Consider the following 101,310-nt stretch of genomic DNA (forward strand, 5'->3'; position numbering starts at 1 on the left):
TAGCTGTTTAGAGGGAGCTCATGTTTCCCTCGGCTGCTCCCTTCCCCTTTACAGTTGTACAGGCCCATAGTAAATGAAAACTCACTCCCCTAGACTTGAAGGTTCCTGTCCCTGATGTCTTGTCATGGCACATGTAGATAGATGGCTTTCAGGAGATGCACTTCTCAAGTCTAGAAATAGTGACTAGTCTAGTAGTACACGTGCATCTCTCTGTCTGCCTCATGTGCGTGCGCAGCTAAAGCTCCTTCGTCCTTTTCAGCATGATCAAAACCCTTGCTTTCATCTTTGAGAGAAATCAGTTTCCCTCCCTCCCGCACCCCGCCGTGTGTGTGTGTGTGTGTGTGTGTGTGTGTGTGTGTGTGTGTGGTCAGATATCTAACTAGGTATTTGGCTACATCTGGACAACAGATTGAAGGGAGGCTCTCTCCCCAGCTCCACTTCCCTTCCCCTTTTAGAACTGCTGCAGACCCAGGTTCCATGGGAAATTACTCTGGGGTCTGTGGAGGATGACTCTTAGAAAATTCACTGGATTATTACCCCATGAGATCTTCCTATATGCCTAAAGTCTGTATCATTTCATACTCATGAACATCAATTAGCCCCATCCTTCCATCTCTGTAGGACACACTGTATATAAATACTTTGTACATAAGGATCACCAAATACTGTAGTGAGGTGTTTGGCTACATGTAGACCATGGATTGACGGGACCATGCTTCCCTTGCCCCTCTCAGGGTTGTTGTGGGCCCAGGTTAGAGAATCACGTGCCTGGAGGGGCAGGTGTAGCTCACCCATTTTCAGCACACAGCTCATCTTCCAGTAGAAGCCCATCTCCATGTTAAAGCTCAGAAAATATCACAGTGCCTGTACCCCTGGAGCCGGTTTTCCTAAAGGAAGACTGGAATACCAGACCATGAACAGCTGCTTCTCTTCCACACATAGATGTGGCCCCTTGTGGGCACCAACGTTGTGGAAGCCACTGCCTTCAGAATAACTGCCACAAGACTCTTCTGATGCACAAAGCTTAGACCTGGCGTGGAAACATCAGCGTGCTCAGACAGCCCTGCAGAGTTGATAAAAGTGTTTGAACGTACTTCCTTTTTCATGGCTGAGACTTACTCTGCCCTCTCCTAAATACCGTGCAAGAGACAGGAAGCATAAGAATTCTGGACTGAGTTTATGCATGTTTTAGTGTTGGGATGATAGACCGATTGCCTTTTTGAAAAGTAGATATCGCCAGGCTGTGGTGGCACACGCTTTTAATCCCAGCACTCGGCAGGCAGAGTCAGGCAGATCTTTGTGAGTTCGAGGCCAGCCTGGTCTACAGAGCGAGATCCAGGAAAGGCACAAAGCTACACAGAAAAACCCTGTCTTGAAAAATCAAAAAAGAAAAAAAAAAGTAGATATTGAGTTTGCTTCCCATACCCCTGCTACTTACTCCATTCTCAATTCAAACACTGAGACACACATATAGGAAAGGTACAAAAACTTTCTAACATCAGGCTGATCCCACTAGGTAAACCACAGAGCAGCCTTTTGGAACTAACTGACCGGGGAAAAGTATCCAGAACCTCAGTGTTCACTGTTTCCTTATTCCCCAATTCTACATCTGACTGTACTTTATACTCTGGTTCAAGATCCTTACCAAGGAAAGGGCCAGGGATTTAATATTTAAATTAATTTAATGGCAGAACTTGGTTCTGCTCACTCTTCTTAATCTCTCTCCCATCAGCTTAACAGCAATGACCAAACAATCAATAGATAGATGAGCAATGGGTTACAAATTTTAAGTCTGTGTCCTGGGTACTATTCTAGAAATGGCACATGAGTCAGAGGTTAAGCCTATTTCAGACATTGTTGCCTTGGAGAGGGTGAAGGAGAGGGTAGAAAAGAGCAACCTACTAACCAGGCTTGGTTAGCTGTGTCTTGTGGCAGTCATTCGGAGCACATTGGCTCAGCTAGTTGGTATGGTGAATGGGTACCATACTAACAGATTTGGAGGCTAAATCCCAATCCCGTTACCCACACTTAGCAGGTGTATGATCATGGGCAATTCATCTAATTGCCTGCCAATTATAGATTATATGAGGGATGAGCACCGGAAATGTAGTCAAGTGACCTGAACACTTGACTCTGCTCTTTCTTAGCTGGGTGACTTTAGGGGAAACCACTTGATCTCTCAAGCCTAAAGCTCCCCAGCCATTAAATGGGAATAATATCTTCACTAACTACCTCACAGAGTTGTAGTGAGAAAATAGAATCAGATCATCTGATGAAAACACCATAGAAACTAGAAAACACTGTACAAAAGTAGATCGCTTTTTTTTTTTATCAATTCACTAATATTTCCCACTGCCTCTGAGTCTGTTTCATTCTGACCAATGATTCATCTTTTGAAGTAGGGCAAATTGGACCATGGAATGATGGAATTGGAATGAAGTAAGGGACTAGAATTGTTTTACTTCAAACATAGAGGTGAGAGGTGGTTGGTGGTGGCAGTGGGTATTATAGTTCAGTGATACAAATGATAGATCACTTTGCTGGGTCACTTTGAAAGTACTTTGGAAAGGGCTGGGAAGTAACTCAGTAAGGTGGTGTGCCGGCCTTGTGTTCACAAAGATCCGATCCCCAGCACCGCATTAGCTGAGCAGGGTGGCACAAATCTTCAATCCCAGCAATCAAAAGGTGGAGGCAGGAAGATCAGAAGCTCAAATTCATCCTTGGCTACACAGTGAATTTGATTGAGACCAGCCTGGGCTACATGAGATCCTGTCTCAAAAAATAAAAAGCCCTGAAGAAGTGGTCCCAGTCCTTGGAAATGCTGGGTCCAAGAGGGGAACTCAAACAGTGACTAAGAATTTATGCAAGAGAGTGCTGTGGCCTTCCTGACATCACTAAAGGCGACAGAGGCTAGGTAGGACTCAAGGTATTGCTGGCCACCTTGGAGAGCATCTCCTTAGGGCTCCAAGAGTTTTTTTATGCCTGGCATCTGTGTACCAGGTGCCAGCTCCAAGACACTGAAAGGGAGCAAGCTCTCTGGAGCAGCAGCTACCTATCACCAGCAGCTCAGCCCTGGCCAGCTATTTCTGCCAAGAAAAGCAATGTAGTATGACCTCACCAGGATGGTGTCTCATCGGTCCTTGTATCTTTGGTACCATCTAATAAGGTGCCTTGTACATAGTAGGTGCTTTATAAATGTTGCTTGTGCATCACTGTCCTCCAGCCCTACAAGAATTATATTCTGTTTACAACCATGTGATATATATATATATATATATATATACATATATATATGTATATATTCATAATGATTTGGATGCCAGCTGTATGTGACCTTGGGTAAGATTTTCCATCTGTCTTATCTTCATTTCACCTATAAAATAGTGTGCTCTCTAAAGTCCCTTCTAGATCCCAGACATTACAACCCTGTGATTCTGAACATGGGTGGGTAATATACCCACTGTGGCTCCAGCTCTCTCCAGGAATGTTCTGCAGACAGTTGTTCGTTCCTTTTCAGCAGTGTTTAAACATTTCAGAGTAGTCCTGGAAAAGCAGCCTTGTCAGGAAGGCTATTTCTGGGCTGGGAAGGTAGCTGAGAGGTAGAGCATTTCCTGGCATGTGGTTCAATCCTTAGCACTTAAAAATAAATTAAAAAAAAAAAAACTTGAAAGGTTTGGGGATGCTTCCTTCAAAAACAGAAAGAATATCTTTATATCTATATATAATATTTTCCTCCTCCGAATCAGAGAGAAAGGAGGGGAGGAGATGCAAAGAAAGACACTGACCAGTATGTTTTTAATAGACTTTTATTTAATATCTGTGTATTTGCATTTCTAAGCACATGTTGATTGCACACCAAGAGACAATCAAAAGTGCACTGTGTGTTGAAAGACACTGGCCCAGGATTTTAAACTTCTGTGGACACCATCTAGGTGTGGGTAGACAGAAATTGGCCAAATGGAGAAAGGGGATGGATACACTTCCTGAGTAATTTTACGTTAGTACCAAATGTTAGCCATGACAATCTTTATTTAAATTATTCTAAGCCAGGCATGGTAGTGTACATCTGTAATCCCAGCAGTTGGGAGGTGGAGGCAGGAGGATCAGAAGATCAAGGTCATCCTCAGCAACATAGTAAGTTCAAGACCAGCCTGACACGTGAGACTTTGTCTTAAATTTTAAATAAATAGATAAATGGAATAAAGTAATTTGTATCTCTGCTTTCTTTTAAGAGCAAAAGTATGCACATGAAAAAGCATATTTATATTTTAAGTAAGCCTTTATCTGTTTTATGTTTTTTTTTGTTTTTTGTTTTTGTTTGATTTTTTTTTTCAGAAAACAAGCAGCATTTTTCATCGCACATAAAAATGTAAAATACTTGCATGCCACCAGTCATAATGACTTCCTGGTTCTATGCCTGTCAAGTGTGACCTTATGTGTACTGTTACCTGTATCGTGTTGAGACTAGGGGACATAATACGCTTGTAAACTTGTAAATTTTATTGGTAACACTTGTTTAGCTAAGCAGATTCTGAAAAGCCACGTGGCTTTATTTTTCATTTGATATTTTTTCATCAAAGCTAGATGGCTGGTTCATTCACTAGGAAACTAAAGACTAACTTGCTTTTTAAATGTGAAGTTAAACATCTTGGGAAATAAGGAAAATGTATGAATTTTAAACTAATTTTATCCTCATAATTAGGAACCCCATTGGCCCAGAAAAGTGGAATTTGGGGCCCTTGGGAATTAGCCACCGAGAGGTAATGTTGAACTAAATATAAACTTTCAGTCAATCAAGATCTTTGTGCTTTCGAAGATGTCATGTCTTTATTTGTGTCTGGAATGATAGTTGTAAATGAACATGTAAAAAAATAAGAGGGGGGGTCAATAAACTTAACTCTAAATGTAAATGCCTGGTTCCTGGCTAGTCTTAGAGTCTCTCTTCAAAATAAATGCCTGACACTATGTTCTTACTTAAGAACATTTGCAGAAAGAACAGTGACACCTTAGAACAACAACAACAAAAAAGACAACACAGTAGCCACAAGAGAAATGGAAACATGTTGAAACCAAGACTCCCATGTGGTTACACAGTTGAAGTCTGTTAGAATAATGGGGAGCAGGAATACAGACAGTTACATGTAGCTGTGCATACTTTCTGCTAGCTAACACTAAAAATAACCAAATTTCCTGAATAAAGATGTGACCTCGAATAACAGAAAAGCCCCCACTTCCTGCTTCCCCACTGAGTTCTGGCTCAGCTTGCTGATTCCCAGATTTCATCGTTTAGGCCCATGACAGTCTGAGAAGCAGAGAGGGCCTACATCTAGTCTGTATTTGCTGCCACCCACCTCCATGAGGAAATATATCGCTCTATTGTTTTGCTTAAAGCATTCTCCTTTTCAGGGGCTAGGGGTGTAGTTTGGTGGGTAGAGCAGAGCCAGCCTTGGGTTCCATCCGTAGCATCACATAAAACCCTGTGTGGTGGTCTACACCTGTAAGCCTGGCATTCAGGAGGTAGAGGCAGGAGACTCAGGAGTTCAAGGTCATTCTTAGCTACACAGTGAGTTTGAGGCCAGTTTGAGCTATGAGACCCTGTCCTTTTCAGTCTGTGGCATTGTGGCTAGTAGAGATGACAAGTATACACACTGAGGTCATCCTTGTCTAGTTAAAACCTCATAACCATTAGTCTAAGATAGATAGATAGATAGATAGATAGATAGATAGATAGATGGATGATAGATTAGATATAGATAATTCATACATGTAAGTATATATATGTATATTTTATATAAGTAGAATATTTTTATATTTATGTAATATATTTATATACTATATAAAATTCAGTGTTTTCATCCATAACACAGGAATGATAATACACCACAGTAGAACTACAGTAAGGGTTAATGTGTAAAATACAGGGAATAGTGTTTAGCCCGTAGAAAACACTTCTGGATTACAACCCTAACTACTACCCCTTTTAAAAAAAAATATGAGTATTTTGTCTGCATTAGGTGTGTTTGCCCTGGTGCCTATAGAGACAGGAAGATGGTACCATGTCCCTGGAACTGAAGTTACAGATGATTAAAACCTGCCATGTGGGTTCTGGGAATCTAACCCAGGTCCTCTGAAAGAACAGTCAGTGCTCTTAGCCACTGAGCCGTCTCTGCAACCCCTGACTCCTACACTAGTGCTCCCCCCCACCCCCACCCCCCACCCCCCCGCCCCAGACCGGGTTTCTCTGTGTAGCTTTGGTGCCTGTCCTGGAAGTCGCTTTGTAGACCAGGCTAGCCTCGAACTCACAGAGATCCGCCTGTCTCTGCCTCCCAAGTGCTGGGATTAAAGGCAGGCGTCACCACCGCCCGGCTACACTTTTCAAGATTTTTTTAAAACTCTGTAGGGATGTGGTGGTATTGTGTTCCCCAAAATATTGTGTACCTTAATAAACTTATCTGGGGTCAGAGAACAGAAAAGTCACTAGTTAGGCAGTGATAGTACACGCCTTTAATCCTAGCATTCCAGAGGCAGAAATCCATCTGGGATCTCTGTGAGTTCAAGGCCACATTGGAAACAGCCAGGCATGGTGACACACGCCTTTAATCCCAGGAAGCAAGCCTTTAATCCTAGGGAGTCATGGTAGAAAGCAGAAACGTATATAAGGCTTGAGGACCAGAAACTAGAGGCATTTGGCTGGTTAAGCATGTGGCTGATTAAGCATTCAGGCTTTTAAGCAGCAGTTCAGCTGAGAGCTATTGGGATGAGGACACAGAAGCTTCCAGTCTGAGGAAACAGGACTAGCTGAGGAATTGGCAAGGTGAGATAGCTGTGGCTTGTTCTGTTTCTCTGATCCACCAGCATTGACCCCGATAACTGGCCTCGGGTTTGATTTTATTAATAAGTACTTTTAAGATTCCTGCTACAAATGTGTTTGGGTATAGGTATGTACACATGAGTACAGGTGTCCATGTGTAAAATACAGGGAATAGTGGTTGGCCTATAGAAAGCACTTATGGATGATAACCCTCACTACTACTGCTTTCTTTAAAAGAAAACAACATGTGTGTGAGCATTTTGTCTGCTCATAGGTGTCCATGGAGGGCAGAAGAAATCATCAGGTCCTCTGCAGCTGGAGTTACAGGCAGCCATGAGCCACCTGATGTGAATATTGAGAACTGAGTTTGGTCCCTCCGCAAGGGCATTGCCCCCTCTTAAAAGATGAGCCGTCTATTGGGCCAACAACTTTAACCTCTAATCTAAGTAAATATCCATGGATCTTAATGCTGACACAATTCCCCATGCTAACAAGGTCAAAAGTGTAAAGAGAGCCCCGAGTGGTGGGACACACATGTAGTCTTAGCACTAGGGAGGCAGAGGCTAAAGGATGGTTTCAAGTTCAAAGCCACACTGATCTGTATAGCAAGTTCCAGGTCAGCCAGCACTACATAGTGAGGCCTTGTCTTTTAAAGGAAGAGAGAGGGAGCTGCAGAGGTAAGTCAAAGGTTAGGAGCGCTGGATGTTCTTCCAGAGGACCAGGGTTCAGTTCCCAGCACCCACATGGTGGCTCACAGTCAATCATCTGTAACACCAGTTCCAGGAGATCTGACACCTTCTTACTGACTTCTGCAGGCACCAGGCATGCATGTGGTGTACAGACATACAAATAGGCACAACACCCGTATACATAAAATAATCGAATAAAACTGGGCTGGCAAGACAGCTCAATGATTAAGACTGCTTACTGCAGAGGACCCAGGTTTGGTTCCCAGCACCCACACAGCAGCTTACAACAGCCTTTAACTCTAATTCCAGGGGATCCAGTGCCCTCTTCTGGCCTCTGCATGTTCCTGTATGCATGTGGCACATAAGTTCATTCAGTCACACACACACATAAATAAATCTGTTCTTGAAAGTTAAAAAGGACCAAAGGAGTCTTGGGGTTTTTTTTCTTTTCCTTTCTTTTCCTCTTTCATTCACTTGTTCTGTTTTGTTTTGCTTTCTTGAGACAAGGCCCTAGGTGGCCCTGGCTTCTTCAGGCTTCCTCAAACTCACTATGTAGTCAAGGCTGGCCTTCAACTCCTGGTTCTCCTGCCTTTACCTACCAAGTGTTCTGATACATCTGGCTTATTATTATTATTATTATTATTATTATTATTATTATTATTACTATTACTTTAAATATAATAGTTTTTTAATTTTTTATTTGTTTTCATTTTATGCGCATTGGTGTTTTGCTTGCATGTATGTATGTCTGTCTGTTTGTGAGAGTGTCGAGTCTCCTAGAACTGATGTTATAGACAGCAGTGAGCTGCCATGTGGGTGCTGGAAATTAAACCCAGTCCTGTGGAAGAGCAATCAGTGGTCTCACCTGCTGAGCCATCTCTCCAGCCCCAGCTTTTTTATTTCTTTAAACCATATTCATTTTGTTGGTACTGCTCATTCCCTATGCAGAGAGGCCTCCCCGGATAGCTCTAAGAATTGCATACGAATGAGCAAGATGGAGCTGACTCAAGAGTTGCCCACACCCATCCTCTCACTGACTGGGCTCCTGCCTGCCCACTCCCCTTTGCTGGACCTGTGTTTCCTTGCCGTTGTCTAGACACTAGCTTTGGGATTTGGCAGCGAACTCCTAATTGACTCCTTGACTTGGAGATTTCTTATGTTTGGACTTTGTTAAGGAATGACCCCTCCTTTATGACCTGTTTGATGGTTCAGCCTTTTTCTAGGACTAAAAGAAGTGGTAGCCCATACCCTGTCTTCATTCTTTGGCTACCAACCTAGAAACCTTGTTGTGGGAGTTCACCATTTAGCCAGTGACATTTGGGGTGACTAGCCCTATGGGCGTGGTTTTCTCTGGATATGTGAGTGACCGGATAAAACTGAGGAGAGAGTCCAAGCTCTTTCTCTTGGGTGGTCGGAGCAGGAGCAAGTGGTGGAGAAGCATGGTTTGTGGTTGGTCCTCATCGCCCTTGGGCAGAAGGGCAGGACAGCTGTAGCTGGATCACAGCGATGTCTACTTCGTTCTGTATTCATGAGTGTGTTATTCTCATTGCACCCCTTAATAAATTATTGACCCGACTTTTGTGGGTTATCACTTCAAACCTATTATTTTGCACGCTAATAAAAAGAGAAACACAATAGACCCGATGCCCATAGTCTCCAGTCCTTATGCCCAGGACCTCGGTGAGGACCAGCTGAATAGGCAATTGAGTAACGTTGGGCTAGGCAATAGACGATGGAGAAAAAGCACACAGGTCCTCGGCTTGACAAATATGAAGGTAGGAAGGGGATTCTACAAATTTTAGACTCCTGGGTTTATCAGTCCTGAGCAAATTTTTGAAAACTGTAGTATCCAATATAATAATGGCTTGTAAGCATATGGAAGTAAAGCACAGATCTATCTCTAAGAGCTAGCCTGGGATTTATTGGGCATAAATGATAGGAAATCTTGAGAGTAAAGTCCAGAGAACGTGCTAGGCTGGTGCAGTTGCTCATGTCTATAACCCCAGCATTTTGAAGGAGATGAAGGGAGATCAGGAGATCAAGACCAGGCTTGGCTACATAATGAATTCAAGGCCAGCATTGAGGCAGGAGGATTGCCTTGTGTTTGGGACTAGCCTGGTCTATATTATGAGTTTCCAGGTCAGCAAGAGCTACATAGCAAGCTCATGTCTCAAGGAAACAAAAACAGGGATTAGGAAGATGGCTTAAGGAGTAACGAGCTTTCTGCAGAGGGTCTGCGTGCATTTGGCCCCTTGGCAGCGCATAAAGTCCAGGCATGATGGTATTATACGTATCTGCAAACCCAACACTGGCTGTGGTTCCTGAGGCACACTGGCCAGCCAGTCTAACTTAAAACAGCAAGTTCCAGATTCAGCGAGAGACTATGTCTCAAAAAAATAAGAGGGAAAGTAATAAAGGTCAACCTCGGGTCTCCACATATTCATGAACACACTTGTACAAGTACATCCGAGTGCACACACATCACACATCGAAAGGGGCGGGGCTATCATTAGCTTGTATAAACTTGGTAGTTGAGTTAACTAAAAGCTTACTGTGAATAGTCCCTGCCTGCCAGCAAGCTATTTCTGTTTTAAGTGGTCTTAGACAAAGAGTCATAGTATCTGGATCATCTTTTCAGTATGATTTCTGCTACACTTGAACCTTTGCATGCCAGTGTTTACATCTTCACAAAATTATCCTTTTTCTTCCTTGCCTTTCCCTTTACCCTTCCTCCCTCCCCACTTCCTGTCTTCTCTGAGACAGGGTCTTAATTGGTCCAGGCTGGCCTCGAACTCCCTGAGTAACTGAGAATGGCCTTGTGTTCCTGATCTTCCCACCTCTAGCTCCCTCCAGTTTGGGGACCACAGGCATGCAGCTTCTACAGCTGCCTGGAGAATGGTGTTGGTTCTTGGTCCTCGGGCATTTGCAGAATTAGCAGATCCGGGACAGGGCAGGGATATGGGAAAAGTTAATTTCAGCTGATGATGCTGGAGGGGTGGAAGTAATAAATGGCATTTGAGTTGGATGGTGAAACCTGAGGAGTCACTTAGCAAGTAGACACAAGGTGATGGAGAGGGGCAGTTCAGGACAGAGAGTTTCCGGGGAACCTTTCCATACACTTGTGAATACCAGTCATGGTGGTCGTCTCCTCTGACTCCTTCCTGCCTCTGCTTTAACCGACTCCGAGGCCTCAGAATGGAATCCTTTCCTTTTTTGGTCTATAGTTCCGAGTTTTCACAACCGTCTTGCAAATTATGTTCTTAAAAGCTGCTTAAGTATTTGAGGGCAGCTCTTTCCTACAGGAATCTTTTGATAAGGAGCAAATTGCCGCTGGTATTAATTTGCTTAAGATGACTCAGTGTGATGCGGGCTTTATGAGTTGCCCTGGCTGGAGGCATAAAGATAACACTAATGAGGGCTTACAATGCACCGAGTAGAACTGGAGTGCCATCTTATCAATCACTTTCACTCTGACCAAGCCCTGAAAACTAGTGAGAACCATACCCTGCCCTTATTCATGTGTGTATGTATGTGTGTGTTGGGGAGGGGAGCAGATGCATGTATGTGGAAGCCAAGGGACAACCTTGGGTAATCGGGTACCATCTCTAAAAGAAAAAAGAAAAAGATGTATTTATGTGTATGAATGTGTGCCTGAGTGTGTATGTACATCACATGTGTGCAAGTGCCTGTGGAAGCCTGAAGAGGGCAGAGTCCTCTGGAAGAGCAGCAGCAAGTGTTCTTAACCACCGAACCACTTCTCCAGCCCTCCCTCTCCATTGATGCCTGCCCTGGAGTTTACTCAGCAGCCTAGGCTGGCTGTCCAGGGAGCACCAAGGCTGATAACTTGAGTTAAATCTCTGAAATGGTGGATGGGAGAGAACCAGCTTATTCTCAGGGCAGAATAAACAAGGATACTAATGTACAGTGAATATGGCACTGTCAAAAAGCCAGATGTGTGTGTGTGGTGCATGCTGGTAATTCCAGGATCTGGGAAGCACAAGAAGAAGGATAAAGAGTTCGAGGCCAGTCTCAGCTCCATAATGAATTTGAGGCCAGCCTGAACTACATGAGACCTTCTCTCAAAAAATGACACACAAAATGGGCTAGAGAGATGTTTTCAACAGTTAAGAGCATGTATTACGCCGGGTGGTGGCGGCGGCGGCGGCGGCGGCGGCGCACGCCTTTAATCTCAGCACTCGGGAGGCAGAGCCAGGTGGATCTCTGTGGGTTCGAGGCCAGCCTGGTCTACAAAGTGAATTCCAGGAAAGGCGCAAAGCTACACAGAGAAACCCTGTCTCAAAAAAACAAAACAAAACAAAACAAAACAAAAAAAAAAGAGCATGTAATTCTCTTACAAAGCATGCATCTAGTTCCCAGCACCCACATTTGGCTGGTCCCAAGTGCCCATAACTCCAGTTCTAGGGGATCCAACAACCTGTTCTGGCCTTCATGAGGTACCTGCATACACGTGGTGCACATGAACACATGCAGACACACATACATATACATCAATAGCAAATCAGGTTTTGTTTGGAGGTTTGTTTGTTTTTTAATATCACACAAACATCTGTCAAAGAATCCAAATTATTTACTCATTCAAAACCCTGTCTCTTCTGGAACGTCTTGGAGAAGTTTTTTCATATTCTTTGAGCCTGGCAACAGGTTATCATATTTTAAAGAATTTGATGAGATCTAGGAGACATGTCAGTCTAATCAGCAGTTAAAACATAGTAGGATTTAAGTGAGTTCATGCTTCATTTCTGGATTTACAACCAGTTGTGGGATATTTCTACATTGTGTAAAAATGTATTGCTGTGACTGGTGTAATAAAAAGCTGAATGTATAGGAAAGTATAGGTGGGACTTCTGGACAGAGAGAACTCTGGGAAGAAGAAAGGCAGAGTTGCCAGCCAGATGTGGAGGAAGCAGAATGGGCAGTATGGAAGTGAGGTAACGAACCTCATGGAAAAAAAGTAGATTAAAAAATATGGGTTAATTTAAGTTATAAGAACTAGTTAGAAACAAGCCTAACCTAGGCAGAGCTTTTATAATTAATAATAAATCTCCATGTCATTATTTGCGTGCTGGCCCTCTCAATGAGAAAGTTATTAGGATTCTGCCACCACTCCAGCTGCATGACCACACATGCACAGTTCAGGAGCTAAGAGGTCTTGCATCTTATGTCATCAGTGTGCGCTGGTGATTACATGTGCGCTGAGTGATCACACAATCTGTGCATGCGTGGCGTAGCTCTGTAAGCCCACCTGCGCATGTTCACAGGAATCCTTAAAAAGCCGGACACAGACTCCCCTCCTCTCTCTGCTCTGTTCTCTCCTGCCCCCACTCTCTCTATTTCTCACTCTGCTCTCTGCACATGCTTCTTCCCCAGGCCTGGTTCTTTTGTCCCCCACTCCTCCTAATAAAGCTCTGATACTGGGTTTTGTCGTGGCTTGTGTCTCATGACCTTTCCACCCAGTAACCAGCGCCGCTTATCACTTTTAAAAACAACAAAACACTATTATAATCAGTAACTGGGCATTTGCCTTTATGCAAATTAACTTTCCTCATTCTTCATTTTTATTTTCATGTTGAAAACTTGAGGATATTAATTTCCTCCTTGTAGAATTGTTTCAAAGTTCAACAAGATATTACAAATACGGACACAATTGTTGTTATGTATTAGATGTTCAATAAATATTAACCGAACTTGAGTACTGTAGGAAATTTCTTTCAGAAACCAGCTCCTGGATATTTTAATTTACAGGAGATTTCCCTTAGCCAGGTACAGTGGTGCAGGCCTGTAATCCTGGTACAAAAGATTGCATTAAGTTTGGGCCAGCCTGGTCTGATAGCAAGTTTCAGGGCAGCCAGATTACATGACAAGACCTTGTCTCAGATGAACAAAGAAGTGAAAAAAAGAAAGAGAGACAAAGAGGAAGGGAGGGAGGGAGGGAGGGAGGGAGGGAGGAAGGTTTTCCAAATCATCAGTGATGTTCAGTGGGTGGCAGTTACACAAAATTCCGGGGTGTTTACTTAACCAAGGGTACTCCACGCCCTGAGAGAAAGAAGTAGATACCAGGAGGTTAACCATTGGGTGACTCCCTATTCTGGGTGTAGCTGGAATGTACCTCAAGCATGCACTCCAGTTCTGGGCTGCAATTTTTTTTTTTTTTTTTTTTTTTTTTTTTTTTTTTTTTTTTTTTTTTTGGTTTGGGTTTTTCTTTTTCAAGACAGAGTATCTCTGTGTAGCTTTGCGCCTTTCCTGGATCTAGCTCTGTAGACCAGGCTGGCCTTGAACTCACAGAGATCCGCCTGCCTCTGCCTCCCGAGTGCTAGGATTAAAGGCATGTGCCGCCGCCGCCACCGCCACCACCACCGGGCCTGGTTTGGGTTTTTCAAGACAGGGTTCCTCTATGTAGCCTTGGCTGTCCTGGAACTCTCTCTGTAGACCAGTCTGGTTTCAAACTCGTAGAGATCCACCTGCCCCTGCCTCCCGAGCGCTGGGATTAAAGGTGTGCGCCACCACTGCCTGGCTTCAGGCTGCATTATCAAGACAGAACATTATTCTGTCCCTGCTGTCACACTCCTTAGAGAGCTTCTCCTCGGAGCCCTGCGCGGAGACAGCTATCACACAGGACTGCGTCCAAAGTCCTCTGGGGTGTTTCCACTTTCCTCATCTTCCCCTCCCTAAACTATCTACTTTATCTTCCCATCTTCTGTCATTTACTCTCATTCAAATTAGCCCAATCTACTGCCTGATGTAGACCATGAAGCTGGAATGGGAGGATGGATGGAGCAGAAACTGACCCGGACGATGAGGCAATTGCTGTCCACCAGGCAGTTAGAAACTGCATGTGTTTAAAAGCACTGGCTCCTCACTTGGGCCCATAAGAGAACTAAAAGCAGGACAGAGCCTAGCATCTCTGCTCTCATTTTGAGTCTGCCTTCCTGTTTGGGGTTGCCTAGTTACCTCTGTGTGGAGGCATGTTCATCATTCAAGGAATGCCTAGCCAGAAACCCATGATATCTCATTCCCCTACAAGGATAAAAGCATAAAAATAAAGTAAATGAGACATCTTATCGTCAGCTTTTACAATTACTCCCCTGTAGCTGGTCTTTTTTTGGACTGCCAGCTTCCAAATAATGACACGGTGACTTCTTATTGATATGAAAGCTTGGCTTTAGCTTAGCCTTGTTACCAACTAGCTCTTATAACTTATATTAACCCATTTATATTGATCTACATCTTGCCACATGGCTCATTACTTCCCCTCCATACTGTATGTCTGACTCCCCCCCCCCCCCCCCCCCCGTCTCATTGGCAAATTCCCTGACTCTCAGATCCTGCCCCCATCACGTATCTACCTGGAAGTCCTGCCTGTCCTCTTCTGCCTGGTTATTGTCTGTTCAGCTCTTTATTAAACCAATCAGGTGTATTGGTAGAGACACAGCTTCACAGTGAACAAAAAGACCATCCCACGACACTCCCCAAAGGTACCTAACATCACCTTGGATTCCATGAACATCAGAGCATCCCAGGTCAGAACACCTCCCAGATGAGGGTATCCCATCCTTAGGAACATCTTCTGAGAATGATATTGTCCCTTCAGGCAAAAGGGACTCTTTGGACCACCCTGCAGAACCAGGCTGAAACAGTGACCAGCCAGGACACATCGTGACTAGGGTTGCTCAATTCTACATACTTCTTGCTCCCTGCTCCAGTTCTTCCTCTGCTTACTCCTAAAGCTCACGTGGGCTGCTTGGCCCCTTTATCTGTCCCTTTCCTGAGTGTGTGCATTAATGAAATCTATTTCTGCTTTTCAGCTTTACTCCTCTCTTTGTGTTAGGGGCACCACCTCCTGGGGTGACTTACGGTCTTTTCTGCCCTGAGCCGGTTAAACAAAAACAAACAAACAAAACTCATTTAGCCCAGACTGGCCTTGAACTCAGTACGTATAGCTGGCTAAATGGCTGAAGATAACCTTAAACGTCTGATTCCCCTCTTTCTGCCTCAAGTGCTGCTTACAGGCATGCACCATCACACCCAACTTATGCAGTGCTTGGGATCAAAATCGAGGGCATTGTGTGTGCTTGGGTAAGCACTCTACCAAATGAGCTACATCCCCAGTCGCTTAGCTTTTATCTATCTTCCACGACAAGTTTTAAAAAGCTGAGACCATGCTCTCGCATTAGTAACCAAGGGTATAAAGGCAAGCCTTGCTCTGTATTATAGGTCTTTTTACAAAAAGGCCCGCCAGGCAAGAAGGAAACCTATTACCAAAAAGGCTTTTAGACAGTCTTTAGATTCCAGAGGGTCGCGAGCAGGTATGTACAGGAGCCGAGAGCATTTTTCTCAGCCTACTCCTGGTATCTGAAGCAGGTTGGTTATTAAAAAAAAAAAAAAAACCCTTCCCATTGTAAAGAACCAGGTCCGTGCCGAGCCGCGCCCTTCTCCCTCGAACTACAACTCCCAGCATGCAGCCCGCCCCAAGAGTACGCACGCGCATCGGAGGGGAAGAGGGAACCAGCAACACAGACAGCGCGGTCGGGTTTTTGGGGGGCGCCGCTGGGCGGGAGGATCCGGCAACTCCCTGAGGTGGCGGCACCGCGGAGCGTGGGCGCAGAGAAGGGCGATTTAAACCTTGCGGGCTGTGCAGGGACTCCGCGGCCGGACGCCAGCAGGTGAGTTCAGCACGGTGCTTTCCAGGAAGTCCGTCGGCGGGCGCGGCAGCGGCTCGCTCCGGCCTGGGCGACTGAGGAGGGAGCGGCTGTGCTTCCCGCCGCGGGGCTGCGGCGCCTTCCCCCCGAGGGCCTCGCTGGGAAGCGGAGGGTACCGGGCCGTCCCGGGACGGCGAGGTGTGCCGGGTGTCGTCCGCGGCCAGGCACGCAGGCTCCGGGCTGTCGGTGAGTCACTGGCGGCCGGCCGGCTGGAGTTCGGGACCGGGCGGCTGGGGTTCGGGGCCCGTCACCTAGTGTTCGAGACCGGCCTCCTGGAGTTCGGGACGGTCTACCTGGGTTTTGGGACTCGCTGATGCTCTGGAACCGGCGTGGGCTGGGAGGTCGTCTGGGAAGTGCCTCGCCCCGCAGCCCCTCTTACCCCAGCTGTCTTCTCGCTACCCTGCCTGGCTGTTGGTGGAGAGGGAACCCACAGAACTTGGGACACACCCTTTTCGTGATTGAAATCTGGCCGTGTGACATTGGCCATTTTGATCTATCTGCCCTGCTCTGCCTTAGAATGAATTGCTGGCTCCCGTGCAGCCCAGCTGGGGCCGGCTGTGAGGCTGATGCGGGTTTGTTTGGAGGACGTGACTGGGTCGTTGTAGTTGTGCTTACAGAAGTTGGTGTGTTTCCTTCGCACGCCTGCATTCTGATTACAAACAGAAATGGGAAACGGCCTCGGTTTTTACTTTCCTTTTCTTCTCGCCTCTTTCCCCTCTCTTTTCTGTTTTTTCGACTCTTCTCATTCGTGTTTAAGAACCTCCTTGACCCTTTTTTCGAATCCCCCCACCCCGTTTCTGATTCTAGTCTCCCTCCCCCCTTGTCTTCTTTCATGTTTAGCTAAGAATCGAATTTCCCACTTGCCCTGTGCTTCTCTTAAAACCCACAGTCATCTATTTGGTAATGAACAGGGCAGTAAAACTTATCCCAGGAGGTCATACTTAAACAGGAAATGAGCCTGCGGAGATCTGTTAGCTATGTGCAGTCATCTTTGGTTTCTGACATTTTTGTGCAGCTCGTTCTTTTTCTGAGAATCCTTCAGAATAGTTTCTTGGCAGATTAAATTGATTAATCAGTCGACCTGCCGGTATTTTAGAAAAATAGCTTCTCTCAGGCTCCTTTGTATTGGTTGTCTCTTCCTAGTCCTGTTACACATTTTACACACACACACATACATCCCTTTTTTGGTATTTTGAGTCAGTCTCACTATGTAGCCCAGGCTGGCCTTTACCTCATTCTTTTCCTGCCTCAGCTTCCCAGTACTGGAATTACAGATGGGGCCGTCAAGTCTAGCTACCTCTAAATGTCTTTTAAGAGCCCACAGTTAGGGCCTGGAAAGATGTTGAACTTCCAAAGGACCTGGGTTTAGTCCCCAGGACCCCCACATCACAGCCTACAACCATCTTGTAATTCCAGTTACAGGACATCTCTTCTGATCTCCACAAGCACTGTACACATGGTGCACATACAGACAAGCTGGCTGGCACACACATACACATAAACAGAATTCTTAAGAAGAGCCCACAGTTACAGTTAGAATCCCGTCTCTGGCTCTACAGTGTGCATTCCATTGTATTCCAGGTCTTAGAACTTCCTTGCCTTGCATCTTCTCAGCATGTCTAGTTTTCCTTAGAATGAGATTGATGGTGGCTACGTAACCCTATGATTATCCTAGCCTTCTATGGTGTGTGTGTGTGTGTGTGTGTGTGTGTAATACTGCACGCGCGCAGTTGGGTCAATGCATGTTCATATGTGTTCACACATGTATGAACATGCATGTGGAAGCCTGGAAGTTAATGTCATCCCTTCCTGAGTCACATCTGCTGAACCATATCCCTAGCCCCTCCTTCAATAATCCTTAAAAAAAAATTAATCCACTTGGGAAACCTTGGCTAAATGTGTATCATTCCAACCCCTGTGCTAGGCAAGAAGGAACAACAGTGAGTTCTTGAGGCTGTTACTGCCGGATAGTTGAATTTTCTTTCATCTGTGGTAGACGTTAAGCCATGTTTTGCCTGACATTAAATACTTAAAGGTCAGATCCCATCACAGTTCTTGGTTGTCAGTGTAACCACAATTTTTTTCAGGCTGGTGATGTTCAATAATTAAATGCTTGCCTAGCAAGTGTAAGGACCTAGGTTTGATCCCAGCACCACAAAAGCCAAAAGACAATTGTCAGTTTCCAGGTACTGGCTTATTTAAACAACAGGTCAATACAACAGAAAGGACCTAAGGGCCTACATCCTGTAGGGGCAGTACTCTTTGCAATTAGTGTGCATAAATCACCAAACCTGTTCATTTTGAAGTGAAGTCTGGAATTTTGAAAGTTGGTAGAAATCACACCTTGAAAACTAAGATGATGGGAAGATAATTCTGAAAATATTGTAAAGTGCTTTATGATGATTCTTTTAAGACAGGTGCTGATAATTGTGATATCAGATATATATTAAGGACTTGTCTAATTTTCAGTTAAAAAAATTTGTTTCTGACAGTGTCTCACACAGCCTAGGCAGGCCTCCAATTTATAATGTAGCCAAAGCTAGCCTTGAACTCCTGATCTTTCAGCCTCCACACCCCGAGAGCTGGAATTACAGGTGGGTGCCACCATGCTGGCTTCTCCTTCCTTTTTCTCTATGTGCTCTTAGCTTCCTTCCTCTTTTCTTCCGTTGTTTGCGCCCCCGTTTTCAGTGATGACTGATGCCGCAAAGATGTATTTGACTCTGTCCTAGACACTGTCTCGGGTTCCTGATGTGCGTAAGATAGGATTCCTGTTTGGAAACTTACTTTCTTTGGAATTTTGCCAGTGTGCTGGTTTAGGGCACTTGTGGTTGCTCTTTGTAGGGAATAAGAACATGTGGTAGCTGTATGGTGGATCTTTTCCAATTGTACAGCTGGGGAACAAATAAAGTCAGTCTCTGTCCATGTCCAAGTATCTGTTCCCCCAGACCATCCCTTTCGGTCATGCTGGAGCATGTGTGGCATATCTACATAGAGTACAGTGTAATTTTGTCCGTTTTATGGCACTTCAGATGAGCTGAACACAGGAAAATCACCGAGATCTAAGCACTGTTATCAGCTGGGGTGTGTCTGCAGGTGTAAATGTATAACTGGGATAGAGATCAGCAGAGGGAGGGGGAAGATGAAAGAGGTGGAGGTAGTGGGAGGAAGTGGGTTTCATAGTGTTCCATGTCAGTCTGTACTCTGCAGTACTGCTTAGGCTTGAATCATGAACTTCCTGCCTTTCTTCCAGAGTGCTGGCATGTGCCACCTTGGAGGAATTTTTGTTTTGTTTTCTTTGCGATGGGTTTTACTTTGTAGCCCAGTCTGACCTGGAACTCACAATGCACGGGTTCTTTGCTCACTCATAGCAGCCTGCTCCACTCAGCCTCCCAAGTGCTGGAGTTACAGATGTGAGCTCCACACCTAGCTCGGTTTTCTTGATTAGAAGAGTCCAGGAGGGCATTATTGTGTAGGTTAATGGTAGATAAAGCAGTGTGTCAACTGCTGGTCATTGACCTATCTTGTTGACATTTGAGTTACACGTGCTCTTCACGGTTTTATGTCAGATCCTTTAAAATCATAAGTGTAAAATCATATTGAAGAAAAACAATATAGAAAACAAATATTATTTAATCATGATGGTCCATTAGCCTGTTAGATATTAAAATTATTGAGTCAAATTCTGTTAATTAATTATTAAAAATAATAAAATCTGAATATACATTCTTATATTTGTCTGAATCCATTAGGGAGTGTGTGTGTATGTGTGTGTGTGTGTGTGTGTGTGTGTGTGTGTGTGTGTGTGTGTGTGTGTGTATTCACATGGCTGTGCATTCGTATGGAAGCCAGGTACCTTGGCGGGGGGTGGGGTGGGGAGGGTGGGGGGGTGGGGGGGTGGGGAGAGAGGTAGGGGGGTGGTAAGGGTCTCTATGTATAGCCCAGGCTGTCCTCAAAGTCACATAGATCATCCTGCCTCTGCCTCTGGAGTACTGGAATTAAGGGTATGCACCACCATGCCAGGCTCTACTTTATTTATTTTAAGTATTTACTTATTTATTTTGAGGCAGGGTTTTTCACTGAACTTGGAGCTCCTTGAGCTCAAGTCAGTAAGGCTGACTAATCAATCACTGAGCCCCAGGGACCCTCCTGTCCCCTCCTCCCCAGCTCTGAGATTACAAGCGCACACTGCCTGACTTTTATATGGGTACTTGGGCTCAAACTCTGGTCTTCAGGTTTGCATGGCAAGTTCTTTACAGCTGAGTCATCTCCACAGACCTCTGTCAGTTCGTTTAATGGTAAAGAAGGCATAGAGGTTCTAAAAATCCAAAGTAGTAAATGGTTGAAAGTGCATGCATTATAGTGCTCTAGAATTTCTTTTGGAACAGAATCATTAGCCTGTGTCTTGGAAGTAGAATTTTTACATTTATTTATTTAGTCTGTACATAGGCACCCATGTGCCATGATGCATGTGTAGTAGTCACAGGACAACCTGTGAGAGTCTGTTCTCTCCAGCATGGGGATCCTGGGAACTTAACTCCAGTCATCAAGCTTAGCGGCAAGCACCTTTACGTGCTGAGCCATCTTGGTGGCCCCATCATTAACCTATATCTTGGAGTGGAGTGATCCTCTTTTTTATGATTGGTGTTTCTTACATCCTAAGAAATTTAGACTTACGTTTAAGGTGGTAGAGATACTCTGGTTTCTTTACAGGGTCTCATGTACTCCAGGCTGGCCTCAGACTCACTATGTTGAAAGAATGACCTTAAACTTCTCAAGTCTTGCTGCCTCTACCTTCCAGGTACTGGAATTACAGCCATAGACCACCACACCCAGCAGGATACGCTGCTTTCTCTTCGTAGAGGCTTTCGTGTTCTGGGGTTTTCACGTGGTCTATCTATGATCCATCTTAAATATTTTAGTGTTACGAGTGGAATAGCTTTGCTTTTTTGTTGGGTTTTAAGATGGCTGGCCTGGAATTCATAGTGTAGCCCAGGCGGGTCTTTAACAGCAATCCTCCTGCTTCTGCTTCTCAAATGCGGGGATTACAGGCAGAGACCATCACGCCTGGTTAGGCTCACTTTCTGTTCATTCACACCTTCACATTTCTCTCTCATTGTTATACAGTAATTTTATTGAAGCCAGGCACGGGTAGTGCATTCTTGTAATCTTAGCACTTGAGATACTTGGGCAAGAGAATCTTGAGTTTAAGGCCAGCTTGGGCTATATATAGAAATCCTATCTCAAACAATTGCGTCGAAATGTCATTTGTATACCATACAGGCTACCCATTTAAAAGTAATCTCAAGGAGGAAAAGAGACAATAATCCCAGCGTTATAATCCAGCACTTGGTAAGTGGAATTCAAAGCCAGCCTGGGCTAAATGAGTTTGTTTCAGAGCAAATGCAACAGAACAGTAAATGTGTGGCTGTAAAGATCAGTGGATTTAGTATATTCTCAAGAGTTGAGGAGCCCGTCCGGCAATCCATTTTAGAACATTTTTCTCATGCCAGGAGAAACCCCGTACCCACTGGCAGTCACTAAGTCTCTGGATACTCCGTATAAATCACATCGTATACCATGCTTGTGACCGGCTCCTTTCACTTGTACTCCTTGGTGGTGGTGTTTTTACAGGTCCACTGTGTAGTTCGGGCTTGGCCTGCAACTCACTATGTAGCCTAGACTCTAACTGTGGCAGGAGCGTCTCAGCCCTCGAAGTGCTGGTATTATAGGGTTAGCCACCCTGTATGGCAGAAACCTTTGCTCCATATTTTTCCTTTTGAAATTTCATTTATTTTGTATGTGTCTGTGGTATGCATTGCGGGTGGCCACGTGCCGTCATGGGACATGTATGGAGGTCAAAGGAGAGTCCACAGTTACATCCCTCTACCTTGTGGGTCCCAGGAATTGAACCTGAGTCATAGGGCTTGGTAGCAAGTACCCTGATTTCCCTAAGCCGTCTTGCTGGCTTGTTTGTTTGTTTTGAAACAGGGTCTCATTTTAGCCTATGTAGCTGAAGGTGGCCTTGAACTTTGATCCTCTTGCCTTCCCCTCCCAAGTGCTGGGGTTAGAGGCATATACTACCACCCTTTTTATGTGGTGATAGGGATCAAACCCAGGGGTGTGTGTGTGTGTATGTGCGCGCGCATTCTACCAGCTGTGCCACATCCCCAGTAAAACCCTTGAGCTCCTAAGAGAGAATTGCTAAGATACTAGTAAGGTTTCTCCATAGGTGTGGCCTTTTTGACCTGTAAAGATGTACACTCCCTAGGGTATGTATGCCCAAATACCTACACCCACTCCCTAGAGAAGGAACACAAACAAACAAAGACAAACTTACAAACTAAGGTAACTGGCAGGACCCCTTTGCAGATAAACAGTTTCATATCTGGACTTTCATATCTCAACTTGTAGTATCATTGTAAATACATTCAAGAGAACACAGCTCCTGAAGAGTATGTGAGAAAAATGGATGAAAGATAAACTAGGAGAAATGAAGGCCGAGTGAACAGAGTACTAATACTAACTACACCATGGCAAGGTGACCTTTTGAATTTCTAGATGGGATCTTTCATGTATCTCTGCTGGCCTAGAATTCACTACACAAACCAAAGTGGCCTTGAATTCACAGCATCCTCCTCTCTCTGTCCCCTGCTGAGTTACAGGCATGGTCCGTCATGTCTGACTGTAAGTTAAAGCTACTTAAAGTATGTTGGAGTAGTGGAGTGCCTGAAAGGCAGGCACCAGGGAGTCTGAGGCAGGGAGATCACAAATTCAGGGCTAGCCAAGACTACAAAAGAAACACTGTTTCAAAGTAAGTGTGTGTGTGTGTGTGTGTGTGTTCCTGATTTTTAAACTCTTCCTGGAACTTTTAGAGTTTTTGTTGTTTTTTTTTTACCAGTAGTAAATGTTTGGCAAGTACATATTATTTAGTATGTGCATAGACTTGTAAAAAAAAAAAATCTGTTTTAATCCTTAACTTACTGAATATGAAGTTCATTCAGCAGGATTCTATTACTAATAATTACACACTCTGGATTCCCATATGTAAAATTATAACTAACAATATATTTTGCATTTTTTGGCTGTTTTGTTAAAATAAATGAGGAATTGTTAAGGAATATTCCCTTTGGTATGCATACCAGCAAAGGGGAGATTGCCCTTCAAATACGCATGTGTCAAGTCAGGCTCAAATTAAATGGATGTGCCATTCAGTCAACCCTTAACCTTGGGCAAAGGTAGCAAGATTTCATACAACTTGAGCGTGTGATTTTTCTTCTTAGTGGGCTCTGGTTGGTTGTTAGAGTTAGTCCCTGACCTCCACTTCTCATTTTTTCCCTGCAGTTTCCCCTAAAGTGTCCAGTTATTGCCATAAACCACAAAACATGCAGACGAGGAGGCTGAGACACAGCCATGTGGTTTACTCCAGCAGACACCCACACGAGAATTCCTGGATGTAGTTTGTCTCCTGACTGCATTCAGCCTCTACTTCCCCCTTGCTGCAGAAGGCATCTTGCTCATTGTAGGCACTCCCCCAACCCCAAGTCTAAACCTTGGGTCTGGCCCTGTCTTCTGGTTAGACACTAGGGAACTGTCTTCAAAGAAGTGTTGTTTGAACTGGTCTCTGAAGAATATAAAAAGATTTGAAAGGGGAAAAAGATATTTTAAGTTATAGGTATAACTCTGTGATCTAAGGGTGGGAAGTAGAAAAGCATGGAGACTGGACTGTTTTTAGGGGGGGTGTGCGCGCGCACTATTGAGTGCAGGACCTCCTCAGAGTACAGAAGAGATTGTCAGATCCCTTGGTGCTGGAGTTATCTGTGACTGTGAGTAGCTGGCCATGGGAACCGAACGCAGGTCCTCTGCAAGAGCAGTATGTATGTACACTTAGTTACTGAGCCATCTCCCCAGCTCTTTTTTTTTTTTGTCCTATTTTGAAACAGTGTCTCCCTATGTAGCCCTGGATAGCCTTATTTTCTTTTTTAACATTTATTTGTTTGTGTGTCCCTCAGCATACTTGTGGAAGTCAAAGGATGACTTAATTTTCAGGGGTCTGTTCTCTCCCAGCATGTGAGTGCCAGGGATCAAACCCAGGTCATCAGGTAGCAAATGTCTTCTCCCCTGAACCACCTTCAGGTCCCATGCACCGATGTTTTAATCAGTCTTCTTTCTCTTCACTTTTTTCTTCCTTTCCTTCTCCTGGCCCCAGTCCCCGCTCGCTGCCTTTTAGCCTAGGCTTTGAGCTTTGCTTCCTCAGCTTTCCTCCCCTCTTCTAGCTGAGGCTGCCTCTTCTGACCACCCACAGTTATCTTGGAACTTCTGCGGCACTAATTGTCAGGCCCACCGCCTTGGGCTGCTAATTATGTGTTGCCTTGGTTTCTGTGTAGCTCTATGCTGTGTTTGATTTTCCCAAGTAGATGGTATTCACTTGGCTCTTGGATCTCAGGGAACACAAACCCACTTCAGCTTGCCCGCTGTGGTGTCGGGGCTGGGGTTGTAGGGGATTATTTTTATAAGGCCACTGAGCTCCCAGAAATGAACCACAGCTGGAACTCAGGTCTTAGAAAGATGCCCACCCCCGTGCCAGCCTCCTGAATCTGCGGCTTGCTTGGGTTCTCTTTGGCTCTTTTCTGTGCCTCCTCTCCTCTCTAGGATATTACCTTTTTTTTTAAATAGTGGAAATTATAACATAATTTATCTTGACTTGTTTTTCCTTCTTTTTTATATCAAGCTGTGGCTTGTTCTTAATCACTTGGATTTAATTAGCTTCTGTTAATGTGAAGTATTAGTGACATGAAAACCATGATAGAAATGAAATGTTTTATAGAAGTGGTCTGGCAAATTACATAAGATACTAGTATTATGCAAGATTATTAAATAATGTATTGCATTTTATATTATGTACTACTATTCCTGCATCAGCGTTAAAGACGTTTGCCTATAAAATGTGTGCAAATGAAATGTAGTCCCCTTTTTCTTCATTGTTTTGAAGTTTGGCGTGTGGTCCCTTATCAATCTGAGAGGCTCAAGGAAAGACATGACCCTTCAGCCTGGTGAGATGGCTCTTCGGGTCTGTGTAAGCCTGGTAACCATCTCCCAAAGTTGTCTCCTGATCTCCACGTGTGTGTCATGCCACAGAGACACATCATGTACATATAAACACACACTACTAATAAATACAAATTCTGAAGTGTTTCCCTAGGATATAATTAAAATACAGCCAGTTCTACCCTACCACTTAAAAATAATAGTTACAGTTGTGATAGTTTTAGGGGTGTGTTGAGCTTCTGTTTGGGCCCTTCCTAAGGTCTCAGCAACCTTGTTTCCTTTCCATTGGCCTTTCATTTCTGTGCGGTCTCTTGAGTCCTCTCACTCAGAAGGGAAATGTCATTAGCCTCCTCCTAAAGAACTTGTACTGTACTTGTTGACCTGAGGCCACACTTCCTGAGGCTTCTCTTCTTTCGTCAATTCTGTTCTTCAGCAATCATTTGTTCCTCAGCGTCCATTTGTTTTCTTTCCTCCTCCACTCCCTCCACCTCTTCCCAGAACCGCCTCCACTACTGTATGGTTCTCATTATTCTGGTCATTTCACGTGGGTTACTTGGTTGGTGTTCTATGGCACTATGATTTTAAGTTACCCAAACCAATGTGTAAAAACAAAAGTTATAATATCATCGTGATATTGTGGTAGGTATATAATATATACTTACATGTTCAACTTAATGTCCAAATAAGGTTAAATTCGTCTCCTCAAACATTTATCATTTCCTAATGGTGAACACTGTCAAAATCTCTTCTTTTGTCATTTAAAAAAATGTATTATCCAGTTTTATCTGGTCTATCTCTGCAACAAGCCCCCCACCCATCACCAGATTTCTCCATCCCATCCAAACACCTCACAGTTTAAGTCCAGCTCAGATCTGGTCTTTCTGAGGCCTTTTCTGTCCCTTCCAGCCACATGGTCTCCTTGAAAGTCAACAGTCAGGGGCACTGTTTAGTCCTATTACATGTCACTGATGCAGACCAGATGGTCTGGACCCCCTCTTCTGGGAAACAAGTGAAGTGGCAGGACAACACGGTAAGGCAGCAGTGACCTCAGGAGGCCAGCCTAGTGATCCTCAGTTCAAGGAGGGGGAATTCACCAAAGTCACCTGACACAAGAACGTTCCTAAGCACAGGGGTGGTGCTAAAAGGAGTGCTTCCATGGCCGAGCCTCAGGGAGCCGAGAGCCACGCCAGAGCCAGCCTGTGTGCAGCCCGGGAAGGAGCTTTGTGAGGCGCCTCCTTCCTCCTGGGGAGACCCAGGACCGGGCATATCCTGGAACCCTGCCGGGGAAGCAGCAGGGGCCGGAGATAAGGATGCTTTGTGTGTTGCTGTTGCTTGTTTTTCAATTCATTTTTAAAGATGTGGAGCTTTGGAGATTGTTTCTCTTGGTGTTTCCTTAGGGAAAGGCTCTGGAGGAAAGAAAGATCCCCAAATTGGCCCAAGTCCCAGTTTTGTACTCATGATTGGGGAGTTTGGAAGCTTACAGGATCACGCACCGTTTGAATAAGGTTTTGCTATTGCTTTTATAGATTGTGAAGTATTTTCTGATCTGTCTTTTTTTTTCTTGTTCTTGTTTTCTTTTTGTGGTTCTGAGGAGTGAACCCACTACCACACTAATGCTAAACATGCACGCTGTGCCTGACCTCTGAGAGACTCCCAGCAGGCCTGTGGGTAGCTGTGCCTGACCTCTGAGAGACTCCCAGCAGGCCTGTGGGTAGTTCATGGCTCTTGTTTGTTCTTTCCATCAGAGCTCTTTGTACTGTTACCTGAGTGTGGTGTGTACAGTTCAGAAATCAGAGACATTTCTTTCTTCATGTGCAGAATCAAAATTCCGAAGATACCCTATAAAAATGAGTGAGTGAACATGATACGGAACTGAGAACGTTCCACTGGGTGTGTAGTCAACATTGGGATACTCTCCTTGTTACATCAGCTTTCCAGTTTCTCTCATAGAACTTCCCGAAGTTATTCTAAATTCATTTACTTTTAAAAGCTCAGTATTTAGAGTTGGAAGGACCGTAAGGGCTTCTAGTTAACCATTTGGGTTTCTTTCTGTCAGCATATGGTGGCTCATGCCTTTAATCCCAGCACGGGAAGACCAGGAATTCAAGACCATCCTTGGTTACATAGGAATTTCTGGCCGGCATGAGCTATGTGAGAACCTGTCTCAAAAGACAGGGGGGGGGGGGAACGACGACGACGACACACGCTTCTTGTACCAAAGAAAATAGGTCAAACTTAAGGGACAGATATTAATAAATAATGGAGGGCTGCTAATCTTCCCTAGAATATGACCTGAAATTAAATTTCAGCTTTGATGAGACCTGTTTCCCTGAGGCCCCTTTCTTAAATTCCAACTTCCTTTCTCCCGACTCTCCTCATTTCTTGAGACAGGGTCTCACGATATAGTTCTGGCTCCTTGAAACTTGACATAGAGACTTGGCTGTCCTTCATACTTGTGACCATTCTCCTGCCTCTGCCTCTCCGGTGTTGGGATTGCAGATGTGTTCACCACCACTCCCAGATTTTCTCCCATTGGGGAAAATGTGGTAGAGGCCACAGTAGAATGAATTCCTCTCTAGGCCGAAGTAGGAAGAAAACAGGTTTTTTGAGTATGTCACGAACAGGTTTATCGAGTACCCTGCAAGGAGTAGTGGGCTGGGCACTGACAAAAGGACCGCCTGCAACTGGAATTTATCTTAGTAAGAGACCACGGCCCAGTGTGGTGGCTCCCTCCTCACAGCTGTTCTCCCAGGGCTCAGGAGGATGAGCTGGAGAGGTGCTGGGAGTGTGCAGGGCAGGGGGGAAGTCACTGTGTTCTTTTGAATGTTTTCATTATTGCAGTAATCACATTGGTAAATTCAGGGTTAAGACTTTTTTGCATTTATTCCTGACTTACCAGTGTGCTGAGCATTTATGTTTTCATAGAGACATTTAATTTTATGATGGAGTTAATGGGAAGATAAGAAACGATCAGTTAAAGTCTGCTTGGTGTGGTGGAAGTTTTCCCCAGTGTGAGCATGCCACATGAACTGTCCTCCCTCCAGTACTTAGCAGCATTGGCTTGTGTCTGATTCATTTTTTTCTCTTTTTACTTTCCTTTTAATTGATCTGGTTTTCAAGTCACTTTTCTGAAATGTTTGTGTCTACCTAGCATGATTCAGCTTCCATGCTTTTCCTTTCTGCTTGTATGTTGTTCATTGTATATTGTATATTGTCTTGGCTCTGATAAGGCAAGTCAGTATTACGTTTTTTCTTTTTTTAAGGTTTAGTTAAATGGTGTTTCTTTAAGATCATGCCTGTTTTATCCAGAAAGATGTGAGCCCCAGAAATCTAGGGAAGTGAATGGATCCTAACCCTTGAGGGCTGAGGCAGAATTTGGGATCAGTGGTAAAAAGGTCCTTTCAGTGTTTGCCGTGGACACGAAGGCATAGATTACCAGAGTATTGCCACCTTTTGACTATTGTTCGTCTGGTGCCAGAAACAGAGCCACAGATCTGCTGACCCTTGTTCAAGGGGAGGCACTGGTAGGCCTTCCTTTCTTTTCTTTTTAGAGTGTTATTTTAAGTCTCTCTCTCTCTCTCTCTCTCTCTCTCTCTCTCTCTCTCTCTCTGTGTGTGTGTGTGTGTGTGTGTGTGTGTGTGTGTGTGTGTGTGTGTGTATGGCTTAACAGTCTGGCCAAGTTCATCCATTATTTTGCAATGAATACAAGTGATAGTATGCATACCTATAATCTCAGAATTTAGGAGGTGGAGGCAGGAGGATCAGGCTATGTGAGACCTTGTCTCAAAAAGCAAAACAAACAAACAAACAAAAACCAGACAAACAAAAACCCCACCAGGTGTTGTGGTCTATGCCTGTAATCTGAGAACTTGGGAAGCAGAGGCAGGAGAATCACTGCAAGCTCAGGGCTAGCCTGGTCTACATACCCAATTGCAGGTCAGCCAGAGCCACATTAGTGAGGGTTTTTTTTTCTCTGCTCCATCAAAAGACAGTGTGTGTTCGATGTGTTTGTTTTACAGTCATTGACTGGGAAACCTTGGGGTTTGTTTTGAGACAGTGCCTTATGCAGCCCAAGTTGACCTTGAAGTGCTGAAATTACTGGCATGCACCACCACACCCAGCTTTATCTGAGAAATCATCATATAAAAATATCCTCAGGGGTATTTTTATATCCATATCTCGTGGGCTTATTTTGGTGGTTTACATTAGTTTTAGAAATCTCTGACTGCATTTTCTGCCATACTTTACCGAAAACCTTATCCTATTTAATTGTCTTAAATTTGGGGGACACCTTTCCTTCTGAATATTGCAGATGACAGTTGTACACTCACTCAGGCACCTTTTTTTGAGAACAGTTTTTCTTGGTACAGTTTTCATTTAGGGGAACATTTGTGAACAGGTTTTCCTATGATCAGTGACACACTTCTTAATCTTCACTGCGGCGTATTGTTGGTGCCGTGTTGCTAGGAGATGGGGCTCTGCTTACCTGTGGGCAGGAAAGGGAAGGAAGGTGGAGAAGCAGAATCAAATTTGCTTTTGCTGCTTGATCAAACTTGACTGGGCACCACTGTTGGAATTCAGAGGCGGCAACAGCGTGTCAAACAACAACAAAAAAATGAGTATTGTGTCTGTACTGGGACTCCACCTTAAGGAACAGTTGCGTGTCGAAGCCTGAGTCTGTTCGTGCCTTATCTTGGGCCCTTGGGATTTTTTAAAGTCTAGTTTGAGAACCACTTCTAAAGTGGAGAGAGAGAGATGACTGTCTCTCCATGACCTTTCCTCTCATTCCCACAGCCCTTTTCCTGGCCAGGTCCTGCCAGTCCAGCTTCCTCCCATGACACATGAAACATGGTAGGCCTTTAATAAAGAAATGTGGCCGGGCGGTGGTGGCGCACGCCTTTAATCCCAGTACTCAGGGAGGCAGAGCCAGGTGGATCTCTGTGAGTTCAAGGCCAGCCTGAGCTACCAAGTGAGTTCCAGAAAAGGCACAAAGCTACACAGAGAAACCCTGTCTCAAAAAAAAAAAAAAAAAAAAAAAAAAAAAGAAAGAAAGAAAGAAAAGAAATGTGTGCTGACTTCAAGATAGGAAGATAGGTAAAGTTGAAAAATGAGAGAACTTAGCAATTCAGGCTCCATCCCAAAATAAAGCAAGGAAAAAAATCCATTTTTAAGTCCAAGAAACTCAGAAGGGATAGAGCTGAGATAACATACTCCTTCTGTTCGCTACATGAAATTCAGCTTACTCTCAGTGTGGTTTCTTATAGACCTCGCCTGGTTTTAGGGTTTTTGTAAGTAGTTCAGTGCTTATTAACATGGTAGATGAAGAACATTCTTGCAAAGGGAAGAGTTAGTCATAGCTGTACTTCCTTCGAGAGAGAAATGGGAATGCAGACAGACAACCCTTTAGATTAACCCCTCCACCGTGCCCTTGGAATAGATTCACCATTTTATTGATGGCTGAGCACTCTTTGGTTTTATTCATAGGATAACTGGTAGTTAAGCAGAGGTAAAAAGAACATAAACATCGGGCGCTAACACTGAGCATGCTAAGGGTGCGCCTGCCTTGGCATTCCTCTTTGGTTCTCAGGGTGGCTTCTTCTCTCACCTTGCTTCTCATCTGTTGTCATGACTCCACCAAGAAAACGGGAGGGGTCACAGGGAGGCAGGAGCTGGTTTGCAGCAGTGAGCCAGGACAGGAAGTATGTTACTCACACGGGAGCCCAAGTTGCTCAGGTTCAAATTGAGATTGCTTTTGAAGTGCTGTGAGTAACCTGTTCAAGTATGTTCTTGTAATAGTCGCTGAAGTGATCTGCTGCTCTCTGAGCTGAGGTTGCCCTCTGTAACCCGCGTCTAATTAAATCTCTTCTTTGTTCTGGCCCTGACAAGTTTGCTGGGCTGCCTTCAGACTTTCCTTATGCTCCTGGGATGTGGCAGTGAAGAACATGCTGGGCTATGCCTTTTACTTTTTCCTTATTTAAATTGTTGTTTGTTTGTTTGGTTTGTGTATGTGCTAGGGAGCTGGCTTTCTACATCTACCGTGTGAATTCAGGGAATCAAACTCAGGTGGTCAGGTTTGGAGGCGTGTGCCTTTACCAGCTTACCCATCTCGCTGGCTCCTTTTTTATTTTTGAAATAGCTTCCTATTTTAAAATGATGTAAGGATTTCCAGGTCAGCCAGGGGATACATAGTGATACCCTGCTCAAACAACCAGAAGTCTCTGCAAACTGGGTATGTACATTTTTAATCTCAGCCCTTGTGAGGCAGAGGCAGACAGATCTCTGTGAGTTCAAGTCTGACCTGGTCTACATAGCAAGTTCTAGGCCAGTTAGGGATACGTAGTGTCAAAAATAAAATGGTGAATGGAGAAACACCCCTAAAATTACTGTCATGTAAAGTTAAAAGTTAATATTTCAGTAATCTTGATAATTGCATATTGAGTGATTTGGGGGTATTAGTTACAACTTTGGAGTTAATTATATTTGCTGCATGTTAGTCCTTAGTGTGTGTCTTGCTTTATTCTAGGTGTTAAGGATAACAAAGTCCTTGCCTATTTAGAGTTCAGTGACAGAATAGCCAATGAATCAGTAAATATACTATACAGTGTAAATATATATCATACAATGCCTGAAATACAGCGAAAGAACAGTAGGGACCTGTGAGGGTTGCTATTGTAAGAAGTAATCGCGAACGGATCTCCACAGTCAGTTCACATTTAAACAGAGACCCGGGAAAGAGGGCACAGGTCATTAGCTGCCTGCGTAGAGTATTAAGGTAAAGGGCAGAGGCACTGAGGCAGAAGTGTGCCTGGTCTGCTGGAGGAAGGGCGATAAGATCAGAACTGCTGGAGCATTTGAGTTCAGAGGTGAACGGTTGGGGGTGGGTGAGGGTGTAGGGTAATCTTTGGAGTCCTGTGAACCAAGGTAAGGTAAGACTGGCTTTTCTTTAGATGTCATAAGCAGTGTGAATCAATGCTGTTAGTTATGTTCACACAAAAACATGTCCATGGATCTTGATAGATAGCCACCTTATTTGTAATAGTCAAGACATGGAGTTGGGTGCTAGGGATTTGGCTTGGTGGTAGGGTACCTGTATAGCATGCATGAGGCCCCATGTTTGATTTCCAGAACTCTTCCCTCAAAATAAATAAACAATAAATACAGTCATTCCAGATGACTGTCAGCGGCTAAGTATCAATGGCACATATACAACATTACTATGACCTATAGCAGAGAACGAAGTACTAATGAAGTAACTTGGATGAATTCCTAGGGATTTATATTTGATGATAAAAGCTAGTCTCAAAGGTGTTTATATCCAACTTCTTTTTTGTTGTTTTGAAACAATCTCTTTATGTAACTCTGGCTGCTCTGGAACTATGTAGACTAGGCTGGCCCTAAGCTTATAGAAATCCTCCTATTTCTGCTTCTGGAATGCTGGGATTACAGGCAAGAGCCACCACAACCAAAAGTTAGAAACTGGTCAGATCAACAGTTGCTGGATATGAGAGAGGTAGGTATGGCTATAAAAGGGCAACATGAGGAATCCTGTGTGTTGAAACTTCATGTGTACTGGTGAAAAAAACTAGACTGTAACACAAACACATACATAGGACTGCATGTAAAATTGGGGAAACGGGGAAGATCAATGGAATGTGTCAAGGCCAATGTCTTCCTTGTGATTCTGTGGTTTTGCAAAATGTTACCAAGGGAAACTGGACACAGTGTGAAAGAAATCCCTCTATGTTCTTTGTTTCCACTGTGTGTGATTCTAGTTACCTCAGTAAAGGTTTAAATATCACATTATGCCTGACAAATACACACAATGATAATTAGTCAGTTTACAATTAAGAAGTCTTCAGTTGGACTGAGATGGCTTAGTGGGTAAAGCACTTGAGTTCGAGTCTTTAGAACTCATGTAGAACCAGGCATGGTGGCTTGTGTCTGTAATCTTAGCACTGTTTCATTGAGATGGGATGTTAAAGTTAAAACCTTCCTTTTTGATTGGACAGAAAAGGGAAGTGCTGTGGAATGTCTTTCTGTACGCTGTGAATATGTATGGCTGCCATTGGATGATAAATAAAGCTGCATTGGCCTATGGCAGGACAGGATGAAGCCAGGTGGGACAACCCAAGAGAGATAGTGAGAGAAGAAAGGCGAGTGGGAGACACCAACCCACCGTCCAAGAGCAACATGTGGTGGGACACAGGTAAAGAAAGCCACAGAACATGTGGCCATACATAGATTAATAGTTATGGGTTGAGTTAAGTTATAAGAGCTAGTTAGCAAGAAGCCTGAGCCATAGGCTATACAATTTGTAATTAATATTAAGCCTCTGAGTAATCATTTTATAAGCGTCTGTGGGACCACGGGTGGGAGAAATTCGGCTGGACCTCCAGGCTGGGCGGAACTGGAGAAACTTCCCTCTACAATGAAGACAGAGACAAGAACGTCCCAGAAGCTCATGAACCAGCTAGCTTCATCCATGGCATCAAAAAAGAGACTATGACTCAAACAAGTACTAACACCTGAAGTTGTCCTCTGAGCTCCATACATGTGCCCCTGTACACACACACACACACACACACACACACACACACACACACACACACACACACATGCACTCACACACGTACAAACAAACAAAAAGGATTAAGAGGAAAACCCTTCCACTTAAAAAAGAAAATAACTGATATTTATAGACAAAAGGATAAGGCATTAGAGTAGGACCTGGCTCCTTAGGAAGCATTGCAGTAGTCTAGGCATGAGATAGTAACTGAGACTTTCTTGCACATAGTGTTTGATTGGTGGTTTGGGTGTGAAATGTGAGAGAAGTCAAAGTTAACTTCAAGACTTTTTGCCAGAGTAACTCAGAAAATAAAGCTGCTATTTATCGTTATGTGCAAGATGGCAAGAGTGTGTGTAGGGGAATCAGATATATAGGTTCTTTTATATTTATTTATTTAGTTGGTTGGGTTGGGTTGGGGGTTGTTTTTTTTGTTGTTGTTGTTTTTTGTTTGTTTGTTTGTTTGTTTGTTTGTTTGAGATAGGGTTTCTCTGTGTAGCCCTGGCTGTCCTGGAACTCTGTAGACCAGGCTGGCCTCGAACTCACAGAGATCCACCTACCTCTGCCTCCTAAGTGCTTGGATTAAAGTCATGTGCCACCACCACCCAGCAAGTTCTTATATATTTGTGTTTAGGATTGCTATTAGCCATACAGGTAAAGATTTTACATGGGTAGTTATTTTTTAGTTATGGAGTTCAGAAGAGAGGTCCAGATTAAAGGTAAAATTCAAGAGTGGTCGGTGTATGAAATCATCAAGGAAGTAAGGTGAGCTTAGGAGAGAAGGAAGGTCACTATCTATATAGTTTGTCTAGTCCTGCTGGAGAGATATGAATCTGCATAGAAGTTTAACCAGAGAACAGCATGGTCACATGTGTGCAAAGAGTACAGATAGAAGAGTCTGGAAACTACGCCTACCCTATAGAAACGATGATGAAATGGAGATTAACAGCCTGTATATCTGAATCATGTAACTCCACAGTTGCTTTATAGCATAATCTCTGTTGAGACCTTTCTCTATAAAAATAGAAGCTGGGAGAGAATAAGTAGATACTGGTTAGATGCAGTCATGTTTTTAATACTTAGATAATTAAAATTACTCGTTTGTTTGTTTGTTTGTGGAAGAGATACACGTGCCATGATAGAGGTCAGAGAACAACTTGCTGGAATCAATTATCGCCTTTCACTAGTGGGTCCTGGGATCAACTCAGGTAGTCAAGCTCAGTGGCAATTGTCTTTACTCACTGAACCGTCTTATCAGCCCAAACTTATATAAATTCTCTTTAAAGGAAAGAAAAATGTGTTCTAGTGTTCATTGATGATTTTTACTAAAACTGAATTGCTATTGACAGACCAACATTAGAGGCTGAGACAGGAGGGTCAATTGAGTTCAAGGCCAACTTGGGCTATATAATGATGCCCTATTTTAAACAAAAGAAAACACCTTCCCCACCCCCACCCCCACCCCCACAACAGAACTGCTTATTGATGGGATCTGGTCACAAGAGACACGAGTAACTATAGATAACAGTATGAACAGTTTATCCACGGGAGCAAGAGTAGAATATGTGGGTACAGGTGCAAGTAACTTAGATTGTGGTTGTGTGAGAATGGAGCCTCAGAAAATTTTAGGGATGTTATTATGTTCAGTGAGCCTTGAGGAATGTCTAGGGCTTCAGTCGAGGAGAAAGACATGGCTAAAGAATGTATTTCATGGTAAGCAAGGATGGAGGGATCTAGAGTTTGTGTGTCCTGTTCAGAGCCATGGAGATTGTGATAGGGAACAGCTGGAGCTAATACTGGAAAGCTAGCTATAACCAGTTTGTAAACTGTGTTTTGGACTGAGGTATTTGCACTTTTCTCAAAGAGTTGGCAGTTTCTTTTTTCTGTGAAGGGCCAATAGTAAATGTTTTAGCCTCTGTGAGCCTTTATAATTAATTATTCAGCTCTCCCACTGGGGCATATGAACAGGAATAGACAATGCCTCCATGAATAATGTAACTGTTCCAGTTTATATTCATATAACCAGGCAGAAGGCCAAATTCAAGTCACTGCTGTAGAGCACAAGGACTTCTCCTTACCTGGTTGTATTTAGTCCCCATCCTCCTGAGTATAGCCTTTCTAGCCTGCACAAACATCTACTCAATGTCTATGAAATGAACTTTGTACCTTGTGCTTATGAGCGAGAACCTACACTATTTGACTTCCTGTGTTTGGCTTATTGCACTAAGTATAATGGCCTTCAGTCCATGTTGCTGCACATGTCCAGCATACTGGTTTTCCCTCGTTGCCATGCAGAATTTGTTTTCTTTTCCAGTGAAGTGTTCTCAGAGGACAGGCGAGAGATAGATAGCATTGTCATCCTCCAAACAGAAGCACAGGAAAGCAGCTTCCAGAGCAGGTTCTGAACCCTGCTGACCTGGGACCCTGTCAGTATACAGTGCCCCTCAGTAAAGAAGAGTAGAGGGGAAATGTACAATCAAGGAGAGACTCTGAGTGGGAACACAGTAAAAGAGAGTGCCCGTGTGAGTTTTGAGCAAGGTTAGGTACCATGAACACTGGTTGTTGACACTTTGCCTTAATAGAATTGGAATTTCTAGAAAAGTTGGCTGTATCAACTGGCAGTTCTTTCATCTTGGCAAAAGTTCCATCATCTGAATCTCAGGGAAATGGCTTCTTCATTGTTTTGAAAGGAAAAACAAATAAGCTGAAATAAAGCCACAGATACGTGTTCCCCTGTGACACATAAAAAGTCATAAGAATTAATAGAACACAGTTACAGACCCTGTGATCTACAGCAGTAACATTCCTGCTTGATACACTAATGACCATTCACTGATGGGATCTAAGGCCACTCCATGAGGTGGCACCCATACCTGACCAGCTTGGGTGGCTAAGAATCTGAGACTGAATAGGCCATGAGCCTAGGGAAAAACCAAATACTATTGTTTTGCTGAAAGAACACAGCAGTAAAATGACCTCTAACTGACATTCTGCTATACTCCTATATCTTAGTTAGGGTTACTGTTACTGTGATGAAACACCATGACCAAAGCAACTTGGAGAGGATAGAATTCATTTGGCCTACATGTCCATATCACTGTTCATCACTGAAGGAAGTCAGGACAGGAACTCAAACAGGGCAGGAGCTGGTGGAAACTGTGGAGGAGAGTTACTTACTGGCTTGCTCATGATGGCCTGCTCAGCCTGCTTTCTTACAGAACCTAGGACCACCAGTCCAGGGATAGCACCACCCACAGTGGGCTGGAGCCTCTCCCCCATTAATCACTAATTATGAAAATGCCCTACAGCTGGATCTCATGAAGGCATTTTCTCAATTGAGGTTCCCTCCTTTCAGATGATTCTAGTCTTTGTCAACTTGACATAAAACTAGCCAGCGCACCATGGGTCAATGTCTTGCTCAGCCATCATCATAGAAGCTTCTTCCTACAGTAGATGGGAACTAATACAGAGATCCACAGCTGGATCATGTGCAGAGGGTGAGAGACTGGAACACTCAGTCCTAAATGTCTTCATTAAATCCCTCCCCTCGGGGCTGAGGGAGCTGTGCAGAAGAGGAGGCGGAGAAGTTGTAAGAGCCAGAGGGGGTGGATGGCACCAAGGAGACCAGACACAACAGGACTGACTCACTTATGAACTCACAGAGACTGCGGCAGCATGCACAGGGCCTGCACAGGTTCCACAGACTGGATACCAGAGCTAAGAGGGAGAAGTGGACTCGGCTCCCATCCCTAAGAAGAAGCTGTCTCCAAATTGACAATCACTTGCAAAGGAAAAATTAAATTTCTACACTAGAGTCTCACTGGGTGTACAAACAACGTCTGAGAGCAGGCTCCATGCCAAGCAGTAGAAGGCCAACACAAAATGAACTGAGTGACGTTTTGTAGAGTTTTTTGTTGTGTTTCATGTTGCTTTGTTTGGCAATTTTGTTTGTTTTGTTTTATTTTAATCTTACTGGTCTTTTGCTTGTATGCTATAGTTCCTGATTTTGTGTTTTTATGGGTTTTATTTGTGTGTGTGTGTGTGTGTGTGTGTGTGTGTGTGTGTGTGTTTCTTGTGCTTTTTCAATTTATTGGTTTGGTTCTTTGTTTGTTTGTTTTGGGGTTGGTTGGTTTGTTTTCTGAGAGAAGGTTTTTCTATGTAGCCCTGGCTATCCTGGAACTTGTTCTATAGACCAGGCTGGCCTTGGAATCAGAGATCAGCCTGCCTCTGCTTTCTGAGTACTGGGATTAAAGGTCTGTGCCACTGCTGCTTGGCTGCTTTTTCCTATTATTATTATTATCATCATCATTATTGTTCTAGTTTGTTTGCTTTTTTATTTGCTCTTTTGTTTTCTAAAGAGAGAAGGGTGTGGAGTTGGGTGGGTGGAGAACTGGAAGGAGGTGAGGAGGGAAACCTGATCAGAATATGGAAAATGAAAAAGTTGTCAAATTTAACTTGATAACAGAGATTAATATCTAGACTAAATTAAAGACTTCTTAAAACAAACAAACAACAAAAAGGGGCCACTAGACTAAGGAGGTGGCTGAGAAGAAAAAGTGCCTGCCGCATCACAGCATGAAGATCTGAGTTCAGATTCCTAGAATACACATAAAAAGCTGGGATGGTGGTGAGTGCCAATAAATATCCTCCTACCCCTACTGCTTGCGGGTGGGAAGAAAGATGGATCCCTGAAGCTCATTGGCCAGCCATTGTAGCCTAATCATTGCACTTCAGTAGGGCCCAGGTTTTGTTTTGTTTTGAGACTGTCTCATAAATAAGATGGATGATCTGACATGCATGTGCATGCATACCTGCACATGGGTGTACATCCATACTAACAAGTGAATATGCCACATACACAAAAGATGATGTGTTTTGTAAAAATGAGTAGGCTATCCACAAAGAAAAAGGAATGCCATTGGTAAATGAACATGTGAAACAAGGCATAATCTTGTCATAATTTAACAAAAATGCACATTAAAGCCATGGTGAAATACCATTTCACATATTCCAAATGCCAAAGTCAAAAGTCTGCTAAATACACCCAAGTCAGAAGCTCATTTTTTAGTAAAAGGGGGACCCGTAGGGCCGTGGCCCCCGTTTTGGGTAACTGTTGACTTGCTTGCGGACCTTGACCTTGATATCCTCCTTATGCTAATTCCCTGCCAGGTTTCACCCTCCTGAATGCTTAAGGGAAGTTCCTTGTCTGTGTATCCTGAATAATGGGCATTAACAGCTTAGATGCAAGATTGTAAAACATCAGTAGCAAACTTCTGCCCTCCGGGGGGCCTCCCATTGTGCTCTAAGCCTGTATTTAAGACCTCCTCCCCCCTTCAAGAAATGACATTAGGCATTTAAAATTTTATATATATATATATATACATATATATATATGAATGAATACTGCGAATGTAATCTGTGAATACCACAAATGTGATTAATATCATGAGTATAATTAATGAATAGCATGAGTGTAATTTTAAAAATAAATAAGTAAAAACAAAAAACCAAAACAAAACAAAAGTGTGCTAAATACTAAAAATAAACAAAGAGGAGCAACATGAATTGTCATGTATGGAACCTTTTAGAAATGTAAATTGGCATAGTCACTTTGAACATCATTTGGCATTACCTAATAGAGTTGAGTATATATGTCTTAGTTAGGGTTTCTATTGCTGTGAAGAGACACCATGACCACGGCAACTCTTATAAAGGAAAACAGTTGATTAACTGGCTTACAGTTCAGAGGATCAGTCCATCATTATCATGGTGGGACATAGTGCAGGCAGACATGTTTTTGGAGGAGCTGAGAATTCTACGTGACCTACAGGCAACGGGAAGTGGTCTGTTTCACTGGGCGTGGCTGGGGCATGTATGAGACCTCCACAGTGACACACTTTCTCCAAGACCACACCTACTCCAATAAGGTCACACCTCCTAATAGTGCCACTCCCTTTGGGGCCCGTTGTCTTTTAAACCACCACAATAAGCAGGCGTTCCCTTTCCCCAGCAATTCTGTTCCTAGGTTTGAGCCAAAGAGAATTGTACAGCTGCACCTGAAAATAAGTAGATTATTTATCATAGCAAAGAATAGAGGGGAAGGTGCTAGGAGCTTAAATGTCAGAGGGTGGAATAACGTGTTGAAATTGAAATAAGTGTAATTCAAGCCTCAACTCAAAGCAGTGGTAAATGAAAAAAGAAAGTCAGTCCTAGGAGGACTTAGTAATATGAGATGTAATAAAAAGGAAAAACAAAAACTGCTGAGGATTTGTACGTTCTAACTGTAGAGAGCAAGAGAGTCATTGATAATTCAGTATACTAACTCGCTCCTTTGGAGGAGAGATGCATCTGAGGTGGCTGAGGTGCTGGTAACGTCTCGGTGCTCAGTGTGTTTGTGGGTATTCATTTTATTCTTAAAGTAGTAACGTAAGCCTTAGGATAGATTTCACTTTGGGACAAGGAAAAGCAGTATACTGAAGAAGTAAACTGTTTCTTTCTATGTGTCGTATTCCAAATCTGTAAAACCTGGGTGTCATGTAACATTACATTTGCCAATAGTACCTCCTTTCTTGCCACTGTGCACCGAGAATGTTCTAGTGTGGTGATTTTGAATTTATGGATTGTATTGGGACACTTTAGAGAATTAAGAGAATGATCAAAATAATTACAATCTTTGCATGAGGACTTTTTAGAGAAACAGTTATTGACTAAAAATTGTTTTTTTATGGTATATGTATGTATGGTTTTTTTTGTTTTTGTTTTTTGTTTTTGTTTTTTTTTTAGGCAGGGGTTTCTCTGTGTAGTTCTGACTGCCCTGGAATTCGGTCTGTAGACTAGGCTGGCCTCGAACTCAGAGAGATCCTTCTGCCTCTGCCTCTCGGGTGCTGGGATTAAAAGTGTGTGCCCCCACTGCTCGGCTTATTATATTTTTTACATGGGTGATAATAAAGCACATTTAAAACTTTTTATTGGGCTGGGCGGCGGCGCACGCCTTTAATCCTAGCACTCAGGAGGCAGAGCCAGGCGGATCTCTGTGAGTTCGAGGCCAGCCTGCTCTATAGAGCAAGGTCCAGGACAGGCACCAAAACTACATGGAGAAACCCTGTCTCAAAAAAACAAAAAACAAAAAAAACCCAACTTTTTATTGGGTATCTAAACATTGAAAAATAGTGGAAACTAAATTACTATATCTTTGTGTGTGTGTGTGTGTGTGTGTGTGTGTGTGTGTGTGTGTGTGTGTGTGTGTAATACTGGGAATTGAACCTAGGGCTTTACACATAGCAAGTGTAACTACAATGAGGTATATCTCCACCCCTCCTTTTGTAGTGTTTTTAAACTTTTGAGACCATCTCACTGAGTTGTCTGGCTTGTTTGTTCATCAGGTAGACCTTGAACTATTGCATGAATTCTTAAATGGTCTTTTAATTAAAAAAAAAAAAAAAAAAAAAAAAAGAACCAGATACTGGGGTAAATACTGAAAGATTAGAGAGACAAAGGAACAAGTCACTGCCATGTCTTACCTTGCCAACTCCACGAATCCTCTGAGTGAATGTCTCTAAGTCCTCAGCCAAAGGGGGTCCAGCGGAGAAAGCCTCTAGCCTAAAAGGCTCTAGTTCCTGTCTCCTCACACCTTATATACCTTTCTCCGCCCAGCTATTTGACTTCCTTCCTAGTGCTGGGATTAAAAGCGTGTGACTCCTAAGTACTGAGATTAAAGGTGTGTACCACTACTGCCTGGCTCTGTTTCTCTCCTAGACTGAATCAATCTCATATAATCCAGGGTGGCTTTGAACTCACAGAGATCCAGACAGATCTCTGCCTCTTGAGTGCTTAGGATTAAAGGTGTGAGCCACCACTGCCTGGCCTCTATATTTAATTTAGTGGCTTGTTCTGTCCTCTGATCTTCAGGCAAATTTTACTAGGGTACAATATGTATCACCACATTGAACTTGTATCCCCTGTGTGACCCTCCTCAATGGCTGAAGTTAGTAAGTCTGTGCCACCAGGTCCATCTAGCAGAATTGTTCTTGATACATACTTGTAAACCTTTGTCAATCTGTTACCCTTACCTGTCTCAAATAATCACCTTACTGATATTTTTATGAAAGGACTATTTTTCAAAGCCATCTTATTTTAAATAATTTTCCCCTCAAAATTATCCATCACCCCCTGCATTACTTTTTATGGTTAATATATTTGAAAGTTCTGGGAAGTTACCAGAAATGGCAAATTATGGGATCTCACCAGACTCATACTTGATTAGTCAATCAGGAAACTGGGTAAGGCTCTGGATTCTGGATCTTAAAGTGTGGCTGCATTCTGATAACAGTCAATGTAGAGAATGTTCGGAGGGGAGCTCTGTCGTTCAATGGTAGGGAGTTTGTGTAGCATTCACAAGGCCCTGGACAGACAGTTAAAAAAATAAAAACAAACCATTGTCTTAAAGTTGGAAGTACAAAGTGGGAGTTGCTTAGCGGTGATAATCTGCTCAAAACCAAACAATAACAACAACAAGAAGCAACCCAGGCACCATAGCACCCCTGTAACTCCAGCATGTGGGGGGCTAAAGCAGGAGCAGTGGCAGCTTGTGCTACAGGAAGTACAAGATGCCTGCTACCCGGAGGAACTGCCACTCAACAAGTGTACGCCAGGCCTGTCTTCGGCAGTTACACAGAATGCCTGCAGTGTAGCATCTGCAGAGATGGATGCTGCCTGTGTACTTGTCGTTAGACCTTAGGGTTGCTAGTAAATTAGTGGGTGAGTCTTCCTTCTATACATGAGGCAGAAAGATCTGTAATGAGTTTGTAGTGGAAGATATACCAGCTAAAATAGTAAGCTGGGAACTCTTGGGAGAAAAGGAGGCAAAGGATACGGATCAGACCTTGGCATTACTGGTCATTTCACAGCCAAGAAAAAACCAGGCAAATCACTAGTGCAAGCACTGTCTCTTATACGAACATTTTGTGTGATGGTCGAGGCATGCTGATAGAGATTTTGAAGCACATGATCGCCAGCTTCCCACATTGTTGTGGCCTGTTTTCAGTGTCCTTTCCTGTAGAGTAGTCCTGCTGTGTGTAGGGATGGCCGTTATCAGTGTACAGCCACACTGACAAAATGAAGAGCCTCCCTGGGGTCAGGCCTTTGGTCACTCTACCAACTACTGGGTGATGCATCCCAGTGTGTTTTAAGGAAGACTTTTCAGAATGCCTTTTTATTGTTGTTTAAAAACATCTTTTCAGCTGATTATGGTAGTATACACCTGTGTTTGTAATACTCGGGAGGCCAATGCAGGAGGCTCACCTTGAATTCAAGGCTAGCTTGGTCTATGTAGAGAGTTCCTGGTTAGCCTGGGCTATGGTGTGAGAGCTTGTCTAAAAAAAACCTTACAAGAACAAATAACAAAATAATATTTTCCTTTAAAAAATGTTTTTAAAAGATTCCCTTGTTTTTATTTTATGTATACCTGTGAGTGTCTGCATGTATGTGTATGTATCACATGTGTGTTGAGTACTCTTGGAACTCAAAAGAGTGCCAGATCATCTGGAACACAGGCAATTGTGAGCCACCCCATGTGAATGCTGGGAACTGACCACAAACTCTCTACAGGGAGTATTCTTAACTGCTGAGCCATCCTCTCCATCTCCTAAAATAATCTTTTTGAAAAAATATTTTTTAAAACTCTTTTCCCAGAGGCAGGGGACTATTCCTTCCTGTGACACATTATTACTGTGTCCTAAATTGCGCTCCTAAATAGTTTGTAGCGAAACAAATGTCCATTGGGACAATTTGACATCACTGATAGAAACAAATGTTGTCCTTTAGGACAATTTAACATCACTGAAAATGTGTGTGTGTGTGTGTGTGTGTGTGTGTGTGTGTGTATATATGTATATATATGTATGTATTATTTTGCCACTGAAATTCAGTTATCAGAAATTGTAATTCTATAAGTAGATATTTTAATGATTTTCATTTTCACTTTTTCCCACTTTATTATTTTTCTACAGAGACAAAAAGTGAAGGCATGAATGATCTGTAGCTAAGAGTAGCGTATGATATGATCAAGAATGTATGACAAATGGACGTAACAGTTCCCTTCCCCCAATAATAGATACAGCTAGATAAGATTTATGTTTAAATGGCTGTTTCTTTCCTCCATAGCTATCAGAAGTGGGGCAGATCACGTGACTGGCTACACTGAGAACCATGGCACTGCCGTTCCGGAAGGACTTGGGGGAGTATAAGGACTTGGATGAAGATGAGCTCCTTGGCAATCTGTCAGAAGCAGAGCTGAAACAGCTCGAAACTGTCCTGGATGATCTCGACCCCGAGGTTGGTGCTGGTCCAGGAAGAGAAATGCGATAGCTTGTCAGACTGCCTGCTTGCTTTCTCGTGGCTTTCCCCGGTTCCCTTCACCCACTCTCTATCCAGGTCCCCATATCCACCTCCACATCTTACAACACAGGCATTCTAAACTATCTTTAAACATCTACACAAGTTTTTCTCTAGTCTAACCTTCCCTCTGTGCAGTTGAAAGTAATAATAGCTAATTAGCTCTTTAATTGATGCTAATCTGTTTCTCTTCAGAGTTTCTGTACCAGGCTGGTGCCAGTATACTGTGCCTCTAGAGTGTTCTTAATGGCCTAAACCTAATTATAACGGTCCTTGAGAAAAGTTGACCAAATGGTAGAAGTCATTAGCATTGGTAGAACAGTTCTAAGATGCAGATCTGAACACAGATATTTCTTTACTGATAAACCCATCCTAGGTTGCAAATATTACACATTGAAGTGCATTTAATGTACCTGGCCTACTACCATCATAGCTTTTCCTAGCCTACCTTAAGTGTGCTCAGAACACTTAAATAACATTTGGACAAAATCATCTAATACAAGCCTAGTTTGTAATAAAGTATTGAATACGTTGTGTAAGTTGTGTGCTATAGTGAAAATGAAAATCAGTGATTGAGTGGGTGCACTTCTCCACCATCGTAGAGTTGATCCATGGTTAAGTCAAGGACATTGTAGATTATAGCGGCTGTTACTTGTCTCATACAAGGCTACATAAGGCTAATTAATGTAGAACCCTTTAACCTTTGAGTGTGGCTCAAGGAGGAGCAGGTAGCAGGAAGAACAGCAAAGTGGTGGTTATTGGCAAAGCTTTACCATGTCTCTTAAAGCCATTGGTTTTATATGCCCTTTAAGAATTGAGGTATCATGAGCTTCTAGGGCAAGGAGAGGTACTGGGATTAATTAAAATCAGGGCCTCAAGCATGCTAAAAATGTGCTTTATAAAATTGTTCTTGTTGCTAGCTGGTATGTCTATACCATAGGTCAAGTCCTTTGACCATAATTACTATTACGAGGAAAACTGCTCATACCTAAGACTGAGAGATTTCTCAGGATAATAGAGCTGTCAACAGTATATTTGGCAGTCAGTTGATGAGACCAATTTAAATAAAATGGTTTAAGAACCAGAAAGCATGTAAGAGACTGTCTAGCCTGGGTTTTTCACCTGAGCCAATGACTTTTTTGAGGGCCTGTCCTGTGCTTTACAGGATGTTTAACAACCCCTTGCCTCAGTAGGAGCAATCTCCATTGGGGAGTAGTCTTCAGGCTGTGACTATCCAGGGAAAGAAAACTATGGTAGACATTTTTGTACACACTGTCAACATCCACACCTAGAAGCAATAGGGCTCACTATTTCCTTCTGAGTCCCACCGCCAAGGAGAAGGCTTTGCCATTTTCTCCCTGGGTCTAAGACTACGGGGTCCTTAACATGACCATGCCTATGTCAACAGCACCATTCTCTCAGGACTTCACTCAGGGCTTCCTCTGCTCCCTACACGCAGGTGTATATACTTCAGTCCCCAGCTCTGGAATCTTGATTCGGTAAATGTTGGGGGACAGCCTGCAGGTCCTGGCCGCTGTGCTACACTCAGGAAACGCAGGAGTGAACAAAACAAATGTAATTTTTGCCCCGTGATGCAGGCTGGTAGGAATGGGGAAAACTAGACTTGAATCAGATAACAAAACTGTGTTAAAGGAGTGATGAGTGCTACAGACAGTAACTTATGAATGAGACATCAGGAAAAACGTTCCCTGGGGGCATAATGCCGGAGTCTTAAGAATGAGTAACCGGAAAGGATGGACAGAACCTTCAGGGGAAGTGGTCTCCGTATTTCACACATTTAAAGGTCGTCGTTGAAGGAGTGTATGACAAGAACAAGGAAGAAAATAGTGTATCAAGAATGGAGGTGTGGGCTGAGCCTGGGCTAACAGATGGAGGGGCGCAAAGGGAGGATGAGACCGGGCACCTGATGTCCTGAGGTCAGTTACACTAGTGTAACATTCCAGCCAAGCTCACATCAGAGCTTGCACCCAAGTACTGGCCTTGGGGACGAGGAAGTGATGGTTGTATTCGTTAGGAAGTAAAACTGGATAAACTTGCAGGCTGAATGGGCTATTTGTCAGTTCTTCTCATATTTCAGCATCTAAAGGTAGAAATCTTATGTTTGGTCTTTATAGTTGCACAGATAGTTTCTTAATTGTAAATGCACACAATATTCAGGGTTAGGAACAGATCTTTGTGGTTTGTCCTTGTAGATCAGCCTTCTAAGTAATGAGTATCACTACATTAAGAATTTTGTGAAAACTGTTGTGGACTTCAGGAAATGGCCAAAGCGTAAGCATGATATTTTTAGTTAAAGTCATCATTTCCCATTATTGTCCATAGAAAAAAATCACCTTTTGTAATGAAAATGTATACCATCTGTGAGGTTGAACATCACTGCTAGTAATAGGTGTTGTCTTCACTGGCTGCCTCAATTGTAGAACAAGGAATATTCAGGAATATGAGGCAAGGCAACCTGTCTTTGCTTTGCTTTGATTTGCTTTGCTTTGCTTTAAGACAAGATCTCTTGTAACCCAGGTTGGCCTGGCTGTGAACTCTTCATCCTCCTGTCTCTATGCCAAGGACTGAGAGTCCAGGCATGCAGCCCTGGTTGAGGTTGACTTTTGACAAGCAGGATGGTACTTTGTCGTGTTACTCTGTTAATACAAATTGAGAGTCCTGACTTCAGGGGCAACTTCAAGCATTCCTCCCCTTTCTAACTCTAGTCAGTCTGTGTGCTCAAGGCTGTGCGGTGTGGACACCAGAGGACTTCTGTGTCTCAGGGTACCATGAGGCATGCATAGCAAAGACATTAACTGTTACTAGCATACACTAACACTTACGTGTGCATATGGAAACATACACAGTGAACGGTTTTGTACTAGATTTAAATCTAGTAAACAGTCTTGATGTTGGACTGTGTATGTTTTTAGCTTGATAAGAGCTCTGTGATCAAATGGAAGTCATTACAAGGAATATTATATAGTAGTTTGAAGTTCTTTTGTGATAGAATTAGTTTATGTACATGTTTACTGGTCAGTAAGCATTAAGAAAATTGTTGCTGTTGTTTGGACATTGAACTTTTTATCCTCCGGCTTCAGCTCTCTGAGAACTAGAACATAGGTATGTGTTACTAGGCCAAGCTAGGAAAAACCTTTTCCTTAATAGTCCTTGGAGAAAAATAAAAATATCAACTTGAATATAAATATCAACATAAAGTAAAACACCTTCCCTGGAAAAATAATAATCCATGGACACTTAAAAATTAAAGGGTGAAGTTAGGCAAAATGACTCGGCAAGAAGGATCATAGCAAGTTTGTGGCCAGCACGGTACACATTGTGAAGTCCAAGCCAGTCACGGTGATCTATCAAGAGCCTGTTTCAAAAACACAAAATGCTAATGGGTGTTCCCTCCTAGATGATTTCTGAAGAAAATATGTAGGTGCCTATTTTTAATAATGTAAGTGAATTCTGCCTACTTAAAAACAATAAGACTTGCCAAGTGGTGGTGATGCATGCTTTTGAGAGGCAGAGGCAGGCAGATCTCTGTGAGTTTGAGGCCAGCCTGGTCTACAGAGCGAGTTCCAGAACAGCCAAGGCTAGACAGAGAAACCCTGTCTTGAAAACAAACAGACTTGTGAGCCAGTCAGAAGGGGCAGCACTAAAGGCAGTTACCAGTAACTCCCTAAGTTGTCCTCTGACCTCTATATGTGCCCACACCCAAAATCAATAAATCAGTGTTTCAATACAAAAAACTTGTTGTAATACCTCTCACGTGACTGTCCTAACATCCTGCAAGGAGGTGTTTGATGCCTGTGTCCTGCTGTTCCTTGATCTTTCTCACCTGGGAAGTCCGTAGAAGCATGGAGGGTTGGCATTCTTGGTGGTTTGCTGCTCACAGTGACTGACTCATTCTCTTTGGCAGAACGCCCTTCTGCCTGCAGGGTTTCGGCAGAAGAACCAGACCTCAAAGTCCGCCACGGGACCCTTTGATAGAGAGCGTCTCCTTTCTTATCTAGAGAAGGAGGCACTGGAGCATAAAGACCGTGAAGACTATGTGCCCTACACCGGAGAGAAAAAAGGTAAGTAAGCCCAGGACTGGATGTTGTCGCTCAACAGCTTCAGGTCCTTTTTATAATGGATGCCCAAGGAGAAACTGGTTTCTAGCGGTACATAATATTACAGCAGCCTTTGAAGATGCAATACTGTCGACCTAAAAGTTCACTAGGTAGTGTAGACACTTCACTTGTATTTATCAACTTATCTAGTGAGATTTTTGTCTCAATTATTCATTAGTGAGGTTTTATTACACAGAGACTTTGTATAACATTACTTCACACTACAAGTTGTGGAAGCAAATTTAAAACCCTAGTTTATTTACAGAGTGCAAGTGACAGCAAAAAATGCTCTTCATAAAGTCTTTAGAGTGAAATTTCATAAAATAATTCATGCTTTTTAAAAGATACCCTTCCTTAGCTGTCTTTAATACATCATAGTGTGCTAATGTTTCCTATGGTGAGTTTGAAGAAATTTTTCTAGTCTTAGGTCTTTCATATTGTAGTATCTAATTCATTCATCCACATACATTTATCTTTCTTTCCTTTTTTTTTTTAAGATTGATTTATTTATTATGTATACAGTGTTCTGTTTGCATATATCCCTGCAGGCCAGAAGAGGGAGCCAGATCTCATTACAGATGGTTGTGAGCCACCATGTGGTTGCTGGGAATCAAACTCAGGACCTCTGGAAAAACAGCCAGTGTTCCTAACCTTAACCTCTGAGTTATCTCTCCAGCCCCAATTTATCTCTTTCTTTCTTTCTTTTTTTTTTTTTTTTTTTTTTTTTTTTTTGGTTTTTTCGAGACAGGGTTTCTCTGTGTAGCTTTGCGCCTTTCCTGGAACTCACTTGGTAGCCCAGGCTGGCCTCAAACTCACAGAGATCTGCCTGGCTCTGCCTCCCGAGTGCTGGGATTAAAGGCGTACACCACCACCGCCCGCCCGGCTTATCTTTTTTAATCAATAAAAAAAGAACAAACAATGCATGAAGACATGGCTTAGATTGAACTTTACTTTTCAGAGTGAAAAAGTTTACCAGCTAAAGTTACAGCTCAGGAAGTAGTGGGTAGCATATAACTTAGAATTGGGGCATACATGAGGAAACAGAAAACGGGGAACTAAGGACAGGTAGTAGACTTTTACTTTAAAGTACAACTAGATAGAAATTCTGCAGGATGGCTTAGATCATGTGCAGGTTATACTATAGAAGTTACAGGAAAGGCTGGAGAGGTGGTTCAGTGGTTAGACCACTTGCTGCTGTTCCACAGGACCTGTATTCAGTTTGCAGTACCTATGTGATACAACTCACAACTTCCTATAGCTCTAGCTCTAAAGACTCCAACGCCCTCTTCTGGTCTCTGAGGGGACCTGCACTCACTTGCACATACCCCCCAATACATAATCAAAAATTAATATTTTTTCAAGTAAAATCAGAGTACATAAAACAAGAACCAAATATATGAACATATAGGGTACAATTATGTATATTAGGTAGATCCCTTGATACAGTAAAAGCAGTTTGTTTTTTTAATTTGAGGGTTTCTTTTTAAAAATACGTGTTTGTGCTTATATCTGTGTATGTTTTATGTGCACGAATCCTAAATGTTCTTTTAATAAAAAGCTGGAACCAGATATTGGGGTAAATACTGGAAGATCAGAGAGACAAAGGAACAAGCCACAGCCCACATCTCACCTCACCAACTCCTCAGCCGATCTCCACAAATCCTCAGACTGAATGCCTCTGAGTCCTCAGCCGAAAAGGCTCTTAAGTTCCTGTCTCCTCACGCCTTATATGCCTTTCTCCACCCAGCCATTTCACTTCCTATCTCATCCTTCCTAGTGCTGGGATTAAAGGTGTGTGTGCTTCCCAAATCCTGGAGTTAAAGGTGTGTGCCACCACTGCCTGGTTCTGCTTTTCTCCTAGACTGGATCAATTTCATGTAGCCCAGTGTGGCTTTGAACTCACAGAGATCCAGATGGATCTTTGCCCCCCACCCCCACCCCCAGTGCTAGGGTTAAAGGTGTGTGCCACCACTGCCTGACCTCTGTGTTTAACTCTATGGCTGGCTCTGTCCTCTGATCTTCAGGCAATCTTTATTTCTTAGATTACAAATATATCACCACAACTGTGTGTAAAGTTTCCTGTGAGGCCAGGAGAGGGAGTTGTGTAGCTACAGTTGTGAGCCACCCAATATGGATGCTGAGACTTGGGTCCTTTGAAAGAGCTGCAGGTGCTTCTAGCCACTGAACATCTCTCTAGCCCCAAACTTGCTTTTTTCTTATTATTGCATTTACTCATCTATTTTCTGTTTATATGTGTGGATATATGTGTGTGGGTGAGTGTGCATGTAGAGGTCAAGAAAACAATTCGAGGGAGTGAGTTTTCTCTTTCTATTTTGTGGATTCTAGTAGTTGAACTCAGATCTTTAGACTTGGTGGAAAGCATCCTAACCTACTGAGCCCAGGAAAGCTATTTTTTAAATTACCCAGCATCCTTGTAAGACAGCATTTAGGTTACCTAATAGGGAAGAATTGTGGTGGTGGGTTTTTTGTTATTCTTTGTTTTTGTTTTTTTAAGATAGTGTCTTGCTAGTCTAGACTGGCCTGGAACTAGCTGGGGCTGACTTAATCCCTGTGTAATCCTCCTGCCTCAGCCTCCCAGAGTGCTGGGATTACAGATGTGAGCCACCATGCCTCTTTTTTTGCAGTGCTAGAGATTAAGCCAGTGGTTCTCAACCTTCCTAATGCTGCGACCCTTCAATACATGTTGTGGTGACCCCAACCATAGAATTATTTTGTTACTACTTCATAACTGTGATTTTGCTGCTGTTATGAGTCATAATGTAAATATCTATGTTTTTTGGTGGTCTTAGGTGATCCCTTGTGAAAGGGTCATTTGCCGCCCCCCCCAAGGGATCACAACCCATATGTTGAGAACCACTGGATTAAGCCCAAGAGGTTGTGCATGATAAACAAAACACTCCACCACTGAGCTGTGTCCCTAACCCTTTAAGTGTATTTTTTATAGGCAGTCCCACAGCATACATCTATTCAATTCATCTAACTCTAACAAGCTCCTGTAGGAAAACTATCATGATAGGAAATAATCTTGACAGATGAATACAAATAACTCCTTTATGATGCTAAACGTTTAAAAATTAAATTTCTTTTACTTATAGGTGTTACATTAAAATGTGAAAAAGAGGCTTTTTGCCTCTTTAAACTTCTGCAAAATAGTGGTGGGAATATAGCTCAGTTGTAGAAGCTTGCCTCTCACATAAGAAAGCTGGGTTCAATCCCTAACACTGCATAAACTGGGTGTGGCTGTGTAGTATCTAATCCTGACACTGAGGAGGTGGAAGCAAGAGAATCAGGGGTATGAGGCCAACCTGGGCTACATGAGACCCTGTCTCTCACCACATATACACACACAAATAAATAAATTAAGATAAAATTGCAAAATGGGTAGCTGGGCATAGTCAAAGACAAGAATGAGAAAGAGTATTTTTCTAGCTCTTTTGAAAAATGATGAACATGCACAATGTTGACTATGGCTATTTCCCACCATACTTCGACGTGTCTCTGAATTAAATAAGGCATAGAGCTGTCCCATGAATTTATCACTTGGCAAATTATGTGCCTAGTCTTTAATATTTCTGTCTTTCATGTTGCTTTGCTGTGTGGATCCTTGTCCATTTTGCTCCTACCTTGCTTCACTCTTGTCTGGACTGTTTTTCCTATGCCCATTATTTCAATGTCTTGACTGCAGTCTATTTGCTACAGATAGGTGTGTTCCATTGCATTGTTTGAACTCTGACTCATCAGGGCTGGGCCCCTCCTGTCCCTGAGGAATACTCCTGTTCTCTCTGCCAGTTCTTGGGGTGGAGCCCTCAGCACTTTATTGTTTTTCTTCTTTTCTTTCCAACTCTGAGAATGTAGTATTCTCAGGTTCCTCCCAAAGAATCCTATATACTCCCCCTTGCTTCCTAATGGTGAATTAACAGGTTGTCTTAAATGAATGGCTTGTTAAATACATTTCCACTCACCTGCAGCTGCCTCAGCTTTCCAGAAGTCTTGTGTTCACCATTATTCTGAGAGACTTCCAACATCTCCTTGAGTATGTGACTCTGACAACCATTTGACTCTTGAGTGAGTCAGAAAGATGCAGTTAGAGGCCTTTGCAGCAGCTGCATGTGCGGGTTTGGGGGTGGCTGAAGCTCTGCATCAGAGACTTAAACTCCCACTGTTACTTGCTTTATTTTGTTTGGGGATAGGACTGGATCATTTCGTACTGGTTCCAGGGATCATTTTTCCTGGTCTAGTCATTGTTTATATTTTGCTACCAGTGTAAAAAATTAATTTTAATTTAAAAATTCCAGTTCTGGATTTTGTTAAACAAGGAAATTAAAGTCAATCATATAGCGAGCACTTGCATTCAAATGCACATTGCCACAAGCATGCATGCTGCAGTGAATATTGCGTGCAAATGGTTATTGTTGCTATGGGTTTGTTTGTTTTTGTTTTTGTTTTGTTTTTTTAATGACAGCTATGTCCTGTAGCCCAGGCTGACCCCAAACTCCTAGAGATCCTCCTGCCTCTGTTCCTAGTGCTGGGATTACAGGTGTGAGCCTTTATACACAGCTTTCTGATTTGTTTTGAATTAATACTTGTGATGGGGGGGGGGGTCCAACTTCCAGGGGTCTTGCCTGTGACTATCTAGTTAGCTACTGATCTTTCTCAATTGAATTGTCTTTATGTGCTTGTAGATAAATCAGTTGCCCAAGTATAAGAGTTTACTTATGGATCTAGTCCATTGATCTATATATCTTTTTTTCTACACAATAGTACTAGCTTAATTATAGTAGGCTTGCATTCAATCTTAAAATGGTCAAGTGTGAGTTCTCTGGTGTTGGTCCTTTTCAAGGTAGCATGGCTGTTCCAGCTTACATTTGTTTCCATATGAATTTTCAGATCAGCTTGTCATTTCATGTAAAGTGACCATTTAGGATTTTGAAAAAGACTGAAGTCAAAAAATAAATTTGGAAAGAGCCCACAGATTTTGTATTATAGAGTAAATGTAGATCCTAATTTATACTTTCCTATAAAATTAATCTCGTATTTATTAATGTTAAAGTACTCACAAAGAAAATATGAAGTAATTTTTTTATTGTTGGATAGGAGGAGCTGTCTTTTCTATTTTGCCCTTTTTTTTTTCTTCCTCCTGACTTGGCACGTTAGGCAAACCAGCGCCGCTGAGCTAAGTCCTCAGCCCCCTCTCTTTCCTTCCCACCCCTCTTATTGAAACTGGAGTCTTCTCTCATATGGTACATCCTGATTACAGTCCCTCCCCACCTCCCCTCCCCTCAGGAGCCACACCCTTTCTGTCTCTCATTAGAAAAGAACAGGATGAAGTCATTACTTTTCATGATTAACACATTTCTATATATGGAGAGGTTATCATAAAGAGAATGCCGAGACAGGTGCCAGTCCATGTCAGGAATTATTTAAAAATAACATTTGGTCTGTGTGCTACCACTTTCTAATATCCTCGTAAGAGTACAACAGCTCATTTGTAACTGACCTTATTTAGAAATGAGACATTAAGTTGTATTTAAAACTTGGAAGGAAATGTGAATTCATCACAGATCATTATGCCCCTGGAGATTGTTGTTATCTTTAGTGCCTTTAAAAATGTGTAACCATGTCTCTATTTATCAAAGAATTAATAAAATGAGTTTAATTCCAAAAAATAAAGATAAAAATCTGTGTTAGAATTTCCACAGGTCTTCAGAAATTTTGTTTTGCCTTGTTTTTTGCTTTTTCTTTTTTCTATTAAGATTTATTTTGTGCTTTTAAGCTTTAGCAAAAGTTTGTGGGTGGAGAAAATCAGATATAAATAATAATACCTCTAAGAAATGTGGTAAGGATCACAAAAACAAACATCTTAGATTTTTACAATGCTTTAGATTCCTTCAGTTCCTCTAAGACGTGGACAGCTATTGGATAGTTCGGGTGGTTTTTTTTCTCATTTTCTTTTCTATTTTTATTTTTTAAAGACAGGGTCTTAAAAATATTTTTAAGTCTAGGCTGGCCTCAAACTTAGTATATGTTAGACCTGAGGATGATATCCATCTTCTGCCTCTACCTCCCACATAAGGCCACACCAGCTTCTCTTTTTTAATTGACAAAAATAGAAACTATATATATTTACACTATGCAACAAGAGGTTTTATATATGTACACAGGATAGAATGGCAAAATCAAGATATTTGATATATGTATTGCCTGACATATTTTTTAATTTTCTTGTGGCAAATATGGTTTTGTTTGATCAGTGAATGCCACAATCCAGTGGTTCTTAACCTTGCCTGCTGTCTCTTGGAGTGCAGATGCCCCCAGCAGCACATCAGACCAATAAACCAGAGAACTCAGAGTGTAGAATTTATCGAAACTTGTTGCCAAGTCTAGTGTGCATTCACTGTTTATAAACAGCAGGGAATGTGGGCTAGTTTGAGCCCGGGACAGTGCAATGGCAGTAGAAGGCATTGCATGATAAGCACGTGCTCTGCCACTGAGCCCTACTCCGTGCCCCGCCAAACACCATTTTCAGTATAATAGTAACCACTGTGAGTATTTTAGGACACTATTATTTGAATTTGCCTTTAATTATGAACCAATAATGAAAAATTACCTAAAAGGCTAGAGAGATGGCTCAGAGGTTAAGAGCACTTGATACTCCTACAAAGGACACAGGTTTAGTTCCCAGAACATACACAATGGCTCACAACTGTAAATGCTGTTCCAGGAGATCCAACACTCTCCTCTGGCCTCTGTGGGCGCCAAACACGCACATGTAAACAAACATGTAAACATGTGTGAACAAGCACTCATGCACATAAAGTAAAAAGAAATAGTAAAAAGACATTATCTAATCACCAGAATCCCAAAGTTTGGTGTTGAGATCAGTTATACGTACTGCCATTTAGCTTGGCATTTTCATGTTGGGGGGGGGTCTCTTACTAAAATTAAAATTTTAAGCTACCAACTTGTTGGAAGATGCACTGGCTTAAGAATTTGGAAACTTTTATTCCAGGGCTGTAGAGGTGGCTCAGTGGTTAAGAGCGCTGGCCTCTCTTCTAGAGGACCCATGTGACAGCTCACGACCGTCTGTAACTCCAGTTCCAGAGGATCTGATGCCCTCTGCTGGCCTCTGTAGGCCCCAGGCATTCATGTGGTGCACAGACATACGTACAGGCAAAACACCCCTATTGATAAAATAAAATGATTTCTAGTTAGTTATCTCACCTTTGAACCAGCGTATTTAAGTTTTGACAAAGTGAGACTATTTCGACTAACAAGTTGACCTTCAGTAGTTCTTCAGCAAGTTGGATTACCACGGCTTTGTCACTTTATTTCCGGTTCTCTTCTCTTCCAGTTGTCTGTTTCCCTCATCCCCAGGCCACCTTTGTCACTACTGCAGTGTCATCTGAGGGTCCCGATACCGCCAGTTTTGTTCCTACACTTTAGGATTGCATTGGCCACCTGTGGCCTTGAGTCCATGTGACTCCTTAGATTCTTTCCCTAGATCTGTGAAATAGCATCTGAATTTTGATGGGTATTGTGTTAAATCCATAGGTTAATTTTGGTAGTAACGCCATTTTCACAAATAATTCTGCCAATTTAGGAGCATGGTAAATCCTCTATTATCTAATATCTTCATTCATTTCCTTTTTCAGTGTCTTGAGGTATTCTTTGTGGAGGCCTTTAGTTCTTTGGTTAGGTTTATTTCTAGCTACTTTTAGCAGAGGAAGGAGCTCAATGTAAATGAGATACTTTTCCTAATTTCTTTCTCTGAGAGTTCGTTTTTGGTGTATGTATCTACATAGAAAGGCCACTTGTTTCTTATATTGATTGTGTATCCTGCAACTGTATTGTCTTTATTAGAGCTAAGAGTTTTCTAGTACATTGAGCGGTGGTGGCACACACCTTTAATGCCAGGTAGAGGCAGGCAATCTCTGAGTTCAACGTCTACAGGACAGCCAGGACTACACAGAGAAACTCTGTCTTGATAAACGAGAGCAGGGGATGAAAGACCATATATAGTCTGCAAATAAGGATGGTTTGATGTCTGATCTTACCCCTTTTATGTCTTCCTCTTGTCTAATTGCTGTAGCTGGGACTTCAGACTCTGTGTCTCAACTAGGTGGTCTGTGGTATGCCTGTCATTAACATATCCTCACGGCTGTCGCTAGGACTTAAAGCTCTGTGTTTCAACCGGGTGTTCTGTGCCGTGTATGCAGTTAACATGGCCTCACTAATAAATACAAAGCCATCTGGATTCACCCAGTGATAGATTCTGATCAGAAATCCCTGGCTTTGAATTCAGAGGTAGGAAGTCATAAAAACTGTTATTCTCGCGCTCTTAGTTTTTCTGTCATTTTAACAAAAGACCTCAGCAAGACACTTTGTTTCTTTTAAAGGGAAAACTTAGGGCTGGATGTGGTAGCACACACCTTTATAGTTCCTGCACTTGGGAGATGGAGGCAGACACAGGAGGATCTCTGTGAGTTCAAGGCCAGCCAGGGCTATCCAGTGAGACCCTGTTGTTGAAAGGGTAATATTTGATCACTACCCGGGAAGTGTCAATCCATGGCCAACCAGCTCCTTTATCCTGGGCCTGAGGTGAAGCAGAGCACCATGATGAGAGCCCTGTTGCGAGCAAAGCTGCTTGCCACGTGACAGGAAGGGGCTGGACGTGGGGTAGACCTCCCCGGGCCACGGTCCAGTAACGTGCTTCTAACTAGTTCCACCACCCACCACACCACGTTCCAGGGCCACCATGTTATTAGGTCACAGCTCTCATGAGTGACTGCTTACCAACTGGAGAACACGACTCCTGCCCATGGACTCTCGAGGTACTTCACGGCAAGGCCGTCACAACCAAAATAGACAGAGTAAACTCTAACTGGCTGCTATCTGCCATCCTCGTTAGTCCAGATATCCAACAAGACGTGTCCACTGAGCACTGGAAGGATGGCTGAAGTTTTATAAGAGCCACATGTGGCCAGTGGCCATTGGCATTGGACACCGGGCAGCAAGAGAGACAGACTGCGAGTCTGTGTTTCGTGTGGGGATGGTACTGCAGGAACAGAGCGGAGAGGAAAACTCCCCAAGGCTTGCCTGTCAGCTAGGAGAGACTGGGGGAGAGCAGCAGAGCGCTACAGCTCTCTCCAGAGAGAGAGCCACCCTCCCCTCACTGGGGAGAAGGTAGACGAGATAAGCACAGGTCCAGTTGTCCTCCAGAGTACAAAAAGCAGGGAGAAGAAGGTGGGAAACGCTGTCAGCTACCTGAAGAGCTTGTAGTCAGGGCTGTATTTGGGGCGGGGTGGGGGTGTCACTCGGGGTTCACAGAAAAGTAGGCAGCTCCTCCAAAATCTCAGGGTCCACCTCTCAGACCTTGACAAGAAACTCCTGATATGTTCTCAAACGGTTCAGCACTCAGGAGGCAGAGGAGGTGGATCTCTGTGAGATGAAGCCAGCCTGGTCTACAGAGTGAGTTCCAGAGTAGCCAGGGCTACAAAGAGAGACCTTGTCTCAAACGGAACAAAGTAAATCTATACAAATAATACAAATAATAAATATTTAATTATGTTAAAACTAACCTAAGAATCTTTATAGAAATGTCTTCAGCGGCATATATAAAGGGATGGGGAGCTTTTAGAAGAGACATGGAGTAACTTGGCTTTGATTTTTTTTTTTTTTTTTTTGGTGGGAGGGGAGACAGTATCTCATACATCTCAGGCTAACCTTGAACTTCTGACCCTCTTGCTTCTACTTCACAGCTTGTTAGTGTGCTTGCTTCAGAAGAACAGTTGTAAAGTTTTAGAACACTACTGAGGACATAGAGAAATTTCCTTAGAATTAGAACTTGAGTTTCTGGAATCATAATTGTGTCTGCTGTTCCTCACGTGACTGTAACAGTTTGTAGCTTGACAAGAAGAAACTGGATCCTGTTTTAATTTTTAATTTTTATAGACTAGAGAGAGAGAGTGTGTTCATGCAGTTGTTTGATTGGTTTAGACTTTGTTTTGTTTTCTCGTGCTAGACTGGCCTGGAGACTGCCATGCTGGCTTCGGGTCCTCCTTCCTTAGTTTCCCAAGTGCTTGGAAACTAGCTTCATTTAAATATTGGTTCAGAATTTGTGAAATAACTCATAATTGCTCCATGAAAGAACTGAGCATTGTGCACTCAGGAGGCAGAGGTGAAAGGATTGTGAGTTCAAGGCCAGTTCTAGGCCAGTCTCAGCCACGTGGTGAAATTCTATCTCAAAACAAAACAGAAAACAAAAAGAGCCATTTTTATTTGCACAGATGGGGGGGTTTCTCAGGGATTCTTCCTTTCTAACGTCTATAGCCAGTATATTGCTAGTATATTGTCCATTTCAGTTGCACATGCCTAACCTAACGTTTGTTAGAAGGGCAAAGATGGTAATGAGTTAGTAGAAATGAATAACAAATGTGTGGTTTGGTTTTGTTTTGTTTTTCAGGGAAAATTTTTATCCCCAAACAGAAACCTGTGCAGTCTTTTACAGAAGACAACATATCCCTTGATCCAGAATTAGAAGAAGCTTTGACAAGTGCCTCTGATACAGAATTGTGTGACCTTGCAGGTATCGCCTCAAACGAGCAAATTTTAAATGAGTGTGGTGTGGGAAGAGTCACGCAGGGCCCACCTGCATGCACTACACAAACACTTTACTTTGCACTTCACACAGAAAACCTGGCAGTAGGTTCTTTTTAAGTACTCTATGGTGAAATTTTATGGTGATAAAATTTGATACTTTTTCCTTCGTCACTGTATTTTAAATTCTTTCTAACAACAAAGCCATATCACCAGTTGGTGAACCTGTCCTGTCTGAGCCCTGGACACACTTCAGGGTCAACTTCTGCCCTGTTTCATGGAGAGTAAATAAAAATCAAAAGCTGTATTCATGCCCCCAACTCGGCCAGAGTGACAGGGAACACTGCAGACCTGAATCCACACGGCCAGTGTTCGCCTAGGCCACTCTCCCACTTACCGTGCGGGAAATGCCCATTCCCCCGGTGGAAGACCGCATGCCAGAGGACTCTAAGAACTGACATGTTTGAAAGTAGATCGAAGGTTTTTTGGAAGGGCCCTAGAAAGGGCAGAGTGAGGTGTGGTCTCTCAGCTAGAGAAGGTAGTGTATTCTTGAGGGACAAAGGACTGGTGGATTTGTAGATGGTACTTTCATTAGAGGGGACATCAAAAGATTTAAGTGTTTCTGAGGATGCTACATTACCTTAAATGAACGACCTTAACAGTACTTTAGTATAGTCTCACATGCACCACTGTGCTTGGACTGTTTTGTTCCTAGAAACCTAGACAATGAGCAGCCAAGTAGATCTTTTCCATTTTCTCTCTTAGCCACCAGGTGGCGCTAAGCATAGCGTTCCCTTTAGGGTCTGCCTGGCTCATACTGTTGTCTAAATTAAGACATTGGGAAATAGCAACGGTATTGATGAAAATGAATGGGTAATTGTCGGTGATTTCTAAACACTACACCCACCCCGTCCTCTTGTTTGGGGTTGTAAAGTCCATTTTCAATTTAATAGAAAAATGTCTAGAGAATGTTAAAATTATTAATACAAATTTTTGTTTGCAAACTGGGTACTGGGCACACATCAATAGTCACAGATACTTGGAAGTCTTGAGGCAGGCGACTGCTTCTGCCTAGGAGTTAGAGGCCTGGCTGGGCACCACAGCAGACTCCGTCTACACACAGTAGAAATGAAAGTTTAGAGCAGGTAGAAGTGAAAACCTCTGTTCTCTCTGCAGCTATTCTTGGAATGCACAATCTGATCACAAACTCACAGTTCTGTGATGTGGTGGGGAGCAGTAATGGCGTCGACCAAGAACATTTTTCAAGTGAGTAATTGAAATGCCTTGAGAATGCCAGTCCTTTGTCAGATGTTCTGCTCCCTCCATGTATTAACTTCGGTATTTATTACACCAAATATTGTGTGTGTGTGTGTGTGTGTGTGTGTGTGTGTGTGTGTGTGTGTGTGTTAAACTTAAAATTCAAGTTTGATAGTACTGTTACAGAAAGCCATTAAAATACAAAATGTGGTCAGGTGTAGTGATTCATGCCTGTATCCCATCATTAAGAACATTCCTCCTGTTCTTCTGGAGGACGGAAGTTTAGTTCCTACGTTGTACAGCTTACAACTACCTATAACTCCAGCTCCAGGGGATCCCATGCCCATTCCAGGCCTCCAAGCCCCTGCCCACATGTGGCATACACACATACACATAAATTAAAATAAATATTTTTCAAATCAAACTTTTAAAAATAGAATAAATACTGAGTATTTTAGTCTTTTTTTTTTTAAACAGGGTCTCACTGTGTAGCCTTAGCTGACCTCAAACTCAGATCCGCCTGTCTCTGCCCTCCGCCTCCTGAGTGCTGGCATATGCCACCATACCTGGCGGTCTTTTAATCTTAATGTGGCAAATGTAATGAGAACTGCTTTTTCCACATAAATACTAATGACAAGCAATATGAAAACTAGACAAGCTTAGGGATTTTAATTTGTCTTTTTTTTTTTTTCTGAGTTGTCTTTGCAGTGTGGGGATCCAGACCAGGACCTTAAGCATACTACCTGAACTCTCTGCCACTGAACAGCCCCAGCTCAGCCATGCTTAGTTTTTGTCGACCTTTTATTGTTGTGTTGCTAGTTTTAAGGAATCCATGGAAATTCTGACAAAGTTTCTTATTTAAAAATATAGGATGATTTTAAATTCTCAAGGTAAATATATGCTGTTGTAGCATATTTAAACATGACATAAACGTATACACTACAAAGTAAATGTCTCAGAGCTGGAGAGATGACTCAGCTAGAGCTTACTGCTCCTGTAGAGGACTTCGGCTTGGTTCCCAGCACCTCCACGGTGGTTCACAACCAACTGCAATTTCATTTCCAGGGGATCCGATGCCCTTTTCTGGTCTCCGTAGGCTCCTGCTTGCAAGTGATGCACTTATATTTCAAGCAGGCACACATACATACATATAAATAATTTCTTTAAAAAAGGAAGTAAATGTCTCTATTCACAAGCATTATGTAGCCTGCCCCCCACACACACTCAGCGTTAATAAGATGGTATGTATCCTGTTTTATAATTCTGTCCTGTTTGAAGTTTATATACAAATATATACATACATGTTATACATAAACTGCCTTTTTAGTAAAAATTATATATTTATCGCAACTTGATTTTAAAAGTTTTAATTAATATATTTTGTACTGGCTGTTTTATCTAAATATGTGTGTCAGTGCACCTGTGCTGGCAGGAAGAGGCTGCTGGAGTCCTGGGACTGGAATTGGGTGTGAGCCACCATGTGGGTGCTGGGAATCAAACCCAGGTCCTCGGGAAGAGCAGCCCGTGCTCTTAACTGCTGAGTCATCTCTCCAGCCCACAGCTTAATTTTTCAGTAATAGCACTGTTTCTAGGCTTGTTTGTTTGCTTTGTAAGTTCTTTCTATGGACCTCTGTGCATGCTCTCAAATGCGGATTAATCTCACTTAATACTCACAACAGCCCTATGGAAGAGGCATTATTGTTCTCTTTAATGTCCTCCTGAGGGAGCTGGGATTTTAGAGTGCTAGGAGCCTTGGGGCCACATAAAGAAGCAGTGAGGTTCCAACCACTACATGCAGATTTATTTTATTCAAACATTTGTATAGCTGTCCCTCTTAGAATGTTCTGTGGTTTAGCTATTTCCCATGGTTTTTGACTTTTTATTTTCATAAATGTTCAACTGTGAGAAAGAAGAAAACATCAGGTATTCATTACCTGCCTCCAGCTATTTTATTAACATTACCAACCTTTCTTCTGCCTCCCTCTCAGCTCCTTCACAGTTTTTCTGAAGTAAATTCATTTGTCCTCCCTCCCTCCCTCCCTCCCTCCCTCCCTCCCTCCCTCCCTCCCTCCCTCCCTCCCTCCTTTTCTTTTGTATTTAGAGGTGGAGGGCAGCCTTCATGAGTCCCTGTTCTCTATCATGTGGGTCCCAGAGATCACAAGGTCATCTGACTCTCAGCAGGCACCCTCACCTGCTGGGCCATCTCACCAGCCTTTTTTTTTTCCCTGAATTTTTTAAAACTCAAACCTTTAGCCATGTGGTGGTAGCACACGCCTTTATTCCCAGCACTCGAGAGGCAGAGGCAGGCAGATCTCAGTGAGTTCGAGGCCAGCCTGGGTTACAGAGCGAGATCCAGGACAGCCAGAATCGTTACACAGAGAAACCCTGTCTCAGAAAAACTGGAAAAAAAAAAAAAAGTCAAACATTGTGTTACTTTGTGCATAAACACAAACATATATGTGTATGTATGTTCACACATATAATGTGTATATGTCTCTCACAAATTTAAGACTTTTTAAGACATAACCCAATGCCATTATTAAACACAAAATTTAATATTGACTTTATATCTTCTGAAATTCAGTCTGTGTCCAAACTTCTCTTGCTTTCAAAACCATCAACTCATCCTTGCTTCACATGAGAATCCGAGTAAGGGTTTCACATTGTGTTTGTTTGTTTTTCAGTCTCTTTTTCCTTTCTTTGAAAACTCCTTCTGCCGTGTTGCACGTGTGTAAATGAGAAGATAACTGCAGGAGTCAGTTCTCTCCTTCCACCTTAGGGGTCCCGGGGGTCCAGACTCGGCAGGAAACCCCTTCACCTGCTGAGACCTCCCACCAGCCCAGTCTGTTTCCTAACAGTTCCTTTCCTCAGCTTTATCCCTCCTCTTCCCTGTCATTTATTTCACCAGTGAACTAAATTATTTGCTGAATAAAAACTTCTCCATTCTGGACTTGGTTTATTGCAACCCCAGGGGGTTATTTTATGTTTTTATGTCTCCGGTGTTTCTATAAACTTTAGGTTAATGGCGAGGTCAGATTCAGATGTAGGAATTTTGACTTAATGCTTAAATCACGTAACTTATCAAGTGTGGTCCCTCATTTTTGGAGACTGTTCAGACTGATCATTGAGGAACTATGTGTGTCGTGGAGGTACACACCTCTAATCTCAGCACTAGAGAGTCTAAAGCAAGAGGATTCCAGGTTCTCGACAGCCTTGGTTACATGGCAAGACTGTCTCAGAATGAGGAGGAGGGAGGCAGAGAATAAAATAAGAGATGAGCTGGTTCAGGCATCAGCCTGGTCCATCCACTTACAGTTCCCACGAACCTTTCATGTAGTTGTAGCAGGGCATTGAGCAGATACTATTTTGAAAGTCAGACTTTTTTTTTTTGTTACTTTGTGCCTATATGCATATATATGTCTCACAAATTAAGAACTTTTTAGAAACATAATCTAATGCCATTATTAGATGCTGGACCTAAAATACACCTAGTCTGTGGTTTTGTAAAACTGAGTGCTCACTCAAGCTTCCGTTCATTGAAGAAGTACTCCTCCACTCCTGTGCTCCACTAGCTGGGAGAAAGCTGCCGACTTAGATTGAATTGGGAGAGGCCTGCCCTTCCCTTGTCATCTCCTCATAACACTTTCTGTGGTGACACGGTGATTACCAACAGAGAGAGGATCTTTTTTTTTTTTTTGGTTTTTCGAGACAGGGTTTCTCTGTGTAGCTTTGCGCCTTTCCTGGAGCTCACTTGGTAGCCCAGGCTGGCCTCGAACTCACAGAGATCCGCCTGGCTCTGCCTCCCGAGTGCTGGGATTAAAGGCGTGCGCCACCAACGCCCGGCTTTAGAGAGAGGATCTTTTAGCAGTTGTGTAGAAGGGATTCCAGACTACACGTGTTGATGGTGTGGCCTGGGAGGGGGGTAGATGACCAGGTTAATGTGTCTCCTCTCATTGTGTGGCCTGGGAGGGGGAGAGATGACCAGGTTAATGTGTCTCCTCTCAATTCCAGCCGACTTGGTCAGCCCTTGCTCTTCCGTTTGTTCCTACAGATGTGGTAAAAGGTGAAAAGATTCTTCCAGTGTTTGATGAGCCTCCAAATCCAACCAACGTTGAAGAGAGTTTAAAGAGAATTAAGGAAAATGATTCCCATCTTGTTGAAGTTAATTTGAATAATATAAAAGTAAGTATGTTAAGCATGCACTATATATATGTATCAGCATCAACACATGTGATGTTTGCTTTGAGTCAGCTGAACCCAGGTAGTAATATGGCAGTTCCAATGTGTAGTCTTAACTTCTGCTTTAAGGGCAAGTATACTAACAGTATACAAACATAAATTTCTTCAAAGTTTATACATTCAAGTATTATAGAAAATATTTTGTTACTTGCTTTTTAAAGAGTTTGCCATGTAAGAATGTGGCCCTTGTCAGTAAGTTACTCTCATTTTTAAAGTACTGCCTACTTTTAAGAACTTTTGCCTTTGGTTTTTATTTTAATTAAATTTAAATTTAATTTAATTTTAGTTTATTTTAATCGGGTTTATTAAGGTATTTTTTAATATAGTTAAGTAAAATTCTTTTAATGTACAGTCCTGGGATGTAAAGCTGTAAATACCACTGACAAGCTGTAAAACCAAAAATAAACGCCTGACTAAGTGATGTAAAGCCCACCTGTAACGTCAGAAGCTCTTCGGCCCCTGTATTATTTGCCGTCCATCTTGTCTTCTCTAGCCTTGTAGATGGAGTTGGGTTTGCAGCCTTTTGAGTCTTCCCTTTAGGCTAACACGTTTGAGACTCACCTTGTTGTGTAGGCGCCACTCGTCTGTCCTTTGTCACTGTGGAGTCGTTCTCTTCCGGGACATGCTGTGGTTTGTTCATCCCAGAGTCCAGTAGTTGACATATGGGTTGCCTCCATGTGAGGCCTTTGAAAAATAGAGGTTTTTGTGTCTCTTGACCAAATGCCTAGAAATTGGCTTTCTGGGATCTGGTTTTTTGTTTTTTCAAATTATTACAATTTGTTTGTTTGTTTTGAGACAGGGTCTTTCTATGTAGTCCTGGCTATCTTAGAACTTGCTTTGTAGACTAGGCTGCTTGTTTGCATACTTCCTGAATATGTTTTTAAGCAATCAGTAAGTATAAATGTATTTGATTGATGGATTGAACTTCCTGAAGCTAAAATGTTGATGGTGTTTCACATTTTTGTCTTTCAAGAATATCCCAATTCCAACTCTAAAAGATTTTGCTAAGACTTTGGAAACCAACACACATGTGAAACATTTCAGTCTTGCAGCCACCAGGAGCAATGACCCCGTGGCTGTGGTAAGTACGCTGTGATTGATGCTGTCAGTAATTCCCAGCTGATGTCTGCAGACCTGTGTTAGAGTGAGGTTAACCGACTTGTTTTGTGAGACGGCGTCTCTCCTCGCCCAGGCTGGCCTTGGATTCACGTGTAGTAGAAGATGATCTCGAACTCCCAGTGTAGTGGAAGATGATCTCGAACTCCCAGTGCAGTGGAAGATGATCTCGAACTCCCAGTGCAGTGGAAGATGATCTTGAACTCCCAGTGCAGTGGAAGATGATCTTGAACTCCCAGTTCTCCTGCCTCCACTTCCCAAGTGCTGGAATTATAGGCCTGAACCACTGTACCCTCTTACACTGTGACTTCTTTTACACTCATTCACTTATTGATTGATTTGGGGTGTGTGTGTGTGTGTGTGTGTGTGTGTGTGTGTGTGTGTGTGTACATGTGTCATAGTACACATGTGGAGGTCAGAGGACCACTTGCAGGAGTCGGTTCTCTCCACCACATGGGTCCCAGGGATGGAATTCAGGTAATCAGGCTTCACAGCCAGTGCCCTGATCCACGGAGCCATCTCCTTGGCCCAAACTGTGATACACACACACACACACACACACACACACACACACACACACACACACATATATGGGTTTTTTTTTCACTTACCATTTTACCTCGCATATACTACATTATGTACCCTTTTGTATTTTTAAATTTTTATTTGTATTTATCATTTTTTTAATATATTTTTTTCCTCTTTGGGGGCAGGAAAGAGATAGGTTCCCAAGATAACAACTCACTGGGTAACCTAAGGTGCCGTCAAATTCATGATCTTACTGCCTTGGCCTCCTCCTCATTTTTTAAGCATAAATGGTGCCTGGAAATATGACTGAATGGTAAAGTACTGGCCTGTGAGTTAAGTTACCTGTGAGTCCCTGTCTTTAATCTCCAGGACCACAAAAAAAGAAGAAAGAATGAATTAACTCGATTTTGATTTCTCATTCAACTGAATATGTTAGAGCTCTTTTTGTGTCAGCATACAGAGGTCTGCTGTATCCTTAGCGTCTGTCGGTTCAGGGTCCCATTAGGGGTCTGTGACTTGGGGTTTGTATCAAATGCTCTCTCTGGAGATGAGTGTGTGGTGTTTGTCCTTTCAACACTAACCCTGACTTGTGTGTGTTGAGCCAGGCTTATGTTCCTCCAGAAGATCGTCCAGAGAGCCTTTTCTTCCCATGGCTGTGCGCAGTCACCCCTCTGGTTCTCCCCCAGCGTCACTAGTCCTGGGTTCCCGCCCGCAGTCCTCCTCGGAACACTCGAGTGCTCCAGGGCTTTCTGCTTACTGGCACTCCTGCCTGGGCAAGCTCATCGTTTCAGTGCTGTAGGTTGTTTGGACATGCGGGTGACTCCAGTCCCCCTTGTACCCGGCTCCTTCACTCTGCACTGACCCCCAGCTACCTACTAAGTAGTGTACCTGGATGTCTAGTGGACATCTCATATCAGAGACTCGGACTAAACTCCTGACTCTGTCCCATGCCTGGTGTTTTCAGTCTTTATCACCAAGTGGCAGCATCAGTCTACTTTCCCTGGTAGACAGGAAACAAATTAAAAGCAATCACTCTTAACTTCCCTTTCTTACAGCCTTAAAGCATAGATTCAGCAGTCCTGTCTTCAAAATATTTTTAGAACCCAGGATAGTCATGCAGGCTCACACATTTAATCCTGGTATTCAAGAAGCAGAGGCAGGAGGATTGCCGTAAGTTTGAGTCCACCCTGGTTTCTTCATAGCAGCCTCCAGGCCGTTCTGGGCCATATGATGAGATCTTATCTTTTAAGAGCAACAAGGTGAGATAGATCAGCAAGTAAAGTCACATGTCACCCAGGCCTGACAGCTTTAGTTCAGTCCTCGGAACCCGTGTGAAGGCAGAAGGAGAGAACTGGCTTCACCAAGCTGTCCCCTGACTTCCTCATGCACACCACAATGCACATGCATCTGCACACATCATATAGACACACTCAAGATTTCTAATGGCCCAGATCCGGGTGCAGGGGTGCACGCCTTTAATTCCAGCAGTCTGGAAGTGGAAGCAGGCCAGTCTGTGCGTTCCAGACCAGACAATGCTCCATTGTGAAGCTTGTCTCAGAGGGGGTGGGGAGGGCTAGAGACGGCACTCATGTAGTGGAGTGCTCACTCAGCATCCCAGAGGCCTGGATTTATCCCTAGCACTGCACAGACTGAATGTGGTAGGACATACCTATAATCCCAGCATTCAGGAAGAAGAGCCAGAATGATCAGATGTTCAAGGCCATCCTCTGCTCCACAGAGAGTATGAGGCCATGCATGAGACCCTGTCTTTTTTATTTTTTTATTAAAAAGTCAGGGGAAAATAATTCAGAATCCAGCCGTTTCTCACGTTTTGTTACTCCTGCCCTGACCCATACAGTTTTGTCTTTTCTGGATCTTCACAGTTGCCTCTCCAGTGAGCCATCTCTGTCTTACCCACCCTCAAACCATAAGGGATATTAGTGAATTAGTTCCTTACAGAAACTGAGGAAGTAGGAGAGGCGATATGGAGTAGAGAATGAATGAACATGAAATAGGAAGAGGAGTTGGGAATGTCAGCACCAGGAAATTACATGTGACCAAAATAATCTAAAGATTATATATGGTGGGGCTGGAGAGATGGCTCGGTGGTTAGAGCACTGGCTGCTCTTCCAGAGGTCCTGAGTTCAATTCCCAGCAACCACATGGTGGCTCATAACCATCTGTAATGTGATCTGATGCCCTCTTCTGGTATAAGAAGCATATATGAAGATAGAGCACTCATACATAAAATAAATAAATCTTAAAAAAAATTATATATGGGAATGTACACGGGGTAAGTAAATACATGTGAGACCTGAGCAGTAATGTAACAAGCTGAAAAATGTAAAGAGAAACTTAAGAAAGTTCAATTTATGAATTTACTTATGGCATGTGCAGTGAAAAATGTGTGCTATCAAAATTTAATCTCCAAATGTTTTCTCTGGATTTCTAGGCGTTTGCAGATATGCTGAAAGTGAACCGAACTTTGAAGAGTTTAAATATGGAGTCCAACTTCATCACAGGCACTGGGGTTTTGGCACTGATTGATGCTTTGAGAGACAATGAGACCCTGACAGAGCTCAAGATTGACAATCAGGTTGGTGCTCTACAGTTAGAATTCGGAGGAAACTGCAGCCCCTGCTGCCAGGAGGGCTCGCTGTAGCCCTCTCGGAAAGATGGTGGTGGAAAGGGGGTGATAAGACTTTTGGGGATCCAGAATACTAATGTACCGGGTGAATATATGGCAAGTCTCTTGAAGTCAGTTTAAGGAATTAGATAGTTGGCTGACTGTGAAGACTTTTACATATGGTTTAGCCCACTTTCCCCAGCTCTTTGAGAGAGCCACACAACAGGTAAACCTTTTGTATCTGCAGAGTATTAGTTCCAAACACAGAGAATATGAATAGAGTTGATTGCATGAAAGAAGAAAAATAGTGCTGCAGAGATGCCTCAGTGGGTGAGAGCGCTTGCTATGATTTCAGGAGGAGCTGAGTTCAGTCTACAGCACCTGTGTAAAAAAAGCTGGCCACAGCCACATCGGCCTGGATCACCTCCAGCATTGGGGGTCAGGGAAAAGCAGATCCCAGGAACTTGATAGCCAAAACAGCAGGCGTCAGGTCCAGTGAGAGGAACATCCCAGTGCCCAGGTTGCTCTGAGGACACCGTCTTCATCAGACCAGTGTGGTGCTAATGCTTTCACTTTTGTGGGGGCACTTATTCCTAGGCATACTTTTTTTTATGTTTTTTGTATTTTATGGTCATATGCATGCATGCATATGTATGTGGAGGCCAGAGGTGTTGGATTCCCTAAAGCTGGAGTAACAGATGGTTGTGGGCCACCTGATGTGGGTGCCAGGACCTGAACCTGGGTCCTCTGAAGAGCAGTAAGTGTTCTTAGCTGCTAAGCCATCTTACCAGTCCCCCAGACAAGTTTTTTAAGAGTGGAAAATATACCTATTAGAAATATTCTCATACAGAGCAACTATTAAATTTTTATTTGAAAAAATAGTTTTAAGGGCTGGGCAAATGGCTTAATGGTGAAGTACCTGCTGTGTAATCACGTGGACCTGAGTATGGATCCCCAGCACCACAAAAAAGCAGGGCGTGACAGTGGACTTCTTGAACTTCATCTTTACAGAAGCAAAAACAGGCAGATCCCACAGGCTTACAAGCCAGCCAGCCTAGCCAAAACAATGAGCTTCCAGTTCAGTGAGAAACCCTGTCTCAAAAAATAAAGTGGAGAATGATAGAGGAAACTATTCTAGTCCACCTCTGGCTGCACACACATGCACAGGCAAATGCATGCACATATGCATACACCACATACACACAAAAAACTTCAGTTATTTGAAAAGATATTTGACAAATGATTCCATGAGTTCTTCAAAATGATTCCCTGAGTCCTTCAAAATAAATCAATTTTGTAGACTATGAAGATAGAAAAGAGATTTGGTAACATCTAAAAATTGAACCAACATGTTTCTTAATCCATGATCTCATATTTTTAATTGAGCTGTAACTCAGTGTGTGATGTTTTGTGACTGGCTTCTTCAACCTAGCATAAAGTCCTGGAGGTCCATCCATGTCACAGAACATGGCTAAATAATATTCTGTCACATTTTAGAGTTTCTACTTTTAGGCTATTAAAATAATGCTACAGAGCTGGAGAGATGACTCAGCAGCAAAGAATCCTTATTGCTCCAGGTTCAGTTCCTAGCACCCAAACGGTGGCTTACAATCATCTCAAATTCCAGTTCCAGAGAATCTGATGCCTCTTCTGACCTTCATGGGCACCAGGCATTACATGGTGCACATACATACATACGGACATTACAAGGAAGACACTTATACATTCACATGCGTGAAGTTTTTGAAAAATCTAAACAAAAGAAAAATAATGCTCCTGTAAATATTCACATCTTAGGGTTTTTTTTTGGGGGGGGGGGATTGTTTGTTTGCTTGTTTTTTGTTTGGTTTTTCAAGACAGGGTTTCTCTGTGTATCCCTGGCTGTCCTGGAACTCACTATATAGACCAGGCTGGCCTAGAACTCACTGAGATCTCTCTGCCTCTGCCTCTGCCTCCCAAGTGCTGGGATTAAAAGTGTGCTCCACCATCAGCCAGCCACATCTAAGTTTTTTATGAACATACATGTTTATTTCTTGGGGCTTACACCTACGAGTAGAACTACTGGATGGTAAGGTAATTCTGCTTTCTGAGCAATTACCAAGGGCCCACTTTGCCACATTCTTGACAGCCACTTAAACAAACGGAAGCATCACATTGTATTGCCCAGACTGTTCTTGGTTTAGGATCAAGCATTTCTCCCCCCTCAGCCTGCCCAGCACCCGGGACTGGAGGTGCCCACTACCATGTCTTCTGCTTGTTCATCTTGTTTGGTTGTTGTTGGTTTGGGTTTGTTGGGGCCAAGACTGAGACAGTCTCATGTAGGCTAGGCTATCTTCTCTGTGTGAGAAGATGACCTTAAACATGTGCTGTCAGCTCCCAGTACTGGGGTCACGAGTGTGCACCTCCGTACCCGGTGGAGTGTGCACCTCCGTACCCGGTGGAGTGTGCACCTCCGTACCCGGTGGAGTGTGCACCTCCGTACCCGGTGGAGTGTGCACCTCCGTACCTGCTGGAGTGTGCACCTCCGTACCCGGTGGAGTGTGCACCTCCGTACCCGGTGGAGTGTGCACCTCCGTACCCGGTGGAGTGTGCACCTCCGTACCTGGTGGAGTGTGCACCTCCGTACCCGGTGGAGTGTGCACCTCCGTACCTGGTGGAGTGTGCAGTGCTGGGGACTGCAGCTAGAGCTTCATGGATGCAAGGCCAGCACCAGCTGAGCTAGTTCCTCAGCCTTTCTGTCTCTTTCATCAGTATGAGGTGGCACTCACGGTATCCACACTGCTTTTCATTTCTATATGAGCTTTTGGTGTCTGTTGAACTTGTAAAAATGTTTTTCTTACGTATGTTGTAGAAATTGGGAAAACTTAAGAGACCAACAGACTCAGCATGGGACTGAATCTTAAATTTTTTAACCTAAAAATGTTTTGATCAGGTTTATTAATACCATTCTTTGTTTCTGATCCTTCCAGAGACAGCAGTTGGGTACAGCTGTAGAATTAGAAATGGCCAAGATGCTTGAAGAAAATACGAATATCCTTAAATTTGGGTATCAGTTCACGCAGCAAGGACCCCGAACCAGGGCAGCCAATGCTATAACGAAAAACAACGACTTAGGTAAGATGTATGCAATGCTCAGTCAAGTCTCCAAATACAACACCAAGCTATTTTTAGAAATAAATTATAACATGGAAAAATAGGTGTCCAGTGCTGCTCGGGCCTTTATACAGCGAGTCAGAGCTGTGCCAGGCTGTAGTGGTCTTCCTGTCGATGGCGAACCATGTCTGTGACAAGCACATGCTAGCTTTACGTGACGCTTTCCAGGACAGATGCTTTGTTCTTGGTTGCCACTTCCTCCTTGTGCTTTGAAACAGAGTCCAACACCACCAGAGAGCATTCTGCCTGTTTACCAAGCAGATCCAGACAGGAATTCAGTTTTATATTATGAAATATCAAGTAAGTATAGTTTAACTCCCTAGCCTGTCTGTGTGCAGTGCCCTCCTCCTGCACTCACCTGCCTCAGTGATCCCATTCTCTTGTGGTCCCTGATTGAAATGAACTCTCTAGTCCTGGATGAGTTAATAAATACTGTGCTTGTAATTTTGTTTTTCTGTGTTTCCAGAAAGTGACTCTCTTTTTAAGTTATGCAATTTACCACCAAAATATTTGACAAGATTCATTGTAGACAAGAAGTAAAAATAAGTCCTCTCAACATGGGTGGTGTTTCCGAGCAGTGTAGTTCTTTTAAGTTTCAGCCAGATTAGCATTTATGTTGCTGTAGCTTCATTCCTTTAATCTAGTTATGTTGTAGAATATTATTTAAGGTGTGTTACTTTTGATTATGCTACATTTCCTTAACTCTATGAAGCTGTGTTACTGTGCCTGTCTAAAACACCTGATGATCTAATAAAGAGCTGAACGACCAATAGCGAGACAGGAGAAAGGACAGGCAGAGCTGGCAGGCAGGGAAAATTAATAGAAGGAGACATCTGGGAGAAGAAAGATCAAGGAATGAGAGAGGAAGGAGGATTTCAGGGGCCAGCCACCCAGCTACACAGCCAGACACGGAGTAAGAAGGAAAGAAAAGGTATACAGGAATTAAAGATAAAAGCTCAGAGGCAAAAGGTAGAAGGGATAATTTAAAGGTAAGTGAAGCTAACTAGAAACAAGCCAAGCTAAGGCCAAGCTTTTATAATTGAGAATAAGCCTCTGAGTGTGAGTTATTTGGGAGCTGGGTGGTGGACCCCCCAAAAGAGCAAAAACAAACCACAACAAGTGACAATAAGGAGATTCCTGGAGGGGGCACTGAATGTATAGAAGGTTGGATGTGAGAGCAAGCTCTACAATAAACTCTCCTTGCATACTTGTTTGAATAAATACAGATTTTTAAAGTGATGTCACTGGCAGGGAAGAGGGGATTGATAGGGATGGGAGAGAGACAAGGTGGGGTGAGAAAAACCAGAATGCATCGTATTCGTGTAGGAGCATGAAGTAAGGTCAACATTAGGAAGATGGGTAGGAAAAAACGGAGCAGGGGGTTAATAGAAGGAGCTAAAACTACACGACAAAGAACTTAGTTGTTTGGGTTTTATGTTTTATGTTGGAGGCATTTGGGAGCTAGTATAGGCTATATGATTATCACAATACTTAAAAATAACATGATTGTTTTACAGACTGAAAGTGAGGTTAGTTAAGACTTACCAAGAGTGGCTACCAGTGAAGGATCAAGAATTTTTACTCTCATGAAGTAGGTTTTGGGAACAAAGATTGGACACCAGGTGACGAAGAATAATCAAGACTGGCCTCTGCCCTTTGCCCTCTGCCCTGCTGTTCACACAGCAGCTGCCTCAGATCTGCTCACAGCTTCATTCTCTTCCAGTGCACTGTGGTCTCTGCCCATAGACTTGGCAGAGAGCCTGGGAACCGCGCTTCCTAACCCAGGGGTCCCAGCGGCCTGACCTGACAGTCTCCTGAAATAACTCTCCTTCAGCTTGCAAATGGGGCTCTATCAGACCTTGTCCTCATCTTTATAATATCTTCTCGTTATCTTCTTACTCTCAGCTGTCCATTGAAATACTTCTGCCTACTCGCCATCTCTCCAGCTAAGAAGTGTCCCAGCTCTAACAGAAAAGAGGTTGTATGGTACACATACAGTAGTCCCTTCTACACTGAGCTGCTCATCTGTACACTAGCTAACTGCATAATCGGCTTCTGTGGAGTTTTGTTTGCTGTGCTCTGTCCTGTAGATCCTGTCTGTAATGCCTTTAACATTGTTTTTGCATGCATTTTAACATCTGAAATGGTTTGCCAAAACCAGTCCAACCTGCCCTAAGACTTGCCTGGTGTTTTCCTTTTCAGTGTCTATTTGTATTTGTATTTCTTTCTGGTCGCCTTGACTTTTTTCTCCCTCAGGTTTTCAGTAGACACTTGAAACTTGTTCCTCATTACTGTAGGCTAGATCAGAGTCAGGAAAAGGTGCGTAGGTAAGTATAGTTTGTGGAGACTGTAGCCTTTGCTTGTATTTTTTCAACTCCACTCAGCCAGTGACTGGACAGTCCGCCTGTACACCAGCAGCCAGCAGTCAGAATAGCATGGGAGCAGCCATTACTGTGGCTGGGCAGGAGCCAGCACACTCTTGACTAGCTCCTCTGACAGCCAGCTCAGGCTAGAAAGAGGCAGTGCCGCGTGACTGGCTTCTAGAGGGAACGCGGGACTCAGCAATCAGTCTGAGCGCAAAGCAGCAAACTGTAGCTCAGGAGTGCAGCTCCTCCTGGTGGCCAGGTTGCCTTTTCCTCACTAGGAACATGGCTGACCTCAGGGCCGGCGTGTAGCCTCACAGCGGCGGATGGAGAGGAGTCCTCTCTACTAAACACTTACTGTGTTCTCTGCACTGCTCTGTGCAGCACGTTGTCACTGAGAGCTGTGGGAATTAGATACTGTTCTAGTTCTCCTGCCAGCGAGGAAAGCTCCGAGAGGCTGACTGCCACAGCACACACCCAGAACAGTGACAGAGCTGTGGTTCTGTTCCCTTACTGACCCTTTGAAGAGTGGTCAGCCATAGTGTTGAATACTGACGTGGTGACTCTTGCTAAAAGCCCTTGGTGACTGATGGTCAAAAGAGCAAGATAGCCGAAGAGCTTACTTGCTACTGGCAGGCTCAGCAATGGCTTCATGTCACCAGTCCATGAAAAGGCCGAGCATCGTCAGGCATCTGCATCTTGTTTGTTCCATCATCAGGACTAGTTGGTCAGCCACTTTCTGGAGCCAACGTTTATAGGACCCAGATGGAAAATTTGTAAAGAGAAGGGAGATTTGGAAAACAGTTCGAAGTCAGTTATTAGAAATGATGGAAGTATTTTTATAGATTCCTTCGATGTAAGGAAATATGGTGTATCCAGGGGAACATGCAAATACTTTTAATAAAACTTTTTAAATTTTATTTTGTGTATTGGTGTTTTGCCTGCATGTATGTCTTTGTACCATGTGTGTGCCTAGAGGCCGGAAGTAGATGTCAGATCCTCTGGAACTAGAGTTACAGACAGTTGTGAACTGCCATGTGGGTGCTGGGAATCGAACCTAAGTCCTCTGGGAGAACATTGAGCCATTTCTTCAGCCCCCTAATATAACTTCTTAGGCACAGCTTGCTGATGTCATTGTAAACGTTATTGTATTAACCAGTCATTTCTCTAGACTTAGGCATACTTTTTGTCTGTAAGCAAATGGCTTGAAAAGTGAGTGCTGAACACGCACTGAACACTGTGCTTTGGGTTTCTACCCAGCTATATGGAAGCACCTATATCATGAGATACATAGCTCTTGTTTAGAAGTCTCATCAAGTAATGACAGTGGCAGGTGACTGGGCCTTCTTTATTAGTGGTCATATGAATCAGAAGTACTCAGTTCACTTTTATGAGATGTTAACTGCATTATACAGAAACTTGTTGCAAGCAAGTTAACAATTTATAAACCAATAGGGATTCATAACCGGCTTTTTTTTTTCCCCACAGTGCGCAAGAGGCGAGTTGAAGGAGACCACCAGTAAGAGTGCCACGGGTAATCTTTGGAAGCCTGCAGATCACCAGAGGCTCCTGTTGGTTACAGCAGATGTAAAAATGTCCTGGGTAGAAGGGAAAAGACTGGAAATCTTTTTTTAGCCATATGCATTATTTTCCTAGCTTAAAGTATTATGTTTGATTTGTAAAATCAGTAATTAGTATTTTATACTTGTAGCCTTTCTACTGAAATCATTTTAATTTAGCTTAATTGAATGGTTTATAATTTTTAGATAAAAGTGCAGTTGTAGAAAGTTTCAGAAGTCATGTATGTAAGAATAATTTGAACACCTTGAGGACCAATCTTTTTTAAATCAAAAAGGGACTTTGCTGACCGACCCCACTGCTAATGTTGCTTCTTGTACATAAAGGATAGGACATGGCGGTTTCCTTTTTTAAAAATCCATGAATTTGGGGCCGAGCAGCGGTGGCACACGCCTTTAATCCCAGCACTCAGGAGGCAGAGCCAGGCGGATCTCTGTGAGTTTGAGGCCAGCCTGGTCTACAGAGCGAGATCCAGGTCAGGCACCAAAACTACAGAGAAACTCTGTCTCGAAAAACAAAACAAAACAAAATCCATGAATTTGGCAAGAGTTTGCTTTTTCCTTATTAGGGAAATAAAATTTCAGAATTTTAAAAGATGACTCAGAATCTGATATATCTACATAATCCAAAGCAGGCCTCCAGGAGATGACCGGTCCTCTTCTGGGAGACAGAACAGTGCCCTGAGTTACAGGTTTCTATACTTGTTCAAGGGACCTCAGCTACACTGGGGTTGGTTTGTTGTTTGTTTGTGTTTGTTTGTTTGTTAATAGTCCTTAATTCTGCCCCATTGCCTACCTTGTTTGAAAGTATAGTTATATCTAAGGTTACTACAGTATTTCATCTTGCTGTGGGCATTACATTTTTGTAAAAGCTAGTGGTTAAAAAAGCATCCAAGTAGAGAGGTCATTTTCTTCTCCATAAAAGGCTCTTGGCCAATACTCAGTTAGAGTAAAAGAAAAAAAGAAAGGTGCTTTAGATACAGGAGGGAATCCAAGCCCAAAAGCTCGCAGGATGGCAATTAAACTGGTGAGCACTGTCAGTCAGAAACTAAAACGTGAGCTGGCTCTGATGGCTCCCTCCTATAATCCTAGCACCTGGGAAGCTGAGAAAGGAACATTTCCAGATGTTCAAAGCCAGGCTGGACTACATAGGAAATTCCAGGTTCGCCTGTGAATGTGAGAACCTGTGTCAAGAAAAGAAAGATCTGTACCGTGTGGTAAGACGCTAAGACGCTTCCTGTGTGACGCCACAGGTGCAGTGCAGCATTTCATGAACAGTTAACCCCACTCCACAGTGGACCAGCCACACAAAAACTGCTCTTTTCAGAAACCTAGCCTTAGTAGGTGCTGCCTTTCTTCTTGTACTTTTAAAATCCATATGGTAAAGAAAGAGAGAGAAAAAAGTTGTATAGCGTAGGTTATCTTTCTCACCCAGGCGTGAGGACTTGAGCAGCGTACCTCAGAGTGGGGCTGGGCGAGGCTGCACACTGACGCCCTTCTTGAGGATTTGGGTTTGTGTCTGTGCCCTGTCCCGGGGCAGCTCCTACAGGAGTAGCAGAGGCAATCACAGCCACAGACAACAGAGAGGAACAGGTCCAGGGAAGCGTGAACAAGTTGACTTTTGTTTATACATTCCAGTTCTGTTCTGTAATGCATTGTGTATCTGAAGAAAATACTTCTTTATAAGTAACTTAAGTGTGAACTCATCTGATGGAATAGGGAGGCAGAATCAGGTGGATCTCTGAGTTTCAGGACTGCTATTACACAGAGGAATTCTGCCTTGAAAAATAAACAAAAAAAGAATTGTAATGGAGAACAGTGTTTACCTTCATCTTTAAAAGTGTGGCACCTCTTGACTTTTTAGTAACTCAGTACTTTCAAATTCCTCTGAGACTTTTATGACATAGTAATAAATTAGGACTTTGCAACAGTTTTAATTTTAAGCCAGAGATTTTCTAAACCCTCGGGTTTTATGTCAGGTTAAATGGTTTATTCTTAAATAAAAATAACATTCACATTTTTAAATTGCTCTTTTAAAAAGCTTTAAATTGCCCATTTTATAAAACTGTGTATTCATATTTGTTTTGTTATAATTTTCAGTATGTCCACATGAAATTGTATACGTTAAATTCAATGTTAGTGGCTAATATTAATACCTTGAAAGTAGATTTTGGTGCTATACATTTATAGCTAAAACCTACTGGAGTTTAAAGAATAAGTAAAATACATTTTCTAAAGGTGCCTGTCATTTCAAAGACCAAATAAACATTTTGTGTTAAAAGTATTAGCAGACTGTTGGTGATTTTGAGGAGAGTGTCCGTGACCATTAAGTTGTACATTATCACTAATCAAATTAGCCACACACTTTATACAAGGGGGCACTCCTGAAAAGTTATGTAAAAGATATGTAAATAGAACTTTAAAATTTGTTTTCCAACTGATAATCCCTTCATGTGTTTTCCTTTAAAGGCGATATAATAAAATTATAACAGAAAAGTGTCTCAATAAAGTATTAGTTGTATGCTACATCATGTTTAATCCTTATTGCCACTAAAAATAAGTTATTAGGCTTCATAAAACCTCTGGTTCCCAGGGCTGTCTCACTTTTCCTGTCTAAAGTCAGGAACCACTGTTACCACTGTTAGGAGGCAGATGAAGCATAGCTCTGCTGGCGTCACAGCCACTGCTGGCGTCACAGCCACCGGCACCCTGGAGCCCCGCCATGTCTGCCTGGACTCTGCCAGGGCTGCTTCGCTTTGAACAGCAGCAACTAAAGACATGGCAGCCAAGAGAAATGAGCCTGTAGGCATTTGAGAGTCTACTCCGCTGTTGCTGCCAGGCACAGGTGTGAGCTCTGGGATCTGAACATCTGTCTGCAGAACTGTCTCCTCCATCAGTTCTCACAGGTGACCATGCTTTCTAGATAGTTCTCACCCTTAACACTTGCCGTTAAATTGAGAAAGTCCTTCCACGGGTAAGGATTTTATGTCATGTTGACTTTTCTGCACTATAATTTGGTTCCATGAGTCCTTCCTTATAAAAATTAAACATAGGGGCTGGAGAGATGGCTCAGTCATTAAGAGCATTGGCTGCTCTTCCAGAGGTCCCAGGTTCAGTTCCACATCAGGCAGCTCACAATCTCCTGTAACTCCAGTTCAGATACGATGCCCTCTTTTGGCGTCTGTGGGCACCTGCACACATGTGGTACACATGTAGACAAGCAGGCACACACACATACACAGAAAATAACAAAAACAACATGCAGACTTTACAGTAAACATAACATTTCATTTTAAATAAGTAAATTTAAAGATTTAGGGCTGGAGAGATGGCTCAGAGGTTAAGAGCACCGACTGTTCTTCCAGAGGTCCTGAGTTCAATTCCCAGTAACCACATGGTGGCTCACAACCATCTGTAATGAGATCTGGCGCCCTCTTCTGTATACATAATAAATAAATAAATCAAAAAAAATTTAAAGATTTATTGATTATGTATACAGTGTTCTGCTTGCACGTATCCCTGCAGGCCAAAAGAGGGCACCAGATCTCATTATAGATGGAATTGAACTCAGAACCTTTGGAAGAGCAGCCAGTGCTCTTAACCACAGAGCCACCTCTCAGGCCCCACATTTCATTAATTTTAAACTTCACTTTTCAGTCTTATAATTTAGAAGGGCCAACCTTAGAGGTAAGGTAGGAAAAAGATACTTCTCAGTAAATTGTTTTAACCATTGCCACATATTATTTTTTTGTTTTTGCTTTGTCATGTATTTTAGAAAGCCTTAAAGAGCAAAGGATTGGACCTGAGGTATCTGTTTTAAAGGCCAGGTGAAAGTAGCCTATAACACTACAATACCACTTGCTCTGTTTTGTTTTGGTTTTTTTTTTGTTGTTGTTTTTGTTTGTTTGGTTGGTTGGTTTTGGTTTTGGTTTTTTGAGACAGGGTTTCTTTGTGTAGCTTTGCACCTTTCCTGAATCTCACTCTGTAGCCCAGGCTGGCCTTGAACTTCCGCCTGCTTCTGCCTCCCAAGTGCTGATTAAAGGCATGCGCCACCATCGCCCAGCTGCTCTGTTTTGTTAACTGATGCAAGTTCACACCTTTAGGGTAACCCCTCACCCTTAAAGATTTCACTCCTTTTTCTACATTGTCGGTGTTTTGGTACAGAGCAAATCCCATAAAAATCTTTCAGATACTGTAGTTTCTATATTCAGATAGGTTTGAGAATGTGTGTGCATGTGCACGCTCATGTGGACACGTGCCAGGGCACACGTGGAGGTTAAGGGACAGCTCTGACGTTGCTTCTCTCCTTCCACCTCTACATGGCTCCCGGAGATCAAGACAAGCGCCTTGACGTCCATACCAGCTCACTGGCCCCACTTTTTTTAAGCTGGATTTTTATATTACAACCCATAATCCAGAGGGCCCAATTACCATTTTCACAAGAGCACCAAGGACACAGTTTCTAAGAGTCTGCTTCCTTTCTCCTTGCTCTCGTTCAGTAGCTGACTATGTATACTCCCAACTGAATAAACAAAATGAAAAGAACTCCCAATGCAGAGTTCTTACACAATTACTTTTTTTTTTTTTTGTCCCCCACCCACCCCCACAATTCCTAATAATCAGATGTCTCTACTTCAGTTATTAAGAAAATACAGAAGCCAGGTGGGTCTCTGTGAGTTCAAGGCCAGCCTGGTCTACAAATCAGAGTTCCAGGACAGGCTCCAAAAAAAGGTACACAGAGAAACCCTGTCTTGGGGGGGAAAAAAAAAACGTAGTTGAGGCCATGTTGGGTCGAGGCTGCTGGTTGTGTGGGCTGAACCACTCTGTGCACTTACAGAATGACTGAGTTGTCTGAAGATCTCCAGCCCCAGACGCCAGTGCCGTAGTCAGAGCCAGCCTGGCTTCCTGCTGAAGGCCTCCAGCCTGCACTCTCTAGTGCGTGCTGTTAGCCTTTGCATCTGCAGCACTGATGGCCCCTGCCCTCTGAGTGAGGCAGAGGGTGGCACACATTTTGTTCACCTTCTGGATCTGTTCAGCATACTCACTGTCTTTTTTGGTGTTCCACAAATAAGATCCATGCTTGGGTTTACTTCCTGTAGTAGACATCTAACTTAGTTAGGGTTTCTAGGTCATGATGAGACACCATGACCACAGCAACTCCTATAAAGGAAAACATTTAATTGGGGGCTGGCTTACAGTTCAGAGGTTTAGCCCATTATCATGGAGGGAAGCATGGTGGCATGCTGACAGATGTGATCTGGAGAAGAGACTGAGAGTTCTATATTTGGATCTGCAGGCAGCAGGAAGAGAGAGACGCTGGGCCTGGCTTGAGCTTCTGAAACCTCAGAGCCCACCCCCAGTGACACACTTCCTCAACAAGGCCACACCTAATAGTGCCACTCCCTGGTGGCCAAGCATTCAAATCTATGAGCTTATGGGGGCCATTGCTCTTCAAACCACCACATCATCCAACAGCTGTATCCACCTCAGAGAACACAGCTCTCCTGCCACCAAAGTCAAGTTGAGCCCATTACAGCCCAGAGACCTGTCTTCTGTCCCCAGAGACTCCTCTTTGCATTGGTCAACGGAATTATTCTGGTATGAGGCAGAGCATCTCCACCTGCCAAGATCCTGGTTTCTCCAGATTGGATTCGTTTGGGGGAAAACTGTAGCCCTCAGATCTGCCTCCTCCAGTGATCAAAGGTGGCATAGCAAACCGAGGTCACTGAGAACAGAACCGTGTGTTATTGTGGATCTTTATGTCTGTGCCTGGCTTCGCACCATGGGACCCTTTTGTGTATTGCTTTGACACCCCCACTTCCCCAGTTATCCAGCAGTGTGCCTTTTTAAAGGGCCCAGTAGTGGGGTTCACATGTAGCCTTTGACTTGTCACATGGGGACACTGCAGCCTTGTGCTGTTGAGGGTGCACCATTCCAGGCACCACGGCCTTGGAGGCAGAGACTGAAACATCGGTAGTTTCTCTTTCCCCTCAGCAGGAGTCATTGGTTTCCTTCTCTTGTGGCTAGTAAATACTCTTCCTAATGCAATGTGAAATTTCAAGTTCTGAAGGCTGGAAAGCCAAGGCCTGGATGCCGGCAGATTGAGATCTGCTTTGCAAATGGCCTCCTCACTGAATGACATGAGGCAGAACAAGCAGCAGCAAGTTCCCTCTAGGTGTTTCTCCATTGGTATCTGTTCTGGTGGAAGCTCCACCTCAGCCCCTGGCACCCGTATATCCAGAGTCTGGAATGTTCTGGTGGAAGCACCACCTCAACTCCCCCCCCTCATCTCTCTCCCCCCAAACCTGCCCCCTCAAAGCCCACCAAAAGCCAGCCCCTTTCTGGGGCTGCTCAAGACCGTGCCCACAGGTTACTTATGGCCTGGTAGCCATATTTGCCATGTGACTCTTCCCCTGCCTTTCCAAGGGTCGCCTAGGATTGCTTTGCTCTGTTCACTAAACCTGGGTTTATTAATTCAGCTTGATTGGCTTATTACATTGATACAACTGGAGATTCAAAACTTATTAGTATGTGTAGCAATTTTTAACTGTTTATTTCATCTCTGCTTTAAAAAAAAAAAAAGATGATGAGGTTTGTTTTTGGTTTTGTTTAGTTTTTGGTTAAGGTTCTCACTGTGTTACCTAGGCTGGCCTCCAACTCAGTGAGCTTGAAGAGGCCTAACCTAACAATACTGGGACTAGGCCTCACCATTACAATAACCAGGAAAAGCCACAAACTGTACCCTGCGGGGGACCAACCAGAATGGAGACAGACAAGTACTAGATGCTCTAGAACTTGAAAGATAGCTTACATCACTTGTATAGAGGTTGCCAGTTTCCTTGCAGCAACGGCAGTACCGGTCCCTGTTTGACAAGACTTCTGTTACCTCACTCCTGCCCACTCAGGAGTTCAGGCCCCATCTGAATCCGGAATTCTCCTACCCCCGAATCCTTTACTCCTTAAAAACCCTGCCGTAACTGAGCTCAACGCTCTCCCTGATCCAACCGCTGTGTCTGAACAGACAGGAAGCCCAGCTCAACCTTGCAATAAAGGCTCTTTGATTTTGCATACGAACTCGGACTCCTGGTGGTCTCTGGGCGCTCATGGCGCAGGCATAACAAGCCCTGCCTCAGCCTCCAGAGTTGCTGCAACCGCAGACCTGCATCACTTTGCCCAGCTGAGCAATACATTTATTCAGTAGTCTGGAGATTTTAGATTTGTATGCCTAGGAATTGCTGCTTACATGTTTCCCTGGCTGGAGTGGAATGCCAACACACAGCCTGAGGCAGGAGAGTCCCGGTCCAAGGTCACCCGTTGCCTTGTGTGCTAACTAACCTAAAGCCATAAGCTCTTTAAAAAGAAAGCTTCCTGATTCCCGAGCTACTCTTTCTTGTCTGTTAGGAACTCCATCTTTGTATCCTCCCCAAATCCTTGTGCTGAAGATGGGCTTTGGAAAGCAGAGGGAGAAAAAGTATGCACCAATGTAAAGCCCCTGTGAATTCACGTACCCGCTTTATTTCCGGTTCAGTCTTGTGGATGAATTACATTTGGTTTGGTTTTGCTTGAAGCCTGAATAGACCTTTATGGCAGCGCATGTTTTTCTGTCTTTTGAAGCTGGGTATTACATAAAGTTTTTCTAATACTAACAAAGCAAAACACTAAGTGCTTTGTAAGTAGAAAAGCAATGAGTTTTCTGACATTTAAATCACAAGTTTATTATCCACCCAGTTTATAACAAAGAAGTTTCTTTTGAAGACTATAGGCATTTAAAACATACTGTATACCAAAACAAATTAATTATTAAAGTTCATCAAATATATTTCTATATTCAGACTTTTTTTAATCTCTTCAGTTTTAGAATTCTAACATTCATCACATCTTCCTTCAGGAACCGGCTTATTGTGGGGAAGGGCGTGAATGAGAACCAAGTATAACAGCACACACGTATGAGGCAGTCGCTGTGACGCCCACTGCTTTGTATGCTCTTCTGATTTATTAATAAACCTTTTTAAGAGATCAAGCTTACTAATTCCCAAGCTAGTCTTTCCTGCCTATTACAGACTCAATATGTTCATCCTCCCCAAATTCCTATACTGAAGACCTAACATGCAGTGGTGGTGAGACTTGGAGATGGGCCTTTGGAAGGCAATTAGGGGTATGTAATTAGGTCCCCAGAGTGGGACTCTCATCCTGAACTAGTGGCCGTCCGAGAGGAGACATGGTTTCTGCATGGCCCATCTCATTCATTGGTTCATGTGGGTCAAAACAATCGTTCTTGCTTTAATATATCCAATGGGCTTGGGGTGTACGTATTTGAGGGGCTTGGGCTGTCCCTAAGCAGTAGAATGCATGTTCAGCAGACAGGAAGCTGATTCAATCCCAGCACAAACAGGAAACTGAGGACTTAAATAGGATAGACACCAGCGCACAATTCATTTCACACTTCATTCTTCCTCTTCAACCCTTGGTCTCTTTCTGGAGGGTTCATCTCCTGAAGAAATATGAAAGATGGGTTATAAAATTCATATAAGACATTTCTGGCAGCCTTGTCCAAAGCAGTTCTGAACTGAAAGGAGAAATCTGCGCCAGAGACTTGTGTTCACCCAGCACCGTCTCTGAGCAGCTAGGTTCTTGGGACTTGCGTTTCTCTGGGTGGCCGTCATGGTAGAGGGACACTTTTCATTCAATATGGTATTTCTATCCCATTACTGGAGATACATTATTTTGTTTCAGTTCCTCTATAAAATTCAGTATTTTAAAGTCTGATTTTAAAGGCCGGAGAGACGGCTCTTGTAGAGAACTCAGGTTTGGTTCCCAGCACCCACATGGCAGCTCACAACCATCTGTAACTCCAGTGGAGGGTGGAGGGGTTCCAACACCGTCCTCTGGCCTCCACAGGCACTGTGTGCATGTGTTATACAGGCAAGTAAAACACTCATAAATTAAAAAATTTAAAGACTGAATTTTAAGAATGCTCAGGTATGTTTTACGTGGATTTGTTTAGAAAGGTCTACATATGTGCATGCACATTAAATATGAATTAACAAGTAGCCACTATTTAACATTAATGCAGCTGCCATGCTTATCCCCGCTTCTGGAACCTGGAGCAAGTGAGGTGACACTCAGAAGACACTGAATTAGTGTGTCCCAGGAGCGACAGCATAGGAGCCCTCCCGGAACTGTGACTCCGATGTCTCTGGGGAAATGAAAACTCGGTGGGAAGAACTACAGACTGAAGTAGCCCGTCCCCCGTCGCTGCTCCATCAGGCACCTGCTTATCCACACTGAGCATGTGCCATTCTCTCGAGGAGCCCTAACGCCTCAGACCCTCAGGCCCGGCACCCTGCCGTATACTCCACTCTGTGTGGCTGAAGTGCCTCGCCCTGGCCTGTGATTTTGCAAACTTCATCTGTCAGGAGTGTCCGTGACCTCCCAAGCCCCACCCCTGCCTGCCAGACAGCAGCCTCTGGCTCTCCTTGCATTTGTTTCCCTGAGTGTGAGTGAGCCGTGCAGCTGGGCTCCTGATCTGTGCGCGGGCTCTGGATCCAAGGTCCCCCTAGAACCGGATCAATGGAGCTCTCTCCCGTCACTCACGCGTTTCTTTGCTTTAAGTAATCTTCCGGCCTTATCTTCTTCAGCTCCTTCATCGTCATCGCCGTCTGAGGAGGACAGGGCTTGTTCCTCTGAAAGCAAAGGGATTTTTAGGGAGGGGTTGACCTCTGGAGGGACCCACCTTTGCCTGCCTGCAGCCATCCTGAGTTGTAACGACCGGGATTGCCTGCCTTCCTTGCTACCTTCCAGCACACTATAGGTGCATACAGCCGTTCAGATGGCTGTGGAGCCTTCCGTACAGAACCGGCACCATCAGTGCCAGGCATGTGATGACACCTTCAGTATTCATTCCTAGTTAGGTGCTTCCTGCTCTGAGTGGGAGGGGAGGGGAGGGGAGGGGAGGGGAGGGGAGGGGAGGGGAGGGGAGGGGAGGGGAGGGGAGGGAGGGGAGGGGAGGGGAGGGGAGGGGAGGGGTCTATATCCGACTTTTTAAGGATTCCCATGCACATGTGCAGGTAGGCTTAGAAGCTACTCCACGCATGCGCTGACTGCGTGACCATGCTGCGCGCTCACGCGTGGCGGCAGAAACCTGACAGTGTCCCCAATAAACTGCCTCCTGCAGTCCTCACTGGCTGGCTGGCCTCATTGCTCTCAGCAGGTTCTGCTAGGCTCTTCAAGCTGGATTTTCCCAGAACAGCCTTCAAAGAAGAAGACTTACTCCTGAGTTTTACTTTTGCTGAATACTGTCACTATACTTATAGCCCATACTATACTTTTCGAGAAATAAATAAGATATTGGCTTTTTTTTTTTTAAGTTTCAATAAATGTAACTTTCACATGAGCTGAATGACAGACAGCTTGAGATATTCTCAGGTTGAGCACTATTTGGTACCCCAAAGCCTTATAAGCACATTGTTGTGGGGTTTTCATTTGTTTGTTTTTGTTTTGTTTTTGAGACAGATCTCTGTTGGCTAGCCTGGAACTTGTCAAGTAGCAGCCCAAGCTGGCCTCCAACTCAAACTCTCCTGCCTCAGCCTCCAGAGTACTAATTCAAGCTTCTGCCACTTTGAACAGTTGTTCATATCTTTAAAGATAATGAGGTTTAAATACTTAGTTTTTATGTGCATTGGTATTCTGCCCGCATGCATATCTGTGTGAGGGCATCAGATCTTGGAGTTACAGACAGTTGTGAGCTGCTAGGTGGGTGGTGGGAATTGAAGCCAGGTCCCCTGGAAAAGCAGTCAGTGCTCTTAACTGCTAAGCCACCTCTCCAGCCCCCAAATACTGAGTTCTTAATTGTGCTAATACATACATTTCCCTCCACAGGTACACATACCATGTGTAAAACAGGTGTTGTGGTTTCTGGAGATGTCTTGTTTTCAGTTAACCTTTTCTATGGGTGAGTAGCCCTAACCAAAGCAAAACGGGAGGGGGGGGTGTTCCACAATCTTACGTAAATAACGTGAGCAAGAGGAAGATCCCACCAGAGCAAAACTAGGCCCTGCCTACTAAAATGAGATCTGACACAGACACTGACTTACCGTGGACTGCTCCCCGGTAATGGTTTTTAATGGTAACTAGTCCAGAGGCCTTGTCTTCCTCCTCTTCTCCTTCCTTCTCTTCCTCGTCATCACCGTCAGGCTGCTGGATGGTGGAACTTGGAGCTGGCTGGTTCTTCCTCTTCCGTCGAGTAGACACCCTTGAGCGTTCTTTTTTCTGTAAAAAAAAAAAAAAAAAAAAAAAAAAAAAATTTCAACTTAAAGAAATGAAGTACTTCCAGCAGGATGGGTAGCAATAACCTGTGGTGGAGACTGAAGCAGGAAGACATCTTAAACCTGGAGTCCAAGACAAGCCTATGTGTTGGAGCCCATCTAGGTTCCCTGGTAGCTTTGCCCATAAAGAGGATGACTGGACCACGGGCCTGAGTGCAGGTGTTTGTTAGGGTCTACACTTGACTGTATCTCCCAAGGGGGAGGTCTTTGCTCCTCCCCTGGGCATTGTCATAAAAAGCCCTTTGGAATAAAGTTCAAGGCTGGTGGGTTCAGACCCAGGCCCTCCCGAGGCTGTCCTGTGTTTTCTCTTTCCTCTCGTCGTCTAGGTCTCTCTTTCTATCTAATATTTCTCACTTCTCCCTACTAAAGTGGGTCACTAAAGTGGCGGCTGGTCCGCCACACCTATGCAATATGGTGGAAGTTTCTCCAGCAGAACAGGGGAGGAGGGAGAGGGAAAATGGAGCTCCTTCGTGCCCGTTCAAACCCGTTTTTAAAGCGGTTTGATGCCCTGTGTCTCCAGTGCGCAGCCTTCTGCCCTGCGTTGCTGGAGGCCCACACCGCAGATGGTCTGGTGGGGTAAAGGGCACATGAGTGAGAATGCAGGAGAGGCCCCTGGACCGTCCTGGTCAAAGCTAGCACAGGCACGCCCCTGCGAGCTGAGTGCATCCTCTGCTGATGCCACTCACAGCTCAGACGTGGCCAGCCTGAGAAACCCCCTCTGAAATGACCCTCTGCAGCTGTCAAAGCTGGCTGTGCACATCCCTGAGCTGCAGATCCTGACCTGCTGAGGCTCCACCAAGTTTCTAAGCTTCCCGGACATTCCTACTGCAGCCTTCAATGCAAATAATATAAATAATATAACATGATTATACACACACACACACACACACACACACACATATATTTTTGGGGGGGCGCGTTGAGACAGGGTTTTTCTGTGTAGGTTTGGTGCCTGTTCTGGATCTCTCTCTATAGACCAGGCTGGCCTCGAACTCACAATGCAAATCCTATTAACCCAGCTTCTGCCAACAGGCTGAGGAAACTGCCAATTTCTTAAACTGCCCAGCCAGCATGCCACACTTTGGAATGAGAAAAGCTGAGCCAGTGACAAGTTAGAAAGGTTCTTAAGGCCTTCCTATTTTCTTCTTTTTTCTCCCTGTGGTACCCAGAAATCAAACAAACCCAAGGCATTGCACATGCAAGGCAAAGCATTCTGCTTCTCAGCTGTACCCAAAGAACTTTTTAATTTTTTTTTAACTTCAGAAAAAAAACAGCTCTTCATGTACAAAAGGTCCCAACATAAAGCTTACCAGACATACCTGAATCAAATCTGTGCGTGGCCACTCAGGGTCACGACCAGCCATCGGTAAGATTCTAATCTGTGTCTTTGAATTTCTGCTCCCAGATGACAGGGTCATCTTTTTATATGTGGCACTGTCTGTACAGTGAGGTCTGCCAGGAAACGAACAGGAAATATCTGTCTCACTTTGATCGAGAACAACCAAACCGACCATGGGTATTGACCTCACACTTGGGCAGAGCGAGGAGGCAGGACCACAGTTCCCCTGTGTTCACCACTCAGGGAAAGGGAAGTGGACTGACCCAGAGTGCAAGGGGAGAGGCAGGTGGCCAGATCAAGTGCTTTTTACAAAGAATACGCCCAACTACAATCACAGACAAGAGTCATGAAATCTCAGATTCAGGAGGGTGGAGCATGCCCTAGCAGGAACATTCTGAGAACTAAAAGATGTTCCTGCCACCCAAGAAAAGTAGGAGGATGATTTTAAAAAGCAGGTAGCATGCTGGGCGGTGGTGGCACACGCCTTTAATCCCAGCACTCAGGAGGCAGAGCCAGGCGAATCTCTGTGAGTTCGAGGCCAGCCTGGTCTCCAAAGCGAGTTCCAGGAAAGGCGCAAAGCTACACAGAGAAACCCTGTCTCGAAAAACCAAAAAAAAAAAATAATAATAATAATAATAATAGTAATAATAAAAAAATAAAAAGTAGGTGGCCAAGTGTGCGATCCTGTCTCAAACAGAAAGTGAGCCACAATGGCATGAGGGGCCTCAAAAGCTCAGGACAAGACAAGAGTCTCAGCATGGAAGCCACCTGTAATCACATCACTCAGGCAAAGGCCAGGAGGACTGCAAGCTTGAGGTGAAGATGGATAGTGAGTGAGTTCAAAGCCAGCCTGGGTTACACAGCTGTACTGTCCCAAACAGTAAGTGCCTTCCTGAGTATAGCAAGACAGCTTGTAACTGGGTCCCAAAGACGGAAGAAAGGACCTAAGGAAAGAAATTGTGCCAAGCAGTCATATGCTACCCCAGGGCAGTGCTCGGAGCAAGGTTAGGAAGCAAAAACTAAGAACTGCACACGTTTCAGGACGCTTCTAGAAACGTTCATCAGTGGGAAGATTGAGCACTAACTGCAAGGTCTGTGTGCTATTTAACACAACACCCTGTGACATACATCTTATAGCCAAGGAAACGGCAAATTGGTGAGACCCTCAAGACTATATATATACCCTTGCAGTTGTTGCAGTCATTAAAAAAAAAAAACCAACACGTTTACCAATAATATACACCCCCATAGTCCCTTATTTTAAGTTTGTAATTGTTTTAATTTACAAAGTTGAGCAACCATGACCTGTGGTGATATTTTATTTGTGCTGAAATGTGGTGATATTTTATTGGTATCTTAATAAATAAAGTTTGCCTGGAGATCAGAGGACATAGATAACCAGCCATAAACAAAAATCAGGCTGTGGTAGCACATGACCTTAATCTGATCACATGGTAGGCAGAGTGTGTTCAAGGACAGAGCCAAGCGTGGTGACACTTGCCTTTAATCCCAGTACCAACCATAGAGACCTGGAGGTCTGTATAGATAGGCAGTGACGAGGAAGTGAGGTAGCTGGGCTAAAAGCCTACGAGAAGGCAGACCATCAAGGCAATAAAGGTGCAGGTTAGACGGGAAGATGTTCGATGTTCTCTTGGGAAGCTACAGCAGCGAGGTGAGCTAAGGTCAGCTGATGGCTATTCCTATTTCTCTGATCTCTACAGCTTTCACCCCTGTATTTGGCTCTGTGTTTCTTATTTAATAAGGCTGTTTAGAAATTCATCCACAATGACCACAGTCTGATTTTAAAATACTTCAGCATCTAAAAAGGAACCATGTGTCACTGCCATGGTAAATGCTGTACCTCTCAAGGAAAGCTGGATCCTAGTCACAGGTATGTCCTTAGGAGGACGGGCCATAGCACTAAAGCTGGCCCCGGGTCTTGAGCAGGCACAGGCTACAACTGCTTTGGTCACACCTGCCGTAAGCACACACCAGCACCACATTCTGACGACAGTTTAGCTTTCTTGGGTTAGTTTCACTAGCTGGTTAAGGACAGATCAAGCAGCAAGCTACAATGGCCAGTTTTTTGCAAGTGCCCTGGCCATTGAGAAGCCATGGACCCATCTCTTGTAAGTTTTTATAGCATGAGCTGGTTCCCCGAGAAACTTATAGTTAACTTTAAAAACTCATCTTGGAAGCAGACACGGTGGCCGGTGAGCTGCACTCTGGAGTGAGGTCAGTCAGAAGGGTCAGGCTCTCTGTGTCACGGCTCAGCTTTGCTCTTCCATGGCAGGTAGCAAGGCGCGTATAGAGAAAGTTACCTAAAGGTAAGTCTGGACTTGAAGATGGCTTGTCCCCGGAGACCAGTGTCCTCCCGTATGAACAGCTGGTTGAGGTTGTCTTGCAGTGGGGCTTTGTAGATATCAAACACTTCACTGCCTAAATACAGGGACATGCTGGAGAGGGGAGATAATTGGGGTATTAGGATGCTTAGTGATTAGCCCAGGATCCTGACCTCATATAGAATTAAAAAAAAAAAAAAAAAAAAAAGATGCTCTCAATAGCTTCCTTCCACACTGGGTGTGGATGTGTCTGCCTGTAACCCTGCAGGGGAGGTGGAGCATGAGGATCTGGGCCAGGATGGGCTGTGAAACCCTGGCTTTGGTTTGTTTGTTTGAGGCAAGGTCTCACTGTGTAGCCTTGGTTGGCCTGGAACTGGCTATGTAAGCCAGGCTGGCTACAAATTTACAGAGATCCGCCTGCCTCTGCCTCCCCAGTGCTGGATCAAAGGTGTGTGCCACCACACCAGGTGGGACCCTGTCTTTTTGTTGTTTAGTTTTTCAGGGTTTCACTGTGTAGCCCTGGAGGTCTTGAAATTCACTTTATAGACCAGGCTGGCCTCTAACTCACAGAGATCCACCTGCCTCTGCCTCCCAAGTGCTGCAATTAAAGACATGCGCCACCACCACCCAGCTGAGATCCTGTCTTAAAACAAAACTGAAATCAGGTCTCTTTGTGGTGGTTTGAATGAGCATGTCTCCCTCCCGCAATGTTCTGACGTTTGAATACTTCGTTTCCTGTTGTGGCTGCCTGGGTAGGTGTGGCCTTGCTAGAGGAAGTATGTCACTGGGGGTGGGTTCTGGGGTTTCAAAGCCCCAGACCCAGTTAGCCAGATGTCTGCTTCCTGCCTGGCTTGAGAGATGTGAGCTCTTAGCTGTTCGTACGACCATGCCTGCTTCCTGTTGCCAGTTTCCATGATGGACTCTTATGCCTTTGGGACTGTAAGTCCAAATGAACTCCTTCTTCTGTAAGTTGCCTTGGTCATGGTGTTTTATCAGAACAATAGAAAAGTAACTAATACGCACTTTAGAGCAAAAAGTGGTAAAACAGACTTTTCAGCTTGAAATAGAATTGTCTTACAATATCTCTCAATCTGTATCTTTTAATTAGCAAACTGAATTGAGTTCTCAAATAGTTTCAACTTAGGGGCTATAAGCTCAGTTGGTAGACCACTTGCCATGTGCCCATGAAGCACTGGGTTTGATCCCCAGCACTGCCAAAGAAGGTTATTTCAAATCACCCTGATGTTTCAAAGGGTAGGCTTTCAGCCAACAAGACAGATAAAAGGGATCTGATCGCACCGAGCCACATCCAAGCTCTCCCACTGGCCCAGCTGGAAGGCCTTAACTCTGCTTAGCTCTCTCAGGTTTCCGGGGGTAATGCCAGCAGCCCAGGTTTTCTCAGTAAAGTCCTCCACAGAAAATTCCAACTGATCCAGCCGCCCCCCCCCCCCCCCCCCCCCCCCCCCCCCGGTCAGGGGTTCCAACACTCACCTTCCATCAGACCACTTGACTATCCGAGCATTGCTCTCTTTAACTCTATATCCTTCTTCATCCCGGCGCACCCTCCAGCGGATAGTATTTTCCACCTGGTTCGAAAGAAAAGGTATCAGACAACCAATTTAAATAGCCATTTGTTTCTTGGTTCCTCAAATGATTCATAACCGTATGCCAAGAATGGGTGGGTGGTAAGAAAATGGCTGACTCAGCAGCCCCGCCACCGATTTGCAGCAGGTGTCTGGGCTTGTTGGTTAGGCTAACGAGGCCCAGGTCAGAGCGGTGGCAAGAGAGGTTAAACGGGATGCAGCCTGTAGCCACAGCTAAGAGCTCCTCAGGAAAGAAGAGGTTAGTCCATACACGGTAAGTGGCTGAAACTGACGCCTCAGCTGAGGGTGTAACATAGTGGCAGAGCACTTGCCTGGCACATATGAGGCCCCCCAGTTCTATTCCCAGCACTGTTTTACACACACACACACACACACACACACACACACTGTTGAAGGACTATGAGTGCAATGAAAACAAAACAAAACAAAACAAAACAAAAAAAAAAAACCTTTTTAAAATGTTTCTTAGGGAATATGGTCTACAGAATCAACTAAGCAGGCTTCCCAGGGTCTCAGACTGAAGTGACAGTTACAGTCCCTATACGGGTCTGAGATAGGTCTTCTGTATATGTTATGGTTCTGTAGCTTCGTGTTCCTGTGGGACTCCCAACAGTGGGAGTTGGTGTCTCTGACTCTTCTGCCTGCTCTTGGGACTCTTTTCCTCCTACTGGGTTGCCTCATCCAGCCTTGATATGAAGGTTTGTGCCTGGTCTTATTTTAACTTACTATGCCATGTTTGGTTGATATCCCTGGGAGGCCTGCTTTCTCTCTTGTTTTGGAAGGAAAATGGAGGAGGAGTGGATCTGGGGGAAAGGGGAAGGGGCCTGAGAGGATTGAAGGGAGGATAAAATAAAAGAAATCCCTCCTTTTCCAAAAAAAATAAGTGTCTCTTAGGGCCAGTGACATGGCTCACGACTGACTACCTGAGTTGAATCCCCAGGACCCACATAGTGTGAGGAGAAGACTTCTGCACATTGTTTTTTGACCCATGTGCACATGCATGTGCATGCTCTTGCACACACAAATAAATATAAATTTCTTAAAGAACAAGTGTCTAATGAGCCAGGCGGTGGTGGCGCACGCCTTTAATGCCAGCACTTGGGAGGTAGAGCCAGGCGGATCTCTGTGAGTTCAAGGCCAGCCTGGGCTACAGAGCAAGATCCAGGACAGGCACCAAAACTACACCGAGAAACCCTGTTTCAAAAAACCAAAACAAAACAAAAAAAAGAGGTGTCTAATGAGATAAGATCTAGACATGTCATTTTAAGTTGTTTTAAATACTAAATAACTAGGAGCTAGAGACATGGCTTAGCAGTTAAGAGTATTTGCTGTTTTTTCAGAGGACCCATGTTCAGTTCCCAGCACCATGCTGGGCAGCTCCCAACCCAGCTCATAACTCCAGCTCTAGGGAAACTGACACCCTCTTCTGAAGGTATCCACACACACATGGTGTACCTACACAGATAAACACACACACACACACACACACACACACACACACACACACACACAAACAATTAGCAGCAAATTAAAATCTGAGACCTATACTTAGTTCTGTTTGAGTCCAAATTAACTCATGAAATAGAAAACCCCAAGTCACAAAAGACTACTAAAAATGGACCATCCCACCCTTTGGAAAGGCACTATCCCTACATGAACAATGGTAGTACTTGTCATCCCAGGTATTCTCGAGAGAAGTCCCCTGATGGCAAGGTCTGCTTCTGTGCACAAAGTAAGTCTCCATGACCAGACATTTCTGTGGTGGGAGGCTGCTGGGAGGAAGTGTGGAGACAGGCCTGTACACCTTACAGCATTGTTGATCTGAGGGAAGCTAGTGATTTTCAACAGTTTCTCCCTTTAGTTCAGTTAAAACTTGAAATTGAGACTGGGTTAGTGGCCTTTAATCCCAGCACTCTGGAGGCAGAGATAGGCAGATCTCTGAGTTCAAGGCCAGACTGGTCTATACAGAGTGAGTTCCAGGATAACCAGGGCTGCACAAGAAACCCTGTCTCAAAGAAACGAAAAATAAAAACTGAAAACATTTGAAAGGTGTCAATTCTAGAGGAGAGAGAAAAGGTATGTGCTTACTCCCCTAAATATCCAGAAAGGCCATTTACTTCCATGTTCTAGAATTATTTGTTGAGTAAGCAGGAAACGTTAAGAAACATTCTCAAGCTCGGGTCTCATGTTATTATCCCTGTGTTTACTGTCTAAGGAAAAAACTCCAGGGGCTGGAGAGGCAACTCGTGGTTCAGAACACCTGTTGTTCTTTCAGGGGATCCAGGTTCCCAGCATTCACAGAGTGGTTCACAACCATCCATACCTTCCAGTTCCAGAGGATTCGGTGCCCTCTTCCAACCTCTGCAGGTACCAGGCACACACATGGTGTATCTACACATACATGCAGTCAAAACACTCACACACATGAATTAAGTAAATCTAAAAGAAAAAAAAAATGTGAGGAAGAACTTAACCTGTGGCCACAGCTACTCAGAAGGCTGAGGCGAGGGGCACTAGAAGAAAAAAGGGATAGGAAACTGGACAATACCTTCAATTTCAGCCTGGTTTTGTCTGCCTCATAAAGCACTTTCTCATCCTCAAGTTCATCTTCATACAGCTGAGGATCAAAAGGTCTAAAAATTGATGCCATATTAGTCATAATTAGTGACTGATTGACACTACAAACCAACCGCCTCTACCACATGCATCACAGCCAACAAGGAACTTCATGAGAACCTTCAGCAAGTATGCCAATGGCTACTTTCTTGAAACTTCTTTTTAAAACAAACTTCCTGAAATAAAATCCAAACAGGGCTCAAAATTTAAAACCCTCTTTGAGGAAACACATCTTAGAAAGCACAGATAATAATACCTGGCCCATCCATATTCAAAAAAACCAAGACCTCAGTGCTGTTTAAAGGGCTGTAAACCCAATGAACGGCTTCAAAAGTGTCCCTTGAGCCAGGCCTCGTGGTACACTCCTTTAATCCCAGCACTCGGGAAGCAGAGGCAGGAGGATCTCAAGGCCAGCTTGGTCTGTGTATGGAGTTCCAGGACAGCCAGGAAAAAAAGTCCCTTAGCTAAATTAGCCAATATCTTGGCATGGCATTTTTATATTTTTAAAGAATAAATAAATAAAAATTAACAAATTGAAACCTGGGACCTCTGTTTAGCTTAGGGACTAAAATTTTCCCCATGGAGTTTGTACCTGTATACTTTAGTTAAGAACAGCCAACACTTGGCTGTTTGAAACCTGGGACTTATGCAGGGACACTTGGCTCAATCTGGGAGGAGGGGACTGGTGGACTGAGTCTACCAGGTCGATCTCAGTCCTCCGGGGAGGCTTTGCTCTGGAGGAGGTGGGAATGGGGGGTGGGCTGGGGGGAAGGGAAGGGGGGCAGGAAGGGGGAGAACAAGGGAATCTGTGGCTGTTATGTAGAACTGAATAGTATTGTAAAATAATAATAATAATAATAAAAAGATCAGAATTAAAAAAAAAAAAAAGAACAGCCAACACTATTTTGTTGGCAAAGTCGCTGTCTGGTCCAGATTCAGTGTCGTTTACCCTGACCACCCATGATTTCTCTGGCATCTCTCTCTCTCTCTCATATTCCATATTTTCAGCTTTACATCAGTGACACGTCACATGCCATCTGTTCATATGCAGCGGAGTATCAATGGCTAGGAAGACGGCCAGCATCCTAATTCTCTACAGTAACTTAGCCTCCTCTTGTTTTCAGTCACATGAGAAGAAACCTTTCATCTTATGATTGGCCAACTCCTAACAGTTAATTAACGTTTTAAAGTTATTTTTTTTTCAATCCCTTGAACGTTTTATACAGTTCTCTTACTTGGGTTCTATCCTGAGGAATCTAGGTAGTTTAACAAAATACAATTCATTCCCTAAGTCAGAGTTGATGCTGGGAATTTCTATTTTTATTCTGGTTTCAGAAATACGCCGTTCCACATGCTGGTTCTGAGGCACTCTGCAGCCGCCCTAAGGGAGGGATCAGAATGGGAGAACGTGAAGAGACAGGAGAAACGTTCCGGCTCTGCGTCGGGCAGACACAGGTTTGAAAGGAAGTTAAGTCAGACACCACTTCAGGGGTAGTCAGCTATTCCTTCATCCAAGTCTCTCCCCCAAACCTCACCCCAACCCCACCCACAAAGAAAAAAATGCCATGGGGAATAAGATACATTATCCTGCATTACTAGAAAGATGAATTTCATTGGCATAGCTATTTTTCTATTTTGCATGGCATTCAAGGGGTATAAGGAATCCAATCCTTCACTGCTAAGGAACTACTAAAATCAGAAAAGATGATCAACATTGCCCATACAGCACAACACAGGTGTGGATAAGAAAGACCTTTTAAATCAAAGGCTCTCATGTCAAGAGTCTCTCAGTCCTGTGCCTATTGGCATGGACCTCATTCTAATGGTTCCTCCTGTGCCTTCTAATTATTTCCCCAGAGGCCCAGTTCAGCTAAGAATGTCACCACACGGTTAGTCCTCTGTGATTGCCCCCCTCAACATGAGAGACAAAGCTCGAATGAGCCTCTTCTGAACCTTTTCCTCCCAGCTTTCAACCCCGTCATCCGTGGTGTCTGGTGACTGTACTCACATCAGGCCGTCTTGGGACAGGTGTTCGCTGGTCCACATCGCTCTCTGAAGAAATGTCATCTATATCTCCAAACAGATCCATGTTCCCACTATACTCTTCAGTGTTGGGGGAATAGACATTATTAGTGGGTCTGACTCAAATTATTTTTAAAGTGTTTGTTTTTAATTGGGTGCATGGGGGGAGTGGATATATATGTATGAGTGCAGGTGCCCATGGAGGCCGAGAGTCAGAGCCCCTGGAGCTAGAGTTACAGAAGGTTGTGAGATGCCCAGCATGGGTGCTGGGAACTGAACCTGAGTCCTCTGCCAGAGCAGTGCCCCCCCACAGCCCCTAACTAAAGTCCTCTATGTAGTTCCTCAACACATTCCCAGTCTTCACAAACCGAATCTCCAGCTGGCTCCCCAAGCCTGGCCTTCAGCAGCGTCCCTAGAATGTCTTCAGAGAAGGAAGGCACGGAAGTCACCAGGGGAGCCACTTTGAGGACGGTCCCCAGAGAGCTGGGCATGGTGGTGATCACCTGTAATCCCAGCATTTAGGCCTAGCCTGGACTACATGAGACCCTGTCTCAAAAACAAAAAAAAAGATGGTTCCAGTAATTCCACGGATTATGACGCTTGCGCGTGGCCTCTCCATCACGTCACAGCTGAGCTGTGGGGTCAGTGAGCTACCGCCTCACTTCCGAAGTTGGACTGTGGATAATGCGGCGTTTTGTTTTTTTTTTTTTCTGCCTCGCTGTGTCACTCACTGTGAGGGAAGCAGCTACTTTGATGTGAAGATACCCACTGCCTATGGGGACGCCTACGCCTGTGGTGAGAAACAGGAGGTGCATGAGCTAGCTCCGAAACTGATCCTTCAGCTGCAGACGGGCCATCAGAGAGTGCAGCCCTGTGAGAGTACCTGAACCAGAACCTTGGAGCTAAGGCGTTTCTAGGTCTCCCCACCCCCACCCCCCTACCCCCGCAAGAATCCGAGTGAGAAACTGCTTTGTTGTTCTAAGCTGTTGTGCGCTGGGAAAATTGATCACACAGCCAGGATACCCAACAGTCACCCAAGAAGCACTTCCTCCCCTCGTCTATATTTTTCTCCCATTCTCTTTATTCTCCAGGGTCCTAAAGAGCCTCCTACAGTCTCAGGCTACTGAAAGTGGAAGCTTGGGTCCGCCACACCCACAGGATGCACCACAATGACCAGCTTTAAAGGGGTGATCAACTTGTCCAGTAAAGACATAACGGAGATGCAGGGGCCAACAGGCTGCCTGACTTCAAACCCTGTCCAGATAATGCTTTCCAAGTCGCAGCCTTTCCAGCGGTCCCTCTGCATGCCTTCATCCACTCTGGAAAGCAGTGCTATCGCCCGTGACTGGCAGAGGCTGTTTCACACTGACTACTTACCTGTGCGCAGGAAGACCAGCATCCTGAAACAGTAAAGTCTAACAGGACAGCTTGCCAATCAAGTAAAACCAGATCCTAGCCCTGAAACGTATCCTAGACTTTAAATACACCACCAAGTTTTTAGCACATTTATCTATGTGCGGCGGTCAGGGGATAATGGGAAGGAGTCAGTTCTCACAGGTTATCAGGTGTGGCAGCAAGCATCCTTATCCAGAGGCATCTCCGTGGCCCTACTAAAAGACCGAGAAGACCCAAATAACAAATACCTTGAGTAAAAGAAGACTACACCACAAAATGCAGCTATTCAAAATAACAGGGAGGGTCAGGCGCTGGTGGCGCACACCTTTAATCCCAGCACTCGGGAGGCAGAGCCAGGCGGATCGCTGTGAGTTCGAGGACAACCTGGGCTACCAAGTGAGTCCCAGGAAAGGCGCAAAGCTACACAGAGGAACCCCGTCTCGAAAAACCAAAGAAAGAAAGAAAGGAAGGCATGGTGGTGGCACACGCCAGTAATCCTAGCAATCAGGTGCTTAATACAAACAAGAACAACAAAAACACACACACGTAAGTTCAAGGACAGCCTGGGCCATACAGTAAAACACTGCCTAAATAAAAATTTAAAAAAAAAAAAATCTAATACACTTAAAGTTAAAATTAGGCAGCCAGGCAGTGGTGACACACACCTTTAATCCCAGCACTCCTGAACTCTGGAGGCAGAGACAGGTGGATCTCTATATTTGAGGCCCACCTGATCTACAGAGTGAATTCCAGGACAGCTGAGGCTACCCAGAGAAGCCCTGTCTCAAAGGAAAAAGAAAAAGTTAGGCTTAAAGTTTTTTTTGCTAGGTTATTAAAATATATATATATATATATATATATATATATATAATTACATGTTATATAATATATTGTATGTAATTATATATATAATTAGATAACTAAAGCCGGATAGTGGTGGCACAAGCCTTTAATCCCAGCTCTCAGGAGGCAGAGGCAGGTGGATTTCTGTGAGTTTGAGGCCAGCCTGGTCTACAAAGTGAGTTCCAGAACAGCCACAGTAGTTACACAGAGAAACCCTGTCTGGAGAAACTTTAAAAATAAAAAATAAATAAAAATAAATAAATATAATAATAATAATAATACATAGAACAACTTTCAACTCCAGACCGGAGAAAACACAGGGAAGAGGTAGAATTATTAGATTTTAAATATTTAGCCAGGTATGGTGGCGCACACCTGTAACCCCAGCACTTAGGAGACAGAGGCGGCAGGATTACTCTGAGTAAGAAGCCATCCTGGGCTACAGAATAAGACTTTGTATTAAAATACAAAAACAAAATACCCTCCCCCCAAAACGAACAAAGCAACTTAAAATACCTCAGGGCAGGGCCCTGAGTGTAAGAACAGACGTTTTAAAAGATCCCTCATACCCGAGGAGAGCAGCTGTCCACTGGCCTGGTGACTCTGGGGTACAATGAGGTTGGTTCTCCGGGTCACACTCCCGGAGACTCTGCGGCTGTGGAAAGGAACTGCCTCTGCTGAGGAGGAGAAGGGCTGGGGGACCCCTCACAGAAGCGCCAAGCCAACAGGAAGCCCCCTGAAGCCCCAGGGGCAAACAGGAAGGAGCAAGTCTCTCCTCTGCTATCCAACCTTCCAGTCTCCCTACAGCGCCCCCATCAGGGTGGGCATCTGGTAAAGCTGAACACAGCCTTCCAGTCTCCCTACAGCGCCCCCAACAGGGAGGGCGTCTGGTAAAGCAGAACACAGCCTTCCAGTCTCTCTACAGCGCCCCCAACAGGGTGGGCATCTGGTAAAGCTGAACACAGCCTTCCAGTCTCCCTACAGCGCCCCCATCAGGGAGGGAGTCAGGTAAAGCTGAACACAGCCTTCGGCTCCCTGTAGCGCCCCCAACAGGGTGGTTGGTAAAGCTGAACACAGCCTTCCAGTCTACAGCGCCCCCAACAGGGTGGGCATCTGGTAAAGCTGAACACAGCCTTCGGCTCCCTGTAGCGCCCCCAACAGGATGGCTTGTAAAGCTGAACACAGCATCAGGGCTTGGAGTTAGGGGAGGTTGGTAACCGACAGCCTAGGAAGGGACACACACAGGCACACACTGCCTTGGGAAGGATGGAGGCAGATAAATCTTTTTTAAAAAGTCATTAAAAAAAAAAAAAAAGCCTTATTTACTATGTATACAGTGTTCTGCCTGCATGTATACCTGCAGGCCAGAAGAGGGCACCAGATCTCATAATGGATGGTTGTGAGCCACCATGTGGGGGCTGGGAATTGAACTCAGGACCTCTGCAAGAACAGCCAGTGCCCTTAACCTCTGAGCCATCTCTCAAGCCCCAAATAAGGGCTCTTAAGCCAAGTACCCGAGTTTTAACTATGTAAGCCACTAAATACACAAGAACTTAAGTTAGGAAAGGGGTGTGATGGTGATTCAGGATTTTTCTTTAAAGAACAAAAAACGTTAACCATGCACTCTAGTCATGGAGCTAAAGATCAAAATTAGGGGCTGGAGAGTGGTGCTCCTGCAGAGAACCAAATTCAGTTCCCAGCACTCACAACACTCACAGGCATCTCACAACTGCCTATAATTCCTGTTCCAGGAGCCCTGATGCCCTCTTTCGGCCGCCTCAGATAGCCTCCTCCCCCCCCCCACACCCCCACATACACATAAGCAAAAATTGCAAAACAACTTTTTTACATTTCATTCATTTTAGCCGGGCAGTTGTAGCGCCTGCCTTTAATTCTCAGGTCGCAGAGGCAGGTGGATCTCTGTGAGATCTAGGCCAGCCTGGTCTACAAAGCAAGTTCTAGAACAGCCAGAGCTGTTACACAGAGAAATCCTACCTCAAAAACAAAACAGAAT

General features: G+C 43.8%; 3 protein-coding genes across 7 annotated transcripts in view; 2 read left to right on the top strand and 1 right to left on the bottom strand.

The window, feature by feature from the left end:
• Positions 1–2,684, top strand: part of Tmod2 (tropomodulin 2) — a 53,446-nt gene extending 50,762 nt beyond the window's left edge. For all 3 annotated transcript variants that reach the window (XM_028864998.2, XM_028865007.2, XM_028865017.2), the window contains exon 10: positions 1–2,684. This exon is cut by the window's left edge and continues 3,542 nt beyond it. The gene's annotated coding sequence lies outside the window, so the exon portion shown is untranslated.
• A 13,305-nt stretch (positions 2,685–15,989) lies between these two features.
• Positions 15,990–76,228, top strand: Tmod3 (tropomodulin 3). Of its 3 annotated transcripts, XR_003734065.2 has the most exons (11): positions 15,990–16,181; positions 43,987–44,157; positions 48,143–48,299; positions 58,819–58,941; positions 60,129–60,218; positions 64,261–64,391; positions 65,422–65,529; positions 68,545–68,688; positions 71,688–71,832; positions 73,777–73,849; positions 75,723–76,228. XR_003734065.2 is itself a non-coding variant. In XM_028865030.2 (10 exons), exons 2-10 carry the CDS (start codon positions 44,032–44,034, stop codon positions 75,755–75,757), a joined length of 1,059 nt encoding a protein of 352 aa, XP_028720863.1. In that variant the 5' UTR covers positions 15,991–16,181; positions 43,987–44,031; the 3' UTR covers positions 75,758–76,228. The 3 variants fall into 3 exon arrangements, 2 of the variants coding, with proteins under 2 accessions (XP_028720863.1, XP_028720872.1); XM_028865030.2 differs by lacking the exon at positions 73,777–73,849 and having other exon boundaries at positions 15,991–16,181; XM_028865039.2 differs by lacking the exons at positions 15,990–16,181; positions 73,777–73,849 and adding an exon at positions 16,294–16,403.
• A 7,843-nt stretch (positions 76,229–84,071) lies between these two features.
• Positions 84,072–97,517, bottom strand: LOC114690325 (RNA polymerase-associated protein LEO1-like). The gene is made up of 10 exons (XM_028865062.2): positions 97,427–97,517; positions 97,045–97,139; positions 96,272–96,417; positions 94,969–95,053; positions 92,308–92,402; positions 90,796–90,930; positions 88,455–88,587; positions 86,905–87,079; positions 85,406–85,494; positions 84,072–84,302 (listed from the first exon to the last, which is right to left on the bottom strand). Exons 2-10 carry the CDS (start codon positions 97,123–97,125, stop codon positions 84,249–84,251), a joined length of 993 nt encoding a protein of 330 aa, XP_028720895.1. The 5' UTR covers positions 97,126–97,139; positions 97,427–97,517; the 3' UTR covers positions 84,072–84,248.
• Between the last annotated feature and the right edge of the window lie 3,793 nt (positions 97,518–101,310).

The sequence above is a fragment of the Peromyscus leucopus genome, chromosome 14 (assembly GCF_004664715.2).
Source record: "Peromyscus leucopus breed LL Stock chromosome 14, UCI_PerLeu_2.1, whole genome shotgun sequence".
In the NCBI taxonomy this organism is placed as follows: Eukaryota; Metazoa; Chordata; class Mammalia; order Rodentia; family Cricetidae; genus Peromyscus; species Peromyscus leucopus.

What these genes read in the sequence shown, in the direction of transcription:
- LOC114690325 (XM_028865062.2), bottom strand. Translation starts at nt 97,125, where the DNA reads ATGGATCTGTTTGGAGATATAGATGACATTTCTTCAGAGAGCGATGTG. An exon ending in AAGTCCAGACTTACCTTTAG is followed by an intron (nt 88,588 to 90,795) that starts GTAACTTTCTCT and finishes GTTTCCTGGCAG; the next exon opens with ACCTCACTGTACAGACAGTG. An exon ending in TACTTAAAGCAAAGAAACGC is followed by an intron (nt 84,303 to 85,405) that starts GTGAGTGACGGG and finishes ATATTTCTTCAG; the next exon opens with GAGATGAACCCTCCAGAAAG.
- Tmod3 (XM_028865030.2), top strand. Translation starts at nt 44,032, where the DNA reads ATGGCACTGCCGTTCCGGAAGGACTTGGGGGAGTATAAGGACTTGGAT. An exon ending in CTACACCGGAGAGAAAAAAG is followed by an intron (nt 48,300 to 58,818) that starts GTAAGTAAGCCC and finishes TTTGTTTTTCAG; the next exon opens with GGAAAATTTTTATCCCCAAA. An exon ending in AGCTCAAGATTGACAATCAG is followed by an intron (nt 68,689 to 71,687) that starts GTTGGTGCTCTA and finishes TGATCCTTCCAG; the next exon opens with AGACAGCAGTTGGGTACAGC.